Below are 144,179 nucleotides of genomic sequence, written 5' to 3'. Positions count from 1 at the left end.
TGTCACCACGTTTGTCATTGTCTGCTTCCTCTACCTCGGGCTCCACATTTAGGACCCAATGGATATGGGGCACAAAGAGCTTACTGGCTTAGCCAGGGCAAAGAATGATAGAGCAGGAATGTTTTTCAATGGTATATTTTTAGTGTTAAAATATTTTCATCAGAAATGTGCTCTACTTAAGTTTGGGAGATATAAGATGTTTATTTAGCTATTGTTTTTTTAATTTTGCTGACAAGTCAATAAATAGAAGAATGGGTTCAAGCTAAAAAAAAAAAAAAAACAAGAATATTTTTCAAAAGAAAGGGGAAAAACGAAATAAGGGATTAAAAACATGCTTAAAACAGCCCTCTAGAAACTGAGGCAGATAGAGGATACTGCCAATTCACCCCCCAAAACCTGCTTTACTCAGCTCCTAGACCAGATACCTACTATCAGATTCCCACAGATGGGAAACCCTCCTTTCCAGGATCCCATGTATTCCAGGAAGCACTGGAGGAAGGTGCTGATGATGTTGCCACACCTGCAGACACAGTAAGAGCCGGGCAGCAGGAGGAGCCACCAGTGTGGAGGCTCCCATCCAAGGCTGCTCAACCAGCACTGGGTGCAGGCTCCCCTCCTGGGGCGCCCTGCCCGGCTCCAGACACAGGCACAGAAAAGGCATCTGATAAGGAGTAAAAGCCCCAGGAATTCCAGGCCTAGAGCGGGGGGTACAGACTCACATGCTTGCTAAGGCCAAGAGCCAATGGGGAAAGTGAAGCCAGGAGCGAGCAGTGTGACCCGGAGACCAAACGCCAAGGTTAAAGTTCAAGCTGATGAGGGCCTGGCAGTAAAGTGGCCCGGTGGTACCTACTAGTATTAGTCTGCTCCGGCTGCCATAACCAGGTACTACAGACTGGGTGACGTAAGCAAGAGAAATTTATTTTCTCACAGTAGTGGAGGCTAGAAGTCCCAGATCAAGGTGTCGACAGGTTTGGTTTCTCCTGAGGCCTCTCTCCGTGGCTTGCAGAAGGCCACCTTCTCACTGTGTGCTCACATGACCTCTTTGTGTGTGCTGGAGGGAAAGAGATCTCTAGTCTCTCTGCTTCTTGTTATTAGGACACCAGTCCTATTGGACTAGGGCCCCACCCTTATGACCTCACTTAACTTTAATTACCTCCTTAAAGGTCCTCTCTCTAAATATAGTCACATTGGGGTTTAGGCCTTCATGAATTCGCAAGGACACAGTTCAGTCTGTAACACTACCCTTCTGGTTTTTCCAGAGAAGCCAGAAATCCATTTAAAATGTGAAATGTCCTAATCTGTAATTTCTGGTAACTATTCAACTTGAGTGAAGATGACAGGCAGGCCCAAGGGCTGGGGCTGCGGGCCTTATTGTTGCTGGTACAACGGGACCAAGGATGTAAGCTCTGGTCTAAAGTGAAGCCCTCTCCTGCTGGTCTCGCCAGCTGCACTGGGTTCCCAACTACCAGGACCAGCCGCTGTTCACCGGCCACTCCCCCAGGAGCAGGGCTGTGGGGATGGGGGGAGCTGGGACTGCCAGCACCTGCCAGACCCAGGCCCAGAAGACCAGCAGTGCCCACGGCAAGATGTGGGGTGGCAACAGCGCCTGCAGAAGGTTTCATATTAATAGTATAACAATCTTACTTTTAAGCGTTGTTCATACTCCCGACTGAAAATCATAGAATTCTTATTTTGTCATTTATTGAAAAAAAATGCTTTTATCCCAAATGCAGCCTGAATTACTAGTGCTGAATTATGGAAGTTTTCTGTCCTGCACTGATGTGTCTCACACGTTGTGAGTTAGGAAAAGCAAACAAGTTCTAATAACTCAAACACCCTCATAATGATCTCTCCCCCTGCGCCCTCCCCTTCCTATTTATTGTTACCAGAAGCAGTGTGTAGAACTGGTACTCCTAACGTCCTGCTTCTATGGGCTCCAAAGTTAGATCTCCATCCAATGCTATTGACAAACCTGAAGAAACACTGACGAGACATCAGGTTTTCTGCCAAAAGCATTACCCTCTGGCAAAATGTCGGCAGCCTCTGAGTACTCCTTGTCAAACCTAACATTTAATTGACCGGGCATATTTAACATTCAGTTAAGAGTTCCCATGCTCCGACTAAAAAGTTAGTTTAACATGGATAATAACTCCTTGCTTTTAGTACAACAGGCGAACCAAGGCAAAGCTGCGGACATTAATCATGGGTCAAGCTAAGATAGTGACTCTACTTCCTTATCAATTAAAGGGGATGGAACTCCTTGGGGGCGGGCGGGGCGGGCAGAGGAGCAAGCGAGTTCCAGTCTGGGTGACTCTGGTATGATACGCGGTGGCAGGCTTTGCTGAGGACAGCCTGGGCTCCACGGCGCTCAGCACAGGCGGGACAGCTGAAGAGACGGAAGTGAGCGCAGCCTACCACCGACGCGGAAACCCTCGCTCGCACAGCCTGCTGTGTCACCACCTGGCTTTTGCTTGGCACCCATGGGTCACTTGCAAGTTAGAGCTGTCCGTGTTGGCCCTTTCTGGCAAAACAGATAAGCACTACTACACACCAATGTGGTCACAAACAGGGATGCAACAGAGAACAGAATTGTGTGAGTCTCTGCTGTGATGCTCACCCAGGTGACACAGAACACGCCTGCATCAGGTTTTCTACTGAAACTGCAAATTCAAATAAAAACAATTCTTACAGGAAATGCACAGTCCCCAGTGTGTACACAGATCCATTTGGGCCCTCAGGTCCAACGTAAGAAGACTGAATTCATCAAGAGGGCCAGAAGGCCACTCACTACAAGAGGCACAAAACATTCACCAAGAACGAAGAAGTGTGCCTGACAGGAAATGGTGCTGGTGGGGCCTGAGGCCACCCACGGAAGCTGCCTGAAGGGTGAGGGAGTTCTGAGCAAGGTGTTGGAGGTGTTTTGGTGGTCTGGGGGCTAAGATGAGTATCCCTGTTAGGTGTCCACACATCCCTGCTGACAGTGACTGCTACAAACCTCCAGCCACAGCAGACATCACTGTGCCCAGTTCTCACATCTGCCCACCAAGAAAGTCATGAGGCCACCAAGGCAGAGACTCCTCTCCCATCCCAGGGCAGTGACAGCCAGGCCCGAAGTCATGCACAGCTGAAAGGGCACTGTCTTTATAAGACAGTGGGGCGCTCAGGCTGCGGGGCAACTGTGGCCAGTGCCAGGAGAAGGCAGGGCGTGAAGCTGCCAGGAGACCCGTGTTTCACCCAGTCGAGCCCCCTGGGCTCAGGTGACCACTGGTGAAGCCCTCTGCAGGGGGAAGCCGTGCGGTGTCCAGGTCACAGCAGTCCCTGCCAAAAACCCAGGGAGCCTGGAGCCCAGCATTAGTGAGTGGAGGGAGGTGACAGGCCTCGGCTTGGGTTTTCCTTTGGCCTCATCACCAAGGTGTCACCCTCAACTCCTCCCTTTCATCACCACCATCACCACCACCACCTCCACCACCTCCTTCATCATCATATCAGAGCCAACATCCACTGGCCAGTCACTAGGTGCCAGGTTCTCCAATCTACATGATGATGGTCATGTTATAGATGGTAGAACCAAAGGGCAAAGAGGTTAGAAACCTGCCCAAGGTCACCCAGGAAGCAGCACTGAGACTCTAAAGCAGTCAGGGTGGCTACAGGGTCTGTCATCTCTGTTATCTGTTTTCCTTTTATCTGGAAATAATCCCAGACTTACAAAAAGTTGTAGGTATAATACAAAGAGCTCTCCTACATCCTTACCCAGATCCAACAACTGCTAATTTGACACATTCGTTTTTACCATTCTCTCTTTCTCTTTTTCTGAACTGTTTAAAAATAAGCCGGAGGGACTTCCCTGGTGGCGCAGTGGTTGAGAATCCGCCTGCCAATGCAGGGGACACGGGTTCGTGACCCGGTCCGAGAAGATCCCACATGCCGCGGAGCAACTAAGCCCGTCCGTCACAACTACTGAGCCTGTGCTCTAGAGCCTGTGCTCTAGAGCCCGTGAGCCACAACTACTGAAGCCTGCGCGCCTAGAGCCCGTGCTCCCAGCAAGAGGAGCCACCGCAATGAGAAGCCCACACACCGCAACGAAGAGTAGCCCCCGCTCGCCACAACTAGAGAAAAACCCGCGCGCAGCAACAAAGACCCAACGCAGCCAAAAAATTTAAAAAATGAGCTGAAGATGTCTTGCCCCTTTAACCCCTAACACTTCAGCATCTATTTCCTAAGAATGAGAACATTCTCTCATATCACGCAAAATCGGGAAATTAATATTGATATGATACTGTTATGAATCCATGGTCTCTATCCTGTGGTGCAGAATCCAAACCGGGGTGAAGCCCGGCGGCCAGGTGGCATCTCTCTCTAGCCTCCCCTATTTTGGGCAGCTTCTGAGTCTTTCCTTCCCTTTTATGACCTAGACAATTTTTAATAGAGTCAGATATTTTCTAGTATGTCCCTCAGTTTGGGCTTGTCTGGTGTTTCCTCATGATTAGACTGAGGATACAACCTCTGTCAGGAATCAGAGTCTACGTGCTTAATTGTTAATATGAGACTATTCCATGTGAGTCCTTCTGAGAAGCGTCCAGTGGGGCAGCCAGGATCAGGAAGGATCCAGAAACCCCATCCTGTGTAGGATGCTCAAAGGAGTAGGGCCCCTTCCTTGCAGAAGAGAAGCCCCTGGACCCTGGGCATTCTTCAAACACCTGAGGGGCTGTGCAGCAAGGGTGAGGCTGCCCCAGAGCGGGGGCTGCACCCCTCTCTAACAGAGTGGACACATGTGCACGACGGTGACATGTGCAACCCAGGCCCCAGGCTGAAGGGCGGACTTCAGGTACCTGTAATTCCCAGCAGCTGGCTGCCACTCTGCACCTAGCACGTTGGTGTGGGCCGCTCCAGGGCACTAAAGTGAGGCCTGCAGGGGCAGTCACAGGGAGGGGACTCCAGCGTGGGAGGCAGGAAGAGGCTTCTCTAAGCATTGAGGGATTGGCTACTTTGTACCCTCCCCTGCTGGGCAGTGGTCCAGTAAACCGAGGTCAACCTGTGAGGCTGGCGGGGGCTGGACATGGGGTCCCCCAAAGCAGTATCAGCATCACCTGGGATATGAGAAATGCAGAATCTGGGGCCCCCTCCAGACCTGCGGAACCAGAATCTCTGAAGGGTGATTCAGGAACCTGTGTTTTTTAAAAAAAGCTTCCAGGTGATTCCAGTGTGCACTCAATTTGAAGAAGAACTCCTCTGAGGTTTTTCTAACGCTCCACAATTCTGCAATTCCCTGCTTCTAAATACGCAGCAGAGCATTTCTGTCCAACCCAGGGTAAACAACCAAGGACAACCCTCCCCTTCAATAAAGGCTAGTAAATCCTGTTCCCAGCCTCTGCTAAGACAGTGCATAAGCCTACGCTCTGGGGCACACTAAGAAGGCTGCCATACTCTAAGCCCCTTTTGAGAAAAGGTTCCCCAACAGACACCTTCCCGCACAAGCTGCATCACTTATAATGCTGAAGTGGCAAAAAACCAGCCCAGGTCTCTAGGCCACAGCTAAACGGATGCGAGTGGAGCCTCGGTGTAAAGCAGCCACTGGTGGGAGACCCTGAAGAGGTCAGATCCAGCGGTGGCGCTTGTATCAGATGTGCACACCCGCAGGCCCGCAGACAGAAGGCAGGTCTCCTGAGAAATGAACTCCTGAGCAGAGAAAGGCTGGACTGCTTCTCTGGCTCCTCACAGTGGCCACTGTACATCCCTCTTGGAAGCTCTGGGACCCAGCGTAACGGTGGCAACCCCTGAAGCCCCCCAGGATGTGCCATGATTCCTGTCACAAACCCCCCACTACTGAAGGAGCCTGTGATGTGTCTCGTCACTGGATGTGTCTAAAACAACCAGACCCAAGGGTCTGTACTGGGGACAACAGTAATAGTGACAGTACAGCAGACCAGGTCCCCAACCGCCCCCTGAAGCCTGGCCCAGGGCTGAGTACCCACTGCCCAGCCAGGAAGGGGCCCTCTGTTAAGCTTTTAAAAGTGGAGAAAGGAGGGCTTCCCTGGTGGCGCAGTGGTTGGGAGTCCGCCTGCCGATGCAGGGGACACAGGTTCGTGCCCTGGTCCGGGAAGATCCCACATGGCGCAGAGCGGCTGGGCCCGTGAGCCATGGCCGCTGAGCCTGTGCGTCCGGACCCTGTGCTCCGCAACGGGAGAGGCCACAACAGTGAGAGGCCCGCGTACTGCAAAAAAAAAAATAATAATAAAAGTGGAGAAAGGAGACAACTCTTAGCATTAAGACCGTACCGATGGTCATCACCACTGGCAGAGTGAAAGGTGTGACTCCCTGATAGAGCCTGGGCCCTGAGCATGTACCCAGGGGAGCCAGACAACATGGAAGGATCGATAGCTCTTCTGAACACGTCAGGAAAAGAGGATGCTGGCCTCTGGGCAGGGGGTGGACATTAATGCTACCACCATCTTACTTTACCGAGCACCTACTACGTGCCACGCACTGTTCTAAGCCCTTTCTCTGACCCTTTTCACTTAAGTCTCACAAAAGCCGTGTATCAGATGAGCCAGAGAAGCAGTCCAGCCTTTCTCTGCTCAGGAGTTCATTTCTCAGGAGACCTATCTTCTGTCTGCGGGCCTGCGGGTGTGCACATCTGATACCAAATGCAGGTACTCGTATAATCTCCATTTTCTTTTACTATGAAAAACTAAAGCTTCGTGGGGTTAAGTACTTTGCTCTAGGTCCTGCAGCTCAAGCAGGAGCACCAGAATTCAAAGCTGTGTCTGACTCCAGGGTCCACAGGGCTTCAGACTCAGAGGTACAATGGGTGATGGAGAAGCAGGGTAGGCCTCAGAGCAACAAGCTTTTATCCCTCAATGGCAGAGCAGGTGTGGATGCAGACCCACAGGCCCTCAACTGTAACTTAGCAACCAAGGCTTCTCTTGTGTAACTACTCCCCACGCGGCCAGGCAGAGAGACTCCCGGCGGTGGCAGGTGGCTCAGGGAGCTGTGGCCATTCTCTCACCCCAAGGAAGGTCTGGAGAGCACAGTGGGGTGACAATTATCCCACCTGCCCCGGTGCTGTGCTGACAGGGTTAATCCACCTATATACAATCGCCACCACCACTTTTCATAGCTAAAAGAGCCCTTAGAAATTATTTGCTCCAACTCTTTATTTTATAAAAGGTCTTGAGAGGCAGTGGGAACTCTCACAGGCAGCCGAAAAGAAAAGAGGAGGGTGCTGGCTCTCCTCACACCCACAGCTCGCAGGCGAACCCCCTCCCCAAAGCAGACATCAGGCCCAGAAGAAGTACGTGGCTCCAGGACTCTTCCCAGCCCCCAGACAAGATCATTTCTTCTCAAAACCAGGCTTCTGGGTCTCACCCAGATTACGCCCTTCCCCAGCCCTGCGGTCCAGGGATGAGAGCCTCTGGGGGCCACAGGGCTCGTTTTGGCTGCCTCTTCCTAAGGCTTCACCCTCCAGCCTCGGCTAACCTTAGACCTGGAGACGAGGCACACTCAGCTAGGCTGCAGGATCCTGCCTCTTCTCCAGGCGGTCCAAGACCCCCTGCTGTAACACTGGAGGCTGCCCCCGGTCACAGGTGGACTTTGAGAACTGTGAAGACCCCGGGCAGCAGTTCTGCAGCTGAGACTCCAGGATATGAGCTCTGGTCCTGACACTTAGCAGCTGCGTAACTGTAGACCAGTTCTTCTTTTTATTTTTTTGACACATAAAAAGGTGTACGTGATTAATGTATACGACATGATAAGTGTGGAGATAAGTATATACCCATGAAACCACCACCATAATTTATGCCATAACCTATCCATCACCTCAGAAAGTTTCCTCTGCCCTCTTATTTATTATTTCTTTGTGATAAGAACACTTAACATAAGCTCTACCCTCACAGCAAAATTTGAAGTGTATAATACAGTATTGTTAACATAGGCTCTATGCTGTACAGTAGATCTCTAGGGCTTGGTCACCTTGCCTATCTGAAACTTTACACCCTTTGACTAATACCTTCCCATTCCCCCCACCCCGCCGCCCCCAATCTGTGGCAACCACCATTCCACACTCTGCTTCCATGAGTCTGACTATTTTAAATTTATCCTTTAAGTGATATCATGTAGTATTTGTCCTGTGTCTGCCTGGGCCAATTCTTAACCCCTGCAAGCCTCCATTTCCTGGTCTGAAAAAAGGCACAATTATACCTACTTCAGGGGGTGGTTTTGTGAATTCAAACAGACAACTCAGGCAAAGCACAGTGCCTGACAATTATTTTATAGAATTATTATTAATCATAATAATGCTATAACTCCCATTCACTGGCCCTTACTCTAGGCCAGGAACAATGCTAAGTACTTGACATGAATTATCTCATTTGTTCCCTCTTACAAATCTAAAACAGGTGTTACCAATTTCATTCCACGTTTGAGGAAGTATGCTCAGAATCGTTAAGTGAATTGTCCAATGATGCACAGCTATTAAGTGGTGAGGCTGGGATTCCAACCCAAGTTTGACTTCAAAGCCTACGATGACATTTGTGGTTTCTGCCTTTCATGTTCATGATCTTACCCAATTAAAAAACCTATCAGGTGATAAGCAGGTCCTGGGGGAGGGTATCCACCTACAACCAACTGAGAGTAATGAGGACCCTTGGGGATTGGAGCATTTGGTAATTTCATTTTCTGGTTAGCTCAATATTCACTAGAAGCCTGTGTTTATTGCTAAATATTTTCTAAAGCAAGGCTCAGAGGCAAGAACTTGCCAACCAGAAGGTCAGTCTGAAAGACACTCTGACACCTGCCACTTCAAGGCCACCAGAATGCTCACATGCCACAGTGTGGGGGGCCACACTCACCGTCACCAGCACCCCATCCTCCCCTTTGCTGAGGATCTCCACTCTGCTGCTCGCCACCAACCCCACCCCGCCCAGGGGCCCAAGACTCAGGGACTGATGTGCTGTCCGTCCCCAGGGAAGAGGGGACCTGTGCTCTTTCCTGGCTCTGCCACCCAGTGGGACTCAGATTTCTCATTTGTAATGTGAAAGGATGAGCTGAAGATCTCCAAGATCCACGAGCGTCAGAGGGAGCAGCTAGTTCCAGTGAGACGGACCTGGGTTCCAATCTCACCTCTAACATCTTCTGTTGTTAGCAACCATAAGTGCTAACATTTGCTGCACGTTCACTGTACACCAGACACTGGGCTTCGGATTTGTGCAGCATGATTTCATTTAATCCTCACAGCAACCCTGTGATGAGGTACTTTTATCTCCATAAAAGAAACAGAGGCTCAGAGAGGATAAGTGACTTGCTCAGGGGCACACAGTTAGTAAATGAGGGCCAGGATTTGAATGCCCAGCACATGTAACAGTAAACATTTGGTGAATGAACCCTGTTCTGCCTGCGCTCTTAGCCACCAAGTCCTATCAAGTTCACCCCATAACCAATTCCATTCCCTTCTCCCTTCCCCCAAAAGTATGTTCTGAGGCTTGGTTGGCATAAAGTAAGCCAACCCTAGCCGCCCACCACCAGGTGCAGGACACTGGCCTGAAGACCCTAGACCTTAGCAGAGGATTCCCATCAGTGACCGGGAGACGGGTTCCTACACACATGATAGGTCCGGGAGTCCATCGGGTCCCTCCTTCAGAGGCTACCCCAGCACTGTCAAGCAGGCCGTGGCAGGCTCTCATTACTAGACACATAGTTGGCACCCTATGGAACCCCAAGGAGCCCAGGAATCAGCTGTGGTTTGCCCAGGTACTGCCTTCAAAGGGAGCTCAGCAGGCCCCGGCCCCCTCCGTGCACCTTGCCTGGCTCCCCGCCACCCGCGCCTCACGCGCACCATCTCCCCAGCAAAAGGGCATGGGCACCCGCTGCCAGTGCCAGCCCCGAGCTAAGGGCTTCAGCTGACACGCCAGGGCCCGCGGCACCTGGACCCCGAGGGTCCACCTCCCCTCACCCTCGCCTACCTCCCGCACCTCCTTCAGCCCCATCACACGTCACTCCTCCGATCTGCAAATTCCCCTGGGCTCCTCTCCACCCCAGCGCTCCTGTCGTTCCCACCCGAGGAAGGTCAGGGGGCCGCTCCCTCAATTCCAAACCCAGCCGGGTGGCGGAACCCTCGCCCGCCGCGAGGGCGCGCATCTCACCTGCACCCCGCAGCCGGGCTCCGCGACGCTGAAGCTTCCAGGCCGGCCCTCCGAGGAGCTGGCTTTGGCCGAACCCGCCACCGCCGCCCGCTCTGAGCCGTGGAGGTCCAGGCAGGCAGTGCAGGCTCCGCCGCGCCGTCTGGTCAGCCGCCGCGGGGCTCGCAGGTGGCCTCCGTGCGCCTGCCCAGCTGGCGAGTCCGCGCGTCACCTGTGCACGTGCGCAGGCTCTTGAGTTCAGCTTCCTGAGCCCGAGGCCAGACCCACCTCCTTGGCTCGCGGAATTCTGGGAATTGCAGTTTGCGTCCGGTGACAGCCCGCTCCTTCAACCCGCGGAATCCTGGGAGTTGTAGTTTGCCCGACGAGAGTCGGTTTTGCTTGGTGTAAAGTTTGTACAATTATGGGAGGCCTGATAATAAACTTAAATGCAAGTTAAACCAACAAGATGTCATTTATCAAATCAAAGTAATTAATATTTTTCACATGCTTTTAAAAAACATATAATACTACGGGGTACTTACGTACAGAAGTACCATTCCTCTGCTCCAATCCCTCAGCCCCACTCTATCCCACCAGGACCGACCTGCTCCTTAAGGGCAATATTCCCAAGTCTTATGGCTGCTGCATTTGGAATTTACTGCCGACTGTCGAGATATATATATATATATATATATATATATCAACATATATATCAATATATATATCTCCCTACTTCTTCATTTATGAATTTTAGACCTCTTGAATTTTTGCTAGTATAGATGAAAATTTTATTCATTTAGATGTGTACCAACTATGACTACCTGCACCTCCGCTGATCTATGAGATAACACTTCTGTCTCTCGAATTGGGAAAACCCTGTATTTCATTTATAATTATTTTAAATGATAATGCCCAAGTGGTGAGGCAGTAAAAGTTCGTAAATTTATGCAGGGCAATTTGACAATACAGTCAAAAGCCTTTAAAAACATACAGACCTCTAACCAAGAAATTCTAATAAATGTAGTTGAGTGCAAAGGCTGAACAGTGTTGTTTATAATGATAATAAGTTATAAGGCTGGAGTGGCTATATTAATTTCAAAGTAGAATCAAGAGCAAGGAAGATCATCAGGGATAAGAAAGGATATTATGTAATGACAAAAGGGTCAATTCACCAACAAGACATAATAATCCTAAATGTGAATGTACCTGACAATAGAGCCTCAAAATAAATGAATCAAATACTGATGGAACTAAAAGTAGAAATAGACAAACCTGTAATTACAGTTGGAGACTTCAACATCCTTCTCTCAACAACTGATAGAACAACTAAGCAAATAGTCAGCAAGGATACAGAAAAGCTCAACAACACCAAAACCAACAGGATCTAATTGATATAACATAACACTCCATTAAACAACAAAAGAATACACATTTTTTCCAACACCCGCAGTATATATATTAAAATAAACTCTATCCTGGACCATAAATATAAAAATTAGCAAAAGACATTAATAGACATTTTACTGAATATATATATATATATATATATGGCAAATAAATACATAAAAAAATGAAAAGATGCTCAACATCACTAGCCCTTAGGGAAATGCAAATTAATACCATGATGAGAACAGCTAAATTAAAAAATAATGTCAATATCAAATGCTGGTGAGTATGCAGAGAACTCTATCTCTCATACATGGCTGGTGGAAATAGTTTGGTAGTTTCTTAAAAAAAATAATTTCTTAAAAAAAAAAAAATGCACTTACCATATGACTCATCAATCACACTCCTGGGCATTTATCCCGGAGAAATGAAAACTCACACAAAAACTTGTACCAGTTGTTCACAGCTGCTTTATTTGTAATACCCCAAAACTGGAAACAAACAAAATGTCCCTCAACAGATGAATGGTTAAACAAACCGTAGTGGATCCATACCATAGAATACTATTCAGTACTACAAAGGAATGGACAATTGATACAGGCAACAACTTGGATGGATATCAAAGGCATTATGTTGAGTGAAAAGATGTCAATCGCAAAGGGTTACATATATATGATTCCATTTATATGACATTCTTGAAATGATAAAACTGTAGAGATGGAGAACAGATTAGTGGCTGTCAGGAGTTAGGGATGGGGTAGAGGGGGAAGTGGTGAGTGTGACTATATAAGGGTAGCAGGAGGGAGATCTTTCAGGTACTTGATTGTGGTGGTGGTTACACAAATCTACACATGTGATAAAATGACACAGAACCATACACAACTTTATACCAATGTCAAACACCTGGTTTGGATACTGTACTATAATTATGTAAAATGTAACCATTGGGGGAAACTGGATGAAAGGTTCCAAGGAAACTCTCTCTACTATCTTTGCAACTTCTTATGAATCTATAATTATTTCAAAATTAAAAGTTTTTAAAAAGAAACAAACAAACAAATAAAAAAAACAAACCATGGACATTACTTAGGTCCTTAGCCATACAGGATTGATTAAATAACATCATGGACCATCTGGGAAATTATTAAAAGAATGTTGCAAAATAATATTCACTTAACTTGGAAGATATTTCATATTATATCATTTAATTTTTAAAAAGCACCAAAACATTCAAAGTGACCCCTTTTTAAAAAGAGTATATTTGTGCAAAAGAGTCCAGAAGGATGTCAGCACATGCCCTGTGTAGTGAGATTATAGGTGATTTTTATTTTCATCTTGTTAATTACCTATATATATATATTTCTCCCCCACCCCCACAATGAACATGTATTTTAAATTTAGGGTTTAAATTTAAGTCGTATTTAGTTTTAAAAAAAGCTCCTAGGTTGAGTTCACGGTTCTCTACAACGGGGGTCCCCAACCTTTTTGGCAACAGGGACCGGTTTCGCGGAAGACACTTTTTCCACGGACGGGGCCGGGGGGCGGAGGTGGGGATGGTTCACACGGTACAGCGAGTGATGCTTTGCTCCCTTGCCCGCCGGTCACCTCCTGCTGTGCAGCCCAGGTCTTGACAGGCCGCGGACCCGTCCTGGTCCGAGGCCAAGGCTTGGGGAACCCTGCTCTACAAGAAAGCCAGCAGTGGTCAGCCGATGGAAAGAGGTACCGAGCAGCCCAAGAAAGCAGCCCATTACTAAAGGTGGGAAGGGATTGAGTTCTGGACAAAGCAGTCTTCTGGTTAAGATCCCAAAGGACATAGCCTGTGGGTTCCCTAGGACCCAGTTTGCAGACAAGGATGATGTTTCATTTTATGAGCCAATCATGTTTTAAAAACTATTCTGGTTGTGGAGCATTAGGCAGTGCTTTAGTTGCTGGTAGGAAGCTTTGACAGACTGGGAAAAAACAAGTACTTTCCTTTGTAGTAAATACCCAAGGTGGGCTGAGTAGCTGTCTTTTTGAAGCCTTAACCAATACTTTCAATAAATCAAGTATTTATGCAGCACCAAGCTGGGTTTGGCATTCCTCATGACTGAGTCCTCTCCCTTCCTCTGGGGTCACATTCCCTTTCTATTTCTATATGTGGATGACTCCCAAATCCACATCTCTAGTCCTGAGTTCCAGATCCACACTTCCGATCAAGTTGCTTGGGGCCTATTTCTACCTGGCTTACCTGACAGCATCTTAAAGTCTATGTGATGAACATGACGATGATGGTAATGATTTTAAATAGATCTGCAAATTATTTTACTCTCCTTCTTTCAAATGATGAAGTTGAATTATTTTTCCCTTGAATAACTTAGTGATTCACTTAGTGGCATAATATAATGACTCACTGCTAATGAATAAAATATGTCAGAAGCAATACGATGTGATTTCTGAAACTAGGTCTTAAAAAAGACAGCATCTACACCTCTGTCTCTGTCTCTCTGGTAGCCTTTGGAACATAGCTGCCATGTCATGAGGAAGTTCAGGCCACATGGAAAGGACATGCATGGGCACATTCGTTTGCTAGGGCTGCCACCGACTGGGTGGCTTAAACAAAAGAAATTTATTTTCTCACATTCCTGGAGGATAGAAGTCCAACACCAAGGTGGTGGCAGGTTTGGTTTCTCTCCTGAGGCCTCTCTCCTTGGCTTGCCGATGGCCACCCTCTCTGTGTGTGATCCCATGGCCTTTACTCTGTGCACAAGCGTCCTTGGTGTCTCTTCCTCTCTTGTTAGGACACAAGTCCATCAGATTGGATTAGGGCCCACTCTAAATGGCCTCGTTTGAGCTTAATTACCTCTTAAAGTCCCTATCTCTAAATACAGTCACATTCTGAGGTACTGGAGGTTAGTTAGGACTACAACATATGAATTTTGGGGGGGAGACACAATTCATTCCATAACAATGGGTGTACCAGGCAACGGCCCCAGGCAGGCCTTCAGCTGACAACCAGTAGCAATTGTCAGATATGTGAGTGAATGAGCCCTAAGGCGATTCCACCTTCCAGCCTTCAAGCTACCTCAGCTGATACCCCAGACATCACAGAACAGAGATAAGCTGTTCCTGTCGCCTTGTTTAAATTTTTGACCCACGGAAATTACAATAAGTAATACATGATTTTTGTGATTTTCAAGCCGCTATGTTTTGGAATACGGTTATGTAACATTAGATAAATAATATCCTTGTATTACACTTGTCTAACACTGCATAACAAATCCCCAAACGTACTGGCTTAAAGCAACAATAATCATTTATTATATCTCACAGTTTCTTTGGGGCCAGAATCTGGAAATGACTTGGCTCATTGGTTCTGGTTCAGGGTCTCTCATAAAGTTGCAATCAGATGTTGGCTGAGACTGCAGTCAACTGAAAGCTGACAGAGACGGGAGGATCTGCTTCCAAGAGGGCTGGTTCACGTGGCTGGAAAGTTCGTTCTTCTCCATGTGGACCTGTCTATACGGCCTCTTGAGTGTCCCCGCGGCCAGGCAGTTTGCTTCCCCAGAGCAAGTGATTTAAGAGACCAAGGCAGAAGCTGAGAAGAGACCAAGGCAGAAGAATACCCTTTGTGACCTAGCCTCAGAGGCCTCATACCATGTCCCGTCTGTGTATTCTATTGGTCACATAGGTTGACACTGATTCATGTGGAAAGGGACTGTGCAAGGGTACAAATACCAAGCGACAAGGATCTTTGAAGACCCTCTTGGAGGCTGGCTACCATAATGATAATCAGAGATACCATCTGTTCAGTACCTATTATGTGCTTGGCTTTAGATGGAAATGATCTCGTTTAATCCTCACAACAACCTCATGCAGTAGATTATTTTTTTCACATCTTTATTGGATTATAATTGCTTTACAATGTTGTGTTAGTCACCTATATGTATACATATATCCCCATATCCCCTCCCTCTTGTGTCTCCCTCCCACCCTCCCTATCCCACCCCTCTAGGTCGTCACAAAGCATTGAGCTGATCTCCCTGTGCTATGCAGCTGCTTCCCACTAGCTAGCTATTTTACATTTGGTAGTGTATATATGTCCATGCCACTCTCTCATTTCGTCCCAGCTTCCCCTCCCCCTGTGTCCTCAAGTCCGTTCTCTACGTCTGCGTCCTTATTCCTGCCCTACCACTATGTTCATCAGTACCGTTATTTTTTTAAATAAATTTATTTATTTATTTATTTTTGGGGGGTGGCTGCATTGGGTCTTCGTTGCTACGCACAGGCTTTCTCTAGTTGCAGCAAGTGGGGCTACTCTGTTGCAGTGCACAGTCTTCTCACTGTGGCGGCTTCTCTTGTTGCTGAGCACGGGCTCTAGGTGCACGGGCTTCAGTAGTTGTGGCACGCAGTCTCAGTAGTTGTGGCTCGCAGGCTCTAGAGCACAGGCTCAGTAGTTGTGGTGCATGGGCTTAGTTGCTCTGCGACATGTGGGATCTTCCCAGACCGGGGATCGAACCCGTGTCCCCTGCATTGGCAGGCAGATTCCCAACCGTTCTGCCACCAGGGAAATCCCAGTACCGTTTTTTTAGATTCCATATATATGAGTTAGCATTTGTTGTTCTCTTTCTGACTTACTTCACTCTGTATGACAGACTCTAGGTCTGTCATTACAAATAACTCAATTTCATTCCTTTTTATGGCTGAGTAATATTCCATTGTATATATATGTACCACATCTTCTTTATCCATTCATCTGTTGATGGACACTTAGGTTGCTTCCATGTCCTGGCTATTGTAAATAGTGCTGCAATGAACATTGGGGTGCATGTGTCTTTTTGAATTATGGTTTTCTCTGGGTATATGCCCAGTAGTGGGATTGCTGGATCATATGGTAATTCTATTTTTAGTTTTTTAAGGAACCTCCATACTGTTCTCCATAGTGGCTATATCAATTTACATTCCCACTAACAGTGCAGGAGGGTTCCCTTTTCTCCACACCCTCTCCAGCATTTATTGTTTCTAGATTTTTTGATGATGGCCATTCTGACTGCTGTGAGGTGATACGTCATTGTGGTTTTGATTTGCTTTTCTCTAATGATTAGTGATGCTGAGCATACTTTCATGTGTTTGTTAGCAATCTGTATATCTTCTTTGGAGAAATGTCTATTTAGGTCTTCTGCTCATTTTTGGATTGGGTTGTTTGTTTTTTTGATATTGAGCTGCATGTGCTGCTTGTATATTTTGGAGATTAATCCTTTGTCAGTTGTTTCATTTGCAAATATTTTCTCCCTTTCTGAGGGTTGTCTTTTTGTCTTGTTTATGGTTTCCTAGTAGATTATATTTGTCCCCAGTTTATAGATGAGAAAGGCTAAGAATCAGTAAACATTTTGCCCAGGGGCAAGTAGCTAGCAAATGGAGGGAGATGGAACCCAGCTTGGTGTGACTCCATCCCAGCCTCTCCAAACTCTCCAGGGCCCTGAAACCTCCAAGTCACTTTCACCTTCTCTCTCCTCACCACCAAGTTGTGTAAATTCCTGCCATTTTTATCCTCCCCCTCATCCTCTTCCAACCTTGCCTCTACTGTCCTGATTCAAGGTGGTGCCCAAAAATATGACTAAAAAAAATACACATTGGTTAAATTAAGGGAGAAATTCTAGCAGCCTGTTATAGCTCTACTGTACTCAGTTTGAAACCCATGCATCTACCGTATTAGGATCTTTAAAAGGAATCTGCACGCTCAAAGCAAATGGCTAAACAGGAAGCCAAATAATCTCAGTGGAATCTGTGCCCAGATCAGAAAACAAGGCCAGGGCAAGGCCCCAGAGAGCTGGATTAAGAGAAGAGGCAGAGAACAAGAGCCCTTCTACCCAGCCGTTAATCCCGGGCTGGTTTCTCTGGCTATGGAAGCGGAATGAGGTTTTCAATGGCTGTAAAAATATGCTTTTAGGACTTCCCTGGTGGCGCAGGGGTTAAGAATCCACCTGCCAATGCAGGGAGACACATGTTCGCGCCTTGGTCCGGGAGGATTCCACATGCCGCAAAGCAACTGGGCCTGTGCACCACAACTGCTGAGCCTGTACTCTGGGGCCTGTGAGCCACAACTACTGAACCTGCGCACCTAGAGCCTGTGCTCACAAGAGAGGCCACCGCAATGAGAGGCCCGTGCACCACAATGAAGAGTGACCCCTGCTCTCCGCAACTAGAGAAAAAGCCCATGCACAGCAAGGAAGACCCAATGCAGCCAAAAATAAATAAATAAATAAACATATATGTTAAAAAAAAAAATTTAACCATTCATTAAAAAAATGTTTTTAAAATTTTAATAATTACTTTTGAGGAAATACAATTTTTGTAAACCTCCCCTAGTGTATGTTTTTAGGTTATATTTGCCCAGCTCACTGATGGCATGTTAAGACATTTTGCTAGTATTTGGGCTCTCCAAGCCTGTTTGCCATGGGGACATTCCACTTCTCCTCCCACAGGGGGCGCTCCCCGCAGATAAGCAGGAGGTATAATCACAGCTTTGAGGAGTCTCCCCCACGACACCCTGACTTCTATAGATAATTAAGTGCTACCTAGGAAGAGGGATAATTATAAAAGACACATTAATTTCCTGAAACTGAAGCTCAAACGATTGCCTTAAATAAACTTTAAGTTTTGGAGGAAGATGTAAAATTTGTATAATTCAAAATCATCCCATTCTTTCATCTCCTCTCCCCCAACACTGCCTTTTTCCTTTTGCTCCTGCCAATGACTGTTATTTTAATTGTCCTGCTCATGCTTCCAGAAGAAGATTTCACTCTGAATGTGAGAGAGAAGACACATCCTTTAGTGGCAAATGCTCACAGTTACAAAGAAAAAACAGTGCCTTTGGTAGACATACGTGGGGAATACCCAACTGAGAATCTGGCAAACTGGCTGCCCCACCTGCTACAGGACGGTCCTGGGTCATTTGCTTGTCTTCCTCTGTTGGCTCATTTATGCAAATAGCTGCAGTTACCCCCTGAACATGGCTGCTTCTGAAATCTCCAACTCAGTGGTTTACTTCACGTTCTCCCACCCGATGTCCTGAATTTCTTAGAGGATAATTTTGCTGGAAACTTAGAGGTTAAAAACAGGGAACATTGGCTAAGTGAAGTTAGCGAGACAGAGAAAGACAAATACTGTATGACCTAATTTATATGTGGAATCTAGGACGCCCCCCCCCCAAAAAAAACCAAGTTCATAGACACAGAGAACAGATTGGTGGTTGCCAGAGGCTAGGGCATGGGAGGTGGGCAAAAGGGGTGTATAGAGTCAAAAGGTACAAACTTTCAGTTATAAAATAAATAAGTCATGAGGCTGTAATGTACAGCATGGTGATTAGCTAATAATACTGTATTGCATATTTGAAAGTTGCTAAGACGGGTCTTAAAAATTCTCACCATAAGAAAAAAAATTCTGTAACTATGTATAGGCATATTAACTAGACTTATTGTAGTGGTCATTTCACAATATATACAAACATTGAATCATTATGTTGTACACATGAAACTAATACAATGTTGTATGTCAGTTATACCTCAATAAAAAATTAATTAAATGCTAAAACAATAGGGTATGTTGTAATACCTAGTAGATGGCGAGGGTATGAGGGAAAAGGTGCTGTCACACACTACAGATGAGAATATAAATCAGTGTGAATAAGTCAGGGACTGCTTTGGGCCGTTAGCAACAGAGGGCTGCCTGCAGTAGCTTAGAACAATTAAGACTTTGTTTGCTCAGGTCTGAGAAACAGCCCAGAGCTGTTTGAAAGCTCTAACAGGGCTTTCAAGGACCCAGACTCATTTGGCCTCCCTGCTCCCCCCTCCTTAGTGCATGGTGTCCATCCTCAAGGTTACAAGAAGGCTGCTGCAGCTCCTGCCATCACAACAGAGACCATTTGGAAGAGGAAAAAGGACTGGAAGCAAAAAGGACTTTCCTGGAAGTCTCACTCAAAACTTCTGCTTCCATCTCACTGGCCACCCCATCTACAAGGGAGGCCCCCAAATGTAGCTTTTTGATTATTAAGGGAGTAAGGGAGAATGGATATTGGGTAGGCTGCCATGAGGTGCAGACTTTTTGGAGGACAATTCAGAAATAGCTATCAAAATTTAAAAATTTAAATACACTTACCTCTTGACTCAGAAATCCCCTGCTAGGAATTTATACTGGAGATGTGTTCTCATATATGTGCATATGCTTACACACCACAGCTGTTTCTTACAGCAGGAAAGGATTCATGGACATGCATTTTCACTACATGCAATGTCTCAGTGAATGTCAGGCTCTGACCCATCCGATTAGCAACTTCTCTTCCCCTGGAGGAGGTGGGTAGAGACAGGGAACAGGAATGTGGCTGGGGGTTCCGTCTCAGCCAAAGTAGTGAAGTAGGGAGGGGAGCATAAATGTTTCTCTGCAGCCCTTAGGAGGACACAGAATAGGATTTATTAAGGAATATTAGGTGACTCAGAGGTTCACTGGAATGGATGAGGAACAGACTCTAGACTGGTTTTCTAGGAACAATTCCCGCAATGTCTGAGAACCGAACTGCCGAGGGAGCAGCTGCCTCCCCACCTCTGGGATCATGCTGCTGTGCCATGGGATGGAAAATACCACTGACTCTGCCAGCTATAGAGAAACCACCGTCCTCTGCCACCATTTCCCCTGGCAGGGGTACCACCTCATGGCGTTCTCTTTCTTCTTCCACGTTTTATAGGGTGCATCTGTTTGGTGGAGACTTGGTCCCAGGGATCCCTTGTTGCAAAGAGTCTGGGAGACGGAGTTTGTATTTCTCCATCTCCAGTGTGGGCAGCCTGGTGGAAGGGGGTTGGAGTGAGGGCAGAGTGAGATCCTGATGAGTGCAGACTTCTGTATCTGCTACCCTCACCAAGCACCTCATGTAGTTGCTTTTCAAAAGACAGTCCCTCTCATAAGAGGAATTCTCTTGCCAGTTTTTAAGACATTTTTCTTTATCTTTTTACATGGCTGCATGAAAATCAGATAGAATAAGGCTGTGAAGCTATTGGCCAATGTCTGTCATACGATTAAGTGTTCAGTACATGTTAACTATTAACCAGTAAGGAGGTACCTTTCCAGCTGGCCCTTCAAGGTTGGGGGCTGGGAGTTCCAACCCAAGGTGCTTAAGGAGAACAGGCAAAGAGAGCGGGGGGATGATCCATTAATGAAAGTGTTCATCTTTAATTTTTTTCTTCCTGTGGTCCATCTCACTTCTCCCCGAGTGTCTTTTCATTCTGCAAGAATGACCAACTTCACCTACCATCGACTCTACCTATTGAAACCTCTGAATGAGCCAGCCCTTCACAAGACTCCAGAGTTGTCGGTAGTCCCTGACTTAGTTTCTTCTGTGTATCTCCATCAGCCTTCACCATTGTTTGGTTGACTGTCCAGAGGCAGCATGACTAGAGAATGCACTATATCCAGGTGAAACCTCAGAGAGACAGCAAGATGGATAACGTCTCTGCCTGGGATGGTGCCCCAGATGAGCTCAGTTGCTTAGTCGCCCAAGGAGATTCTATTTTTTTTTTCAAACTACCTAAACAATCCACTGTGCACCACACACAAATTCTAGCAAGAGAATGTCTGCTGATGAGGGCGGCAGTTGGTTTGTGGAGGCCCAGCTATAGGCAAGTTGACTTTCACGCAGACGCGACGTGCAACACCACTGCTCGCTGCTGGGAGTCTCCCACTGAAGTTAAGAGGAGCTCTGGGTCTCTAATTCTACATGGGGAACACCATCCTTCAACAATTTCCTTCATTCAGCAAACACTCTGGGCAATATATCATTTGGGGGTATTTATCAGTGTTTGGGGGGGGATCTTCAATGTGTATTTTCAGACTGCATAACCTCAGAGGAGACATTTGAGCCAAATGTCTTAGAGTTGTCTTACATTCATCAAAGACAAGGTTGAAGGCTTGCTGGCTTTGCTTCCTTTAATTTTGGAAAAACTCTTCTAGTCTGATTGAATCTACCTGATTCATAGCCAGGCTAGAAGGGGGCAATCATCTGAAAGACATTCTAAATCATTCTGGAGGAAAAAGAAACCCTCTGTCCTGCTCTCGTTAGATTGCCGTCACAGGAGAAATCGCCAGCCCTTGGCCTGAGTTTCGGGGGATGAAGACCAGGCTCTTGAACGCGCTCTGTCCCATATTTCGTTCCTCTGTCAAGAACTTAATCCCGGCTTGTGAAACAGACATTTTGTAAAAGCAGTAGTAATAAGGCTGGCGTCAGCAGTGTGGCCTAAAGAGCAAATGATCTCACTGGCATATGAAGATTCATCAGTTCAGAAGAGAAAGGAGAGAGGAGATGAAGATGAGATTCCTGAAGATGAGAGAGGAGAACTCTTAAAACAAAACAAAGATAGCTTGTTGGAACAGAAAAGTCATTCCATTCCTGGGGCAGAGAAGGAAATCCGATACAGGCTGCTCACTTCCCACACCTGCCCTTGGAGTTTGCACATAGAGCTCGCCCCTTGTTCCTCCTCCGATGCCAGACTTCCAAAACCCAGCGAACACACCAGATGCTGCATATACCATCTGGATCATCCGCACCTACAGGAATCTCTCACTCCTCTATGACTTTCATTTGTTGTGTCATTCTCTTAAGTTGGGTTCCCCCAAAACAAGAATTTGAGAGAAAGTAGTTTGAGAGGCGGTACCAGGAAGCTCCAGCCAAGGGCTGGAGAAGTGATACAGGAAGGGAAGGAAGCTAATATAGGGGGAATTAATACCACCACTGTGGGAATCAGTGTCTCAGTCCCACTGGGGAGCTCTGGAGACTGCACAGACCCCACCTCACTGTCATCTTCCCTGAGTGGGGTAGGAATGGAGGCTTTTATCCTTCACCTCCTATCCATTTTGCACAAGCTGTTTCTAGGAGTCTCAGAACTTCCTTCCCTGCACTCATGGAGAAAGCCCTCAGATGGAGAATCCCAGGGGTGTTCCTCAAGAAGCCATCATTATACAAGGGAGTGGGGAAGGTTGAGGGGATGTGGGTTGGCAATGACAGCATCTGCTGTACTTTCCCTCCTTTATTCACTAACTCATCACTCTGTGTGAAGCCCTGTGCCAGATCCTGTAGCTGCAATGAAGAACAACACAGACACTATCTGCAATGTCCTGGAGCTTAAAATCTAGCAAAGAAGTCTCATGTTGATTAAATAAGCATGCAAGTATATAATAAAATCAGTGAAAACGTGAGGCAGAATAAAAGAACTGTGAGTTCAGGGAAAGGATGGCAGGAAAACATACTCTGGCTTGAGAAATCATGGAGGGCTTCTTTGAGGAAGATGTGAGAGTTATCTAACTAGAGGTGAGAGAGAGATGGGAAGAGCATTTCAGGCAGAAGAAATAGCATGTGCAAAGACCCTGAGGCACCAGGGACCACAGTAGTGAGGCTAGAGGTCAAAGAGCAAGAGGATGATGTGGGGCTAAATAAGGCTGAAAAGGTGAGCATGAAACGTACTGTGCAGTGCTGTGTGAGCTGTGCTCGAGGTTTTGGTCTCTGTTCTAGAGCAGTGGAAGCCATTGAAGATTGTTAAGCTAGAAAGCGATGTAATTAGATTTTTAAATTTAATAGATTTTTAAAAGAGAAAAGATAGTTGCTGGGCAGAGAATGGGTCAGAGTAGGAAAGAGTGGAAGAAGTCATGAAGTCAAGAGTTGATGGCAGGATTTCTGCTCCAGCCCAAATAGAGTAACAGGGACCAGATTTATCCTCTAGCCTGAAATAGTTATAAAATTGAACAAAGCATATGAAATGATGGTTTTTAAGACATCGAGCATGCTTGATGATGCACAGTGATCCCTGAGAGAGAATAAACAAATGAGCTAGAGTTTATAATTTCCCCAGCTTACTGCATGGAGAGTTTCTAGGCCAAAAGAAAAGGAAACCAGGCAGAGTCCTGAGTTGAGAAAAAGAGCTGGAAGTCTTGGGGAGCCAGAGCAGCCAGAGTTCAAAGGGCGGAGTACTGGATAGAACTCAAACAGAAAGAGAGAGTTCTAGCCATAAAAAAGAATGAGATGATGCCATTTGCAATAACACAGATGGACCTAGAGATGATCATACTACGTGAAGTAAGTCAGACAGAGAAAGACAAATATTATATGCTAATACTTATATGTGGAATCTTAAAAAAATGATACAAATGAACTTATTTATAAAACAGAGGGCTTCCCTGGTGACGCAGTGGTTGAGAGTCCGCCTGCCGATGCAGGGGACATGGGTTCGTGCCCCGGTCCAGGAAGATCCCACATGCCGCGGAGTGGCTGGGCCCGTGAAGCCATGGCCGCTTAGCCTGCGCGTCCGGAGCCTGTGCTCCGCAACGGGAGAGGCCACAACAGTGAGAGGCCCACGTACCGTAGAAAAAAAAAAAAGAAAAAGAAATAAAACAGAAATAGACTCACAGACATACAGAACAAACTTATGGTTACCAAAGGGGAAGTCGGGGGAAGGGATAAATTGGGAATTTGGGATTAACAGATACACTCTACTATATATAAAATAGATAAACAACAAGGACCTACTGTATAGCACAGGGAACTATATTCAATATCTTGTAATAACCTATAATGGAAAAAATCTAAAAAAGAAATATATATATATATATGTGTCACTATGCTACATGCCTGAATCACTGTAAATCAACTATACTTCAATTTGAAAAATAATAAAATAAAAGAGAGAGTTCTAGAGCTCTGGATAGGGTCCCCCTCAAATTTTTGGTTGAATATCGATCAGTGTATGTGTATGAGGAAACTCCCAGAGGCCAAAGAAAGAGTCACCTAAAAGGATTAGAGGGAATAGTTCCCAGAGCTCACACGGGGCTGGGAGATTGCAAACCTCCCTCTGAATAATTAATAAGACAAGCAGAGAGAAAATCACTGAAAATGTAGAAGACTTGAATATGTAAGTAAAAATATAGAAGACAACCAACTTGACCTAACTGACATTTAAAGAATACCCCAAATAGTAGAATATTCATTTTTTTCAAATGAACATAGACCATTTACCAAGACAGACAATATTTTGGTGCATAAAATAAGTCTTAATAAACTTAAAATGATTCAAGTTAAAAGTAGGTTCTCTCACCAAAGTGGAATTAAATCTGAAATCAATGATGAAAACATACCTGGAAACCCCCCCAATTTTTGAAAACTAAATGACACATTTATAAATAACTCATGGATCAAAAAGGAAATTAGAAAATATGAATGAATGAAAACAAAAACCCAACAATCTAAACTTGTAAGATGTCACTAACAGTACCTAAAGAGAAATTTATAGCACTAAAGGCCTAGGTTTTAAAAAAAAAAGTTTTCAAATTGATGACTTCAGCTTCTACCTTGAGAAACTTAAAAGAAAAAAAATTAAACCAAGAGTAAGCAGATGAAAAGGAAACCACAGATCAGAACATCAGTAGAAATAGGAATAGAAAACAGAAAAATAGAGAAAAATCAATGAAACCCAAAGCTGACTCTTCGAGAATTTGTAAGCCTTTAGCAAGACTGAGCAGAATAAAAAGAAACATTAAAAGATTACCAATACTATGAATGAGAGAGGCGACATCATACAGATTTCACTGATATTAAAAGGTTGATAAGGAAAAGTTATGAACAATTTAATGACAATAAGAGTTAAAAACCATCGAAACTTGAAAGATACAAAGTATCAAAATTCTAGAAAAAATAGATAACTTGATAACCCTATAAAATATCCCTTAAAAGAAAAATATTAATAAATTGGACCTAATCAAAACAAAAAACTTAAAAAAAAACACAAAACAAAACAAAAAACTTTTGCTCTTCAAAAGATACTGGTAAGAAAATGAAAAAGGCAAGTCACAGACTGGTAGAAAATATTTGTAAACATATATTTGACAGAGGACTTGTATTTAGAATATATAAAGAACTCTTAAAACTCAACAATAGAAAGACAAACTTTTTTTATGAATTTATTTATTTATTTTTGGCTGCATTGGGTCTTCATTGCTGCATGCAGGCTTTCTCTAGTTGCAGTGAGCGGGGGCTACTCTTCGTTGTGGTACGCGGGCTTCTCACTGTAGTGGCTTCTCTTGCTGCGGAGCACGGGCTCTAGGTGCCCGGGCTTTAGTAGTTGTGGCATGTGGGCTTCTGTATTTGTGGCTCACAGGCTCTAGAGCACAGGCTCAGTAGTTGTGGCACACGGGCTTAGTTGATCCGTGGCATGTGGGATCTTCCCGGACCAGGGCTTGAACCCGTGTCCCCTGCATTGGCAGGCGGATTCTTAACCACCGCGCCACCAGGGAAGTCCCAAGACAAACATTTTTAAATGGGCAAAGATTTGAGCAGACACTTAACCAAAAAAGCTATGTCACTGGCAAATAAGCACATGAAAAGATGCTTGGCATCATTAGTTATTGGGGAAATGCAAATTAAGAACAATGAATACTATTACTCACATATTAGAATGACTAAAATTAAAAATTAAATTATACTAAAAGCTGGTGAGTATGTGGGGCTATTGGAACTAGCATACGGTACTTAAGGGGAATAAAATGGTACAACCACTTTGGAAAGCAGTTTGGTAAATGCTTAAAAAGTTACACATACACCTACCACACAATGCAGCCTTTCCACTCCTAGGTATTTAATTAAGATAAAAGAAAGCAAACACCCATACAAAGACGTGTACACAAATGTTCACAGCAACTCTACTCATACAGGTAAAGTAGAACAACCCAAATATCCGTCAAAAAGTAAATAGAGGGGCTCCCCTGGTGGCGCAGTGGTTGAGAGTCCGCCTGCCGATGCAGGGGACACGGGTTCGTGCCCCGGTCCGGGAAGATCCCACATGCTGCGGAGCGGCTGGTCCCGTGAGCCATGGCCGCTGAGCCTGCGCGCCCGGAGCCTGTGCTCCGCAACGGGAGAGGCCACAACAGTGAGAGGGCTGCGTACCACAAAAAAAAAAAAAAAAGTAAATAGATAACCTGTGGGGTCTATCTATGCAATGAAATACTACTCAACAACAAAAAGGAATGGACTAGTGATATCAATAACAACATAAATATGCCGAGTGAAAGAAGTCAGACATCCTGTATGATTCCACTCAGATAAAATTCTAGAAAATGCAAATCTATAGGGACAGAAAGAAGATCAGTAGTTCCCTAGGCAGGAAGGGCTGGAAGGGCAGGAAGAAATGATTACAAAGGGACATGAGGAAACTTTTGGGGGAGTGAATGTGTTGATTGTTTTGACTGTGGTGATCGTTTCATGAGTGGATACATATGCCATAACTCATCGACTTGTATACTTTATATATGTGCCACTCATTCTACTTCAATTATATCTCAAAAAGCCTATTTAAAAAATAAGGGTCGGGCTTCCCTGGTGGCGCAGTGGTTGAGAGTCCGCCCGCCGATGCAGGGGACACGGGTTCGTGCCCCGGTCCGGGAAGATCCCACATGCCGCAGAGCGGCTGGGCCCGTGAGCCATGGCCGCTGAGCCTGCGCGTCCGGAGCCTGTGCTCCGCAACGGGAGAGGCCACAACAATGAGAGGCCCGCATACCGCAAAAAAATAAAAAATAAAAAAAAAATAAGGGTCGATGTGGCTTAGACCAAGTTGATGGAGACGGTGGAGATGGAGAAAAGTAAACAGATTTAACAGATATTTAGCAGGTAACTGGCAATAGTTGTGATGGATTGCATACAGGGAGGAAAGGAGAGGGAGGTACCAAGGTTGTCATCTGTATTAATGGCTTGAGCAATTGCTTGGATGTGTGGACAGTCACTGAGATGGGGAAGGCTGGCAGAGGACTATGTAGGGAAAGATGATGAGGTCAGTTCTGGACATATTGAGTCTGAGGAACGATTGAGACATCTAAGAGATGTCAAGCAGGTAGTTGTAGATCACTATGTTGGAAGCTGAGAGGAAGTGGTTTGAGACACGGCCTTGAAAGTCTTCGGCACTGATATAAAATTACCGTATACTTTAATGTTTTGTGTCTGTACACTTCGTCTTCTCGTTTGGGTTGTAAGCTCTGCGGGTGCAAGATTTTTAACTTATGCCTCTACCTATGTCACACCACCCTTTTATACCCACTTTAGTAGAAGGAGCACGATGAGGTGGGTGATGCGTGGAATTTAGAATGAGAGAGGCCTGGCTTCAACATCTGACTCACCACTTACTAACTGTGTGACCTTGGGCAAATTGCTTGCTCTCCATAAATGGTAATAATATTAATAGGATGTATTTCATAGGTTGCTGAGACATCTTAATATGATAATATAAGCTAGAAACGTGTTGAACCTACCTAAGCCCCAGTTTTTTCCTCTGTAAAATGCATGCAATGCTACCTTCTTATCAGTTGGTTATTGCTGCACCACAAGCCACCCCAAAATTCAGAGGCTCACAGTAACAGTCATTTTTTATTACAACTCCCATGTGTGTATGTCAGGCAGGGGACTGCCCTGGTTGATCTCCGTCAGTTTGCTTATGCGTCTGTGAGTTGACTGCGGCGGCTTAGCTGGGGCAGTTCTCTTACATATGTCTCACCCTCCTCCTGGATGCAACGGACTTGGGCAGGCGTGTACCTTCTCAAGAATGTGGCAAAACAGCAAGAGCACAGGCCCCACTGTATATAAGTGCTTTTTCACACCTCTGCTTGTACCGTGTCTGCTAACAATTCTTTTGGGCGAAGAAAGTCACATTGCTGAACTCAGAATCAGCAATGTACACCACACTGCTTTGAAGTGAAAAGGCACATAGCAAAGAAGACAGGTAGCGATAGGTCAAGAATTGGGGCAGCAATCTAATCTACTGCCTCTACAAAACCAAATATTTTCTTGTAACATATATAACATGCCTGTCTCATTACATGTTTCAATAACTACATCTGCTCCCATCTTCAACAAATGTTGGATTATCGGCTCTGATTTTAAGGGTAAAAATCAATTGGTTCCAGGCATTTGAAGCTATCCTTGCTTATTATGAAGCTTGGCATATTATATAAGAGAGTAATAATTAACCGTTTGGGTTAAGCACCTTCACACACAGACAGTGGCAATGTAAATAGATACAATCTTTTTGGAAAGTAACTTGACAATATATATCAAAAGCCTTAAAAAGGTGTACCCTTTGACTCAGAAATTTTCATTACGGCAAGTCTACCCTAAGAAAATAGGAGATATATAGACAAATGTTTATGTGTAAGGATGTTCACTGAAGCAATATTTACAGTAACAAAAAAAAAGGAGGATAACGCCAGATTAATTTGTTGCAGGGAAAAAAAACCCTCTCATTGAAAACAGCTAAAAAGGCTGGACTAAAACAAATCTCTTTGGGGACTGGAGGGTTACCAAGACAGTCACAGTCTGAGGATCTGAGATTAGAGATATATGGAAAAGTAATTAAGGTGAGTCTGACATTCTATGCTGTTTTCCCCTCAAAGCCTATGTGGGTTCTTGGATGGTACAGCCAAAGAGACTAAGCAACAAAGAAACGCTTTTAAGTGACACAGAATCTGAGCAAAGATGTCAGCAGTCTGAGGAGGGTCTGAGGAGGCAAAAATTAGAGTTCCAAGCTTTTAAGACAGCTATGGCTTGAGAGGCTAAGATCCTGTCAGTGGTACAGAAAAATGACGTGTTTATTATCTCAAGGCATTCACCAGTTCACAAACAGTGCAGGCTGAGAGAAACAAAGCAGAAAGTGGCAGCCAACAGAAGTTTTGTGGCCTCAGAAGGATGGGAGATAAAAATCGATTTTGAAGTCCTGACAAGAAAGACTCCTGGGACTTCCCTGGCGGTCCAGTAGTTAGAACTCCACGCTTCCACTGCGGGGGGCGCAGGTTCAATCCCTGATTGGGGAATTAAGATCCCGCAAGCCGCGTGGCCAAAAAAAAAAAAGGAGAGAGAGAGAGACAGACTCTGGTAAGCACCTCATGCTTTCAAATGGAACTCCTAAAGGCCTGCAACCCTAGGAATAAAAGTGAACTAAAAGTAAACTAGGGCTTCCCTGGTGGCTCAGTGGTTAAGAATCCACCTGCCAATGCAGGGGACACATGTTCGATCCCTGGTCTGGGAAGAACCCACATGCCGTGGAGCAGCTAAGCCTGTGCGCCACAACTACTGAGCCTGCGCTCTAGACCTCACGAGCCACAGTTACTGAGCCCGCGTGACACAACTACTGAAGCCCGCGTGCCTAGAGCCCGTGCTCCACAACAAGAGAAGCCAACGCAATGAAGAGTAGCCCCTGCTCGTAGCAACTAGAGAAAGCCCGCATGCAGCAACAAAGACCCAACACAGCCATAAATAAATAAATAATTTTTAAAGTTATTAAAAAAAAAAGTAAACCAAATCTTATAAAGACTGATAGCCAATCCATTCTGTGATTGGATTAAAACGATCTATCCTAATTCTACCTGCCTGCCATAAGCTAAAGGCTCATTTAGAGCTTCTGCAATATTTTATACACAGTGTCTGACATTCAACTAAAATACCCAGGATATCAAGAGACAGTGGAAGGAAAAAAAATCAGACAATATAAATAGATCCAGAGGTAGGCAAGAATATACAATGGAAAAAAGGGAAAAAGAAAAAAACGGTCTCTTCAGCAAGTAGTGTTGGGAAAGTTGGACAGCTGCATGTAAATCAACGAAGTTGGAACACACCCTCACACCATACACAAAAATAAACTCAAAATGCCTTAAATATAAGACATGACACCATAAAACTCCTAGAAGAGAACATAGGCAAAATATTCTCTAACATAAATCGTACCAATATTTTCTTAGGTCAGTCTCCCAAGCCAAAAGAAATAAAAGCAAAACTAAACAAATGGAAACTAATCAAACTTACAAGCTTTTCTACAGCAAAGGAAATCATAAACAAAATGAAAAGACAACCTGTAGACTGGGAGAAAATATTTGCAAATGATGCGACCAACAAGGGCTTAATTTCCAAAATACACAAATAGCTCATACAACTCAACAACAACAGCAACAAAAACAACCCAATCAAAAAATGGGCAGAAGACCTAAAAAGACACTTCTCCAAAGAAGGCATACAGATGGCCAACAGGCACATGGAAAGATGCTCAACATCACTAATTATTAGAGAAATACAAATAAAAACTACAGTGTGGTACCACCTCACACTGGTCAGAATGGCCAGCCTTAAAAAGTCTACAATAACAAATGCTGGAGAGGGTGTGGAGAAAAGGGAACCCTCCTACACTGTTGGTGGGAATGTAAATTGGTGCAGCCACTATGGAGAATGGTACAGAGTTTCCTCAAAAAACTAAAAATAGAGTTGCCATATGATCCGGCAATCCTAATCCTGGGCATATATCCAGACAAAACTATACTTAAAAAAATACATGCACTGCTATGTTCATAGCAGCATGATTTACAATAGCCAAGACATGGAAACAACCCAAGTGCCCATCAACAGGCGATTTGGTTTAAGAAGATGTGGTTGGGCTTCCCTGGTGGCGCAGTGGTTGAGAGTCCGCCTGCCAATGCAGGGGACGCGGGTTTGTGCCCCGGTCCGGGAAGATCCCACATGCCGCGGAGTAGCTGGGCCCGTGAGCCATGGCCGCTGAGCCTGCGCGTCCGGAGCCTGTGCTCCGCAAGGGGAGAGGCCACAACAGTGAGAGGTCCGCGTACCGTAAAAAAAAAAAAAAAGAAGATGTGGTATACATGTGCAATGGAATATTACTCAGCCATAAAAAAGAATGAAATATTGGGACTTCCCTGGTGGTCCAGTGGGTAAGACTCCATGCTCCCAATGCAGGGGGCCTGGGTTCAATCCCTGGTTGAGGAACTAGATCCCACATTCATGCCACAGCTAAGAGTTTGCATGCTGCAACTAAGAAGTCCACATGCCATAACTAAGACCTGGTGCAGCCTAAATAAATATTTTTTTAAAAGAATGAAATATTGCCATTTGCAGCAACATGGATGGACTTAGAGAATATTATACTTAGTGAAGTAAGCCAGAGAAAGAAAGACAAATATTATATATCACTTATATGTGGGATCTAAGAAATAATACAAATGAATCTATATACAAAACAGAAACAGACTTGCAGACATAGTAAACAAACTTACGGTTACCAAAGAGGAACAGGGATGGGGAGGGATAAATTAGGAGTTTGGGATTAACAGATACAAACTATTATACATAAAACTCATAAGCAACAAGGATTTACTGTATAACAAAGGGAACAATATTCAATATCCTGTATAACTTATAATGGAAAATAATTTGAAATTACAGATATATAACCGAATCACTTTCCTGTATTCCTGAAATTAACATGATATTGTAAATCAACTATACTTCAATAAAAAATGAAAATTAGAAATAGGTTTCCCTATCAGATGAATTAAAAACAAAAAGTTTGAGAATAGCAAGTGTTGACGAGGTGTAGGGAAAATAGTAAGTCCCCTACCCTCTGTGTATGAGGGCAAATTGACACCACCATTTTGGAGGGGATTCGGCAGTCTCTGAACATAAAGAATGCCCATATACTTTGATGCAGAAACCCACCCATAGAAACCTAGCTAGCAGAAATACTTGCACACCATGCAAAGATGTTCATGGCAGCACTGTCCAGAATTGGTGAAAAGTCTGAACGATCTAAATGTTCATCATAATGAGAACAGCTAAATGAAATGTGACACGTCCCTGCCTGGGAGTTCCATGCAGTCATGAATAAGAATTGGGTCAACCCAGATGGCGGATAGAGAACATAGTAAACATAGTAAAGTACAAATAGTGAGTTGACAAACAAAGATATCCTACTTTATTATATTTTCATTTGCATGCAGTGTGAGTGTGACTAAAATACGTATCACATCTCTAGGGGGTTTCTGGAACTCTCACTTTTTATCTTACATGCTTCTGTTATTTATGAATCTGTTTTTAGTGAGCATGTATTACTTTCATAATTCTTAAACCAAAAACATAAGTGAATAAGGATTGACCATCTAAAGCCTATAAAGACGAAATGCTTAGTGTTTCATTTCTTGGACCTGAGTTCACTTTCAGCCAGAGCAGTTCTGGGCCACAAGTACAACTCTGTGAAGATCCCTTATCAGGCTCATCTCATGTATGCATGCGGGCATACACACATACCACACGTGCACAACTACCTACACACCTCTACACATGCGCGCACACACACACACACACACACACACACACACACACACACAGAGTTGTCCAGCTCCGCATGTGCATGTGGAACGCACGACTTTACAGTACCTGGGGCAGTTCATAGAACATTCTTGTGTATTTATTGGTGCAAGGGAGTAAATAGCCAGGGCTGAGCAGGCAGAAAAGAACGTGATGAGACTGAAAACCCAACACCTACCACCTCCTCCACCATCCCAACCAGATGACACGTCCTGTGGAATCCATGGTGCCCTCCTGATTTCTGGCTTTTCCCTTTTGTCTTCAAGGCGGGTAAACCCAAGAAAATGTGGCCGTGAGGATGGGCACTTATCCACTCAGGTCATGTCGTGAGATGCCCCCGCTTCTTCCCCCTGCAGTGAGGTGAGAGTCCCGCCCAGACCGTGGGGGCTTACGGGCCCTCGTCCCTGAAGAGTGTCAGGTTGTGCGTCTGGATGTGGCTCAGCAGGACCTGTCCTCGCCGCTCCAGGGTCTGGAGGACCCGCCGTAGGCCCTGCTGCCCGCCTTGGCTTTCCCAGAACACCGGATCTGTCTGCAGTGACTTGAGCAGCATATTCTGTAGGCACCCTGATGCGAGAACCTTCACGACAGACTCAGGAAACCTGGAGGAAGGTCCCCCGGTCCCATAACAGAAAGGAAGAGCAAAAGCCATCTCAGAGAGTTGCCGTGAAAGGCCAGGCCAGTCGGCCAGAACCTGCACAGCTGGGGGCCCGCAAAGCCAGCCCGCAAAATCTCCGGGGCCACCTGCTGACTAGTTATCCAGGAACCCTTCCACCCGCTCTGCTGTGACAGCAGGCAGGGGATAGAGCTTTCGATGGGTCCCACCTCCCTGGGTGGGTGAATCCACTCTGCTGGCCCGGGTGAAGTGAGGAGGAGCCCTAGGAAGGCCCAGCCGCTGCAGGTGTGAGCAGGGAAGGTGTCTCCCAGGCTAGCTCCCTGCCAGGGAAGGGCCAGCCTGCCCACTCCCCAGCAGGGCAGCCCATGTTGTGCAGGGCCTGGAGGCCCTCTGGATACTGGGGAGGGGGCAGCCCATCATGGACTTGAAGGGCCTGCTGGCTGTATCCCCTCAGCTCTCCCAGGACTCCTCATCCCCTTCTGAGGCTCATCCAGCAGCTTTTGTCTGAGGGACTGTGGGCTTCTCTGGAGCCACAGTTCAAGGTCTACAGCAGGGCCATCAAGCCTCAGCCCCTGAACCTCCACCCAACCGCTCTGACCCTCACCCGTCGATGCCCTCCAGCAGCCGGAAATTCAGCTTGTGCTCCGGGTGCTGAAGGTTGCCGGCGTTATCGATGTAGACCAGATGAGAGAGATCACTGCTCCGGACCTCAGGCAAGAAATGGACAGAGACAGAGGAGAGTCAGGGAGCAGCCTAGCCGGTGCCCCTGGACTCTGTCGGGGCTCAGCAGCTTGGGGAGCCCTGAGCTGTCAGTCCCACCACCCAGCCTGCTACTCGCCCAGATGGTCCCCTCGCACTGAGCAGTGAGCTCACTCCATGCCACTGCCGTGCTTAGGACATCCAGGCACCCTCTCAGTGAACCCTCCCAGCAACCTTGGGAGGTGGCCACTGATATTAGCCTCATTTTACAGAAACAGAGGCACAAAGAAGTAATTTGCATTAAGGTCACACAGCTAATCAGTAGCTGGCTGGTTCAAACCTGGACCCGTAGCCAAAAGCCACAGCACCTTCTGCAAAATTGCAAGGCAGAGGGACTGATTCCTGTTCTGGTGGCCGAAGGGCTGAGGAGCACGGGTGGAAATGGGAAGGGGCAGAGGTAGCCCACCCAGGGGCTGAGGCTGCGGGATGTATCGTACATGTACACCCTCATACACGTATGCCCGCCCACGTGCGCCCTGTGCCCCTGTCCCAGGTGTTCCCCTGAGCATCACCGAGGACACAAGACACCCTCCATCCTCAGATAGCACTGCCCATCCTCTGTCCCTACAGTTTTAGGGCTTCTGAAAACTCTTCAAAACTGAAATCAGGGCTTCCCTAGTGGCGCAGTGGTTGGGAGTCTGCCTGCCGATGCAGGGGACATGGGTTCGTGTCCCGGTCCGGGAAGATCCCACATGCCACGGAGCGGCTGGGCCCGTGAGCCATGGCTGCTGAGCCTGCGCGTCCGGAGCCTGTGCTCCGCAACGGGAGAGGCCACAGCAGTGAGAGGCCCGCATACCGCAAAAACAAAAAACAAACACTGAAATCAGCAGCAGGGAATTCTTTAGCACCTTAAAACTCTGGTATGGTGGGAACAGGAGGCCATCTCTTCCGGCTCCCACCCCCATGCACACACTCCATTCCTACACATTTGCCAAGATTCCCTGGTAGTTTCCCATAATTCTCTTCAGTAACCTGGGCTTAAAGTATGAACTTTTGTCTTCAGGACCTCAGCTTCCCCTCTCTCTGCTTCTTCTACCTCTCACCCCCCTGCACACACCAGGGATCATCTATTTCTCGAAACCCGATGACTCCTCCCTCCAAAAACTGATATCGGGAAGGATGTGTGAGACAGCTGCCCACCAGGGGGAAAGGATGGATATAAAAGCCCTCCCTCTCCCAGGAATATCTGCCTTTTACTGGGGAAGGAGAGAGGTGGCTCTGGGGCAGGGGAGGGAGAGTTCCCACTACCCAGCAGCACCATGAGGCAGCCCTGGCCTGCGGGCTGGTGGGGCTGCCTGACGCTCGGCCCAGGGCAGCATCTGACGGCTACCGTCCAAAGCAGCTGGCCAAGGTGAGGCGGTGAGGACACCAGCCTCACTGGGGGAAGACAGAGCAGCCCCTCCCTAGGGTGGCACTTTGCTCCTCATGCAGGAGAAGCGGCTGTTCTGCCCCACCAGCCTCTCACCGATGGCCACGGCACACGGCTTCCCACCCTGGGCTGTAGTTTTCACAGGAGGCAGCACAGTGTTCCTCCAACAGCCCCAGCCTGTGAGCCATCAGGGGCCAGGAGAGCGCCCTGTCACTGCCACCAACCAGACATGCAGCTTGGGAAACCCCCTTCCCCGCTCCAGGCCCCAATTTCCATATTTACTGGCACATTGAGGGCATCCTACTAGACACACGGTTATTACACTCTGCTTCCTGGAGCCTTAGGGCGTCCCCGGAGTCTTCAGGGCTCAGAGGAGTTAGTGACAACAGCTCCAGCCCACACCCCATACCTACCTAAACCACATCCTCGAAGTTCCACCTGTGTCAGTTCTATATATTAAGGCTTCCTGAAAACATTTAAAGGGTTCTGCTGCTGAAAAGAACAGGATTGGGACACCCCAAGGTCACATGATCTCTGACACTTGCCAACAGCATCTGCTGATGGAGACAGGAAGACCTGAGTCTGGGGCGACCCGGGGACATACCAAGATGTGGACCAGCCGCAGCTCCCCCGGGTTCCGGCATTTCTCTCGGAGCCTCTCTTCCACACAGGGGTCTGAGGGCTCGGGCTCGAAGCCGCAGCAATAGCGATCCAGGCGGTCATGGACCTGCGGGGACACCGTCCTCTGAGGGCCCAGCACTCGGGCCGCCGGAGCCCTGGGGCCACACGCTGGGGGCCATCCTCAGGGATCTTGGCGCTGGTCAGCTCTGCTGCTGGCCTCCGGCTGTGACAGGGCTTCTGCTTGCTCCTCAGCCAGCCTGCCCTGCACCAGGACTGCTTGCTCACACTGCGTGGATTTCCACCCAACATTCACTGCTTAATCTCTGCCACTGGCCCTGAGCTCCAGCCTGGGGCTGACTGTCTCGTCTGCCTGGGGAGACCCACACATGACCACTTTCTCTTTAATCAGCAAATGCTACATCAGGGGTTCCTCCCTTTACAGAGATAAAAATCTTTTAATGACCATCCAGGCAGCTCCTGCCTTAGGACAGTGCTTTCACCCTGCAGGAGGCCTGAATCAAAGTCAGGAAGGAGAGCATTCCTGTTCCTGGCTCCTCTTACACTGGATGCCTAAAATGGGAGCAATGACGCTCCCTCAGGGATGATCACGATGTGCTTTAATAAGAAATATGGTCTCTTCCCTGGCTCCTGGCACAGCGCTCCTAAAACCCCTGCAATTTGGTCAGTGATATGAGTGTCTTTTGTTATTCATAATAAACCCTCTGACCATATCAGAGTTTAAATAAGGTGACTCAGCGGGGCCCTTAGATCACTTCAGGCTGATTGCCAGATAGACAAGGAGAGAGCAGAACTTTCAACCCTACCCTCCAACTTCTGGGAAGAGTAGGAGAGCTGGAAACTGGGTTATAAAAAGTCTTCAACAGTGAGATTTGGGGAGCTTCCAGGTTGGAGAACACACCCACATGCCAGGAGGGTGATGCACTCCGACTCCATGAGGACATACAGGCTTGTATACTTGGGACCCTTCCAGACCTCTCACCCCATGTACCTCTTCAACTGACTGCTCACTTACATCCTTTGTAATAAACCAGTACACAAAAGTAAAGCGTTTTCCTGAGTTCTATGAGCCACTCTAGCAAATTATTAAACATGAGGAGGGGGTCACGAGAACCCCCAACTTATAGCCAGTTGGTCAGAAGTCCGGGTGGCCCAGGATTTGTGACTGGTATCTGAATCAGCAGTCTTGTGGGAATGAGCCCTTCACTTGTGGGATCCGACATTGAGTCCAGCTGGATAGTGTCAGAATCAAATTGTACACCCAGCTGGAGTTGGAGAATTGGTGGGGTCAGAAGACATCACTCAGATGACCGGCACCACTGCTGCATCTCTATCTCACCTACTCCTCACTGCAGCCTTGCAATAGAAATATTATTGTCCCCATTTACACAGGGGGACACTGACCCCAGACTTGCCCAAGGTCCTACATGTGAAAGCAGTACAGCTGGGATTTGAACCGAGGTCTGCCTGGCTTGAGCCCAGTGCTCTCTGTTATCCTGCCCTGCTTCCCTGAAGGTCGGGAAGGGTGAGCCAGTTAGAGGTCAAGTGAGGTCCCCATCATTACACTAGTTAAGGCTGGAGAAGAGCTTTCAAAACTGTGAAGGAGGCTGTTCTGCCAACCCAAGCCGCAGATCCGATCCAGCTTTAGCCAGCACCACCATCGTGCCTCCCTCTGCCACATGCAGCCAACCCCCTTCACAAATGGCAGAGGGGACGGGGGCGGGGTTGGGGGGACAACACAACCTATAAGCCCCAGGATGCGGCGCTCATCAAAGCCGGGCCAGCCCCCTCGCAGTCCACTCGGGCCCAGCTCAGCGCTGGCCGGAAAAGGTCTCCCTCCATTTCCATCTCCCTTTGTAGGAAACTCTCACATGTTCTGAAGAAATACAAAATTGATTTCCTTCTACACAAGCCAGAAAATAACTATAGTTCTATTCACCAATCAACCTCACAAAACCGGAGTCCAGAAATGAGACAGTGTTAAACAGTCCCAGCTACTGTCCCAAACCTGGAGGACAGGCCCAGCTTGGCCGGCGGCAAACGGCCAGAGCCCTGTCCAGGCAGCGAGCCCACGAATGAGCCCCCGGCGCAGACAGTCACTGCTTTGGTCTCCCAGACTTTGGAGAACAACAATTACCAGTAACAGAAAAGCCTGGCTCAAAATGGCTTTAACTGTAGGGGAAATTAAGATCATCTACCGCAGGAAGTCTCGTGGTGGGGCAGCGGGGGGATTTAGCAGCTCCTACTGTCACGGTAAGGACTCGGGTTTCTTTCTGCTTCTCACTGTACCCGCACACTGTTAAGGACATCCCTTTGTTGTCTCAGGAAGCCTGCAGGTGGCTGTTGTGGGTATGTTTTTCCTTGTTATGTCTAGAGAGAAGGAGATAGAGACACAGGAAGGGAGGGAGGGAGGGGCGGGGAGGCGAGGAGAGAAAAGGAAGCTATCCCCCAACAGTCACGGAATAGAAGTCCTTCCTTTCAGCCTGACTGGACCATATTTGGACACAGGATCATCCCTGGTCCAGTGGCAGCCAGGGATGCACAGACCTCTGAGCCCAGGCATGGGGGGAAGGTGAATCACGCCAGGGCTCTGTGCAGAAGGAACGAGAGCAATCAGCTGGGAGCCCCAGTATCCTCGCTCAGGCTCGTAACACAAGTGTTGACCGGGACAGGGCTGAGGATGGAGCCCTGCGGCCTATGCCCCAGAGACCTCTATTTGCCCTAACTATTTTTGAATCCACCTGAGGCTAGTATCACGCCCCCATATTTCTCCATATGGTCCTAGAACTTAGCGGGTGAGGGTGGTCCTCCTCCATGCATTCACACACATGCCTTCCTCAGCAGGAGCCTTCGAGGCTGCCCACACAGAGGTTTAGAACAGAGGCCGGCAAGCTTTCTCTATAAAGGGCCAGACAGTAAATACTTTAGGCTTTGGAGGCCGTACGGTCTCTGTCACGACTACCCACCTCTGCCTCTGTAGAGCATATTGTACGTATTCTACCTAATATGCAAACAAATGGTCATAGCTATGCTCCAAAAAACCTTTATTTACATACACTGACATTTTAATTTCATATAATTTTTATATGTCACAAAATATTCTTCTTTTGAGCTTTTCAACCACTTAAAAATGCTAAAACCATTCTTAGCTCATGGGCCATACAGAAACGCAGAGAGGGGAATTTGGCCTACAATCTGGGCCATGCCTGTGACCCTGGTTTGGAGCCCAGTAGATCTGGGGGTGAGTCGTGGCTCCACTGTGTCCTAACTCCATGACCTAAGGAAGTTAGCTAACCCCACTACGCCTCAGTTTTCTCATCCACAAAGTGGAGCAGTGATGCTCCCTCAGGACCTCACTGAGGACCACACAAGGTGATGATGTAAACAAAGCAAGGGTGGCTGTCCTGGAGGGCCCTGGAAGGGACAGGCCCGAAGGCCTGGAGGAATCTCAGGGTTCCTCCCTCCAGAAGCCCCGGCCCCACCCCACCTATAGGCCTGAGAACCAGAGTCTGAAATAAAGCAACGCCATGACAATCTAGCCACTCTCTTCTACGTGCAGGCCTGGTTTCTGGAGTGCAGACAAATCTGTGAGATGGACACCACCTACCAAGTCCTCTTTGGCTGGGAGAATAAATGCCAGGACAGTTCTAGCAAGACTGAAATACGGTAACTGCTCTGGATTTCACGTGATGCCTGATGCACAGCCAGCCAAACCCCCTTTCTCCTGCCAAACGCTCCCTGACCCTGTGCAGATTTCAACTCGCTGCAGCGTTGCAAGCTGAAATGCTGGAAGCTACGAGGAATAACAGCCCACGTGATACAGGCGGCGCTGGCGTCCCCAAATCTACACCCATTTGAATGCTGAACAGGAAGGGGCTGGCCAGGTGCAGTTGCCAGTGTGATTAATCTGCCACGCTGTCTGGGAACTTTTTTCCACTTAAGAGAAATTCAGTTTAAACTGCAGTAGCCAAGCAGGACCAAGCTTAAGCTTCATTCCCAAATCGCTTCAGGATTTGATTTTTCTTCCCCCTTTTTGAAAAAATGAGGAGTTACCAAGAAAAAATGATAATCCTTTGCAGTTTTGGTTTTCTGATGAACCTAGCAGAGTTGGATGATCATGAAGTTTTTGTTTAATTCTAGTTAAACAGTTGTGAAGCTCTTACTCTGTGCTGGGTACCGCTCTGAGTGCTTTACCCATCACCACTCATTTAACCCCTCCCAGCAGCCAGGAGGCAGATACGGTTATTATCCCCATTTCAAAGATGAGGGAACTGAGTCACAGAGGCTAGTAACGTGCCTAGGGTCCCACAGAGCGAAAGTGGTGGCACCTAGGGACTTCCCTGGCAGTCCAGTGGTTAAGACTCCACGCTTCCAACGCAGAGGGCGCGGGATTGATCCCTGGTCAGGGAACTAAGATCCCACACGCCACGCTAAGACCCCACATGCCTGCATGGCCAAAAAAAAAGAAAGAAAGCGGTGGTGCCTAGACTCAGACCCAGGCAAGTCTGGCTCTGACCACTGAGTCAGACTGGGTGGCAGGTACACGTTTTTTGGCACCAGAGAGTACAAGCTCCCCAATGCAAAAAAGAAGATATGGTTCAACCTGAGCCCCAGCACTTGTTCTGCACAACGAGACTCAGCTGAGGTTTTCTGAGTGAAAGGCTGAATGAATGAAGCGCACGGCTGGCTGACAGCAGGAAGGATCGGGGGGTGCTTCACGTGAGGACCGATCACTGAAAGCCTGCCTGTCAGGTGAGCCCCACATCCCTGCCCAGGATACCAACACCAGAAGGCTTCAGGGGGAGGCCTGGCTCTGGGGTCCCCAAACAGGACATCTGGTGGGACAAGACACTGCAGTCTGCCAAGAGGGACACCAGGCCCAGCTGGGGGGAGGGGAGGTCTGGGAGGAGCCCAGCACAGGGCACGAGGGGTGGCCCGAGTCCTCTAACCCATCCACCAGGCTCCTGGGCCAAGACGCGTTCCTCAGCCAGTGCCTGATCTGAGTCTGGTGGATTGCAGAAGAACTGCCTGCTGTCCCTGGTGGCCCTGCCCCCTATGCAGGACCTTCCCCTCACCTGGGGACAGTCACAGGCCCAGGTTCTTCTGGATGGGAAGGGTGGCTCTTGGCCGGGCCAGCTCACTGCCAGATTGCCCCAGAGTGGCAGCATCTCTGTCCAAGGAGAGCAGCAGGCTGGTCTGTTAAAGAATTCGTGAGGCTTTGGGGAGGTCGGGGCGGGGGAGGTGTGGGTTACTCTGTACTGACTCTTACTCTCCTCTGATGACTCCCTCTGCAGTTCTCCCCTGGTGTCCTGACAGAGGGCAACCTTCCCGGAGGCCCTGGGGAGGAATATCTGGATGCCTCATCTGCCCCAAGCCTGAGGCCAGAGGTCTCAGCACCGGCTCTGGATGTGGGTGAATAGACTGGCTGGTGGGCTTTGAGGAGATGGTCTGAGAAGAACTAGACCTTATCTGAAAAGACATCTGTAGATCACCCTACATTTTAAACATCAACACAAAACCCAGCAGCCGTGAAAAGATGAATCCACCACAGCAAAATAGGTTCCAATCAAGAAGACTGGGATGAGTCACCATGGGAACACCTTTCACAAAACGTCCCCACATCAATACACTAGAGGGGGGAGTATTGTGAGCGCCTCCCTGGATACTCAAAAGGCATTCGATATAATTTTCACATCCATTCCTGACAAGAAAAACTCTAATAAAGCAAGAATAGCGAATAGTTCTTCAGTCAAAAGCCAGCAGGATGTTTAATGGCAAAACACTAGAAATTGTCCCAAAAGGAAACAAGTCAAGTCCATCATCCCATTACTATTTACCATTAATCTAGAGGCACCACAACTGTAGTGAGGAAAGAAGAAAGAAAGAAGAGGCAATGAGGAGACAAAGTGCATTCATTACAGAAGAAATGATCGTATACTTGGAAAACCCAGGGGATGAACCAAGCAACTGTTAGAAGCAGTACAAAGTAAGCAAGAGGCCAGTAACCAAACTATGACACAAAAACAATATCCTTCACACAGACCAAGAGCTACGGGCCAGAACATATTGAGATAGGCTGGGACCTGGGACCCTTTACCAGAGTGCTTGCAATACAAAGAAACTATAAGGGACTAAAAATAACTGCACACAGGCTCAGTGGGGCAAATTATGAACAATAAGATACAAAAAGGTCACAAACCGTCACTTCTGAGGTGCCGGGAGCAAAAGCAGGGCCCCTCGCGCATGATCCCTGCACACAGCACCACCAAGGGGGTGTGCAGACCACCTAAGCTACGCCTCCTGTCCAACCCACCCATCCGCCCCCAGCCTCACCCCATTTAAAGGACCAGCTCGCCCTCGCCTTGGGAAGTGAGCAAAGGCACCTGTTTCTTGTTTTCACTCCCGTGTGCTGCAGCACGAGCTCCAATAGAGCCTTGCCTGAATTTCTCATCTGACTTCTTATCAATTTCTATTAATTTAGGTCTCCTGGCGATTTTTGGATTGCGTTGTTTGTTTTTTTGATATTGAGCTGCATGAGCTGTTTGTATATTTTGGAGATTAATCCTTTGTCAGTTGTTTCATTTGCAAATATTTTCTCCCTTTCTGAAGGTTGTCTTTTCGTTGTATATGTATAGTTGGTTCACTTTATTATAAAGCAGAAACTAACACACCATTGTAAAGCAATTATACTCCAATAAAGATGTTAAAAAAAACTTCTATTGATTAAAGAGTCCAAGAACCCAGGTCAGTAACAATATAATGGAAGGAAAGAGGCCATTTTCAGTGGTCACAAGAAGATGAAATAACAGTATCATCCCAACGTGGAAGTGAAGATCTAGCTCAAGAAAACATCAAGATGCTTCTGAGGAACAGGAATAAATGGAAAGACATAGCCTGTCCTTGGCTAGAATGACCCTGTATTTTAGGATGTAAATGCTCTCTCTGTTAGTCCATGCAAATTTAATTTGATTCCAGTGAAGTCCCAAAAGGACTTGGGAAGGCAAAGGAAGTAACAAGCTGACTCTAAATTTCACAGAAGAATAGTATGCAAGAATATCAGAAAAATCTTAAAAAAGAGCAATGAGAAAGACCGAGCACTCCCAGTTATTAACTTAAAATATAAAGCATGATAATTAAAACAGTGTGATTCTGACACATAAATAGACCCTTTACTGGAACAGAAGAGTCCAGAAATAGACTTTTTAGTACATATGGAAATTGGCTATATGATAAAGACAGCATTTCAAACTGGGCGAAAGAACGATTTTTCAACAAATGGTGCTGGGACATTTGGGTTGCCATCTGAAAAAAAAATCATTGTTTTGCACCTGATCTCTTATTCCAAAATAACTTCCAGATGGATCAAAAATATATGTAAACACATGGGAGAATTTTTTAAATAACCCTGAAATGAGGATGGCCCTTTAAAACATAGTACACTAACCTAGAAATCATAAAAGAAAAACCTGATAATGTTAACAACATTAAAAAATTTTTTGAATTTCTGCACAGCAGAAAGACTAGAAACAAAGTTTAATTGACAATGGAACCTGAGAGAAATATTACAATGCAATGAAAACAAAAGACTAATTTCCTTAATCTATATAAAGCTCTTAAAGTCATTAAGAAAAAGATCAACAATCCAACAGAAAATGGGGCAAAGGATATGAACGATTAAAAAAAATCTAAAAAGAGGCAGGACGAGGGTGAGGCAGAAGAAAATGCTTCTCGCTGCCAGGGACATGCACAGCAGACAGGCACTCCTAAAATGTTTGCACCTGGGGCCCCTCCCTTGCCTCACGAACTCACTTTCTATTGCTGCATAACAAATGACCATGAGCTTAGTCACTTAAAAATGACTCATTAACTCGGTTTCCGTGGGTCGGAATTCTGTCCCGTTTCTGCCGGTTTCTCTGCCCAGGGTCTCAGGCTGAACTCAAGGCGGGGCTGCATCTCTTTTGTAACTCAGGCTCCTCTCCTGGGCTCAGTCAGGTTGTTGGCAGAAACCATTCCTCGTGGTTTTAAGACTATGTTCCCCGAGATCTCAGGTCCTTCCAGAGGCCGCCCCTCCCCATAGGCAGTTCATAGCGCGGCTGTTTACTTTCTTCCTCGAGGCCCTCAGGAAAATCTCTCTGATGCTTCATCTTTGAAAGACTCTCCTGATTGGCTCAGGCCCACCCAGGAGAATCTCCCTTTTGATTAACTGAAAGTTAACTGATTGGTAACCTCAACAATATCGCAATAACTTTGTATGGTGACAGATGGAAACTAGACTTATCGTGGTGATCATTTTGTAATGTACAGAAATATGAAATCACTATGTTGTACACCTGGAACTAACATAGTGTTGTAGGTCAATTATACTTCAATTAAAAAAGAAACACCCAAAGTTAACTGATTGATAACCTAATCACTGAAATGATATTCCATCTATTCGCAGGTCTCATTCCTACTCAAGGACAGGAGTTAACGCTAAGGGGGGTGGTTATCTTGGAGACCATCTTAGAATTCTGCCCATCACACCTCACCCTAATCGAGGTCCTGCTTTTAAATATATGTAAAGATGCTTGATGTCACCCTTTAAACACCCTTGTCCGGGCGGGCTGTTTCGCCCCTCCACCGTTGGCTGCACCACCTGTGCAGGAGGGAGGAGTGCAGCACCCATCTCTTGGGTCTGTTGTAGGACTTGAAGGAGCTCATGTGTGGGCACTCCATAAACAGTAGCTACTATTATATTTCACGTCACCGGCTGGAAGCCTGAGAGGTCGGCAGTGGTCACAGATCTGGGATCCTCTCTAACTGCCACAACACCTGATGTTCCAGGGAGCCCAAGCCAGAGGAGATGCCATGAACCATAGACTTGAACACAAAATAAAGAACACACACAGGATCACAAATGACTGAACCCAGCTCCCCGGGAAGGAAATGGGCCAACCTTAACCCAGAAGAGACCTAGAAGAAATGACTTTTCCAGAGTCAGTTAAGTCAGCAAAGAGGGCAAGGGTATGCCCTCTACGACCAAGCCGCACTAGATTCGATCCCAGCTCCAACACTTAAGGCCTCATGACTGTGGGCAAGTTCCTTAGCCCTTCTAAGCCTGTTTCCTCACCTGTGGAAAGGAGCTAAAAATACTGTGCCCCCCTAGGGCTGTTATGCATCAACACATGCTAAGTGCTGGCACGGGACCTGATGTGGAGGCCGTCAGGCAGCATTTTATGCTGTCATCTGTTCTGGATGCATAAGTTAATTACGTGCCAGAGGCAAGGGCTGGACAAATGACTGTCACATTGTTTTCTGCCTCTAAGATTCTCTACCAGACCCGAAAAGAAATGGAGAAGGCCTTGGGATTCTTCTCAGTCTAGAGGAAGGAGTGACATTTGAGGAAACAGAACACAGCAGCACCTAGATAGGAAGTCATACAGAGACCCTGGATCCATTCATTGACTTGTTCATCCATTCATCCACTCGTTCACTCATTCAACAAGTACTTATCTAGGACCAAACCAAGAGCTTGGCCCTGTGCTAGGTGCTGGGGATGTGGTAGTGAACAAAACACAGAGACAGAAATGAACAAATAAATAAAATGAAACTTACATACTGTGCTGGGAGTCAGAAAGGAAATAGATAGGATAGCACAAAGGAGAAAGAGGATAACAACGGGGAAGTAGAGTCAGGAGAGCTGAGGCCCCAGGGAGGAGAAGTCGGAGGCATGTCAGGCTCTTGCACCTGAAGAAACTGACCGAGGCCACGTGCCAAGAGGTGGGGCTAGAGACAGCAGACAGGGATGGATCACGTGGGTCCTTGCAGAACCTGATACCGAGGGCATTGAGATGCTTTGCCTTATGGTAAGGAGGAAGTAACACAATCTGATTTACAATCGTAAAAGAGGTATGTTCTCTACCTGACCGGTTGTCTGTGAACTTCAGAGGTCTCCCTCCAACTTCCAGCTGCTGTAAGCTTTGCCCAGGGGCTTTCTCCAAATGCCAGGGAATTAACACCTCCAGGAACAGCCCTCAACCAAAGACCAAGGGGAGATTTCGCTATAAATACCTCGCATCCCTCACCTCTTCGTGGGCTAACTCTGAACGTGTATTTTATACCATTTCTCAGAATTTTCCTGTGGAACTAAGCCCCAGTCGCCCACAGTGGTGACCTGCTTGTTGACGCCCTTTGTTGGCTGCCTTCCCTCCATCTCACTTTCCTCTTCACTACAGGTGTTTCCTGGGGTCCCCTTGCAGATGAACCACCACAGTGGAATCCTGGTCTCGGGGTCTGCCTGGGGGAAACGAAACCAAGACATCACTCCGGCTTCTGTAAGGAGACTGGATTGGAGGGGGACATAAGCGGAGGTGGGGAGACAAGTCCAGGTAAGAAAAGATGGCGGCCTGGACCAGGTTGGTGGGAGCCGAGGCTTTCTGGGGTCTGGACTTTCCAGAACATGAAGGCCCTTCATAAGCAGAAGCTGCAGAATGACTTCCGTGAGCGAACATTGCTCTCTCACAGGCTGTCCGAGTTCTCCATAGCTTCTCACCCAGCCGAGCCAAGCACATGCCCCCTAAGAGGACGCAGGGCGTGAGAAAAGAAGCCTGTCTAAAAGGGGAAAATGCAAATGTGCCCAAGCCCCCAGCACTTCCTTCTCTCCCTCTGGCCTCTGGGTAGAAGGCCCTCTTGGGTCCAGGCACAACAGCCCTTGGGCTGGATTTGGCTTACGGCGGATGTGATGGTCATAGCTCCTCCCAAACACGGTTGGCTGTGCCACCTTCACTGTCCCAAGAGGAGGAGGACTTTGTGTCTCTCACCAGAGTGAATGCAACTCTGGCAGCAAGTAGCCCTGGCAGGAAGGCGAGTAGAGCTCTTTGAGCCCCTTCCCCCCAGCAACACACATACACACTCTCCCACCCACTGTGTCCAGCGAGTACAACCAGCTTCTCACTGACCCTCTCTCTTGGTCTTACTTCTCCTGATGACACAGCCCAGGGTGGGGTGGGAGGGCACCCACTCACTATCAGTCCTTTATCTTTCTTAGAGAAACCAGTTTATTAATCAAGAACACCATCCTGGTCACACCAGCCTGCTGAAACTTGGTTTTGACTGATCATTCACTGGGAGCAGCAGATGCTATTGGGACCCACCTCCGCTCTTTGGCACTCACTACTCCTGTGCATACTGATGGCTTTCTACCCCAAGTGCCTGCAGCTCTCTGCCTTTGCCCCTTTCTGGCTGCAGGAGCATGGACCAGTCTAGAGGTTCCCAGAAGTCAATGCCCTCAGGAGCAGTCTCAACCAGCGATGGCTGGGAGTTAGTGGCCCAGCTTCTTTGGCCCTTGGGCGGGACAACTTGAGGCGTTTTCTACATATTCCCCCAAAGGTCTCCGGGATTGAGCCCCAGTTGCCCACAGCAGTGTACAGACACCACATGGAGAGTATGTGGGTTGATGTGAATGGTGTGCACATATGTGGCTATAGCATGTATGTGGCTATGTTCATGTGTGAGTTTATGTACAGTGTGTGTTTTGGGGGCGTGTTGACTGATCTGACTATTGTCTAACAAGTGTTTGCTCCCCCTTCTACTCTGAACAGAGTGTACTTCCCTTCCCTGACATTGGGCTTGGCCACTGACTTAACTCTAGCCAAGGGAATATTAGCAGAAGTGACATCAGCAGAGGCCTTAAATGTGCTTCTGCAGTTTGGCTGAGCCCTTGGGCTTCTTCCCCATTAGAAGGATTGCCCCAGGTGGTGCTTCCTCTTCAGCCTGGGCTCCAGAATGAGAAACGACGAGCAGACCTGAACCCACAGCTTTGGGCCAAGCTCAGCTGAGCCCAGCTGACCCACAGACCCTGGAGCAAGAAATCAAGAGCTGGTGTCTCAAGCCATTGAGTTTCGGAGAGGTTTTGTTACATGGCATTACTTCAGCAATCACTAATACAGAGTGTTATGGGGGATTTGCAAAGCACGGGGTATGGTTTGTGCGATACGAGGAATGTGTTTGTGTATTTTGTGTCTGGGCAAATGTTATGTTGTGATACATAAACACAGAATAACAAGGGTTTATATTGGATGAGACAAAACAGACGAGCAAGCATACTGCAGAGTGTGCTGCATGTGGAGTTTGTACCTGGCTTCTGGTCAGAAGGGACCTCAGGTTCCTGGGCTGGGAAACCCACAGCCCCGCCTCTCTCCAACTTGCCTGTGGTTTCTAGGAAGGCGGCATCCTCCAGACAGGGGTGTTTGACTTGCCTGGTGTTCAGCAAACCCAGGAAGAGGTGGCACGAGGCCAGCCGAGTTGCGTCTGACCACACACACCCAACCTGCGTGTGCTTTGGCTGTTGAACCTTCCACCCCCATGGCAGGGCTTGGCAGCTGGGGAAAGGCTCCACACCACAGCCTCCACAGATGGACAGAGGGGCTCTGTGTGGGCCGAAAGCTGCTGCCTGCACATCAGCTGGACTGGGGCTTTGCAAGGAGGGGCCTCCGAGCTCAAAGCCCCAGGGCATCCCTGTAAGCACCCCCTCTTCCTGCCCTCATTCATGGCTAGGTGAAGAGGACTCTGTGAGTAAGTGGGTAAGCTCTGGAGTCAGACCGTCCAGGCTGTATCTCAGCTCCACTAGCCATGGCCTTGGGCAAGTAACTTAACCTCTCTCGGCCTCAACTGTTCAACTTTAAAACAGGGAGAAACGTAGTATCTCTCTAGTAAGGGTGCCATGAGGATTGGATGAGTTAATTCCTGTAAAGTACTGGAGACAGTGCCTGTTTATTATTGAGCTTGGGCCACCCGCCAGGCGCTGTATGAAGTACATTACGTGAATGACCTTGCATGCACAAAGCACACAAGGTCAGTGTTATCTGATGGAAGCTGGGCTCCCCCCAGAGACAGACCTTGAGACAAGAATTCAAAGCAAAACCAGTTTATCTGTGAGCTAATTCAAAAACACAAGCAAGGAGAAGGGAAGGGAGACAGGGAGGGCCAGCAATGACCACTGTGGGTAACTAGGGCTCGGTCCTGGTAGGGAACTGAGAGACACATGGAATCGCACCACAGAGCTACCCCAGGGGCTTTTACACACCAGCTCCCATCAGTCACAGGAGGGCAGCTCCTGGAGGGAGCATGACCAGCTCTCCCACTTTAACCAGGACTGTAAGTCTGGTCCGGGAAACCCCTGCATCCCAGGCTAGATGGCAGGCCACACTGTCTGGAGGGCATTAATTCCCAGCCCTCAGCTGGTCACACCCTGCGCAGAGCAGGCTCAGGGCGCAGAGCCCGAAGATGCAGATGCTGGCAATTCAGAGCTACCATGTGCCCAAGGGCATAAGGTTGGGACACCCGGTCCCCTTTAGAGGTGAGAGAAGTGAAGCTCAGAGAGGCAAACTAATCTGCTCAGCGTCACACAGTGGCAAGGGGCCTGTGGGCAGGGGGTTCAAACCCAGGTCTGTCTGATGCCAAAGCCCATGCCAACCACCAGGGCCCACACTCCTCCCTCCACAAGGGCAGCCACGAGACAAGGGTTAGAGGAGCTGCGAGTATCGTGGGAGCCCAGCTAGTCCAGTGACTGGAGACAAACATCCACAGGCAGACAGATAACATCCAAGCGTTCGGGGGTGGGTGTTAGACAATTAAGAGGTATGGTCTTCGGCCAAAAGGAGAGTATGGCAGCCTTTAAAGGGGGCAGCAGCTACTCAGCTCAGGAGGATTCCTGCCACGTGGGAATGAAGGCCCCATGTTACTAAACCATCCAATGTTTCAAAGGAAGTGGGATTTTCATGAGAAATCTCCAGAGTATTAAATGTGGTCTGAGAATTTTCTAAAACACATTTTGAACCAACCTTATATGGACCAAAGAGGGCGCATCAGTCCCTGGCTACCCGGTTACGGCACTGAACTCGTTCTGTGGTGCGTCCACTCACCCCAGTAGGTAAATTTAGGGCTAGTATTGATCTCTTTCCTCAACAGGGGTCCCTACAGAAATGGGGGCTGCCTTGGTGTGCACTTAGCACACATATCCACCTGCTTTGCGCTCTAATCGTTTTTTGTCTTTCTTTCTGGCCACATTTTCCCACTCGTGTCTCCACGGCTGACATCCAGCTCACAGGTCCCAGAACAGCCACACTGGCTGTTCACAGGTCACTTAGTAAATAGCTGATGGCTGCAGTCCCCCTGTTAACCTCTGGGCCCTGATCGCCAACCCCTTCTCCAGGACCCCCGAAAACTCCAGGGTTAACTCCTGGCCCAGCAGAGGCCTCAGCTGGCCCTGTGGCTTCCTTCTCATTCTTCAGGGCCCAAGCTGGACCATTATCATCCCTTTATCTCTCCCCTCTCCCATTCTGTCTCTCCTCCACCTCGACTTTCTTTTCCGAATTATGCAACCATCTTGAATCCTACTTGATTCAAGGATAAAACATTACCAACAGTAGCGTGCTGATAAATGTTTAACAACCAGCTCTCAGGGAATAGGGAGGAGTCCTGATTTGTAGCATTTGCTGATTCCCTTGATGTAAATACTCCTACGCTGGCCAATTTCAAGCTACCAACATGGATGAATGTGGAGCTAGCAAGAGATACGCAGTAACTCATCATTATGTAGTATTTACTAGGTAGATGCAAAAAACCTCAAGAGCTCAGATAATAGTACAATGTAAAATAATTATGAAGCGATGAGTTCAGAGTATTATTACCTTTGTTTCTAATATAACTTATTATATTGTGAGTTTATATAATTTAAATTTTAATAACGCCTGTGTTTCACAGCCAGGTCATAAAATTCCTGAAATTCTTGTGAGCCTATATGAGCTCGTTCCAGCACACCAATGGATGAATGAACTCAGAGGCAGAAAAATAACAAAAACGGGTGCTTGGTGATCAAAAGACAAGGACTAGGGGGAAAGTCACCGTCCATCCTCAGGTGGACAGTTCCGGCGTCTCAATTCACCTCAAATCCCCTACCTCCACTGCTCCCCACCCCCTCCCCACCTGGACCCACTTACCTGCAGCAGGAAGTCGAAGAGTGCCAGGCGTGCCCACTCAGTGCGGTGGATGCCCAGGCATGCGGCCTGGCCCGGCTGGCTGCAGTCACGTGCCAGCAGGGCCTGGTACTGCAGCCAGCCCAAGGCCAGCGAGTTCTGGTCGTCATCTGGATCACCCAGGTGCTGCACGTCGGGTGCCCACCAGATGACGGGCCTTGCGCCACCGTCCGTGTAGCGGTAGGGCAGCAGGGGGCTGTGGAAGCGCCTGGCCACGGCAGGTAGGCTCCGGCGCAGCCCCAGCACGCGGTCCACGTGGAAGGACAGGACCTCAGACAGGTCCCCAGGCCTCTTGATCAGGCCACAGAGCCCCTGGGAGCAGAGGTGGCTGAGCCCCGGAGACAGGTCCTGAAGGGCACCCTTGGCGGAGAAGCCAACCTGCAGCACCTGCCCGTGGCCAGGGACCCTGGCTTTGCCCACCACCTGCCCCTGCGCCAGCAGCTGGAGGGTCTGTACATCCTGCTCTGTGAGCCACGGGGGCACCTGTTCGCTGGTCCTCAAGCCACTCGACAGCCTGGGGGTCTCAGCGTCACACCACACAGATCCTTGCAGCTCCCCAACAGAGCCAGGCCACTGATGAGCCCCCGTGGCCGGGGAGGGACCCCCTGCTTGTCGTCCACCAGTCAAGGCTCTGTTCCTCAGTCCTGGCAGATCCCCGCCTTCTGCTGGATGAGGCCGGAGGGTCGGTCCAGCAGTAGCTCTCCAAGTCTGTAATGCTGCCATGTTGTGCCCTGCGAGGGGGCCATCTGGGGTGCCCGTCTCGCTCTGTGCCTCCCAGAGGGGACCACTGTGCCAGGGGAGGTCCAGGTCTTTGGTTCCTGGACCCCTGACCTCATCTGCCCTCAGGAGCACCAGATGCCGGGTACTGAGTCTCAGATCTCCTGGAGGTGCCAAAGTAATGCCCCTCTTGACCCTCCCTGGACGCCTGCTGTCCATGCCTGGGGACTGCCTGCTGCTGTCCACGCTCCCTCCGTGGCCTTGCTCCTCAGCACACACCAGGATGGAGCTCCCAGGCAAGGCCCAGCCTCTCCGGAACCTCAGGTTTCTTGCCCGCCGCCTCCAGCCGGAGCTCAGAGCCTGCCTGCTCTGGGGGACAGGGGCACCAGTTACCTGCTGGGGCTCCACGGGACCAGGGTCTGGGCTGGCGGCTGGGTGCTGTGGAGGGAAGCGGGTGACAGCCACCACAGACAGAGCCATTAAGAGGCAGAATGCCGTCACCAACCGCCTCTTGCCACGCAGCTTTCTCCAGAGCCAAGATGCCTGGGGGATGGGGTAGAAAAAAAAGCTTGAGACCTGCGAAAACATCAGCCTTAACCCACAAGACAACAGGACGGTGGATGAAGGAACATCGTGGGTGAACGAAGAGGGGAAAGAGCAGAGCCAGGTGGAGTAACGCCTAGCTGTCCTCGAGAGGCCCGGGAGCCAGCTGCGCTCCTGCCTCAAAGCTCAGCCTGCTCTGTCCCCAGGACAGCCCTGGCCGATGCCTGCAGGCAGACTAGGCTTCTCCTCTCTGAGTAAACTGCCATGATGACTCTAGTCAGCAAACGCACTGAGAGCCTTTCCCCATCTTCCCCCACCACCAAGTGCGGGCCCCTGTCGTTTCGTCTCCACGTGATCCCACTCTGCGGAGCTGCAGTCGTCTCCCACAAACACGCTCTTCCCTTTTCTGCGGCACACGGCCGCCCAGCTACAGATGACCTTGCCCGGCCTCCCTAGCAGCCAAGTGTGACCCTGGGACTAAGTCCTTGCCTATGGCCCAAAGCAGCCAAAAGGAGGCTGGCTGCCCCGGCTTTCCCCTCTCTGGGCACACAGGTGTGGCAGTGGCAGCTCCACACGTCTTGGCAAGGACACACCCTGGGGCAGTGAGTTTTCAGCACGTGATCTCTGCACCAGCAGCATAAGCATCACCCGGAAACTTGTGGGAAATGCAAATTCGCAGGTCCTACCCCGGAACCGCTAGATCAGAAACAGGGGCGCAGCAACCTGTGTTTTAACAAGTTCTCCGGGTGATTCTGCTGCTTGGGCACCGTGGAGCCACCAGAAGGAAGGAACTTGGGAACTTGCGTGACCCCATGGGAGCAGAACTGGCAAGAGCTGTTTAAGCCACTGTATTTTGGAGCCCCCCTAACTGTGAGCCTGAGGCGCCATCTCCATCCCCTCCAACACCCCAGCAGCTACATCCGTCCAGGCACCCTGACCCCTGACCAAAGCTGATGGGGCCATCCTGGACCCTGATCTACACTGGGCCAAATCGCTCCTCAGCCCCAACCTTGCCCCGGGAACAAAGGCTTGTGACGAGTCAGCAAGGTTGGCTTGCTCTGCTCGTGCACTTGACATCAGGGGCACGTGGCTGCCCAGCTAACGATGACAGCAGCGGCCGTATGCTATTGAGAGCCAGTCTGCAGGGAGAGAGAAGAAACAGCTGCAAACCAGAAACCCAAACAGGAGGGAGCACCTGCCCAGCTTCCCGAAGCTTCTGGTTCCAGTCCTGAGCTGGCCCAGCTCTCTGTTCTTCTTTCACTGGGTGGATTTAGCCCATTTCCATCACTTGAGATTCCATACACGTTTAGTCTTTGTTCTGTCATAATATCTTATGGTATATTTTTTGTATTTATAATTTTTGAAGCCTTCCACTATGTTTGCAGTTATGTTTACTTTGGCTTTGGGGTGTATATTTCTTATAACATTTAGGAAATTTTGATCTGGGTCCTAATGATTACCTTTATGATTATATGCCCTTAAATGTCTAGTTCTTTAAACAGTAGCTCTTAAACCCGAGTAAGAATAATCATACGATTATTTCCTTTCCCCCCATTCCCTACCATTCTTTTGCTATTCAATTTTAATCACTAGTATTATCTTTCTTAATGTTTGCCATTGTACAATTTAAAATGCTTACGTTTCTACTGTATTTTGTCAACTTTAAATGATATTCTTTGGTCCCCAGCTATTATTCACAAACAGCATGTTTGTTCTTTCTCCCACTTTTCCCTCATTCACCTTCCAAAGTTTTCTATTTGTGTCATTTCTATATTGTTAGGATATAAAACATGTCCCTTCTACTCTATTACTCCAATACTCACATTTGTTCGGTCTTAGTTCTTCAGTTAAACATATTCTTTGCATACGCCTGTCCCCTTTTGCCCTAGTTTTCCATTATTTCTTGGTTGACTGAAGTTAAAACTCCATAATTTTCTCAAGAAGTACTCATGGGTATAATAGTCTCTGGATTCTTGCATGTTCAAAACTATTTTTCTATAGCATTCATACCTGAAAGAAAGTTTGGCAAGATATAAAATACTGCTCACAGTTTCTTTCTTGGAATAGCTTGTAGGTTCTGCTCCACAGTTTTCTAACATCAAATGATGCTGTGGAGAAATCTAAGATTAGACTGGCTTTTTACCCTGCCTAGGAGCCCTAAGAATTCTTTCCTTTCCTTCCCTTTTTTTTTTTTTTTCATTTTTTCCCCAGCTTTACTGCGGTATAATTGACAAATAAAATTGTGTATATTTAAATTATTAAACATGATGATTTATGTATAGATTGTGAAATGATTACCACAATCAAGTTAGTTAACTCATTCATCACCTCACATAGAACTTTTTGTGTGTGTAGTGAGAATGTTTAAGATATACTCTCTTTGCAAATTTCAAGTATACAATACTAGCTAGTCACCATGCTGTACATTAGATCCTCAGATCTTATTCGTTTTATAGCTGAAAGTTTTTTGTTGTTTTTTTTAGATTCTACATACAAGTGATACTATACAGTATTTGTCTTTCTCTGTCTGGATTATTTCAGTTAGTATAATGTCCTCCAGGTTTATCCATGTTGTTGCAAATGGCAGATTTTCTTCTTTTTTATGGCTGAGTAATACTGCATTGTATACATGTATGCATTTTCTGTATCCATTCATCCATTGAAGGACATGTAGGTTATTTCCATGTCTTGGCTATTGGGCATAATGCTGCAATGAACATGGGAGTGCAGATATCTCTTCAAGATTTCTTTTCCTTCAGATAAATCCTCAGAAGGGCTCCTCCAATTTCTGTTTGGGGTTCCAGGGGCCCCCTCTCTATAGAGTATGCTTTTTGTACCCTCTGTTATGTTCCCCTGGGCCCCCGACTGATTCCAGCTGTCCCTACAGTGGACAATCCCTCTGTACACTGCCAGCTTCCCACCTCAAGCCCCGGAACCATTCCCTGCTTTCTTGCCCACTCTCAGGGAGGCACAGAGGAAATTAACACCTTTGGGGACAACCCTCAACACATAGGTGACAAAAGTCAGTGGGTAAATGCCCAGCCTCCGTCCTTCAAAGGGACCACTCTGAGAAGTATCCTATATGATGCCACAGGATATGCCCAGTGGGACTGAGCCTCTTTTCTATAAAACAGATGATCTTTGTCTCCCCCTAAGACACCTTTAGCTGATGATCCTTTTGAGGTGAGAGTCTAAATTTTTGTCTTTATTAGATATATTTTAATATGATCTTTATTACTATTTCACACACACACATACGTGTAATACATGCATAGATAAGCACTGTGAAAAACCCAGATAACACAGTTGGTCCTCCATAATCATGGGTTCCACATCCCCAGATTCAACCAACTGCAGACCCCATTATTGATGTTAACTTTTCAATTGTATATGAGTTATTATCTCCTTTAATCCTCACAACAACGTAGGGAAATGGGAATTATTCAATTTCCTATTTTACAGATGAGAAAACTGAAAGGTCCAGAGTGCTAATTTGCCCAGAGTCACACAGCTGGCAAGAATACCAGTATTTTTAATTAAAACTAAAAGTAGAAATGGCCATGGACAAAGAATCTGTTTGGTTTTGTTTTTGCCTTCTACAATAAAAAGAAAACTATGTTTTCAAGTTGGATTCACAATCTGGACTCTCAAAGTTCTGGATACCACTAGGGAAAAATAAATCATCTTTTAAAAATGTTTCAAGAAGACAGACTGTTTTGATCCTTCTCTAGGCCTCACTTGGCTTCAGACAACCTGGAGAAAGTTGGCAATTGTGCAGTTGCGCAGAGAAAAAGGTTCGAAACGGCCATGAGCAGATGTCCCTGTAGGGCCACACAAGCAAAGCTTTTGGGAAAAGAAAAGCTGCTTTGATTGAACTGTAAAAACATCCTCTGAAGAGAAATATTCAGCTGAATAATAAAGAGCACTTTAGAGAAAGTAGTAAAGGGAATGATGCATGATGTACTAGAAAGTTTGCTGGTGGAGCCCAACTGACCCCACTGCTACACACTGGCCAGTGGAACCCGCCCCCAATTCTCCCATCCAAAACACACGCACGGTCTCTTGCGACGCTGGTGGCAGTAGGGAAAGGAGAATGGTGTCTGGTTCTACAGTTTGCTCTGTTTCTCCTCCCTCCTCAAATCTCACCTCCCACCCTTTCACCAAGACTCCCCCCCTTAACTTCTCAGAAAAGATGCCCACTGGACGAGTAGTCACATCCACTCACAGCTGCAGAGGAAGCGGGGTGAAAAAAGAGAGTAGCCAGAAAAACTTTGGGGAAGACACATTTGAGTTCTAGATTAGCTTGTGCCCTTCTGGGTTGAGTTACAATGGGTGAGATACACAACCACTCTGCCCCATTTCCTCAGTTATAAAATGGGCGAGAATGAGATAATTCCTCCCTCCAGAGACTGACATGAGAAAAAAATGAGTCAAAATATAGAAAGGACCCACTACATAGTTTGGTACATTTACATGGTGGGATCAGGGTTTCTGTCCCCACTTTCCGAAGCCCCTCTGTTTTTCTGGGATCTGAAAATTTTCCACCACCACCCCTTCCTGGGTTTTGGCATATTGCAATGGGGACGTTTGGGAGTACAGCTCAAGGCAGAGTCAGAAAGAGAAACTCTTTCATCATAAAACCACAAGCATAAATTAGGAGGAGGCCACCTGGGCAGTGAGAAGGGTCTTGCCCTGCAGAGGCTCCATCCAAAGATAATCCAGGATGGAACAGGAAGGAATCACTTGGCTTAAAAGTATATGGGAGGGCTTCCCTGGTGGCGCAGTGGTTAAGAATCTGCCTGCCAGTGCAGGGGACACGGGTTCAAGCCCTGGTCCGGGAAGATCCCACATGCCGCGGAGCAACTAAGCCCACGTGCCACAACTACTGAGCCTGCGCTCTAGAGCCCTTGAGCCACAACTACTGAGCCCACATGCCACAAGTACTGAAGCCTGCACACTTAGAACCCATGCTCCGCAACAAGAGAAGCCACTGCAATGAGAAGCCCGCGCACCGCAACAAAGAGTAGCCCCCACTCGCTGCAACTAGAGAAAGCCCGTGCGCAGCAACAAGATCCAATGCAGCCAAAAATAAATAAATTAAAAATTTTTTAAAAAGTATATGGGAAGTTGAGGAGAGAAAGGGTGGGAACCAAGAAGGACGTATGCACAAGGCCTAAAAGGAAAAGACTGAGATTTTGGCTTCCCTAATAACTGTAGGAAGGGGACCCAGGAGAGTAGTAAAGAGCCCGGTCCACTGAGAAGCTGTGGGCTGTGCTGGGCTGGACACAGGAGCCGCCACCAAACTCCCCATCATCGCCTCCCTCCATACAGGGTGCAGGCAGCTCTTAAACATGAAGTGAAAGACAGTGTCACTTTTGGAATCATGTGGACCATTTCTTTAAAGTCTCTATTGAATTTGTTACAATACTGCTTCTGGGTTTTGTTTTGGTCACGAGGCATGTGGGATCTTAGCTCCCTGACCAGGGTTCGAACCTGCACCCCTTGCATTGGAAGGAGAAGTCTTAACCACTGGACCGCCAGGGAAGTCCCCACTGATGGAATCATTTGTTCACTATTCCTTCCTCCTCACCCTGCCATGGCTTCAGTGAAGATGGAATACACTTCCTCACCCACTGTCTTTGACGTCGGTCGTGTGACTTGCTTTTGCCAATGGAATATAAGTGGACAAAACACAGGCCACGTCCTACTGGAGGCTTTAACTGTGCTTGTGTGGTGTTTGCCACCTTGCAAACTTGTCTTCCAACATGACAGGAGCATGTCCCAGGCAAGGCACCTGGAGCAGACCTGAACCCAGTCCCCAGCCTGGACCTAACCCAGCCACCCACTACTGGGCCCAGCATACCCACAGCCCTGGAACCCAGATCAGGGTGTATATTGTTGTAAACCATTGTGATTGTGGGGCTCTTTGCTATGCAGCATGATCACAGCAAACCCTAACTAATACAGATCCTTTGGTGATTTCTTTTGGGCTCAATGTGTGCCCTTTGTCAGAAAACAGGAAGGCAGTTTAGTAATGTAGTGCCCTTCCCTTGACTAATAAGGGCATAGTGGTGTCACTACAGATGCATGACAGACTCTGACGACGATGATGGTGCAACCTGGTCACGGACACATCCCGTGAACCAGTTTCCCCCATGAGATGGGCAGATGGCATGGAGGATGCCTTCTGTCAAATGAAAACCAGAGCGGTCTTTGGAGAAGAACTTTTTGGAAAAATTCCAACATACACTGGTGGCCTTTGTACAGACACAGTTTGAGAAACTAGAACATTTAGAGAAAAGGGCTCGATTACAGTTAGTACTGTAACCACCAGCAGGAGACTTTTTCTTATTTCTAAAGGGCCACAGGAAAAGGAAAGCTCTTCTTCTTTGGGAAAATTAGTCAGGACTTGGCCTCACTTTGGGGCACCAGCTCTCCCTTTCCCAGACTACCTCCCAGAATGCCCTGCTGTAAACTCTGACATCCCAGGCTCATCAAATATGACTTTCACCAGCTGCTGCACAGGAACGAGCTGGCAGGGACAGAGGCAAAGCCATCTTTTCTCAACTCCCAGATATCAAAAAAAGACAACGAAAACCTGGTCCTCCACTGAACTGCCTTGGCAGGTGGGGTAACATGCAGGGCAGGGAAGGTGGGGAGAATACAGAGATCGCATGTTCCTCTCCCCATCACAACAGACAGAATCACAAAGCACTTGTACAGTGTTTCTTGGTGGGAGTTTCCTGGGTGGGAGAAGGGGCAGAGGAAAGCCACATGGGTGTGTGTGTGTGTGTGTGTGTGTGTGTGTGTGTGTGTGTGTGCGCGCGCATGTGTGTGCGTAATAAGAATCAAGTTTGGCTCTAGTTCTGGAGTCATCACTAAGGTGTGACAGCCCCTTCTGTTCCATCCCCCGACCTCTGCCCTCTACTTAGCAGCCCCCACTGGCTGATCACTGATTTATCACTACTCAGACTCTGGGTGAGACTGGCAGAGATTTTGCAATTTGGAATTTCTGTTCCATTTTTTAAAGACCAGTTAAATAATTTTCATAACAAAACCATGGCTCGGGTGAGAGGGAATACGTAAGCATATTTTCAGAGGGCTGGATTAAAACCACATGTTGGTCCTGTGAGTAACACTGCAGGCTAGACCTGCTCAAAGTCTGCTTCTCTTGGATGAACCCAGAATCAGGCCCTAGGCAGGGGGAGCTGGGCTGGCCCAAGACTCTGGGGGCAAAGGCGACAGGAACAGCCAGTCGGACCCTCCAGGCACAAGGCGTCCCTCTCTCAGTCAGATCTCTGGGTCCTGGGAGGCCAGAATTGTTCGTGCTACTGTGGGCAGAACCCCAGGCTGCCTGTCTCCTAGGCCACCACCCAGCCAGGCCCCTTGCTCAGCTCCATTGGAGAGCTGTGATTTTTCCTTCCACATCAGCAACTTCAAGACAAGAAAGGAAATTTTGCCCCTGTAATTTCTGGTCCAGCCAATCTCTAGGCAGGGGAAACCCAAAGGAATGATAATTAACATTTATTCAGTGTTCACTATGAGCCCGAGACTATCTGAAGAACTTTACTTCTATTAATTCATTTAATCTGTATGTCAGTCTTACAAGGTAGATATGAGGATTACTAACCCATTTTACAGGTAAGGAATACAAAGCATAGAGAAATGAGGCGACCCAAACTTCACAGAGGACAGCGTCATGACATGAACCCAGGCCATCTGGCTCCAGAGCCAGTGACCTAATAACTGGGTCACTCTAGAAAGGGGCTGCTACCCACAGCCCCTGCTCCAGCCCTGATTCCAGAGGACTGCACTGGGTCTCAGGGGTGGGCCCTGCTCTCACAGGTTTAGCTCTTTGGGATTGGTCAGTTCATCTGTAAAATGAAGCTTGAGTGAGATCAATGGTAGGTGACAGCCTTTTTGCACTGGGACAAGTTGAGGGAAAATAAAACGTTTTCAGGCTACATTTATTCTTCTTTAAAAATGAAAATAATTTATTGTGTTTCATGCTCTACTTTATTACATAGAAGAATATCAGTGAGAAAATGCCACCATTTGACCCACTCAACTCTGGGCGTACTTGAGAGGTAACATTAGAAGCGGGTTTCTAATAATCTGTTACCCTCAAATTAAACCTAGGGCTTGACTCAAAACCACGCAGGTTCTATGTCTCCTGCTCCGTCCAAAAGAAGATGGTGCCCAAGTTCCTTCCAGCTCAAGCACTCTCAAGACTGTAGCCAGGAAACTGAACATATCTGACATATACAGACATTTCTCCAAAGAAGACATACAGATGGCTAAAAAGCACATGAAAAGATGCTCAACATCACTAATCAGTATTAGAAAAATGCAGATCAAAACTCACACCTATCAGAATGGCCATCATCAAAAAGTCTACAAACGATGCTAGAGAGGGTATGGTGAAAAGGAAACCCTCTTACACTGTTGGTGGGAATGTAAATTGGTACAGCCACTATGGAGAACAATATGGAGGTTCCTTAAAAGACTAAACACAAAGCTACCATATGATCCTGCAATCCCACTCCTGGGCATATATCCGCAGAAAAGTGTAACTCAGAAAGATACATGCACCCCAATGTTCATTGCAGCACTATTTACAATAGCCAAGACATGGAAGCAACCTAAATGTCCATTGACAGAGGAATGGATAAAGAAGATGTGGTACTTATATACAGTGGAATATTACTCAGCCATAGAAAAGAATGAAATAATGCCATTTGCAGCAACACGGATGGACCTAGAGATGATCATACTAAGCGAAGTAAGTCAGACAGAGAAAGACAAATATCATATGATATCACTTATATGTGGAATCTAAAGAAATTATACAAATGAACTTATTTACAAAACAGAAATAGACTCATAGACATAGAAAACAAACTTACAGTTACCAAAGGGGGAAGGGGTGGGAGGAGGAATAAATTAGGAGTTTGGGATTAACAGATAACACTACTACATTTAAAATAGATAAACAATGAGAAACTATATTCAATATCTTGTAATAACCTATAACAGAAAAGAATCTGAAAAAGTATATACAGATACACATATATATATATATATAAAACTGAATCACTTTGCTGTACACCTGAAACTAACACAACAGTGTAAGCAACTATACCTCAATTTTTTTAAAAAAATGAAAATCTCTTTTCATTACCTCTTCACCTTTCCTTAATCTGCCCAAGTAAATGCTCTCCTTGGCACACCTGAAATAAAGCATTTTGAACACATAAAGGCACTACAGGTATTCGGCCTTGGGGGATTTATGGCAGAGACGGGGTCTAAAGGTTCATGATGGGGGATAAATTGAAGCTCTCCTAAGGCTCAGATCTGAATCTCATTCATCCCAAGCAAATGAGTCCATGGCTCTCTGCCCAGGTTCTGCCGCTTAGCTTCCACAGCATAACTTCAGGCACATAGTAACCTTGTGATGTGATGGAAACTTCCTGGTTGAACAATGGCAATAGCTAGTGCTAGAGATAGAAAGGAAGACCAAATGAGGTCTCAGAAAGTGATGGTTCTCATTCCGGGGAAATAAAAGAAACAGTGGGGAGAGCCCCAGAAAATACAAGCTCTAAAAACAATAAAGAGAAGAATGTTACATTTCAAGATAGCAGACATCTATGAGCCAAATGAATTCGCCACACCCTCATGAAAATACGAAAAGCAATTCAAGAAATTGTTTCAGCAAAGGGTTCAGCCAAAATAAAACTTATTTTTCAAGAACTTTAACAGAAATTGAAATTTCAACTCTTTCCACCCACTTGGCTGCATTTTATTTAGGACATAAGGGGCTGTAAGGTGTTTTCAGATTTGGGGATTTAAGAAAGCCTAGGGGACTTCCCCGGTGGTGCAGTGGTTAAGAATCCGCCTGCCAGGGCTTCCCTGGTGGTGCAGTGGTTGAGAGTCCTCCTGCCGATGCAGGGGACACAGGTTTGTGCCCTGGTCCGGGAAGATCCCACCTGCCGTGGAGCGGCTAGGCCCGTGAGCCATGGCCGCTGAGCCTGCGCGTCCGGAGCCTGTGCTCCGCAACGGGAGAGGCCACAACAGTGAGAGGCCCACGAACCCCAAAAAACAAAAAAAGAATCCGCCTGCCAATGCAGGGGACACGGGTTTGAGCCCTGGTCCGGGAAGATCCCACATGCCGCGGAGCAACTAAGCCCATGCGCCACAACTACTGAGCCTGCGCTCTAGAGCCCGCGAACCACAACTATTGAGCCCATGTGCCACAACTACTGAAGCCCGCACACCTAGAGTCCGTGCTCTGCATGAGAACCCACTGCAATGAGAAGCTCCCGCACTGCAATGAAGAGTAGCCCCCACTTGCTGCAACTAGAGAAAGCCTGTGAGCAGCAATGAAGACCCAATGCAGCCAAAAATAAATAAATAAATTTATAAAAACTTAAAAAAAGAAAGCCTAGGAAGTGGCCCTTGCAAGCATTAGAGCTCTACTGGAGGACACCGCCCGTCAGGAGGGAGGCTCTGGCTGGGTAACACCTGAGCATGGGTTTGCCTTTTCAGTCTCCATCGTTCACTGTAGTGATTTCTGTCAGTGGCAATTGAGCTGTTATCTACAACTGCCTGGAAACCAACACGTGACTAGAGCACCATGAAGTGGAGGACACTGGGAGAGCCATGTGATGTCAGACACTTCTGAGACCCTCACGGCACAAGTGTGGGGATTCAAGGTACCTAGGGCAGGAGGCAGGCAACTTCCTCCAAAGGGACAGTGTAGGGCTGAGGCAAGGAAAAGTGTTGCTCCCCAAATTCTGCTACATCACAATCTTACCCTTTTATACTGCGTACCCCAATAGGGCAGGCACTGGATCAGGAAACAGGGACATGAGCATGAGGAAGGTTTGGCTCCGCCCTTAAGCAACTCACTGTCTCATCGTAAAAATGTGAATGATACAATCATTTGCCCCAAACCTGTTTTGGCCACCCCAAAGCCCCCCACAAAACTGGCCTTGCCTACATCCAGGGCATCTATCTTCCTAAAGTTGAAGGGGTGCAGATGGCAGAGTATGGAAAGCCAGGGAGCAGAACTGGGTGCCACTCCCCAAGGACTCCATCACAGTCAGATAACATCTCACATTTGTTTAGTGTTTTTCACTATATGGCTAGAAGGATGTTGTTTCCAGACATTCTCACAACAACCCTGGAAGGGAAGAAGGAATTCTCACCATGCCCATTTTACAGATGAAGGAATTGAGGCTCAGAGAGACCTAGCCATTTGCGCAAGGTGGCACACCAACTAAATAGAAGAGCTGGGATTCCAACTCAGGTCTTCAGCCTCCAGAGACCAACTGCTTTCCTGCACACAGGACGCAGGCCTGGGGATTTGGGAACACACGCGGGAAGCATTAGCTAAGGCCCTTGGGTGCTCATCCAGAAGCATTTTCTTTTTTTTTTTTTTAACATCTTTATTGGAGTATAATTGCTTTACAATGTTGTGTTAGTTGCTGCTGTATAACAAAGTGAATCAGCTATACATATACATATATCCCCATATCCCCTCCCTCTTGCGTCTCCCTCCCACCCTCCCTATCCCACCCCTCTAGGTGGTCACAAAGCACCAAGCTGATCTCCCTGTGCTATGCAGCTGCTTCCCACTAGCAATTTTACATTTGGTAGTGTATGTATGTCCATGCCACTCTCTCACTTCGTCCCAGCTTACCCTTCCCCCTCCCCATGTCCTCAAGTCCATTCTCTACATCTGCATCTTTATTCCTGTCCTGTTCCTAGGTTCATCAGAACCATTTTTGTTTTTAGATTCCATATATATGTGTTAGCATACGGTATTTGTTTTTCTCTCAGAAGCATTTCTGATGCTCCCAGCTGACATGGGGGAGCCAGTGCCAGCAAAAGGCTTTAGAAGACCTGAGAAATTCCTACGTCTGTCTCTTCATTACATGAGCTGGGAACCTGATACCAGCCGAGACACGGGAGATGATGGGCTTCATTATCCTTCAGTAAATACTTAACCAAACATCCACTTCAGAAAGGCAGAATCCTAAAGGACACCCTGGAGGACACACATGAGCTAGACTCTCTAGGTCCAAACCCCAGCTCCACCACTACTGAGTGTGTCATATAACATCAGTTTTCTCACCTGGAAAATGGGTATGATAATGGTACCGACCTCAAAGAATTGTGGGGAGGATTCAATTAATTTTAATAAAGTGCTAAGAACAGGGCACTGCATGTATTTTTATCGTGATTACTCAGCACTATTATTTAATCCCAGGATTATTAAATCCCTGCAGAGCTTTGCGACTCCAGTACCTTCTTTAGGTTACTATCCTGTGCCTCACTCTCTCCAACTGTGAACAGCTGGTAACGGTTAAGTCACAGCGCTCTGAGGACTGATGAGTCATGGTTGAGAGGAAGGCGCATTGGGAAGTCTCAGGAACTGATGCTAAGATATATCCTCAGAGCCACCATTTGCTCAAGTGACCAAAAGAGCAGCCACTGACTCCAGCTTGGCCAGCCCAGTGCCCCAAACTTCTGGACATCGGCTGTGGAGCCCCAGAGAGGGTTAAATACTCTTGGAGAGAAGCTTGCCAGCAGGAGAGCAGGGCTCAGCCATGAAATGCCTTGAAGATTAGCCCTTGGGAGGGTTAAAACAAAGCTACCCTTGGAACCTGAGCAAGTTTATCAGATGGGCAGTCTGTGGGCTGAAGGGGAAATAAAGGGACCCTCCTGTGGGAGGGCTCATGGGGCATTTTCCGACAACCATGGGGCATAGAGCTCCTTCCAGCAGGAGGCCTGGGGCTCAAAAGGACTAGGGAGGAACTGGGCAGCCATGTCTAGGGGCACAGATGGAACCGTCTTGGAGGCACGGAGGTCCTCCCTCCAGGAAACTCCATGACGTCGGCTGTAGCCAGCATTGTGGAGCACCTCCTGTGCCAGGCTCCATGCCAGGTACTTGACTCACAACAGCTCATTTACTGCCTGCAACCTCCCTCTAGGGAAGGCATCACTGTTCACAACAGGCATTGAGGAAACTGAGGCACAGGGAGCTCGCGTCTCGTCCTCACAGCCTCATAGCTAAGTGGCAGAGGTGGGATTCAAACCTGGGTCTGGCTGACTCCATCAGTGTATTAACTAGAATTCTGTCCCTGCTATTACAGAAGCCTCAAAGAACAAGAGTTGTTTCCCTCCCCGCCGCCCTTCTGCAAGCAAGCAAGCAAACCTGGAAAGCTGGCCTCATCCTGCCCCAAGAGAGAATAAAGAGCCTTTGTTTTCAAAAGCCAAGGCTTCTAGAGGTGAATTAAGCTAGGCTTTCTGTCTGATATTGGGTTACCTAGGTGAGGGCTCGACTGGAGCCAAACAATTCAATTTAGAAAAAGCAATGCTGGTGTTCATCTAAAACTGGTGGATGAAATACATGCCATTCCTCTCTGCCCTCCTGAAAGCTCATAAAAATGACAGTAAAGGGCTCTTATTTTTAAGGGACAAACCCACAAGGATAAAGAGAACTGGGCAGGAGGCAATGGAAGCAAAATTCAGGACGCTAGAAAATAGGTGAGTGAATGGCAATGGACTTAGCAGACCATGAAGGCTGGATTCTAAACAGGAAGGCGGAAGGGTAAGACTCACCACGATTTACCCTGCAGAAGCCACCCCAACATGTCCAGAGGTGCCACCAAGTACCTCCAGAGGAGGGGGTGAAGGTGAGTCAAAAACAAGAGGGCTGCTTGCAAGTCTACTTAAGAAGAAGCTAGCATGCTGCTTGGCCAGATAACGCACCCCTGCACCTGGCTAAGGACCTGGAGAGAGAAAGCCAGGGAATCTGTATACTGGGGAGCATCCGGCACAACTGAGGGCAGGGAACTACACTGCCCTAGAGTAGAGAAGAGAAGCTTTAAGAAAGCATTTACACACTGAACATTGAAATATTGCAGGGCCCCCCCCACCCCAAGTAGCCAAGAAAATGGCTGAAAAGAAGACCCAAGTAGTAGTGAACACAATTATTTGCATCCCACCACCACACACACACATTCACACATTTGCATGTTGATGGGTCAGCCCTAGCGATGGCCTGGCTTGTCCCCATAGTCATGGAGTCAGTTTGTTGCTGCAGCCATCCAACGCCAAAGCTTCCACAGCAGTGGCTACTTGAGGCTCTTTAAGCCACCACTAGGCACATCCTGACAGCCTAACCACAGTTGCTATGCCTCTCACCTGCCCCTCCCCTGGCCCCCATGACTAGCAGGTGGGTGGTACCCACGACTACACAACCTGGAAGCACAGCGAAATTCAGGTCGAGTGGAGCAAACCTTTGATCACTGGGAGAATGAACCCAGTGGATAAATTCAAGTGGTCCTGAATTCAATTTGTGCAGCATCTCGGTAGGGCCGTAAGATCCTGCAGCCCATTACACTTAGCAGCAGCCAGCTTAAAAACGGATCCTCTTAACATCTCTCCCTGCGTCCCTGTGTGTTCCTTGAGCTTGCACTCACTCTCCAACAAAACAATAGCACACAAACTTTCTGCCTCAGGCTCAGCTACTGGAAACCCAGGTGAAGACAAACCAAGACACATCATCATTGTGAAAGTTCAGAACACTGGGGGAAATACCCTACAAGTTTCCAGAGAGAAAGAAAACAACTGAAACAGGTTTTATACAAAGTAATCAAGAATAAGAAAGGCTTTGGCCTCATTACTGCGACATGGAAGGCTAGAGCGCAACTGAGCAAATCCTTCAAAATCTGACAGAAAATGATTTCTGGCTTAGAGTTTTATATTCTGCCTTAGAATTTTATACTCAGCCAAACTATCAATCCCACTGTGAGGGTAAAATAAGAGCAGTTTCAGACATACAATGTTTCCTAATGGTTTACTCCTCAGCACCAGATCACTTGGACCAATGCAGCTGTCAACACAAACACAAAGGCAAGCATAAAATTTGCAGTGCGATGGGGTTCCAGCTGACGGGAGAGTTAGATTCTAATAGAGCAAATTAGGCAAAACTGAAGTCTAAATCAAAACTACCCTTGAAAATCCCTTAAGAAAGAAAGAAATTTATACACATCTAGTTTTCCTCCAACCTTAGAACAGAGGCTGAGTCTTTTGTCTCAAACAAATAAAACCACAGAGTTGGGAAATTCCAGTAGCACACTCAGCCTCTGAGACCATGTGTCTTGAGAAACACTTGGACCATCTACCAAGAGATTCTGGGGGAGGGAGGTCTGAATGCAGACCCACTTAGCTCCATTCACATTTGGAAGAAGACTAGCAATAATTAACACCAGATTTCTAATCAGCAGAGTTTCCATGTTGTGCAGTTTCTGGTAATAAGAAGAATCCAAAAAGGAGAGGGGGGGGTGTGTGACCTTGAAAAAGGTCAGGGAGCTGCCTCAAGGGCAGCTGGGGGCCTTGAGGAAACACAACCTCAGGTGGGAAAAAGGGTGCCTGAGGAGAGGGGCAGCAGCCTGCAGGATAAGAGAAAGAAGTGAGCCTAGGTTCCAGTTGGCAGGAAGCCTCTCTAGCCTGCAGAAATTCTTTCTCCAAAGCAAGCCTGACTGCCCTCTCACTGGTCATGTAAATTTTTAAAAGTAATGTTGCCCCAGACACCCCCCAATGCCAGCTCTCTGATGACAACCCAAGGGGCCCACCTTCACCCTTACCTACGTTGTTTCCCTAATTTCTCACTGAAGCTCCTGGCAAAATCAGGTGTTTCTGGAAGTCAGGAGCTGTCGCCCCCGCCCCACCTTGAATCTCAGCTCTCCTCTTTGAAAGGGATAAAGTCAGTCGAAGTTTCCCCCATCTGCAGCTTTGTATTCATGAATAAACAAGCAAACATGCCAGAGCCCTGGTCAGACAGAGTTCTGCCAAGGTGAAGATCTGGTGCTAGGTGTTCCCAACACTGGAGCATCTGGGATGTGTGTCCGGTGGACACACCGGGGGAGGGGCAGAGGTGGAAAAAGGGAAGAGGAACCAAGGAGAGAGCTCTCCTAGGCAGGAAAATGTGGCTGAACTCCATCTCCCTCCTGGGACAGGCATCCGCTGGGTACCTCAACAGTGTATGACAAAAGAATGAGATTTTTCCCCATCTGCAAGAAAATGTAAAATGTAGTTAGGGAGGTGTGTCCAGGGCAAGACTCTAAAAGGCAAAACTAGCAAGGAGGAGAAATTAGTCTTCAGTGTCCTCTATGCCCCCATTCTATCCCCAAATACATCGAAAATGAAATTGTCCATAACCTCAGCCACTTGTTAGATGATTATACAGTTCATCTCTTGGGAGTAGCACTCTAAAACAAGTGTAAGAAGGATAGTGTTTATAAAGTATTAATTCCTGTTTGCATTCCTGAGACCCTGAGGTGCATCTTATCCATCTATCTGGGAATGATATAGAAGAATGTTACAAAAAGGTACAAGGAGTTAGACCTTCTAACTTCTGACATGCAAAACAGAATTATGTGGAAATACACAGACTTGTAGATGAGGCTGTTGTCTTGAAAGACAATTTCCCAGATTCCTTCACCTCTCCTTAGTATCAAGTACCAAGCCTGGAGAATCTGGTTAATTTGGCCCAGGGGCCACCAGTTTGAGACCCCTGGTTTATACGCTCTCTAAGTTCCTTCTACTTCCGAGATTCTGCAGCTCCCTGTGTTTCCACAGACTCAAAAAAGAACTCGATTGAAGAGCTGTAAACCTAACTCTGGAAGTTATTTGTTAAATACCTAATTACTACTGATTTGGGAATTTGAAGTCACATTGGTCCCACAGGACCCCTAGGAGAGCACAGCCCAAGCCTGACCTCGCAGGGCCAGCTGATGAGGGGGGAGTAACTCATGATCCTCAAAGCAGAGGCTGGATGACTCCTATGGTAAACTGAATAAGGGCTCCCAAAGACATCCAGGACCTAATGCCTGGGACGCGTGAAAGTTACTTTACGTGCAAAGAGGGACTTTGCCGATGTGATTAAATTAAGGATCTTGAGACGGGGAAATTATCCTGGATTACTTGGGTGAGCCCTAAATGTAATGACAAGTGTCTTTATAAGAGGGAGGCGAAAGAAGACTTGACTACAGAAGAGGTAAAGGCAGTATGATGATGGAAGCAGAGATTGGAGTGGTTCCATTTGAAGATAGAAGATGGGGCCACAAGCCAAGGAATACAGGTGGCTACTAGAAGCTGGAAAAGACAAGGAAAAGGATTCTACCCTAGAGCCTCTAGAAGGAAGCATCCCTGCTAACACCTTAACCTCAGCCCAGTGAAACTGATTTCGGACTTCTGACCAGAACTGTAAGAGAACAAATTTGTGTTGTTTTAGCCCACGAAGTCTATGGTAATTTATGACAGCATCAAGGGGAAACTAATACAGTCCCTACCCTGGCTGCTGCAGGGATGGGCCACACAGTCTTTAAGATGTCTTCCCACCGCAGGGGCACAGCTGCCAGGTCTCTGCTCCAGGACAGAGTGACCTACTTGTCATCAGAAAGACAAACAGCCTCTTGGGGGTTGTGCACACTCTCCAGGGAGCCCCCTGCCCTCAGGCTTAGTGAGGACGGCCCACAGCCCACTGAGCAAGGGGGTATAGGCTGAGCAAGGGACTGAACACCCACATCCAAATGTCCCCGGGGGCCCCACTCAGTCCCTGACCTCAGGACCAACCCCCAGGGCAAATCTGCTCACCACGACCTTCCCCCAGTCCCCAAGCTGTTTGGCAAGCTTCATCTCTGGTCCCAGAGGGATGCAGCAGCTCCCCAGGCTCACCTACCACCACCAGCCCCTTAATGACACATAGGTTCAGAGGCAGGCTGCCTGAATGTTGATTCCAGCTCCACTGCATCCTGGCTGTGTGAACTTGGGCCTCCATTTCCTCACCTGTACTGTGGCGATAAGAATGGCACCCCCCTCATAGGGTGGACCATTCACTAGCTCATTGAGCAGATATTCCTGAGCCAAGCACTGCTCCAGGCAGAAGTGAAACATCATGAAAACAGACAAAAGTCACTCCCCTTATGATGGTGACATTCTGGTGGGGAAAAAAATGTGACTTGTCACTCATAAAAATAAGATCACTCCACCAAGTACTGTGAAAGTTATATGAGCTGTTGTAGGTAAAACATGCAAAACAGAACCTGAAATATAGTTATGTTTACTCATAACTGATCATAATTTTCTAGCAGGACCCATGGGGTTACCTCCATGGCAGGGTTCCTGGCACCTGCGCTCACAACACATGCCCATCACGTGGGCCTGCGAACCCCCAACTCCCGAGATGGGAGGGGGCTAAACGACATGTCCTTTCTCTCCCCCTCCCTGCCAACTGGTTGCTCTGCTCCAATCTCTACGCTGATTATATGCTAGGGCTTTTCCAGCCCCGCTGGCTGCCCCAAGAGCCCTCTCCATACCCATAACTGAATTACCATTTTGTTCCAGCTCACAAGAGCACTAGTGTGGGAACACCGCAGGCCTGATGGAATATTTGAGACCCTGCCATTTGTTGGAAATTTTCTCTGGCTGCCTTGGTATTAACAGCCATACATTTTGGTCTCAGGCCTGGGAGTGGGGATTGAGGCTGAAAAACTAAAGTTTCTCTCTGGGCCATTCTGTGCCAGCCTTCCAGAGATTTCTACTCTCTGGCTGCTCAGAGGCCAGGACACAGCCCCAGAGAAGAGTTGGTGGGTGGGGGGAGCAGGTCTGTTTCCTACATACACACTTCCCCCCAATTCCAACCAAACCCGTGACAACACGCGGCTGAGCCAATGAGGGACACTAAGGGGAAAATCCACCTCACTCTTTGCCTTAAATCCATCCCAGTCACAGCAGGTCATATGGACTTCTCCAGAATAAGGCCTAGAGGAGGGTTTGTAAACTGGGATCCTTGGGCCAAGTCTGGCCTGCAGATGTGTTTTGTTTGGCTTGAAATGTTTTGAATAAATTCGAGCCAAAGTTGAAAAACCAGGATATTTCCCACAAAAATCCAGATTTCCGGCTTCCTCTGAAAAGGGGGAAGTTCTAGCCACAACTTGGGCCCACTTTCTCATATGGCCGGAGTCAAGTATGGCTCCCTCTCTCAATGATATGCTCTTCTGCCATTCACCACAGGCTCCACCACTCCCTATTGTCTGTCTCCCAAGAGAAGGAAGGACAGTTGCCTTTGGAATCTCACTTGCTTTATTGTTTTTCATAGGAGATAAACACTTCTCTGACCACAGCTCAAGACAATTTGAGAAAACAAAACATAGATTGCTTTTTTCTTCATTATACCCAGCCCACTTCTTTCACTTATGCCAGCAGCCCAGGCTCCATAAGCACTTCAGTTTATACTTCTCGGTCCAGAGCTGCACTGTCCAATATGAGAGCCATGAGCCACGTGTAACTATTTACATTAAATTAATTAAAATTAAAAATTTCCATTCCTGGTTGTTCTAACCACATTTCAAGTACTCAACAGTCGCCTGGGAGTAGTGGCCACCATGGTGGACAGCACAGAGGAGAACATTTCCATTATCTCAGAAAGTCGTACTAGGCTGGACTCTGGAGAGATTTAAATATAAGATGTGGAGGCTACCATCCAGTGAAGATACCTGTTGAGTTCTACGTCTGTGCCACATTGGGAGCTCTGGGGAAAGCTGCTGCCTTCCAGCGGTTCACTATCTAACTAGGGAGAAAGCCATAGCCAGCGACAAGAGATGACAGGAAGTACCCCCTGGTGTCACAGTGACCCTCTCAGAGCCAGAGAAGGGGAGCAGGTCTCTGTTTTCGTGATACAAAGAAAATGCTCTGCTTGCCCATTGCATGCCCTCTCGGCCCAGTCCAGGAAGTCTCCTCAGAGGCTTCCAGAAACTGGGACTCTCTCAGCCCCGTCATGGTGATGCTGCTTTGATGTCTGGCATAAGTGTTAGAGGCTCCCCAAGCAAAACACACAAGGAGAGTCAAACTCCAACACACCCCACTGCCTGTGTCTCCTGCCCTCATGCCCCTCAAGGCTGTCCTCTGTCCTCTCCATGAATCCAGATCTCGCCCACTCCCAGGGCTCCTACTCCAGCCACTGCCCTTCCCTCCCCTATGTCTAAACAAGACACTCCTGGGACCCAGACCCTCAGGGTAACGCTCTACACAAGAAACTAATTTCCAAGAATATTTACTTTCAACAGAAAATTTCCATAGATGCTACCAAAAGAAAACAGCTGCATCTAAGTGTGAGAATTTTCAGGTTGATCAAGTGGAAAGAGACTCAGATTTCTGGTTGTAGGGCCCACCTTAAAGTCCTTCATACTTACGAACTGCATGACTCAGCAATTACAGCATCATTGATCTCTAAGTTACTTTATTTATTGCTCTCTAAAATGGATCTGATGATAACAGCCTTAACACTTGAAGGATTAAAGACTCAATGAGATAATGGATAAGAAAGCTACAAAGCCCAACACAAGTATTTGTTGTTATTAGCTCTAAGGCGGAATGATCTTCCCTCAGCCAGCACAGAGGCCAGCACTCACTAGAAGTTTGTTGAAGATTATTTTTTAATGATCCCGGAGTAGAAGGTGAGGAAAGACATTTTTAGACAAAGGGGACTCTTGGCATATTCCAAGATCAGGTCACCCAGACAAACATCTGCACAGAAGCAGGACTTCTGAATCTTTTTAGTACCAAAGACTACTTCAGCCGCCTGGTAAAGACATGGCTCTTTCTCAGGATGCTTTTTTTTTTTTTTTTTAATGTATAAATAAAAGGCATAGGGTTACAAAGGCAATCAATTATACTGAAACACAGTCATCGAAATATTCCAAAAAACAAATTTGTGATATAATAATGCATGTGCTTCTTTATTAACCCATTAAATAATGAGATCTGTCAGCACATCTAATAACCAATGCACTTTCAAAGTAGTGAGGAGTAAAGACTATATTTCAAAGGATCTGGTTCTACTCTCACGTTGTAAACTCTCTGATTCCTCTTGGTGACAAAGTCACAGGTCTTGCTAAGGCTACTGTGGTCAGTGCCTACATTCATTATTAAAGAAATGCTGAATTTCTGTTAGAGATCAGAGAAAATAAAGATGGAACTTTTCTTCATCCAAGTTTAGGGCTCCTCTGAATTCTAGGCATGGATCCCGGTCAAGAATCCTTGAACTGGTACCCTTGACCTGGTACCATCTGATCCTGCCTTTCTCTAGTTCACCGTTATAGGCATAGATCCATATGGCTTATATAAAGGCAGGCCCTTTATAGCACGTATTTCCCTAATTCCCCCACTCCAGAATCTCTTCTACATGGGAGCTAGGGTCCAAGGATACCCCCCAACTCCTGCTCCCCTGATGCACTGAAGGATCCTACTAACAGTCCTAGTGGCCCAGGCCTTGCTGCATCTTCTGTCTGTTGTCTAGGGACAAGGTAACCACAGCTCCCATTAATTGAGCACTTACTATGTGCTGATGACTACTGTATGAGGTGCTTTATGCTCATTACAGGTAGAACACACAACCCCACAAGGAGGCAGTGTTATCTTAGAGGAAACAGAGGCCGAGAGGTTAAAGGTTCACTGACTTGCCCCAGGTGATAAGCAGGGTTTGAATTCAATTCTGATTACATCTCACCTCTGAATCCTTCATGCTTTAAAACCATACCAAGTAAGGTATTGTGACAATTACAGTTTAAGCCCAGTCACCCTGGGCCACTGCCCAGGAGATGGGTGAATGTGAACAAGGACCAGGAGGCTTTCCTGACACCCAGAGAAGTGGCTGAACAGGGTGGCATTGCCCAGCCCTCCCTACGCCCTTCCCAAAGGGAAATGAGGAGATTTAAACTAGAGTTTCAAGAGAGAATGTTCTGAAAGGAAGGAATACAATAGCATCTTTGTATTTGCAACAGGATCTCTAGGGCATCAGGAGAAGTGGGGAGAGCAGGGGGGAGGAGGGGGAGACAGAACTGTAGGAGCTGACTCGGACTGGGGCCTGCAGACAGTGGCTGGGTGTGAGGGGAGGCCGGGAGGGAGTACTGTCCAGGAGGCCACCGCTGCCGGTGGCCAGTTCCCCAGCCGGGAACCAGGTCCCCCAACAGGTACACACTGAGCTTCTGTGTGAACAGACAACAGAGCCACTTTGTCCTGGAGAAAGAGGCCCGTGTGCCCTGCCCCCACTCTCCTCCCAGCACAGGGATGGGCATCCAAATGGCCTATTCACTGGCCATCCCAGCCTCAAACTGGCTGCAGCCTCCACCTCCACTGGGCCCAGGCATCCCAGGCAGCACAACTCAAAGCCCTCATCCCAGCCTGGGCACAGCGTGAGTCCGTTACTCCCCCCGCCTCTTCCATCCACCTGGCTGGAAACCAGTTATCACATTATCACTGGGGCTGGAGTTCCTTCATTTCCTTTGGAGAAAAGGATGAAGGGGGTTACGGATCCTGTACTTTCTGAAATGATGACCTTCTAAGGTTACAAGTTTAACTGTATGTGGGTCTTCCCTTCCCACCTCAAATAAGACCCCAAGCATTTAAAAGTACTAAAGCCAAGTTTTAAATCATGGCCAGAATGAAGAAGAAAGGCACGGCCTCTGCCTTTAGTTTACAGTCCAGATGAGAACATGACCATACACAACACTGCTGCGCTAATTACTTAGGCTGTAGAAATTACTGAGGGAGGTGTAAGTTGCCTGTGTGTGTATATGAAGGAAACTTGGAATGGAGGATTGGACTTTCATGGATAAACTCCTTTCAGGAAACGTGGAGACTGAGATATAAGAGACAGAATGTCTTGAGAATTCCCCGGTACCTAGTGCACTGGAAGGCAACTCATAGCATGGGTGCGAAACCAGTCTGGACAGAGGCAAGGCCAGCCGCTGGACGACCAAGTCTGTTCTGCTGATAAAGCTCCCGGGCAGGAGCACAGGGCAGACACGGGGACACAGGAAGCGCAGAGAGGCAGTGGCCGTCAGCCCTAGGCAGCCAGGCCAGCAGAGAGCATCACTGCTCTGCCAGAGGGCAGCGCGCTGCTGAAATCCAGCCCGGAGCACTGTGCCCAGCGCAGCCCCGATCCTGTGTCCCCCGACTGGCATGCTCAGACTTCGAGGGGCACCTGTGGGCTCCACACGCCTGCCGAGGGGTGAAAGGGCTCCCCGGGGCCGTCCGTTCTGTCTCTGAGCCTCAGTCTACTCGTCTCACATCCATACACCTCCAGCTGTTACTCTTCTCTTTTTTCTCTCCCTTTCTCTCTTCTAGCCCTAACCCCTCTGCTGTCTTTGACCAGCTCTTTGGCTGAGGGCATTTTTGTAAAAACCCCTACCCGACTTGGCTTCTGAACGTGGAACCACAACCATGCTGCCCAAGCCAAGATGGAAGGATCTGAAGTCTCCAGATGGTTCTGGAAGAAGCTGTTTGCTCACTGCAAGCAAATACCCTTGAAAGCCAAACAAAAACTGGCCGCAAGTAAACAGCATATGACATAGCCCTTCCTGCGGCCACTTAGCAGAAACCCAAGCCCAAGCCCATGGCAGGCAGGGAAGCTGGCCAGGAGAGATGGAGCAGCCGCAGCCCTGCCCACCCTCCAGCAGGGCCTGGAGGCCAGGAGGAAGGGGACCTCTGTGGCTGCGCTGCCTGGCAGAGGGCCTCAGGGGCTGCAGGCAAGGTGGCTGGAGCGGCATAAATAACACCGTACTCACTTACCATTGCCACTACCTCTAGCCTATTTTTATGATTATAATGGCAAAACCAATCCAGAGGATGAAGGGAGACATGTCAGACACTTCACCGTGGCTCTTAAGAATATACCATAGTGATCCATTTTATACAGCTGAAATGGTTAGTATCATTTTTAAATAAGTACCTTCTATATCATGGTTACTTCTAAATGTGACTAGTTAAAGGACCCCATAAGATAAATAAAATAGAGATGAGGAGAGAGGAGAAAGGGACAGAAACCTCTGCACCCAGATGCCTGAGCAAGAAACAGAAGTTGCTCTTGACTTGCCCTCAGGTTGCCAAGGGTTGGAGGTTCTCCTGCCCAAATATCTCCCACCCCTGCTCCCTCTGGCCAGCCACAGGGCCATTCCTCCCTCTGGTCCACTGGGATCATAATCGTTCCCCAGACGCTCCCCCTCCACCCCACACCCCGGAGTCTCCCCTCCCTTGGAAACTGCTCTCTAAAATGCAAACACACGGGCTTCCCTGGTGGCGCAGTGGTTGAGAGTCCGCCTGCCGATGCAGGGGACGCGGGTTCGTGCCCCGGTCCGGGAAGATCCCACGTGCCGCGGAGCGGCTGGGCCCGTGAGCCATGGCCATTGAGCCTGCGCATCCGGAGCCTGTGCTCCGCAACGGGAGAGGCCACAACAGTGAGAGGCCCACATACTGCAAAAAAATAAAATAAAATAAAATAAAATAAATAAAATAAAATGCAAACACAGTCCCACCTCTCCAAGCTCCAAAGTCCTTCCATTGCCCGCTCTGTCCTCAGAATAATAACACAAATTCCCTCCTGGCTACACCACTTGTGCCCCATTTCCAGGCTCTGCCTCCCCCATTTCCAGAAGGTTTCCCCCAACTCCCTCCCAGGCAACTTTGATAGCTCACCTTTGCCTTTAGGGCTTTGCTCACATCGTTCCTTCTGCTAGACTGCTTTTCCCTCTTCTTCTTCTTATTTTTTAACTATTTCTTCTATTATTTTTTCAGTAAAACTAAAATTTTTGTATACAGTTCTATAAGTCTGAACATGTGCATAGAACCACCGCCACAATCAGGACACAACAGTTCCATCACTCCAAAAACCTCCCTCAAGAATTCCAAAGCCGGGCTTCCCTGGTGGCACAGTGGTTAAGAATCTGCCTGCCAATTCAGGGGACACGGGTTCGAGCCCTGGTCCGGGAAGATCCCACATGCCGCGAGCAACTAAGCCCGTGCGCCACAACTACTGAGCCCACGTGCCACAGCTACTGAAGCCCGTGTGCCTAGGGCCCATGCTCCGCAAGAAGAGAAGCCACCGCAATGAGAAGCCCGCGCACTGCAACAAAGAGTAGCCCCCGCTCGCCGCAACTAGAGAAAGCCCGTGTGCAGCAACAAAGACACAATGCAGTCAAAAATAAATAAATTAAATAAATTAATTAAAAAAAAATTCCAAAGCCACAGGGAATACGACTCAGGCCCTAGCCAAAGGAGACCCATGTTGGTTCAGAACTAGTCAAGGCCTGGAGACCAGCGGAGGCCCTCTCCCCACCTTTCACTCCTACCCCCCTTCACCTCTGAGTTCACCGGCTGCTACCTTAAAGCACCTTCTGGCTCCCTCTCATAAGCAGTTCTGGAGCCCCAAGGCCACTTCCAAGAATATGTGCACATGGTGCGGGGGGGCGGGGGGGGACACACAGAGAAGGGCAGCCTGGGGGTCACCCACAAACCCCTGCTCCATCCTCACTCTCAGGCCAGGTGGCCCATCAGACGCAGGCCTATGTAGACACGTTCAGACAATACAGGGATTGCACCCCGAAGGCCCCAGATGGAAACACTTTAGCAGTCACATCAAAAAAACAATCCAAGCAAAGAAAGCCCAGGTGGCTCAGGCACCCAGGCCTCAAAGAAACCGGAAGCACCCTGCTTCTACGTCAGCACCCTGGTAGGGAGGGAGGGCTAGCCTCCCAGACCTCTTCTGAGGGGACTGTCAGCATCTTTGCGGCCCATCTGAAGCACATTTCTCTCCCTGGCCCCTGAAACTGCTAAGGCCTTTGCTCACTTCTTTGTGAGGCCTATCAGTTCCCGCACCCCCCTCCTACCCCTTCTAACCCCCTGTTTTTGGACCAACTCCTGCTTGGTCAGGTTGGGATCAGTAGATTACTTAAACCCCTCTGCTCCCCCCCAGCCAGCCCTACAGAACCTGGCTTGTGTATGTATTAGGAGCTGCTCCATGAGGGAGGTGCCCACAAGAGAGGGTATCAAATTCCCTGCAGGCTCCAAGGGCTGGAAGTCCCGATTCCCAGTTCTGATTCCAAAACTGGGTTAACCTCTTCTCTTCTCCGGCTGAGCCCGAGAACCTGAGGGCTTCACCCAGACCTTCGGCAGGGTGATTTCCCAGGGCACCCCATCATTAGACCTCAGGGGCTGCGGCTGAGTGGGGCTGCCTTCTCACCCAGCCAGCATTCAGCAAGGAGGCCCAGGGCACACAGAGGGCAAACATCTCCTACGGGCTGGGTATTTCCTGCCTGGTGAGAAGAGAGATCTAAAGGAGCAAGAAAACTTCTTTAGGTTAGAATCTGTCTACACTTGGTCCACACTTAGAGTCCCAGAAGCACCCCCTAGTCAGGTACTGAATGAAATACATCGATGACTTCCTTACTGTTTGTTTTAGGTCCCGACAAAAAGAAAACTTATTTTTGTGGGTTCTTTGTCAAACCCCCATTCTTATACCACCTTTGGGGTACCAAGTGGTTTCACCTCCAAGATTCCTTTTGCTCCTCAGAGCAACCCCTTAGTATAAGCCCATTTTACACACGAGGGGCCTGGGCTTCAGAGCACTAGAGTGCTTACTCAAAGCTGCACGGTAGCTCGTCTGGCACAAACCTCGTTCTGATTTCAAACCCTGTGCCTTTGCTCCACCACTCCAAGCTGCACCAAAGGCCTCAAGAATATGAAGAAGCCACAGTGTCTGATGGAACCTGTAGGGTTGGGGTGGAGGAGTGAAGAACTAGGAAACCTGGGCTCTAGCCCGGCTCTGAGTGACCTTGAGAAGGTCACACCGCTTCTCTGGCCTTAGCCCCTTCACCTAGAGATTCCCCTCTGAGTCTTAACCTCCAGGGACTTGAGGTCTTGGTTCTTCCGAGGAGAACTGACCTACGTGTGGGCTCTCCTGGAACCCCCTTCTCTCCACGGCCTGCGTGATGACATGCTCATAGTAGAGTGAAGAGAGACAAGAGGAAACTCCTCCTACACGCACACTCTGGGCCCTCAAGCATGGCTGCAGTAAAATTTTTGACGAAGAGGCTGAAGGAATCTGTGCTTGTGCCACTTCACCAGGCACTCAGATCCCCATTTCCATTTCCATGGATGATCAGAAGCTGGCCCCATGCCACTGAAAACAGCCCCGAAGTGGAAATGACCTGAAGTCCACACGCAGGGAGATGATTATCAAAATCATGGTACTGAGCATTGAAAGTACAGCGATGAAGATCTTTTTAGAGATGCACACATGGAAACTTGCTTTGACAAAAAGTGAAGTAAAACACATCAGACTGCAAAACTGCATGTTTGGTATACAACTCTTTAAAATAATACTCAAAGAGAGTAGAAGATACACCAAAATGATAACCAAGGTTACCTGTAGAAGTTGGCAGTATGGCTGTTATATAAAATATATTATATTTCATATATTTTTTTATCATATATATTTTTTATCCCCCAAGGACCAGAAAGAAAACTTTTTTTAAGTTGGCAGTAATAGTCTTAACTTCTTCTATCAATATTTTTCATCCAAGTTCAAAGTGTTCAGCATACATCAAGTCTCCCACCATTATTGTAAGGAAAGGGACAAGTGTCCCACTCTTAGCTTTAGAAATACACACACCAAGCCCTGGCAGAGACTCACAGCCCCTTCATGATGATCAAAAATGCCCTTACAGGTCCCGCAGCTCAATGTTCACTTTTGCAAAAAAGACATTTAAGGATTCCAGACTTTTTATATTTCTAACTCAGGCTTTCCCATTTTAGGTACCTTGGATTGGTAATAAGATGGTGTTAAGGAATTACTGAATATTCAAACAAGCTGGGGAAGTTCACGTCTCAGTTTCAATGAATTAAAAGAAGTTTCTCTGTGGAAAGATCCTCCAAGAGGGGCATATAACATATATCATTTCCCAGCTGAAGTTCACCAAAGCCTTCTATTTTAGGACTATCTCAAAGAGTAGCAGTTCCATAGATGCAGGGACATCTGGGTAGGCGCAGTTTCTGTTCCCTCAGCCCTCTAGCCCTGGTGGTTCTCAGTCCTGGCTGCATACTGCGATCATCTAGAGAGACTTCGTTTTTAAAAACTTCTTGGTCTGGGTCCCACCTTGGATTTGGTCTAGGGAGCACTGAGAGTCAGTGCTGAGAACCACTTCGCCCTCACACCCTCTTAGCTACCCATGAGAAGAAGAGGTCAACACCAGGGCTGGGGTCCAACCTCAGAATTATTCAGGCATCATCCATTTTTGGAGCTAAATGCCACCTCAAAGGACATCTAGTTTAATCTCTCATTTTACAGAGGAAGAAACTGAGGACTCCTGGTCCCCTGTCTCCTCCTATACTGGTTCCTGCCAATGCTGGGCCCCCAGGCCTCTGGACCACAACACCCTTCATTCAGAGGGAAAAGCAAAGGAAACCTTCAGATCTCCAAGGCCATTTTGCTGCCAGAGGTTGCCCATCAGGCCCCTCTCTCTGGCAAGTGGACCCAGACACAGTGAAATCCTGACTCAAGTCCTCTTCCTAACATACCCCAGAACTGAGGATGAGAAGCCAGGAGGCTGCTGGCTCACGGAAACAGGAAGCCCACCCTGGCAGTGGAGCAATCACTCCACTGGCGCCCAGAGGCTGCCCGAGCAGAAGGCAGGTATCTTCTCCCTCCTGCACCGGCCTCCACCGCAGGAGGCCTGAGAGGCTCTGCCATGGACAGAATACTCCTGTAGACAGCAGTAACAGCCCTGAGTGGGTGGCCTTAGCCCGTGCTCTCTTCTGCAAACACTCTGGCCACCAAATAGGGAATTTTGTGGTAAAAAAAATCTCCACACTTTTCACTTCCTGTACCTCTGATCACTCCCCTTTTCCAACCTTAAGATTCCATTATTAACTCCTCTTTAGCAGCCTTGAGGGGAAAAAACAAAAAACTCTGAGGATTTCGGAGAAGGTGTTATGCAGGGGTAAAGTGAAATACACACACACACCCAGCCTCATAGGCCCCGTTCCTGGTGACCAGGCTCCTGCCTTTGGTTCTGACACTGCCAGGACACCCTGGAACACAGGGAACTATTCTCCCAGAGACCATCCATCCTACAGGGGAATCTCTGGGCACCTTCTCAACTCCAGCCCCACAGCTAAGCTCCTTGAGGAGAATCTCCCCTGAGCTCCAATCTGCCCTCTATGAGCTTGGGGTGGGGAGGGGGAGGGCTGTCTATAGAAGCAGACAGGAGAGCCCCTCTGGGTTCCTTCAGAGTTCAAAGTCATCCTAGTAGCTGACACCAGCCCCTGCCCCCGGGGAAGGACGGTGAACTGCAGGAGGGGTGGGGGGCTGGCAGCTCCATGTAGCTTCTACCTGGAAGCAGAGCTGATTAGCAGCCAGTGCTGAGGGGAAGCCCTTTTCCTGAGGCTGCACCTGTGCTTTAAGCTGCCCGGATCACATTCTCAAAGGGTCTATTTTTCCTGCTTGTTGGTGTTTGTGAGTTTTATCGATGGAAGGGCCACTGTTCACAAGGTCCCTGGCTTCATGAATGATGCCCCAGGCCATCCAGTGCTCCCATACCTGCCCTGTGGTCCCAGGAGGTGGTGGGAAATGGGGCACTGGGAGACAGGCATTTGAACTTTACCAGGGCCAAATTAATTCTATGGTAATAAGTGTAAGGCATTACTTCTCTTTTTTTTTTTGTATGTGTTGGGTCTTTGTTGCTGTGCACGGGCTTTCTCTAGTTGCGGTGAACAGGGGCTACTCTTGGTTGCGGTGCGCGGGCTTCTCATTGTGGTGGCTTTTCTTGTTGCAGAGCACAGGCTCTAGGCGTGCTGGCTTCAGTAGTTGTGGCTCGCGGGCTCTAGAGCACAGGCTCAGTAGTTATGGTGCACGGGCTTAGTCGCTCTGCGGCATGTGGATTTTCCCGGACCAGGGATCGAACCCCCATCCCCTGCATTGGCAGGCAGATTCCTAACCACTGTGCCACCAGGAAAGTCCCAAGGCATTACTTCTTAATATTAAAACATGGCTAAGATACAAGCTAATACAGAATTCACACGCATTTTTCTGAGGAATAAAGTGACTCCAAAGGCTGCCTTGGGTGTCCCATGGAATCCTTTCCTCTCCCTGCGCTGTGGATTGGATGGAGTTTGTGCAGCGCTGCCAGAGGGCTACAGTGCAGGCAGGGTGTGCAGGTCCAGAAGGAAAGCCGCCTTATTACGGTCCTCCCCCCCCCCCCCCCCCCCCCGCCAAGGCAAGCAGAAAAGCCGATTGCCAGCGACCTAAGTACCCGCCCTCCTGCAACTTTCGGGGAACAATTCTGGCCCCAGGAGGCTGCGCTGGCTCAGCGCGCCCGGAGCAGGGGCGCTTCCCACGGTCACCTGTCTGGGTGCCCACCCCACACGCGCGTCCCCTCCCGTGGTTCCTACCATGTCCCCCTCGGTGGCTGGACCGGCTCCTCGGCGCGCTCAGCCTGCTCGCCAGCTCATCCCGCCGCCCCGGCCCGCCCCCGGCACCGTGGCTCTCCGGGCTTCCCGGGACGCGGGATCCGGACCGAGGGGCCACAGCTTTCTAGCGGCCAATTCCGGGGCAGGCGATGCGCGGCGGGATGCTCTGAGGTTAGGCTTCGTTAGAGGAGGTCTAGGAGAATGCACACGCGGGATCTGTCGTTCTGCGGTAGCCTTCCCGCAGCCTCGAGCCTCCTCAATCAGCTAGGGACGTTTGCAGAGTTTGCAAAGTCCTGGCGTCGAGTCCCGGCCCAGCCTCCCCACTTCCCCGAAAGCGCGGGAGGGGGGAGCTCCTTTCACAATAAAAGCCCTGCCCCGGGCTCGAGCAGCCGCAGCCGCCTGAAGCAGGGGCCCAGGTGCTAGGAAGGAATGGGCCCCGCCCGCCGGTCCGCTGGGTGATGAGCCGAGGCTGGGGGGCGAGGGGCGCTGCGCAAGGCCTGGGGACGTCGCCTCGATCTCTCCTCCAAGGGGTGCGGTGCACTGCGAGCCCCTGGCAACCCGGGGGTTCCTGCGGAGGGTCTCCCAAACTATCGCTTTCCCCTGCAAAGCCTCAGAAAGACAACTTTTCTGGCACCTCATAGCCTTGCTTGGGCCCAGTCCCCAAGGGCGATTTGGAAGGAAACACGGGAGGAGAATCCGTTGACCACTTAAGATCATTAACGATGAACAGGTTTTCTCCTTGAGAACTAATCAGTGTTTAAGTTGCTGCAGTAAGCCACTGATACCAACCTCTCTGCTAAGGATGCAAACGCAGGGCCCTGTGTCCCCGGGGTCTTCATGCTCCTTGTTGGAGAGAAGACTGGGCTTGGAGCCCATAGCCCTGGAATTGGGGGCTGGCCCCTCTGTAAACAGCTCAGTGACCTTCTACCAGTGCCTGGACCTCTTTGAGACCAGTGTCCCTAAGCAGCCCAACGTTGTATCTCAGGATTCTTAACAGCCTGCAGGCAAGAAGGTGGAGGTGGGGATAGTGTCAGCAGTAGGACTCAGAGAATCTGAAAACCAGGCTAAAATATTACCCTCCAAGATTGAAACTAGTACAAACCACATTAGATGGACAAAAACTGGTATGTTCCCAGAAGTTCCCTGCTACAGAATGCTTTGAGGTTGTCACTGATGACAGTGCTTCTTAAGAGGGTCTCCTTAAATTTGTGTGTGTGTGTGTGTGTGTGTGTGTGTGTGCTGGGGCTACAACAGATGGAAAGGAAAGTATTTTTTTCAGTCCTTATCTTGTTCCAGATGCTTTCCAGAGGTTATTTCATTTCATCATCACAAGCAATCCTAAGAGAGAAATTTTATTACCACCATTTTTCAAATAAGGAAACTGAGGATTAGGCAGTTGAAGTGACTTTCCTGAGGCCAGATAGTCAGTTAGTAGTTTAGTAAACCAAAGTCTATTTGCTAGAGCACGTGAGAAAGAGGAAGAAATCGATAAGCCAGGAACAGGAGGCAGGATGCGGTGCTGAAAACCAGAGCTTATTTGTGCATAGGGAGGACGGTGAGAACTGAGAATCTGAGTGCTGGCTGAGGAATGTAGAGGAAGGGGGAGAGGGACAGACAGTACAAACTTTTTTGTGTTCTCTCCAGATGTTTGGGGAGACGATGTGGTCTTTTGAGCCTCCTTTTCTGACTGCAACCCACATAAGATGTACATTCTTTGTCATGACCTTTTACACAAACATACACGTACAAACGTAACTAAAACAAAGTTTTATAAATCACTGTTACACGTAGTGCACTCCAATATGTTCTATTCTATTCCATCTTAATTATTATTATTTTTGTGTGTGTGTGTGTGTGGTACGCAGGCCTCTCACTGATGTGGCCTCTCCCGTTGTGGAGCACAGGCTCTTCAAGCGCAGGCTCAGCGGCCATGGCTCACGGGCCCAGCCGCTCCGCGGCATATGAGATCCTCCCCGACCGGGGCACAAACCCGTGTCCCCTGCATCAGCAGGCAGACTCTCAACCACTGCACCACCAGGGAAGCCCCATCTTAATTATTTTTAACGGTGGTCTCTAATCACTCTATTTCCCTAACATCCACTACTGAGTATAGTTTGAAAAACACTGTACTTGAGAGTAGAACAGAGACATTTCTTTAATGTTTTCAAAGAGCTTTGTGGTCTTCTACAGAATGTATCTGTTATATAGAAAATGTATATAGATACATTCTTCTACAGAATGTATCTGTTAAAGGCAGGGATTTTGTTGGTCAAGTTTGAGAACACTGAGCACAGTTTCTTTGCTTTTTGTTTTTGTTTTTGGCAATAGGACTTGCCAGAGCCTTTGATGCTAATATATGTTGAGGTTTTCTGAGACAGGAGGATAGTGCCCAGTTTTTCCCAGGTTTACTGGATGTAGAACTCTTTTTCAGAGGAGTCACCTCTCAGGACTCATGGGACACCCTTGGGAAAAGCTGTTCCAGGACCTGGTCCAGACAAGTGAAGGGTCGCATACGAACAGGGAGTGAAAACCCTACATTCTGAAGCCCGACTCCCAAGCTCAGCACCATTCTGTTCACCTGATACTCTGCTCAGAGAAGGATCAACTACCCAGATGGTGAATGTAGGAACTCCATTCGTAAATGAACAACTGCCACTTTTACAACCCAGAATGACCGTGAGCAGTGTCCAGGAATGACCACAGCTGAGGAAGCAGATAAGCTATCCAGCTGGGGACGCACGTGGGCTCTGCAATCATCCACCTGCCTTGCACAAGATCCTGCCTAGACTCCTGCCTTCCCTTTCTTCACTAACTCCTAATTGACACTGATTCCTTCCAGCTCTGAAATCCTATGAAGTTATATTAAATTTAGACAACCAATAAATCCCTCCTTTCTAGGAAACAGCACTCCAGGCAGTATTTACTTTCAGCACTTGGGCTGCTTGAGAGTTGGCTGCTCCCAGGATACTGGTAGGGCCTCTGGTTACACAGTGGAGCTTGCAAGTGAGAAACATTCAACTGAGACAGGTTGGTGCTAGTGAGGAATATTTTACTATTTCCACCAGAGAGAGCTTCCTACTTCATCGCGGAGTGAATCTATCTTCACCTTAACCGTTCCCGAGGAGTCAGACTTACAATTTGCTCTAATGACTTTTAGAGCTCCTTATAAATTGGTACCGCAGACAGCTGCCCAACTGGCTACTATTTTTTTTTTTGCTGTGCCCTGCGCTTGCGGGATCTCAGTTCCCCGACCAGGCATGGAACCCATGCCCCCTGCAGCGGAAGCGAGGAGTCCTAATCACTGGACCACCAGGGAATTCCCACAACTGGCCCACTCCTTGGTATGGTTCCATGTCTCATTCCAACTCAGACTTACTAAATCAAAATTTCCAAGGCTTGAGAATCTATCCATTTTTTTAAGCACCATAATTAATGCTAAAACACAGCCAGGCTGAGAACTGCTGAGCTAAGCAACTCCTCTTTCTTGGCTCCCACGTCTAAATGACCATTCTAAATGATCCTGGAATCTCTCTCCTATCCATTCTCACTGCCACTTCTTTGGCCCAAACTCTTTTCTCACTCACAGAACTCTTGGAGGGACTCCCAGGCCCTGCTTTTGCTCCTTCCAATCCATCCTGCACATCACTACAAAAATGTAAATGTGGACCTGCCACTGGCCTGCTCCCCATAACTCTTGGGATTAAATGCAAATTCCTCAGCATAGCTTTCAAGGTCCTTCAGCGTTTGACTTCTGATGACCTCTCAGGCCTCTTACACATTTCTAAACCTTCTTAAGTGCAGTTCCCTCCATCTCAAAGCCTTTTTTTTTTTTAATTAATTTATTTTTGGCTGCGTTGGGTCTTCGATGCTGTGCGTGGGCTTTCTCTAGTTGTGGCGAGCAGGGGCGGCTCTTCATTGTGGTGCATGGGCTTCTCATTGCAGTGGCTTCTCTTGTTGCAGAGCACAGGCTCTAGGCACGCAGGCTTCAGTAGTTGTGGCACGTGGGCTCAGTAGTTGTGGCACGTGGGCTCTAGAGTGCAGGCTCAGTAGTTGTGGCACACAGGCTTAGTTGCTCCGCAGCATGTGGGATCTTCCCAGACCAGGGCTCAAACCTGTGTCCCCTGCATTGGCAGACGGATTCTTAACCACTGCGCCACCAGGGAAGTCCCTCAAAGCCTTTTCTTGATACACTCATTTCTAACCGGACACACCTCCACCACCATTCACCCCCACCCCCAAATCCTCTCTATTCTGAAGACCCAGCACAGCATGTTCCCTGAAGTTATTACCTTGTTGGTCTCTCTCGTGGACCTTGGACTCCCTAGAGGAAGGGACCATTCTGGGCCTTCTGTGTCCACTTGCCTAGCACCAAGTAACTGCTCAGTAAATGCTTTTGAATAAAGGAATAAGAGAGAAGACTGGGGTTCAATAATGAATCTGCCACTCACCAATTATGGGTACTCAGTAAAGCAACTCTGCTCCAATGGCTTCACGTTCCTCGCCTGACAAATAAGAACCATCATCCCTGCCCAGCCCACCTCCCTGGATTCCTACAACCACATAATGGGTTCATATAAATTACATCATCCAGAACAAAGCCTGTGTCATGACAAACTTTCAAAAACATTTGTTGAATCCATGAATGAAGGAATGAATGAATAAGAAAGAAGCTTCCTTTGTGGCTAACATCCAGTTTACATTTTCTCTTTTTACCTTCACTCACTGAACCCCTGTATTTTAGAGGGCAGCAGTGTATTCAGCCAAAAGAATTACGTATTTCACAGCCCCACTTGCAAAAAGGGACAGTCGATGGGCAGTAAATAGAAGTCATTGAGTGGGGCCCACAGGAAGCTCTTCCCAGGGGGCTGGCATTGCTTTGATTATCGCTCAGCAAATATTCACTCCCCTTCGCCCTGCTGTGAGCAGAGCATGTGTCTGTGCCACTGTCGTTTGGCTTGGCCATGGACTCACCATAACCGTTAGAATGTGAGCAAGTAGAGGCATTATATCTGCTTGTGCAGCATCACTTGGCTTTAATTCTGGGGGTTCACCATGTAAAGAACAAGCCCTGGGTAGCCACTACCCTCTAGTCTGAGCCCTAGAATGAGACACGTGGGACAGACTTGAGCCCAACTCACTGCTTGGAGTCACACCCAGCCGCCCCAGAGGCATGAGGATAAACGCTGCGATTGGAAATCACTGAGTCTTAGAGAAGTTTGTTCCATGACATTATTATAGTAAAAGTTGAGGCATACAGGTAGGAGGGCCAAGCGCTTAGAGAGTCGATCTAGGACAAAAGGGCTCCCAGGTCAAAAAAAGAGGCCTATCAGGGCTTCCCTGGTGGCACAGTGGTTGAGAGTCCACCTACCAATGCAAGGGACACGAGTTCGTGCCCCGGTCCAGGAAGATCCCACATGCCACAGAGCGGCTGAGCCCGTGAGCCATGGCCGCTGAGCCTGCACATCCGGAGCCTGTGCTCCACAACTGGAGAGGTCACAGCAGTGGGAGGCCCGCATAGCAAAAAAAAAAAAACAAAACAAAAAAGAGCTCTATCATACCAAAAAGTCTCATAATAACATAATATATAACAAATTATTATACATATATGTGCTATTACTTCAACATAAAAATATATAAACAGATGTCATATTAAATTATCTATTATTCTATATTATTTATTTTTGTTTCATAAAGTCTATTATTTAAACAAAACAAAAATAGGACTACTTAGCAATAGTAATTAGTAGCAATGAAAAATATGTGAGAAAAATATAACAAAATTTTGGTTTCTTTCTCTCCTCTCATATAGTAATTTATTTAAACTCTTTATTGGATATTTATATAAACTATATCATTGTATATTCTTAAGCTATATAAATGTAAGATTGCTTAAAAAGATAACAGAAATGTAATAGGACTACTTAAACAGATATTACCTAGATTTAATTTAAAAATAATAATATGGGGCTTCCCTGGTGGCGCAGTGGTTGAGAGTCCGCCTGCCGATGCAGGGGACACGGGTTCGTGCCCCGGTCTGGGAAGATCCCACATGCCGTGGAGCGGCTGGGCCCGTGAGCCATGGCCGCTGAGCCCGTGCGTCCAGAGCCTGTGCTCCGCAATGGGAGAGGCCACAACAGTGAGAGGCCCGCGTACCGCAAAAAAAAAAATGGGACCTAATCAAACTTACAAGCTTTTGCACAACAAAGGAAACCAATGAAAAGACAACATATGGAATAGGAGAAAATATTTGCAACTGATGCAACTGACAAGAGCTTAATCTCCAAAATATACAAACAGCTCATACAACTCAAAAAAAAAAGCCGAAAAAAACCAACCCAACCGAAAAATGGGCAGAAGCCATTAATAGACATTTCTCCAAAGAAGACATACAGATGGCCAGCGGACACATGAAAAGATGCTCCACATCACTAATTATTCAAAAGTCTACAAATAACAAATGCTGGAGAGGGTGTGGAGAAAAGGGAACCCTCCTACACTGTTGGTGGGAATGTCAGTTGGTGCAGTCACTATGAAAAACAGTATGGAGGTTCCTCGGAAAACTCAAAATGGAATTACCATATGATCCAGCAATCCCACTCCTGGGCATATACCTGGACAAAACTATAATTCGAAAAGATACATGCCTCCCTATGTTCATAGCAGCACTATTCATAATAGCCCAGACATGGAACCAACCTAAATGTCCATCAACAGATGAATGGATAAAGAAGATGTGGTACATATATACAATGGAATACTACTCAGCCATAAAAAAGAAAGAAATAATGCCATTTGCAGCAAAATGGATACAACTAGATATTATCAAATACCATATGATATCACTTATATGTGGAATCTAAAATATGCCACAAATGAACCTATCTACAAAATAGAAATAGACTCACAGGCATAGAGAACAGACTTGTAGTTGCCAAGGGGGAAGAGGAGAGGGAGAGGGATGGACTGGGAGTTTGTGGTTAGTAGATGCAAACTATTACATTTAGAATGGAAAAACAACAAGGTCCTACCGTATAGCATAGGGAACTATATCCAATCTACTGGGATAAACCATAATGGGAAAGAATATAAAAAAAAGAATGTATGTATGTGTATAACTGAGTCACTTTGCTGTACAGCAGAGACTGGCACAACATCGTAAATCAACTATATTTCAATAAAAAAATAAGTCACTTAGCCTTCTTTTTCAGTGATGTCTGTGTCATACTGGCATTGGTAGGATAATCACTCTTGCTTTCATTATCTGAACTCTTAGAAAACATGGTCATGATATTCAGTGCCAAAAATTAAACTAGCACTATCTCAATACAAAGTCCAATAGTTAATTCACAAGCAAAATGTAAAATAGACTGTTAGTGCTCCTGATTACAACACACTTAAGGTGGACGTTTAAGTCACATCATTTGGAGTGATGTTACAATGAATGCTCCATTTTTGTGAACCATAAATCATGGTTGCCTGCATCAATGGTAAGGGGAAAAAATAAGCAACAGTAACTACAGAAGGCAGATAATCTACGCCGTATCCAACTGACACTAAAAATAGCATTGCTTTCGGCCCCTATTTTTCATGTAGCCCTGTGGGGTTCTATATTCTCCCCCAGACATCTACATCCATCACCAAAAACTGGGACTTTTTGTGTCCTGAGGAGGGGTTTCCTGGGATGCTAAACTTTCAGTGCTAAAGCTGGGACAGTACGGAGCAAGCCAGGGGGTTAGTCACCCTTGCCTAAAGGAAGCTCGGAGTCTATATCAGTTATATCAACTTCCAGAATGGATGAATTCAACGAGTAATTAGCTACACTTACCGAGCACCCACAATGATCAGGTGTATAGTGCAAGGTTTTCTCATGTGCATTTAATTTTTTAAAAAGTATTTATAATAGCCCCACAAGTAGCTGTTATAGTCTCCATTTTATAGATGGAAAAAGTAAGCCTCAAAATCTAGGCTCTACCACTCATGGAATTGGGGAAAAGTGTAAAATGGATTTTCGTCCTTGCCTTGGCTAGAGAGGAACCATATCTGAGTAAACTAGGGGTCAGACACACTGTCAAAGAGGAGAAAATTCAGTAACTCTCAGGGAAAGACAACAAATTATAGAGGGGCGAGTTAGGGTCTGCCAGTCCCACTGCCCTTTGCGCCCTCCAGGTGGCTCCTTTTGTTTCTGGAACATTAGGACCTTGTTTTATTAAGAGTTGCATCCCTTATGCAGTAATTCTTAAACTTTGTCTCTAATGGCAGGTCAGAGAAAATTTAGACTCAAGGCACATGACCAGGGATGAGGCTGTAAACCACCTTATGGTCAGCATGTACTTTAATGTTAAAATGATGAAATCATTATTAAAACGTTTAAATACACTTTGACCTCGTATTTCAAAATCCTTGTCTGAAATTACTGCTCCAGAAAGCAGTAACTACGGGCGAGCTAATTCACATTTATATTCCTTATAAAAGCAAATATAAAATGATGCCTTCCCTCCCTATTCCACAGTCTCTGTGAGAATTGAGAAGAAATAACTTACATAAGACATATTCTTTAAGCTTAGTGCTATCTGAGGAGTCAAGGATCCATGCTTATGTCACGACTGTATGTTTTTTCCTGAAATTCTACCACTAGTTCTCACCTGTAAAACAGTCACAGCTCAGCCAAGGAGGACACACCACATTTAAAGGCTAGTTCCCTGGCCCAGACCAAAGGGTTAAGATAACCAGTATCTCATTTTCATACTTATTTGTCTTGTGTTCCAAATGTAGGCAACGAGGTGAGTATTGGCTATTTCAGATTTATTATCTTATCACCACAGATCTGAGCAACATTGTAATAAAGAGTCTAACTTCATTATTGATATTTGATCACTAACAGCTTTCAAGCCTCTTTCCTCCCTCTTCTCCTATTGCTCCACACCTCGACGGGCCTGTAAGAAACCCTGGGGGCTCCCTCTCCTGGTGCCAGTGGAAGTTCAAACCATGCCAGCCCCTGCAGGCACAGTTAGAACCCTCACCCCAATGCTACTACCTACACAAAAAGAATAGCCAAATGGCCAAAAAGGATATGAAAAAGGTACTCAACATAATTAGTCATTAGGGAAATATAATTAAAACCACAATATGTTACATCTATACTAACACCAGAATGGCTAATATTAAAAAGACTACCCAGGGGTTCCCTGGTGGTCCAGTGACCCTGGAGGTCCCTGGTGGACCTCGTGCTTCCAATGCAGAGGGCATGGGTTCGATCTGTGTTCGGGGAATTAGAAAAGACTATGAAGAGGAGGCTGCAGAGCATCTAAGACTCTCATACACTGCTGGAAGCAGGATACATCATTACAACTATTTTGTAAAACTTTTGGCAGTATCTGTCAAAGCCAAGCATATGCCTAATCTGTATGATGCAACAATTCCACTCATATAATAATTAATATAAAATTATATAAATGTATCTATCTACCTATAGATATTCAAGAGATATACATGAATAGGTCAGTTAAAAGGCATGTAAAAGAACGTTCATAGTATCTACAAAAGCCCCAAATCTGAAGCCACCCAAATATCCATCAACCAGTGGTATATTCAGGCAACGGACTAGTACTCAGCAATTTTAAAAAGCCTTTGCTACACGTAACAACATGGATAAACCTCACAGACAAAATGTGGTAAAAGCATCTAAACATAAAAGAGCAGATACTGAATTATTTTGTTTGTCATCTACACTAACCTATAGTAAGAGAAATCATTACAGTGGTTGGCCCTTGGGAGGAGGCTGACAGGCAGAAGATGTGAGGAAGCCGTCTGGGCTATCTTGATCCGGGTAGGGGGCACGATACACCTCACTGTTTGCCTCCACTGGAGCCTACCTTACTATTCTCAAGCTTGCTTTTTCTTACTTAGCAATATATTGTGACCATTCCCATGTCAATAAAAGTAGCTCTCTTTCATCAAGTTTAAGTTGCTGTCACCTTTTTTTGTTAAACATACTTTCAGGAATCTTGTCTCCCTAAGCAAGTTACAAATGCTACAAGGGCAGGGGCTCTATCTTGCAAATCACATGAAGAAAGAGAATTTGGAGCTGTGGAGATAGTCAGACCTGGTTTTAAAACTGAATTTCACCACTTTGGGCTGTATAACCTTGGACAAATAATGTACCCAACCAGCCTCAGTTTCCTCATCTATAAAATGGGGATATAATGCCTACCTCGTGAAGTTTATTAGAAAGTTTTAAATAGACAATGAACGCAAGGAACGTAATACCTAATGGGTGCTCATCAAATGACAGCTGTCTTCTCTTCCAGCGTCATCAGGGCCTTGCTCACAGAGCCCTCAGAAAAGCTACGATGATTCTCTTACCTTGTTCCTGGAGCCAAGCAGCAGTCTAGAGAATAAGTGAAGGGCAGCATCAGCTCATCGTGCTTCCTAATGCCAATCGCTCCTTCTCAAGGTCAGGAGACACTGTCTAGCTGATCACACCATTTAAGACCTGAGGATGAATTCCGAGAACGCATAGTAATGGGTATCTTGAATTGCTCTCCCCAGTCGCAAACAGCAACCCCCTCAGAAGGCATAAAAATGAGGAAGTGCACTGAACTTCAAGGCTGGCAGGTGCGGTTTGACAGAGACCACCTAGGCTAGTCCCAGAATCAGGAGTATAAGAGAAATGTTTTAAATAATGAGGATTTGAAGAAGTAAATAGCACCCCTGCGTGGCCAACATTCCATATGGAAGCTGTTCTCTGCTTTGATTCAGCCTGGGGTTTTGCCTAACTGCTGTATCATGTCCTGGCTTCACAAGGGTGGAGAGAGAACTAAGACACACTCAGGAAAATGAGTACAGTTGTTCCCATAATCTGTTCCTCACCAAGAAGATCTGTGGCTCTGAGCCCACTATGCCTCTAGGGCCTCCTAGCTTCATAACAGGCATTAATTCAACAACCTCTTGCCATAGGCATTGGACAGACCTTAACCTGAGCAAGCCCCACCTCACTCCTTTTTTTTGTTGTTGTTGTTGTTTTTGCAGTACGCGGGCCTCTCACTGTTGTGGCCTCTCCCGTTGCGGAGCACAGGCTCCGGACGCGCAGGCTCAGCAGCCATGGCTCACGGGCCCAGCCGCTCCGCGGCATGTAAGATCTTCCCGGACCAGGACACTAACTCATGTCCCCTGCATCGGCAGGCAGACTCTCAACCACTGCATCACCAGGGAAGTCCCTTTTTTAAAAAAAATAAATAAATTTATTTATTTATTTTTGGCTGCGTTGGGTCTTTGTTGCTGCACACGGGCTTTCTCTAGTTGCGGCGAGCGGGGGCTACTCTTCGTTGTGGTGCACGGGCTTCTCACTACAGTGGCCTCTCCTGTTGTGAAGCACAGTCTCTAGGCGCGCAGGCTTCAGTAGTTGTGGCACACGGGCTCAGTAGTTGTGGCTGCGGGCTCTAGAGCGCAGGCTCAGTAGTTGTGGCGCACGGACTTAGTTGCTCCGTGGCATGTGGGATCTTCCTGGACCAGGGCTCGAACCCATGTCCCCTGCAATGGCAGGCGGATTCTTAACCACTGCACCACCAGGGAAGTACTCCACCCCAATTCTATATTCTGCCCTCTGATCTTTCAATGTGGGTGGGATTCATGAAAGTGTATTTCTTGCCAGACTCCTGCCTTCCACTGTATATGGCTGTCTATCTTCTTGTAGGTTTCCTAAGCACTATGAGGACAGATGCCATGACTAACTTATTCACAAATGTAATCTTGGCACCTATCACGATGGTTGGCACAAAGAATGAGCTTAATAAATGCCTGCCAAATAAATGAATGTTGACGCGCTGGAACTGTCCAATATTTGCTGTAACTACTGATTGCAGAAATCATTTCACTCACTCACTTCTTGATCCAAGATTTATTAAGTATCTCCTACGTGACATGAACTATGTAAGGGGCCAGGGTGACAAAGATGACTAGAACATTATCCTCTGCCCACAAGGATCTCCAGGTGGGAGAGAGAAGGTGTGGAAATGAATAATATGACTAGAGCTATCATAAAGGAATGAGCAGGCTGCTTCGACACCTGCCTGAAGAGGTGGGCTAAGGCTTCTGAGCCAGCTGACTGTTTGGGATGAGTAGCAGCTCTCTAAGTAGGCAACTCGGGAAGGGGAGGCATTCTACTCAAAGGGAACGGGATGCTGTGCATGAGGCTGGGTCAGGGTCACTTTGCACTGGACAAAACAAGTCTCATGGCCAAGCCTGGCTTCAACAGAGTGTGAAGAATAACCCTCCTGCAGAGAGAATAAGTGACTCTTTGGTGAATGGCAATATGAGCTCATTGCCCGTGTGAGCGGTCCTCCCCGCAGACAGTAAGCTCCAGGACTGTTTGATACGAGTCAACGTTCCCATTCGAAGATCGACCAGAATTCAGGAATTGAGGGGAACCTACAGAGTGTCTCTCACATTTGATGATGCCAATCCACCAGGTACTGGCTTTATCAGTTTTATCTTTGACCGAGAAGCCCTGTGATCCGGCCATGTTGTGTGTACCTTCCTTCTTTGTCCTATTCTTCAGAATAGGATAGTTAGAGAGAAGACCCATCCGTCTTTGGCTTTGTTTAATGTTTAATAGAGTTTCTATTACTACTGAGCTATTGCAACAAATACTGACATTCTCATGGTCCCTCAACAGTCACTCAGCATGCCCTCCTAGCTCCTCCAAACTCAGGGACATTAATAAAACCTTGCTCAAATCTCCTCTACTTGCTGCCTGAGAAACAGAAACTTTCTCAGAAAAGGCTTTGAGTCATCCCTCAGGATCAATTCACATCCATCTACACAAGTCCTTAAGAATGAAGAAAAGTCCTTAAGAACTGAGGCAAAAGGTAGTATATTGCTATTTGTTCTCTTCTCTTTTGTATTCTTTTCAGGACAAGATCAGTCACAAGGATGGGGAATTAGAGAGTTGGATGTCTGTGCTCAAATCATCATATGAAGTTAAACATTTCTGAGTGGTATTTTAAAATATAAAATTTAAATTGGTTGTACCATATCCCTATCGCCTACAAGTTGGTAGATGCAGTGAAATTTAGAAGGACATAACCCACTTTCCAGCAATGTTAACAAATTTTGCTGTGTCGGTTCCCACTGTACTACAACACTCAATAAAGAAAAAATAAACTTCTAATTTTGTTATAATTACACACGCTTTTCTGAGGTATCAATATGCCTGGAGCAAAAACTTTATTAAAGTCAAATCCAGCAACATGGTGCTCTCAGGACATTGTTTCAGGTATTATCTCAATAACCCTCCACCTTATAGTGTCCATTTGAGGGCTTCTCCTCCATTCCAGTTGCTGGACTGGTGGTTGGTTCTCCTGGCACGGATGGCATGCAGTGCAGATTCTATCACAGGGTGGCACAAGACTCAGGTGCCTAATTAGGTACCAGCATATTCTTGGCATTGGAAATATACTGAGGCACAGCCACTTCTCACTAAACACTGTATTGCTTAAAATTAATTCAATTTTTAGCAAGTCCAAGCAGCTATCAGCTTCTTGTCATACATGCCTATCTCAACAGTTGGCTCTGCTACATAAACGATCAGATCTTCACATACATATTCATTTATGTAACATCGACTGCCAGCCAACATGGTTCTCTAGCCTCCTTCCCCATCGCCAGGCTGTGATAAACTCTATAGTTGCTTTCCCCAACTTTTCTGTCTTTTGTTCCTATTATTTTCTGTGAGCGTCTGACTCCTCACCAGTAAGGCCTCTGAGTAAGATCTTCAGTTCTGAGTATGGAAGGGAAGACAGAGGCTGCGACTGGCCCTTCCACAGGCTCCGTGTACGGGAGCCAGGTCACGGGAGGTCTTTCAGCAGCAGGGCCAGGAGTAGTGAAGAGAGAGAAGCCTGGGATACCTACCTCAAGAACCTAGAGTGGGGCACAAAGCAGCAATAGGGGTAGATGAAAAACGAAAGTGGTGCAACCACGGTCACACGTGGAGACATACTCACTGAATATGAATTCAAACCTCTCAGTAAACCCCCATGTATTCATTCGTAAAATTCTGACAATAGGACTTCCCTGGTGGTGCAGTGGTTAAGAATCCGCCTGCCAATGCAGGGGACACGGCAAGATCCCACATGCTCCAGAGCAACTAAGCCTGTGTGCCACGACTACTGAGTCTGAGCTCTAGAGCCCGTGAGCCACAACTACTGAGCCCTCGGGCCACAACTACTGAAGCCTGTGCACCTAGAGCCTGTGCTCTGCAGCAAGAGAAGCCACCACAGTGAGAAGCCTGTGCACCGCAACGAGGAGTAGGCCCCGCTCGCTGCAACTAGAGAAAGCGCACGTGCAGGAACGAAGACCCAACACAGGCTAAATAAATAAATAAATTTATTTATGGGAAAAAAAATTGTGACAATAATAACCCCTAACTGCACAGAGCTATTATACCATTGAGATAAAGAATATAAACTCCACACAATAATACTTGGCTCACGTTAGGTGCTCAATAAAGAAGATGTGGTATACATATATATGAAATATGATGCAGCCATTAAAAAAATGAAATAATGCCATCTGCAACAAAATGGATGGACGTAGAGGTGATCAAACTAAGTGAACACAGTCAGACAAAGACAAATATCATAGGATAACACTTATAGGTGGAATGTAAAAATTGATACAAATGACAACTTGACAAAACAGAAACAGACTCGCAGACTTCAAAAAGACATTTATGGTTACCAAAGGGGAAAGGTGGGCAGGGAGGATAAATTAGGAGGTTGGCATTAACATACATACACACACACACACACACACACACACATATATAAAATAGATCATCAACAGGGACCTACTATACAGAACAGGGAACTCTACTCAGCACTCTGTAATAACCTAAATGGGGAAAGAATTTGAAAAACAATAGACATATGGATATATATAACGAATCAATTCACTGTACACCTAAAACAAAAACAACATTGTAAATCAACTCAACTCCAATTTAAAGTAAAAGTTAAATGAAAAACAAAACAAAAAAAATAAGGAAAGAAATGCCTACTCTATTCCCCTCAGGCCTAGTGACCTGGGCTGGTGTCACATCCCTGGAGCCTGAGCAGCCTTGGGTCCCCTGGCTGGAGTACGCTGGTGCGGAGGGAGCCGGGGAGAGGATGTGCCAGCAAATGAGCCCCGCCCGGACTCAGAGTGCCCCGTCCCCTCGAGGTGGGACTACAATCACCAGATCCAGGCAGGCCCTCCTACACCTAAGCGAAGCCTACTGCACCCAAAAGATGGTGGACCCTCTGGGCTCAAAGAGCGTTGACAAGGGACCTGGTCACCAGGTCCCCTAGTGGTAAGGTCCCCACCTCCAGCCTCCTTCCTTAGAGTAGCCCCATGTACGGACGACAGCACCCTCTGCAGAGTGGTTATGCAGGGGTTGCCATCTGCCAGGGTAAGGGGGAAGAAGGAATGAGGCACAAGCCCTGGAGTCTTTGTGCTGGCACACTCCCCTCTCATTTACAAGCCAGGAACACAACCTTCCCTAAGGCTCTGGCTGCCTGAGTCACCGCACTGGAGCATGAAGAAATCCTGCCGCCTTGTGGCCGCTTCCTGTAACAACAGCTATAAACCCGGTGCTGCTGGGCACTTAATGTTCACAAGGCCTGAGGGGCGTTAAGTGATACCTGCCCTCAAGTAATGTCCTGGGGTAGGTCATCGAAGAAGAATTCAAAAACGGGAAGACTTTCCAGAAGCCCATTTCAAGAGATAACTTTTACTCACACTGTTTAAGGGAAAAAGAAAATAAAAGCACATGTAAAGATGCTCAACGTGTCTAATTATCAGAGAAATGAAAATGAAAATGACAACGAGCTATCACATCGCACCAGTCAGAATGGCCATCATCAAAATGTCTACAAACAATAAATGCTGGAGAGGGTGTGGAGAAAAGGGAACCGTCCTCCCTGTTGGTGAGAATGGAAATTGGTTAAGAGCCACTGTGAAGAACAGTATGGAGGTTCCTTAAAAAACTAAAACTAGAGCTACCAAATGATCCGGCAGTCCCATTCCTGGGAGTATATCCGCAGAAAATCCTATTTCAAAAAGACACTTGGGGCTTCTCTGGTGGCGCAGTGGTTGAGAGTCCGCCTGCCGATGCAGGGGACACGGGTTCGTGCCCCGGTCTAGGAAGATCCTACATGCCGCGGAGAGGCTGGGCCCATGAGCCATGGCCGCTGAGCCTGTGCATCCGGAGCCTGTGCTCCGCAACGGGAGAGGCCACGGCAGTGAGAGGCCCGCGTACTGCAAAAAAAAAAAAAAAAAAAAAAAAAAAAGACACATGCACGCCAACATTCATTGCCCTATTGAAAATGGCCAAGACATGAAAGCAACCAAAATGTCCATCAACATATGAATGGATAAAGCAGATGTGGTTGATATACACAATGGAGTATCCATCAGACATTAAAAAAAAAAAAAGAATGAAATAATGCCATCTGCAGCAATATGGATGGACCTAGAAGTGATCATTCTAAGTGAACTCAGTCAGACAGAGAATGACAAATATCATAGGATATCACTTACATGTGGAATTTAAAAATTGACACAAATGAACTACTTCACAAGCCTGAAACAGACTCGCAGACTTCAAAAAGAAATTTATGGTTACCAAAGGGGAAGGGTGAGCAGGAGGGATAAATTAGGAAGTTGGCATTAACATACACACACTCATATATATAGAAAATATATCATCAACAAGGACCCACACTATAGCACAGGAAAGTCTACTCAGCACTCTGTAATAACATAAATGGGGAAAGAATTCGAAAAAGAATTTATATATTGATATGTATAACTGAATCAAGTTGCTCTACACCTAAAATAAACACAACATTGTAAATCAGCTCTACTCCAATATAACCTAAAAGTTAAATTAGAAACAAACAAACAAAAAGAAGAAGGAAAGAAATGCCTACTATATTCCCCTCAGGCCTGGTAACCTGAGCTAATGTCACATCCCTGGAGCCTGCGCAGGCTTGGGTCCCAAGGATGGAGGGTCCTGGGGCTGAGGGAGCTGGGGAGGATGTACCAGCAAATGCGTTCCCGCTGGCCCTGTAGTGCCTGGTCCCCTCTGCTTGGGACCACCATCACCAGATCCAGGCGGGCCCCCCTACAGCTTAACCAAGCCTAGTGCACCCAAAGGATGGTGGACCCGCTGGCCTCGAAGAGCTTTGACAAGTCACCTAGTCTCCAAGTCTCCTAGCAGTAAGGTCCCCACCTCCAGCCTCCTTCCTTAGAGTCTCCCCACGTACGGATGACGAACCCTCAGCAGAGCGGTTTTGCAGGAGTTGCCATCTGCCTGGGTAGGTGAAGCGTAAGGGGGAACCTAATAATTGGTACAAATGAACTACCTGACAAGCCCCAAACAGACTACAGATTTAAAAAAGAAACGTGTGGTTACCAAAGCAGAAAGGTGGGCAGGTGGGATATATTAGGAGGTTTGGATTAACATATACACATTAATATACATATAAAATAGATCATTAACAAGGACCCACTGTACATCACAGGGAACTCTACTCAATATTCTGTAATAACCTATATGGAAAAGAACCTGAAAAAGAATCGGTATATGGATACGTATAACTAAATCACTTAGTTGTACCCCTGAAAGTAACACAGCATTGTAAATTAACTGTACTCCAAAATAAAATAAGAATCAAATTTTTAAAAATGTTTAACTTATTAATAATCATGAAAAGCAAAAATAATTTTTTCTATTTGTTTTGTTGATTAGTTGACAAGATAATACTTGCACTGAGTTTATCATTTTTGTAAAACTGGGAGAAACTGGTAAATGGTTATCACACATAACCAGTAAAGTACTTCGGAAAATCATTCCACATATCCCCAGGGATAAAATCATCCTAGTATGTAAGACACTGAAGCACGGTGTTGCATATTCCATTTAAATAGATGAAAAACAGACCAATCAGAAACAGTGTGATTAAGGATCCCAAACACTCCATGATGCTGGGCAGAGAGAACACACTTAATCATTTTAATCAAATAAAAACAAAGGGCATTCCGTGTTTAACTCACCCGTAGAACCTGCTCTCCTCTTCCTCCCGCTTAGGGGTCCCTGGGGCTGGGTGAAACGTGACACTTTCCCTTGCTCAAGATGAGAGATCAGAGCTAGTTTGGAAGTGGACGATGCTGCTTGAAGGGAAGAAGAAACAACACAATGAAGAGCAGAGTCACACGGGTCAGTCTCGGCGGGGAGAGTAACCCTGGGGGAACTGAGCAAGAGGTACCCTAAACAGGTACAGGACAGGTTCTGGGAGGAGATCTTGGACAGTGCTTCCAAGGAAGCCTGAGACACTCTGGGAGGCGAATTTCTATTTAAAGGAAAACAAAATGTTTTACCTTCCTTGTTAAAGAACGGAAAATTCTCTAACTGTGGAAAACGGATGTATGGCTCCTAGGAGCAACTCCGACATGGAGACAAAGGGGCTGGGTTCTCTCAAGATAATCTGGAGGTTCAATACTAGTGTGAGGGTACCAAGAGATTGCTCGAGCCCTGGTGTACCCAGAGAATCACCTCTAAGGCAGGTACAGAGCGGGGACAGCTTTTATGATGGAAAAAGAAGGAAAGCCTTCTTGGAAGTCAAATAGACTCCAGGGCTCTGTGTACCTGGAAACTCTTAACATCGCCATTTGGGGTCAGTTAATAGTTGTAAGAGAACCTTTAGCTTCTTAGGGCCCAGAGAGAACAGCAGCAGAGAGGCCATACATAGGAAGGCCTTACATAGAGTTCTCCAGCATCACACTCCTGTACAAGGCCCTCTGAGCAGGTATCAAGCTGGCCCATTCCTTTTCAGTGAAGTACACAGCCACATCCTCAAAAGCCACTGATTCCTGAAACGACAAGTTCCTCCTATCCCAGGCCTCAGGACTTTGGTGATGGTCAAAACTGTCAATGAGAGGCTGAGAACAGCATCTACAAGGATGTATATTTAGTACTGGGTCCCTCACGTGCCTGAGAAGTTTTTCTGTAAAAGTTGGAAGGTGTAGAGGAAGAGGACAAAAATTAAAGGTAGACAGCCAGCCAGAGTTCCACATACTTTCCCAGTTAGAACAAAATACACCTTCACTATGAGCTTCCAAACATATACGACCTCCAAATAGACTATAATATAGAAGCTAGGCTTGGGCCTGAGCATGAATGTATATATATATATAAAAGAAAAACTAACATATAATGGGATATGGCTGCTGCCTTAGCTCTGAGCCCCTTCCCACTTTGTATATTTGGCTGATTTTTTGGGCTGCTCACATTCCTGTCATTTCTCAATTGTGCTTTCATCCAAGTTCTTCCTCCTTCTTGTCTCCTTTCTCACGACCCCAGGCACAATGCTCTCACATTTGTCCATGACTCCCCATCCCCATGTAGAGGGAGTGAGGTTAGAGAAGCATAGGAAAGTACCGCTTACTTGAGATGGGCTAGAGAAGAGTCTGTTTATCAAACGACAACATGAAGAGAGTGAAAAAGTGGGAATTCCCTTGCTTTCCAGTGGTTAGGACTCTGCGCTTCCACTGCAGGGGGCCCGGGTTCCATCCCTGATTGGGGAACTAAGATTCTGCAAGCCTCGAGGCAGGGCCAAAAAAATAAATTAATAAGAGAGTGAAAAAGCAAGCCACAGACTGGGAAAAGGAATTTCATAATACATACATCTGACATAGGACTCATATCCATAATTACTACAACTTGGAGGAAAAAAATGACACACAATGTAAGAAACAATGGGAACGTATCTCAACAGCGACTTCACATAAGTGGACATCCACGTATGCAATAAACATAGGAAGTGGTGCTCTGTATCACTCCTTAGTGGAGAAAAGGCAATTAAAAAAACCTAACATGATATCAAGAATGAATGAGAAGTATTTGCAAGGATGTGGAGCAACTGGAACTCTCTTGTACTGCTGGTAAAAGTATAAATTGGAACAACCATTTCAGAAGATTGTTGGGCAGCATCTACTAAAACTAACCAAATGTATAGCCTATGACCTAGCAATTTGACTCCTAAAGATACACCCCAGAGAAAAGAGTGCATGTGTTCATCAAAAGGCATAAGCAAGAATGTTCGCTGCCTTCTTATTCATAGTAGTCGAAAACTGGAAACAATCAAAATGTCCATCCACAGTAGAATGAATAAATAAAATGTGGTATAATCATATAATGGAAAACTATTCAGCAATGAAAAAGTACAAACTACTGCTATGTGCAACCACACGGGTGAAGTTCACAGACATAAAACTGAGCAAAAGAAGGCAGATACAAAAAAGTAAATTTTGAATGATTCCATTTACATGAAATTTAAGAACAAATAAAACTAATATATTGTCATAGCAGTCAAAATAATGGTCATCTTTTTTTGTTTTGTTTTGTTTTGGCCACGCGGCTTGTGGGATCTTAGTCCCCTGACCAGGGACTGAACCAAGGCCCTTGGCAGTGAGGGCAGTCCTAACCACTGGACCGCCAGGGAAGTCCCATAAAGGTCAACTTTGGGGTGGACTGATTGGGATGGTGCATGAGGGAGTCTGTTGAGGTACTGATAATGCTCTATGTCTCAATATGAATGATGGTCTTACAGGTGTGTATATTTTTAAAAAGTGAGCTATACAGTGAGTTATATTTATTATAAGTTATACCTCAATGAGAAAGCAAATTTACATATTTATATATATAAAAGTATGTTACATATTTTTATATATGCATATGTAACATATATAAACTTATATTTATATACACTTGTATACTTTAATATGTGCATATATAAATATTTCTGTACATATGCACATGCATACATGCAGGGGCAGAGGGAACCCAGCTCACCTGGGGCCAGGTTGTTAAGGACACTGTTGTCGTCATCTGACCGCTTTTATTCCTGTCTCAGGGAAAGGTAACACTCTCAGGAACTGAAAGTAAAGAAAGAAGCATTAGTGACAATAATTCTACTGACCCTAATTCTTGCATATAAGATCTGACCCATTCTTTTTAGGGGCTACATGAACTATCAATACTATTCATTAGTTATTGCCTTGTATCGGTGGCAATTCTCAAGTCACAGAGGTGAGACAGCAGGCATAAGAGGGAACACAGAAACAGAAATCGTGTGGAGAATATAATTAGTATACAATTTCCCAGGTACATATTCAGCTGAGTGGTTCAGCGAACAGATGCGAAGGTGGACTGACAAAACTAATTTTCAGTACTCCAAAGAAGACATCTTAGGAAAGAGGACAGAAAAGGAAACTAGGGCATACAGTGGTACAGTGGAGAGAATGTTATGGGTTGAAAAGAAAACTGGAGTTCCAATTAAGATCCCTAGAGTCAGGACTTCCCTGCTGGTCCAGTGGTTAAGACTCTATGCTTCCACTGCATGAGGGTGTGAGTTTGATCCCTGGTCTGGGAACGAAGATCCTGCCTGCCACACGATGCAGCCAAAAAAAATAAAATCCCAAGAATCCACACAGTCAGACAGTAGTAAAAGTCAAAATGGAATTTGAAAATAGTTTATTAGGAACATCTTTTTTTTTTAAAGATTTGATGTGGGACCTCTTTTTTTTTTTTGGCTGTGTTGGGTCTTCGTTGCTGTGTGCAGGCTTTTCTCTAGTTGCGGTGAGCGGGGGCTACTCTTCGATGCGGTGTGCAGGCTTCTCATTGCAGTGGCTTCTCTTATTGCAGAGCAAGGGCTCTAGGCACGCGGACTTCAGTAGTTGTGGCTTGCAGGCTCTAGAGTGCCGGCTCAGTAGTTGCGGTTCACAGGGCTTAGTTGCTCCACAGCATGGGGAATCTTCCCGAACCAGGGCTCGAACCTGTGTCCCCTACACTGGCAGGCAGATTCTTAACCACTGTGCCACCAGGGAAGCCCTGATATGGGACCATTTTTAAAGTCTCTATTGAATTTGTTACAATATTGCTTTTGTTTTATGTTTTGGTTTTTTGGCCACAGGCATGTGGGATCTTAGCTCCCGGACCAGGGACCAAACCTTCACTCCCTGCACTGGGAGGCGAAGTCTTAACCACTGGACCACCAGGGAAGTCTTAACCACTGGACTGCCAGGGAAATCCCATATTAGGAACACCTTGATGTCTCTCTACTACTATTTTTTCCTCTAAATACAGATTGATTATAAGATGGTCATTCAATTTTATAAGAGTGTTGGGGATAGGTGGTGAGAAGAAAAACACTACCATATTAAATGATCCATCAACTTCATGACATGTCTCAAATACTCCAAGTTCTAAATATTGTTGCATCAGGGAAGCCAAGCAATTTTATTTGTAAACTAATAGTTCTAACTCCCTTTCTAGGTCAGTTAACCAGTTCATCATTAGGAAATAAGCCTTCTGCCATCCTACAGAATGAATCAGGAAGGTTTACACATTAAAGGCGACACCTGAAATACAAATAGCCACCATTAGTTAGATTGGAAATCGTTAATAAGCATAAAAGTGCATGCACTCGTAGACTTAAAAACAACTTCCATTTCAACTCCTTATCTGCAGTTTGCTATTAAGTCTCAGGGTCCATCAGACAAAAGACTTTATACAGTCAGCACATAGCCCTTTCCTCCACTGACCCTACTTAGTGAATCCAGAAAGTTATCCAGGAAGGTAGAGGAAGCTGAGGCTGTCAGGGAAAGAGCTGTCAGGGGAGGCTAAAAACCACATCTTGATAGTTGCAGGGATTCCAGGGGTGGGGTTGGGGGGGCGGGGAATGGATGGGGAAGAGTAGCTATAAGTGTAAACAAAAGAACTTTAAAAGAAAACACAATGTGGTAATTCCCTGGTGGTCCAGTGGTTAGGACTCTAAGCTGCCAATGCTGGGGGCCTGGGTTCGATCCCTGGTCTGGGAACGAAGATCCCACAAGCCCTGTGGCACTGTCAAAAACAAAAACAAATAAAACAACACAATGCAAACCTACACAGGTAATGCTGCTAAACTCATGGATGGTTTTGTCCAAAGGTAACAAAAGCAGGGATTCATACTGAGTAACTGGGTACCCCTTGTAGTTGTGTATTTTAATTCTCTTAAATCATGATACTGTCATCGTATCTTTGTAATAAACATCCCTTACAGTGGATACTTAATATTACTGACATATTAAACAAATGGCCTTAAGCAAAAAGATGTGATCTGTACAGTTGACACTATGAAAAGCAAAGCATCTGGAAGTAGAACAGCAGCAGAGGCCACCCTTACAAAGTACAAAACACTCCTGTGTTTTTCCTGTGGGGAAAACCATAGCTGTGGAATTGAAGCATAAACAACAAGTCCAGGTGGGAAACAAATCACAACACACTTCACTATTGGCAGGGACCATATGTTTTATCTGATTGATTGTGAACCTTAACAATTACGTTATGACAATTACGTTAAGAGAATGTAATGAGGAGTGAAATAAAGGATGGGAAGAGAACTAAATCAAGAAATGCTGGGCTTCCCTGTTGGCGCAGTGGTTAAGAATTCACCTGCCAATACAGGGGATACGGGTTCGAGCCCTGGTTCGGGAAGATCCCACATGCCACGGAGCAACTAAGCCCGTGTGCCACAACTACTGAGCCTGTGCTCTAGAGCCCACAAGCCACAACTACTGAGCCCGCGTGCTGCAACTACTGAAGCCCACATGCCTAGAGCCCGTGCTCCGCAACAAGAGAAGCCACCGCAATGAGAAGCCTGCGCAGTGAAACGAAGAGTAGCCCCCACTCACCGCAACTAGAGAAAGCCCACGTGCAGCAATGAAGACCCACCGCAGCCAAAAATAAAATTAAATAAAATTTAAAAATAATAATAAATAATGTTTCCATAGCCCCAATACTGTGCATAGGATATTATATGCTAAACATTAGACACATATTAGGTGCTTGATAGATATAACCCCTCAAGAGAGTTTTATTTATTTATTTATGTTGCACTGCACAGCACGAGGCATTTTAGTTCCCCAACCAGGGATGGAACCCTGTGCCCCCTGCAGTGGAAGCCCCGAGTCTTAACCACTGGATCGCCAGGGAACTTCCAAGATTTTAGATTAAACATTCATATGAGCCAAACCAAATCCAGGGCTCCACATTCTCCAATTCTGTGAAGGAAGTATCCTCCATGGGGGTGGGGGGAGAAAACCATTTCAGTCCTCTCAAAACTTTGGGTACTCTACGAATCGCTTCCAGATTGGGTTTAAACCTGGCCAGGCGAGTAAGGCGAATAAAGTGATCACAGACTGATTTCCTGAGACCACCTGAAAAGGGAAAGAGCGTTAAGTAATTGTGCACAGACCTAGGGGTAGGGCTGGGGTCTCCGCAGCTTGGACAAGATGGGGCTGGAGCGACCGAGGGGAGTGTTCTCTGCTGACAGCGCGTCCTGGAGCGCAGACAAAAAAATTTGAGAACCTCGGTGTCAATACTTGAATTTGTGTCAGTATCCAAGTCTGAATAGGCCACGGGCTGTCCTGGGGACGAGAAACTAGGCGTCAGGAGCCTGCGGCCGGCGTCCCCGGCCCGCCAGCGCCTCCTCTCCATGCGAACGAGTCGAGCATGGGCGTTGGGGTGAGGACCACGGGAGCAGCAGTAGCCGCGCCGGTCTCCCCCAGGGTCCTTCCCGTCGTGCTCAGACCAAGCCAGACCCCCTCACTGTGGGCTCTGAGGGCCTCTGCCCCTTTCCAGTGAACAGAGCTTTGAGGAACCACTCGCGGGTCTTCAAAAACCGAACCCTCACGCGCTAACAGCAATGGCTGAGCCGGAAGTACGTCATCACAGTGACCTGTCAACCTATAATTTACCTTAAATTCTCTCTAGTGATTTTAGAGGACCCCACATCTCGGTGGTTCCTCCTTCTAGTTCCCACCAGACGAGCCTGAGGAAAAAAAGGCGAGGTAGTGTCTTCCTCTCAGGCTCCGTGTTCTTTTTTATTTTTTTGGCCGCGCCACACGGCTTGCGGGATTTCATTTCCCTGACCAGGGATCAAACCCTGGCCCTCGGCAGTCAAAGTGCAGAGTCCTAACCACTGGACCACTAGGGAATCCATGAAACTCCGCGTTCTGAGTCAAGGCAGAGGACTTGGCTTGTCCTAACCTTAAGACCGGAGAAGGAAGCAGGGCCTTCATTCCATTGGATATTGGGTGAAGGGGCGGGGCCCAGCTGAGCCAATGAGCAGTGGAGCCTGTGAGGTCATCCTTCCTCTTGGAGGCAGGAGCCTCTTCCCCGCCGGGACAGGCCCGGCCCCTGGCTGGCAGATTTTCCACCTACTGGTGAGTCCCTCCCTTCAGGGCCTAGAGGAGAAATCAGGGACCTGGAGAGACAGCTGAACTGGGCTGAGGGCCTGACCTGGACGGGGTGGAGACCTCAAGACAGAGGAGGCACCGAAACGTTTGCTGAATGAATGAAAGTCGAGGAACAGAGTAGCGATCTTAATATATACCCAGAAGACCCTTAGAAGTCAAAAAGGAGGTGCTTTTCTGTCCTGCATAGGGAGAGCCACCATGAATGAGTGAGGGAGGGTGAGAAGTGAATCCGGGCCCCAGTTAGAAGCCTACACACAGTCCTGCAACCTTTCTTAGCCTTGTCCGCCACTTCATTTGTCCACCACTGCCAAATGTCCTCATGTGTCTAGTTCCTACCCCGGCCACTGTGATGCCCCACATGGGGCTCACAGTTTACAAGTCTTTTCATCTCACGCTGCCAAGAAGGCTGTGTCCAGAGAAGCATCCAGCCCTCAGCCATATCCTACTGAGGCCGACACTTCCCCGGGATCGGATCCACGAGGCCCTTGTGTGGAATCCAGGTCACATCTTTTCAAGATAACCTCAAGTCCTCAATCGTCTGCATAACCTGAGAGCTTTATAGGAGTGTCTGTGGTCACCTCCAAAAGACCTTTAAATATGCGAGAGCAGGGGTTAGGATCTCCCTGCTCAAAAGAACCTGGAATTTAAAGCATTACTGATAACATTATTACCAAAGAGTGTCAGCTTACTTCAGGGCACTTCGGTATTCCTGAGGAGTAAACATGATTTCTCTTTCCCTCCCACTGGGGTGTTCTCAGATGTAAGTCACTGCTCCTACTCTTTGACATATTTTCCATGTAGAAGATATGGAGCCTGGAAATCATGCTGACAGTTGGAGTAGGCCATTCCCAATTCCCATCAACCAAAGATACTTGGTTAGGTAGGTTTGCCAAGGCAAAATCAAAACAACCTATGCCAGGGAATTCCCTGGTGGTCCAGTAGTTAGGACTGTGAGCTTTCACTGCTGAGGGCCTGGGTCTGATCCCTGGTTGGGGAACTAAGAGCCCACTAGCTGTGCAGTGAGGCCAAACAAACAAAAAACCCTATAGCATAATACTCAGAACAGCAATCTAGTTTTAGCAAAACATCACTGTTCCTAATATTAAATTAATGCAATTTGAATATTATCGAATTTGAATGTTCAGTTGTAATTGTGTAATAACCTATAAACATAGGAAATTTATATCAAGCTTGAAGGGTACAATATTTACAAGCTTTAAGGGTACAATATTTTTTTACACATTTTACAAATTCTTACTCATCCAATTGCTTTAAACATAACCCACATTAGCATAATTTTAGCCATTTAGAGCCTGCCTGCTTTGCATAATTCGTGAAACTGCACCTAACATCGGCCAGCCATGGATAAGACAAACTCTGTGGCCGTAAAAGACCCCAAACTGCTGCTGCCCTTCAACGCTCTCTGAAGGGCAGAGACTCCCACCTTGCTGTTGAGCAACACTGCCTAGACAAGTAAGCCTCCTTTCCAATTCGCCTCTCCACCCCACCCCCTCCCCAGGATTCCCTCACCTTCTTCCCCTGCTGGGTTATCCCTTCAGTAAGGGACTTCCCCTGTCCTGCGATCTGTACAGAGGCCGCCCAATGTAGTTTGTTGTACAACAGTGCCATCTAGTGGTCTTATCTTTTTCTTTTTCTTTAAAAAATTTTTTTGGATTGAGGTATAGTTGATGTACAATATTATATGTTTCAGGTCTTGTCTTTTCTTGATCATCCCTCAAATCCTTGAACGCACCACAGAATTGAAACAATATAGATATTCTTGCCTCTTCAGTTCTTTAATACCATTTATTGAATGCTGGTTAGATCATTACTAACGGCATTGAATCATCATGCCACCCATGAATATTGGCTTCCAATGACATCCTCAAAGGTTATTACAATAAGTGCAAATACAAGTCTTATGCAGAATATTCAGGAAAATATTAACTGTAATAGGTTTCCTGGTCATGTTAAATTTACCATCTGGAATGTTATAGTCTAATCACTGAATCACATATTTTACAACCACAACTGCTCTTAAACTGCTGTCTTAGTCCATTCAGGCTGCTAGACAAAACACTATAGCCTGGCGAGCTTATAAAGAACAGAAGTTTATTTCTTACAGTTCTGGGTGCTGGGAGGTTCAACATCAAGGCACCAGCATGTTCGACTTCTGGTGAGGGCCCTCTTCCTGGTTCATAGACAGGGCCTTCTTGCGGTGCCCTCACATGGAAGGGAGCTAAGGAGCTCTGTGCGATCTCTTTTGTAAGAACGCTAATCCCATTCATGAGAGCACCTACCAAAAGCCCTGCCTCCTAATACCATCACATCAGGATTAGGATTTCAACGTATGAATTTTGAAGGGGACACAAACATTGAGACCATAGCAACTGCTATAATCTTTGCGTTCCTGGAATGTGATGTCTTTCAATGTCGGTTATCCTTCTCCCTTCCATACCACCACCACCAACGGGGAGGATAAGCAATGGGCCCATGCGAAGAGTAAGAAGAGCAGTTCAATTCACCCAAGAAATAAATGTCCCCTTCCAGCGCAGCTTAAGACTGACCCAGGATAGCATGCCGTCACTGCAACAGTGGGGGGTAAGAGAGGACATCTATCAGAAAGCCCTCAGAGGAGAGAGGTGTGGCCACCCCCAGAGAACTGCCTGACATGTTGTGCGGGGAAGAGTGACCACCCTCATGGCCAAGAGTGGGGAATGCACAAGATAAAGGATATTTGCTGCCACCTCTCTTGTCGTCGGGTATTGTAGCCCATAAGCAGCACTGCAGTAGGAACACAGAAGAGCAAGAGCTGACACAGGGGCCCACACATGCAGCCCACCCCAAGGGTTGACAGCAGACCCACAGTAGCCCAGAGCCTTGCATTCAAACCTGTGCCTAAGATGAATGAGCTACCCTGAATCAGTCAGCATCATTCTGATGGCCCAGTGTCATGTGATCCTGTGGGAAAAACGCACGCTGGCCGCCCTCCTAGAAATGAGGTCCAGCCATAGGGCCCTGGCACAACCCTACAGGTGTGCATTCTGGAGCTCTTTAGGACACCTGGTCAGCCCACACACGGAGTAAATGCTCAGAGAGCACCCCAAATGGGACAAACAGAGCACAGGGCCCATAGAGATCACAATCTACTCTCGGAGCACCCCATCTGACAGTCCTATTTGACCTAGCCACACCCAGGCAACAGTAGATGACTTTAAAAATGTAGAGGAAGGGGGGACTTCCCTGATGGTCCAGTGGGTAAGACTCCACGCTCCCAATGGAGGGGCCCAGGTTCGATCCCTGGTCAGGGAACTAGATCCCACATGCATGTCGCAACTAAGAGTTTGCATGCCGCAACTAAGAGTTCACATGTCGCAACTAGGAGTTCACATGCCTCAACTAAGAAGTCCACATGCCGCAACTAAGACCCGGTGCAGCCAAAATAAATAAATAAATAAAAGGATAAAAATAAACCAATAAAAAAAAATGTAGAGGAAGGACCTCCTAAGTGCAGGACCCCCTGAACACCCTGGGCACATGCCCTGGGGTGGGACCCTGTTTTCCTTGGTCTAATGGTGGTGCTGGGCATGGATTTAAGTGCATGGCCAGAGAGTTGCACGTACCATTTCACAATGGCCAGAGGTTGTTCACATGGCCAAATACACCTGCTGAAAAAACTGGAAATTTTAGCAATTTCTATGGAAGCAGGAGAGAATGGAGACTAGGTGACGAGTAACAGTCATTACCATGTCCACTGCACAATAGAATGCAAGATAGACTGGAAATGTGAATATCTAGCTTTCCTATACTCTAGACAGCAACAGAGAAAAATGCTGGGAAAGGCCAGAATAGCCCATAAGGCACATCAGTACCTATTAGGAAACAGTAGCCCCTAAAAAGATACAATCCCATAGGTGCGTGACATGGCAAATGGAACAAGGGCAGGATTTCAACTCCCATCTGTCCCTTAGGCCAGTTCCTCTTTGCACGATGATCACAACCACAAAGGATAGACCTGGAAATGGCTCTAGATTCAGCCACTGGTAATGTCACACACTCCTCCCCTTTGTCAACTACTTGGTGCTTTTTCAACACATTTCTCCATATTTATACAATACATTAAAATAAGAAAAACATATAGCAGGTCTGATCTCTATCTCCTCCACACACTGAGAAAGGCTGTAACTCTCTGGGCCACAGCTTAGCAAATATTCCCAAGGAGAAGGTCTGGGGAATGTTAAGTTCATGTTATGTGTCTCATCTCTCTCAAAAATCATCACATTGCATTGCTTGCTAATGAATATCTACAAATTGTTGTTCAGTGTTTTGTTTTAAGTGTGGTTCACTTTGAAAATTTTAAAAATCCAAAAATCCACCTCTTCTCAAGATGTAGAAAAACTGAAGAAGGGAATTCCCTGGTGATGCAGTGGTTAAGAATCCGCCTACCAATGCAGAGGACATGGGTTTGAGCCTGGTCCGGGAAGATCCCACATGCCACGGAGCAACTAAGCCCGTGCGCCACAACTACTGAGCCTGCGTGCCACAACTACTGACGCCTGTGTGCCTAGAGCCCGTGCTCCACAACAAGAGAAGCCACCGCAATGAGAAGCCAGTGCACCGCGACGAAGAGTAGACCCCACTCGCCGCAACTAGAGAAAGCCTGCGCACAGCAATGAAGACCCAACACAGCCAAAAATAAATAAATAATTTTAAAAACCTGAAGAATATGGCTCCACCCTTACAACAAAAAATAGCCAAACTGGGACCTCCCTGGCAGTCCAGAGATTAAGACTGCAGGAGGCGCGGGTTCAGTCCCTGGTCAGGGACCTAAAATCCCACATGCTGCATGGCACAACCAAAAAAAAAAAAAGCCAGATAATCTGAAATTTTTCCTTGAACACATCAGAGAGTTAAGTCTCAGGGCAAACAACTTACCTAAAATCTAAGGAAAGACAGACACTCTCAAGGTCATTCCTTATATTCAACTCCTTTGGGGACAGTCCACCTTCCTGACCAATCCTGCTATGGAGAAGCTCACCACTGCAGAGTTGGAAATAACATTGAGTCAACTGGAGGGAAAACAAAAAATAAAAATACAAAACAACAATAACAAAACAACCAGCATATAAATTCATTGTAAATAGAATGTCTGTCTTGGGAATTCCCCGGCAGTCCAGTGGTTAAGACTCTGCCCTTCCAATGCAGGGGGCGTGGGTTCGATCCCTGGTCGGGGAACTAAGATTCCACATGCCGCATGGCATGGCCAAAAATTTTAAAAAGTAGTCAGGTTGCCTTTAAGAAAACAGACAAAAGAGGCTGTAGTAAGAAAGGCAGGGTCAAAGTGCTAAGCTTCAAAAAATCTTAAGGCTAGATAGGATCAAAGAAAGGGGAAGAGATGGCGAGAGGGCATCTGGGGGAGCAGAAAAAGCACAAGCTCAGAGGAAGAAACTGAAACAGTGTGTGCTGCAGTGAGTAGAGAGGACTGGCTGGAGCAGAGTCTGGGGAGGGCAGGAGGTACAGCTGGATTGGGATAATCAGGCCAAGAAGGGGAGGGCCTGCTAACCTGCACTAGGGGGACACACAGAACAAGATTACATTTAAAAGTTTCTCTCCAGGATGAATTCTCCAATGACGAATAAAATTTGAGTTCTGAATGAAGACTTTCCCACATTTCTCACATTCACAGGGTTTTTTTCTAACATGAAGCCTTCAGTGCTGCTTCAATCCTGAACTCTTGTTGAAGCCTTTCCCACACTCTGCATTTGTAGGGCTTCACCCAAGGGTGGATCCATTGATCTTGGGGTTTTCTTTTTCTTTTTTCCTTCCTTTTCTTTTTTTCTTTTGGATCCATTGATATTGATTTAAGCTGACTTTTTGCTTGAAGGCCTTGCTGTAGTCCTTGCATCTAAAAAGTTTCTCTCGGGCTTCCGTGGTGGCGCAGTGGTTGAGAGTCAGCCTGCCGATGCAGGGGACACGGGTTTGTGCCCCGGTCTGGGAAGATCCCACATGCCGTGGAGCGGCTGGGCCCGTGAGCCATGGCTGCTGAGCCTGCGCGTCCAGAGCCTGTGCTCCGCAACGGGAGAGGCCACAACAGTGAGAGGCCCGCATACAGGTAAAAAAATAAAAGGTTTCTCTCCAGTGCTGACTTGCTGGTGCTGAGTTGAAGTTAAAGGCTTTGCCACACTCTTTACACACCTGGAAATTGCAGATGTGTGAACTGACCCCAACATTTTTTTCTGATCTATGTGCATGACATCTATTTTTCTTTATTTTTTTTTTTTGCAGCACGCGGGCCTCTCACTGCTGTGGCCTCTTCCGTTGCGGAGCACAGGCTCCGGATGCGCAGGCCCAGCGGCCATGGCTCATGGGCGCAGCCACTCCTATTTTTTATAGGAATTTTCTCATTATTTACTCTCTCCTTTGCTGAATCTCTCTTATTTTTCTTCATTCCATCCCTTATGAGACTTCCTGAAGGCCTCTCTATCTTGCTCTCTGATTCACAGGTAACTTGAAAACCAGGTCCCTGGAGAAGGTCTCTTAATGTTCCTCTGAGGCCAAGCCACGGGATTCACTTTTCTCAGAAATGTCTTATTTTGAGGCCTAAAAGCACAAATTCAGCCCTGATTTCACAACCTGAGAAAAAATAATAAATGCAAATGTTAGAGAGGGAACTAGATCATCAAAGATACGACGGTATGCTGTAAATGCACAGCTTTTGTATGTTTGCAAATTGGTTTCACAGAGCATAGGGAATGAAGAAAGACAAGGAAAAGCCCTGGGACCCAAAAGGGAAAGGGGCTACATCTGGTCTCACGGCCAAAGATGCAAAAGAAGACGGGATAATTATGGTTGGTCCAAGAGAGTAACATTGTTGAAAATGGAAATCTGATCATGGGAATGGCCTCAGAAGACCAAAAAAGAATGAAAAGTGAAAAGGATATTGGGTTGGGTGGGCTGGTGAGACTCCTCTTCATCAATTAAATGTCAAACAAAAAATTAAATCAAATAACTTAGATATTCCAACTTAGGGGTATGTGAGGAATGCTATCACGAAGCTTGCAAATTACCTGAAAACATAAGCAATATAAAAGATTAGAGAAAACCACACTGGGCCAGGAGAACACAGATCAAACTTCCACCCACACTGACTAACTAACCATAACTGCAAGGTAACATTTGGCCATCATGATTTAGCCCTAGGCCATGACAAAATTTCACAGACTGGATGGCTTAACAGAAATTAATTTTCTTATGGTATAGAGGCTGGAAGTCCAAGATCAAGGTGCCAGCTGGCTGGTATCCTCTGAGGCCTCTCTCCTTGGCTTGCAGATGGCCAACCTCTTGCTGCCACTTCACACGGTCACCTCCCTATGCATGTGCACCCCTGGGGTCTGTGTCCTAATCTCCTCTTCTCATATGGACACCAGTCTGACTGGATTAGCGACCACCCTATAACAGCCTCATTTTAACTTAATTATGTCTTTGAAGATCCTGTCTCCAAATACAGTCACATGCTGAGGTACTGGAGGTTAGGGCTTTAACATATAAAGTTGGGGGGGGACACAATTCAGTCCACCTGCCATATGCTGAACCCATCCCGCGCCTAAGCACCGAAGCCTCACCACCTCCCTATGGACACGGTCCAAGCATGTTCCCTCCTCCTCGGCCCCAGCAGTTGCTATTCCCTCTGCCTGAAACGCTGCCCCTAAATATCAGCACATCTCGCTCCCTACTTTGGTCTCTTGTTCACATGTCCCCTCATCAGAGTCTGTCCCTGATCACTCTATCTATCCCTTTCTATACCCCTTCCCTGCTTTATTATCCTTCATAGCATTTACCATTACTTGCCATAAAAATTTATACATTGTGGGGTTCATCCGTGTTTAACACACACCCAGGAGTTTTAGAAATCATGTATGGTAAGGTCACAGACAAGAAGACAACTGCCTTGGAAAGAAGAAGTACTTACAGTTCCTGAAAAGAGGGGGCATGCCACACCATGCAGGGGGCCCATGGGAAGCACCATGGGGTCAGTCAGGAGGCAGAGGAGGGGGCAGAAAGCACAGGCAAAAGCCTCTATTACTAGAGCGGTGGGAAGTTGTTAGGTGGGCATGTCCTCCTGCTGGGTAGGAAGCAAAACACAGATGTTGGGGTCTGTGGTTGGAAGGTTTGTAATAGGATTTTTGCACATCCAAAGGGGAAATATAATCAACTTCGGCTGTTAGTTTGACCCTATGATCAATGGACGCCAAATCATCAATTACAACATTTCTAAATGTTGGTTAGAATATCCCACATTTTTGGCGTTACGCCAATATATTCAAATGTTGGTTAATAAGAGAATAAGCGAATGAGTTTCCATATGACTAGTTTATGCCTGTCCTCATGTACACCCATGTCCTAAGGGTAATTCTTGCTGCCACCACTCGGGTTCCAGGCTTCATCCTGTCCTCTCAGGCCAGGTGTACTTCTTCTCTGTACCTATCTTGTCTTACCTGAAACCTCTCAGAGGCTCCTTTTGGTGAATACAGATGGATGCATCTTTACCTCGGACACAGTTTCCATGAAGTACCTGCACTGGCTTACCTCAAAACTCAAGTGAACAGAGGTCAAAGGGAACAAAGCTCACCTGAGGCTTGGTTTTAAGGGACACAACCTGTCATCATCTAGCTTCTTCAATTCTTCTTATGGAGAAAAGTATGATTCTCAGTAGCTTAAGGCAGAGAATGATACATCAGCAAGATGGACTGATCGCAACTCCCATAAAGAACCTCTCCCCCAGGTTCTGTTTTCACATTTAACATTGTTTGTACTGGCAGCATGATTCTCTGCTCACAAGAGGAAGATAACAGGCACATCTCAGAATGCTGAGACAACGCAGAGATCATTCCAGTAAGGAGCCTGAGAAAACTGGACGTTCCAAGAACCCAGATTCATAATCACAGGATCACAGGAAAGCATCCAGGAGAGGAAGTTGGGGGAGATAATGGATACAGGATTTAGAAGCCAAGAAGAAATGTGGAGCCCCCAAACTGTAAACAGAGTTCCCTAGAGACTACACACCAGAGATAGGAAAATGTTTATTAAAGATGCAGGCATCATTAGAGCGAGACTGAATCCATAGCCTGTGCTTTTCAACACCACTGCATCTCTCCGTAGTATGACTGTGCCGATTAAAGCTCTATTATCAAAAACCTCAATTCAAGATCCCCTTATCTGTCCCACAGGACAAGGAAAGGCTATTGATGTGATCTTGCCCTTTTAAGTACTTTATTCTTGTGTACTCAATGCTACCTAGCTTATGTAGAGTATTAATGTATTTCTATTAATACGACCCAGTAAAATTATACTCATAAAGTGACAGAACTGAATGAATCAATTTGCCCACTAAACAAACAAACAAAATGTACATACGGTGTGTTGAAAAACATAGCTCCCAATATAAAACCAATCTAGAAAGAGTGACAATATATTGAAGTTCCTAGCCACTCTTGGCTAAGTTCTCCACGTATGTGTGGTGTGCCTTTAGTTTAGCCAGTGGCCCAGTACTAATACTAGTCTGCTGTTTCCCTGCCTCCCCGGCACCATTACCTCATGCTCCTTGTCATGTGTTGACACTGGCTTAAGGATCATATTTTTAATTTAAATTAATTTTATAGGAGCCTAGACAAACTATGTGATGCATGCAAATGGCAGATATAACTATTGTGAATTATCAGTGTTCCCTCCGTGCGAATGGCTTACTGAGAGTTGACTGTGTCTGGCTTCATGTGATAAGAATAGACTGATGCTATTCGGTCTATTCAGTTCCCTCCATGCTCCTGGCAATGTGTGAGCAATATGTTGTTTCCTAGCATGTAACTGCTTTTAATAGAAGGCAGCAAAAGTAACGACTCCTTGATATGTGATGTTATTAAGATATTTGTAGTTTTCTTTGAAAAGAGAAGCTGGTGTGATTAGGTACCTTTTGTTCCATTAACAGCAATAATAAAGATGCTATCACTCCTCAAAAAAAAAAAAAAATGCAGGCAAACACTGGAAGACCTTGAAAAAGTCCTTAACTCTCAATCTCTATTTTTTTCCTGTATAGAAATAAGATAGTTGGACTAGACAACTTCAAATGTCCTTTTCAGCAATAAAGTCAATGAGTCAAAGGAACAAAACTGAAACAAGACTTACAGATGGTTTAACAATAAATTTTGATGACTCCCTACTACTATTTTTTTCCTAAGACATATCAATGGATTTTAAGATTCTTCATTAATTTTATCGCTCTGGCAAGGGTGGGGAGAAGGTAAGTTGGAAAAAAAAAAGAATGGTAGTCATGTTAAAATTACATCCCAAGTTATAAGGCATGTCCCAAATATTACAGTATTATAATAGTAACCTACTTCCAAATCCCACTCTGTGTCAGCTACTTAGTTCATCACTGGAAAACAGGGATCCTGCTGTGGATTGATTCTGCGAGGTACACTCATTAAAGACAAGGCCTGCAACACAACAGCTGCCACTGGTTAGACCACAGATTCCCAACTGCATAAAACTATATGTGCTCGTGGATCTTTACACTTTAACTGGTTTGTTTTGAGACAAAATGATTGCTATTGTCACACCCAGTTCTCCTCCCTCTGCTCATACATCATGCATGAACAGCAAGACAAAAATCTCACAACCCAATTTCAGGTCTGCAGTTTCGCCAAGTTCATGGTATTCTGATTCTAAAGACGTCCAGGGGGACTTCCCTGGTGGTCCAGTGGCTAAGACTCCGCACTCTCACTGCAGGGGGCCCAGGTTCGATCCCTGGTCAGGGAACTAGATCCCACATGCTGCAACTAAAAGATCCCACATGCCGCAACTAAAGATCCCCCGTGCCGCAACTAAGACCTGGCACAGCCAAATAAATAAAAAGATTGAAATAAAAATTAAAAAAAAAAAAAAAAGACTTCCAGGAAGGTGAGGGAAGCAAGGCACGTGGGTCATGGGAAAAGTTGTCAGATGATGCTAGACAACACATCTTTGTGGGTAGAAAGACTATTAAGGACAAAGAGTAGTTAAAAGCATGAATTGAAGGACACAAAAGAAAACACAACACAAATTCTCACACGTAAAGCTCATTTCACAGAGCTTCTATCCAATATTAACACAAGTAGTGATTTCTTGCAAATAGAGTAAATAGGGACTCTTTGGACATGGATGTTCTATTTCTCTTTGTACCTATTTGTCTGATACAGTAGATATGATCAACAGACTTCCACATGTGGTTGCCCTATACAAGATTTTCTTAACAGCAGCACTAATGGCATTTGGGGCCAGATAATTCTTTGTCGTGGGAGACCTCCCTGTGCATTGTAGTATATTTAGTTGCATCCCTGGCCTCTAGATGCCCACTAGATGTCAGTAGCAGCCCTATCCCCAATTGTGACAACAAAAAATGTGTCTAAACATTGCCAAACGTCTTCTAGGAGAAAGGCGCAAAATCACTGCCAGTTGAGAACCACTGACTTTACTGATATATTCACACATTCCTTGAAAGAGCAAGATGTGGTTGAGAATGAGAAGCAGAGAAGTATGGGTGCCGTTGAGACTTAAGTGGGAGATTGAGGAGAGAGAGCATAAAATCATAGATTATAACCAGTCACTGACAGAGTTTTGAATACTCACCTAGGGAACTTGGGTTTTGTTTTATAGACAAGAGAGAATCATTAAAGGAATTCCAGAAAGAGGGTGATACGATTTGATTTTCATTTTAAGGAAATTTTCTTGATCTAAGAATGAGAGAGGATTGAAAAGACAACAGCTATCACAAAACTCTGACGTGGTAACTATGGAAAATAGAGCAGAGGATGTGGAAAGGAAATGGCCCACCTGCTGCATCTGTGAAACGGAATCATTAAAACGTAGTCTATTTATAAGGGTGCAGGATAGAGAGGAACTGAAGATTTCCATGAGGTTCCTGGGCTGAACAAGTGGGCAGGTGGCGGAGAAAACAGGGGTTAGTGTGTACCTGTGGGTAAGGATAAGAAGTTCATTTTTGTACATGTGGCTCCCAGATGTAATTTATTTTTATTTATTTATTTTTGGCCATACCACGCAGCTTGTGGGATCTTAGTTCCCTGACCAGGGATTGAACCCAGGCCCTCGGCAGTGACAGCAAGGAGTCCTAACCACTGGACCTCCAGGGAAGTCCCCCAGATATAGTTTAATCCAAATGGGTAAATAATCCTGTCACCTGGTGACACTGTATAGAGTTAGAAGAGGGACAAGATTGGATCCCTGGGTGACTACTTATCTTTAGAGGGTGGACAGAAATGGAGGAGAAATGCCTCAAAGAAGGCAGGAACTAACAAATCAGGAACGTCAGGAGAAAGTGGTGACCCGAGAGCCAAGAGGACATTTGCAAGGGGTGTAAATTATCAACAGGGATACATACTGCAGATGATGAAGCCCGGGAAGCCAGGCGCTGGTAGTAACCTCAGTTCAAGGAGTTTGGTGGGAGCAGAGGTCAGTTGCTACGGGCTGAGGAGCTAGTGGACAGACAGAAGAGAAACAGAGAGTAGCTGAACCAGAACTAGTCTTTCAGAACAACTCCCACTCTGCAGGGCCACAGCCTCCAGCCCCACCTGCAGGTGGAGCCGGCATCGAGGCTCTCTGGATGGACCATGCCCACCTCTTATGTTTGCGCCGAGTTGATTTTCAGTTTCCGTATTAACATCACCATGTGCGGCTTCCCTCAGGTGTATCTGTCACCTTTTCAGAATACTTTCGCTTTATATATCCTGGGGGTTCTTTTTGTTTTGAATCTTATTTGCCACCAGTTTCCAGCATATATCACTCCCCTCTTTTTCTTGTTTCCTCTTCACCCAGGCTTGTATTTTTCAAAGGAACATCAGGGAATCTGATCTGCCACCCGCAAGGCAGAAATAGTAAGGGAGCTTAGCCCCATTGGCCTGAATTACCCTTTGAGCCTCCTAGGAAAATAATAAAATAAATTTGGGGCCTGGTAGTTAGATCCCTTGCACTGAGAGTTAATATTTTCTCAAAGAGAAGGGGTCAGAGTGAAAAGCCTACGTCGAGTTTTCTACCGGGTGCTCTTGTGGGAACAGAAATCTGTAGTGTGAGACACAACCCAAGACACCAGCTGATTGTCTGCCAGACAAATGTACTGTTTGGCTTCTTCTTTCACATCAGTTCTTTCCCATTTCTCTTGATATTATCAACAGAATAAAGTTTATGTTATATACTTGACAATGAATAAGTTTTTATCGACTTTAGGGGGTACAATACAGTGGAAATCAGAAGACATCGGGTTTCCAGCTGCATTCATGCTAAGCACACTTTAGCCTGGACTACGTATGCTGGAAATGGGGGTAGAGGCTGAACAATTCAGTTGCTTAACTCCAATATCTATATCACTTCCACCAGACAAATATAGTCCTTCTTTCGGAGAAAAAAAATGGTTAAAGCCAGTTCTTTTTGTTTTCTCTTTCTGCTGAAGTAAGGAAGCAATTTTCCACTCTATAAAGTAATTTACATCTCAATCACTGGGCAGAGGAATTGTCTTTCAACATCAGAGAATCTTCTCTAGGTCTGAACTCTGTCCCTCTCAATAGGTATTGGAACATTGTCCTACCTCTGAACTTTTCAGTTATGTGAGCCTATAAACAACTTTTATTAGTTAGATTTGGGTTTTCTGTCATTTGCAAATTAATTATACTGATCCTGGCTTATATTTGAAAGCACTGTTTCCTTGTATAGCACCTTAATATCATATTTTCTCTTAGTGGTCACACAAGCTCCTCATTTGTATTTCATCTCAGTTGCTTGGAGGTTAAGTGTCTAAATAGGTACCTTTCATGCCCTAACCTTAACTTCGTGAATCCCACCGGACTAATGTTTGTCATACCGTAACATACCTTCCAAATTTGATGAAAATATACTCTCAGTTCCAGATTCTCCAGTGGATAATTTCCAATCTCTTTGAGGTATCTTCCAGATTCCCCTACCCTACCTATGTGAATTTTGGGTTTGCCACATCACCAGTGTTTTAAGTCAGATCATGTGGAATGCCCAGGATATTTTCATATCTGCTAGAGACTCTTACTGGACATCCATTTCCACGTGCTATTTCTTAATCCTCCTAGACCACCTATCTTTTGCCATGTTTTGCTAATTCTCTCATTGTGATACTTCTAAAATTTGTCTTGCCATTCCACCACTCTGCCTACAAACATTTCCATCTTTGAAAGAGGATTCCTAGGGTTGATCAACTTCCATGATCCTCTTCTGTAAGTCTAAACTGTTTCTTCTCTTTCATAGTTCCATTTCCATGGGTTCTTATTCTTATTCATTCTCTCTCTCTCTCCCATTTTAAAATACTGAACTCATCTAACGTATATGTCACCTTCACTCTGGAAGCTTTTGAATATTTAGGATTTTAATGATCACCTCCTTACATTCCCAATTGGAAAGTCAACCCTATTTCAACTGCTGCCTGCATAACGTTGCCACTGGTAGTGTAGTGTTGCCAATCTCTCACTGATGCTCTTTCTTAGCATTTCTTCTTGGTGTGTCCCCCTGTCCAATTCCCTAAGTAGAGTTGGTGTTCCAGAAGACTTCATCCTGGGCCCTTGTATTTGCCTGTACTGTCTCTGGGGGCAGTACGGTCCAATAGACCCTTCTGCATCAATGAAAATGTTCTACGCCTACACCATCCAATAAGGTAGCCAACTACCACATATAGTTACTGTGTGCTTGGAATCTGGCCAGTGTGGCTAAGGACATACACTTTAAATTTAATTTTAATACCCACACGTGGCTAGTGGCTACCGTATTGGATAGTGCAGCTCTAGATTACATTCATTTCTTCCCATGGCTTTAAATACCTTCTGTTCGTTTGACCACTCTCAAATGTACAGCTCCAGGTATCACTAACCCAGAGGTCCAGCCCATATATAAAACCACCTACTTGAAATTTCTAATTGTACATCTCACACTTATCGCAAATGTTAATCCAAAGTAGAGTTCTAGACTTTTCCATCTCCAAACCTATTCCCATTCCAGTCTTATTCATTCCAGTAAATGGCACCACTGTCTAACTCAGCTGCTCAAGTCAAAAGCCAGAAAGCTATCCCTGATTCCTCCCTGTCCATTATCCTTGCATCTAATCCACTGGCAGCAGCTCACTGATTTTATTTCCAAAATATATCTTAAATCCACCTTCTCTTCATTTCCATTACCACCACCCTCTCCAGGCCACCGTCATCCCCAACTTGGATGGCTAGCAGTCTCCAACATGATCTCTACTTTCACTTTTGTCCCCTTACAACCCATTTTCTATTAGCAGCCAGAGTGCTCATCATCATCTTATAATCAGAATCAAACACGTCATTCCTCCACTGAATACTCTTCAATGACTTCTTTTCACTTAGTGTGGAATTGAATGATCTGGCCCATGGATCTGTATAATCCCAGCTGGTGCCACACATGCCCTGTTCGTCTTGCTAAAACCAGTTTTCTTGAACGCGCCAAACTCTTCACACATCAGGGAGTCTGCACAGCTGTTCCCTCTGCCTGCGGTTCTTCCTGTTCTTGGTACAAGAGGCTCTTTCTCATCCTCTGAGTCATACCTTTAATGTTACCTCTTAGGATAGGCCTCCTGTGAGCATCTACAGAAAGAGGGTCCCACTTTCTGTACCTTGTTCATTCCCTTCAGAGCACTTAGCAATCTTTAATAATCTTGTTCACTTGATTTTTTTTGGTTGGTCTCTTTAATCTTCACTAGATTAATGTTCCAGGAAGGCAGGGAGCAGGTCTGACTTATCATTTCTTTACAGCACCTGGCACAGTGCTTTGCATACAAGCAGGTGCTCGGTAATATTTGCGTAATAAACAACTTCCTCAAAACACGTGTTCACATCACTCATTTCCATTTCCTGGGTCTGTGTAGTAACAAAATAAAATGTTTCCTGCTTATTAGAGGTACTCTAGCTGGACTACACCAGACCAAGTTCTCCTTACTACATGGCCTTTGGCTTCAGCAGTCAGAAACTCCAGAGTTATCAGTATGTTTGTACTTTTCAGGAAGCAGAAGTTTGGTCCAAGCAGGCCTCTGGCTTCTCCTCCTTGCTCCTTTATCAACCATTATACTCACTGGCTGGGAGCTTATAAAGTGGGATGCCTAAATAGCAATGGAGCAAACTGCAGTCTGGAAAATGGCTCTAAAGGTGGAGAGTCTGGAATGGATGTTTCATCTGTTTTGGCCAGCGTTCTTCTCTGAATAGGGCCTTTGGTTCTCTGACTCTTTAAGATGGTTCATACCATTCATTAATATCCTGTATTTCTTCATAATTAATATTTTAACAGCCTGTATCCCCTTTTAAAAAATATTTTATTTTACAGACTTGATTTCAAGTCTGTAATCAAGTTAATTTTGGAATTCTTCACCTTCCCCTTACTTGCTGCGTAGAATCTATGAGTGCCTAGCATTTATGTTTGATCATGGACCTATGCAGGGCATTTGTGACCCTGACACCAAGACACTGGATTATATTGCCACTGCTGATTGAGGATACCCAAAGGAGCATGAAGTGACCACTTCTCCCTCCTTTGGTGATAGCCCCACAGCTTACTTTGGGACGTAGGTATTATGGTGATGAGAAGGGGACAGACTAGGAGAGAATTTAGGATAGTGGTGCTATGAGAGGGGTTGTAGCTCTACAAATTTTTATGAAAAAAAATTCCGTTGGTTTACATTTTCCCAGTCCCAGAGTACTCTCTTATAACACAAGGGCAATCAGGTCTCCCAAGACTGCACAACCCAGACTGTCTCCATTGCTTTCCTTAAGTTACCTTAGTGACCTAAAGGAGGCCAACAACTTCTGAGGAAGAGAAGGTCCTGGAGTTGGCAAAGTAATAGCAATATCACTATATCAAATATGGTTTTAAGTGGGGTAGACTTATGGAAAGTAGTATTAATAAATACTTGTGTGGGCATGTACCCAGAAAGACACAGAAACAATGCATTGTCTCTGAGAAGGACTGGAAGACAGGAGTGACAAGGAAATTTACTTTTCACTGAACACATTTTTGAACTATTTCAATTTTTTTTTTATCATGAGTATGTTATAGCTAGTCAAAAATAAATACGTTTCAAAATTTGAAAAACATAAAGAAATGCAGTGTTGGTCCTCAAAGGGTCATTTAGCGGGACTAACAGGCATGAGACTGTTAGAAAAAATAGAAGATAGCACATAATTAAATACCAACTTGGGTGGTACTGACTACAATTAGAAAACGAAGAGAGGTCTGTTCACCTGAAGGAGTTGAATCTTAGATGAGGAAAGGAGACTTTTAGCCCAGGGAAATTTGAGCAAATAAAAACAGGCAGAAGCAGAAATGTGCACAGATAAAGAACAATAGATTCGGGAGTCAGATAGGCCTGGTTCCAATCTTAACTCTAAACTTTACTACCTAAGTGAACTTGAATGAGTTTATAACCTCTTTCAACCTCAGATTTCTCATTTGTAAAATGAGGATAAGAGTACCTACCTTATAGGATTAAGAAAAGTTAAGGAATGTATGTAAAATGGTTAGCACAGGACCTGAAATAGAGTAGGTGCTCAACTAAATGTTGCCTAGTATGAGTATGGCTGAACAGAGAGACCAGTCTTGCTAGAGGACAGGGTATCCACTCAGGAGAAGGGGCAAGACAATACTGGCTATTACAGTTACAGCAAACTGTGGGCAGTCATCTCATCTTGTGGCTGGGGTTCCTGTAGCATAAGAATTATAAACAAGTATCACCATTATGCATTCTCTAATGTTCAAGAAAGTGAGAAGTCTGACAGTTATAGGGTTTCTCTCTAGCATGGCGCCTCTGGTGCATAATCAAAACAGAATTCTGACTGAAGGCCTTCCCACAGTCATTACATTTATAGGGTCTTTCCCCAGTATGGATTCTCTGATGACGAGTAAGGTGTGCCTTGCAAATGAAGCTTTTCCCACAGTCAATACATTCATGAGGCTTCTCTCCAGTGTGGACCCATTGGTGCTGAGCAAGATCCAACTTCCACATGAAGCCTTTCCCACAGTCCTTACATTCATAAGCTTTCTCCCCGGTGTGGATTCTCTGATGTCGAAGAAGGACTGGGTTCTGAGTAAAACTTTTCCCACATTCCTTACATGTATATGGTTTCTCCCCGGTGTGGATTCGCTGATGTTGTGTACGGCTTGTGTTCTGACTAAAGCCCTTCCCACATTCCTTACATTCAAAGGGTTTCTCTCCAGTGTGAATTCTCTGGTGCCCAATCAGGTTTGACTTCCAAATGAAGGCTTTAGCACATTCTTGACAAACGTAGGGTTTCACCCCAGTGTGAGTCCTCTGATGTACAATGCAGTGTTATCTGAAACTGAAAGTCTTCCCGCATTCCTTACATCCACAGACTTTCTTCCCAATATGAATTCTCTGATGTTGATCAAAGTCTTCATTTTGAACAAAACACTTGCCACATTCTTCACATATATAGAATACCTGCTCATGTAGACTTTTCTGAGGTACAAGGTGGGTATAAACATCAGCATCTTTCAAATGCTCTTCTACTGAGGTCATCTCATCCTTGACAATCACTTCTATAATGTCACATGTAGTGTTCTCCACACTTTCCCTATTGGGGTAGGCAGGCCATCTCATTAACCTGCTTTTCTCCTCTTCGCAGGTTTTTCCAAACCAGAATTCCTGGGAACCACAGCACTGGGGTCCACCTGATAGCACCATGTGGTCCTGTGCCTCTTCAAAAGTATCCTCCTTCAGAATAAAACCTTCTTTCTCACTCTTGGACACAGACACTGAAAGAAGAAACCAGAGCTGCAAATGTCATCATTACCCATGACAGAGTGACTGAGGTCGCCAAGTGGTATTAATATGTCCATTTTTCTCCAAGTGCCACCCCTGTGTCTAAGTGGCCCTGACCTAGCTGAAAATGGTGAAACAGAGCTAACACACAGAAAGCAACCAAAATCAAAAGGCAGAAATTAGGCAGACAGTCCCTGAGGGCTGAGGGCTCTGATTTCCAGCACCAGAGCAAGCATGGGGCCGGCAGGTGGGGAGTTGGGGGCGGGGGATGCTCTTGGGAAATAGTTGAATTGAATTCTAAGGGAGATAAGTCAAAATTCCTTCTAGGTAGTTCAGTTTATAACATGAGAAGAACTAGCCAGGATTCAGACCAGAGGACCTGTTCAGAAATAAAGAATATCTGTGGTATACCTGGGGACCCTGAGCTTATCACACACGGTGGGGAGCACAAAGAAGACTCTCTCATACTTTTCAACACTGAATGGAAATAAAGTCTTCTCATTCAATCCAAACACCAGGTCCACCATGAAAAGTGCTTCCCTGAATTACTTTAGGCAGTGTTGGCCAAAGTGTCTCTTTGTTCCATAGTGTCTTATTCAAATTTCTGTTACAGCATCACATTTTGTTATAATTATACATTTTTGTATAATGTCTCATCAGACTGTGAGCCTTTCCGGGATAGGAGCCATATATTACTTGATTTCTGATCCCTAGCAATGAACACAATGAGAAAAATACAGCATTTACCTTTTAACATATTGATTGACCACTGCAGCCAGATAGGTAAGCCCTCTGTTCAGTTTGACCCTAAGATGAAAGATCCATCCAAATTTAATTATCTGCACTTGTCCAAATAAAAGTTGGAAGTTTAGAGTTTACATTTCCTCTGATTAATTAGTTGATCTGGGGATTTTTAGAGGGTCTTTTATTTAGAACATAAATGGAATGGAATTTTAACACTTTACAAAGGAAAGACAGGAGAAAAATGTGTGACTGGGAGAAAAGTGCTCATTTCCCTCTCACTTACCGGTACAAATTAGGCTTGGACCCTCTCATTGCAGTTTCGGTTTCAATGGCTCTTCTACCTGCTCAAGATGGGAGATCCCAGCAGGCTTTAGAAATGGATATTCTGCCAGGATCAAGATATAAATAAGGCTGACTCAGCTGGAGGAGTGGGGCCCATTAGGAAAGGAGCTGAGACAGAAGTAGTAGGGGAGAATGAAGGTTGGGGGAAAGACTGGTAAAACAGTGACCTGAAACTTGAGAGTAATAAGAATATAAAGGACAGGAAATAGAGGTTCAGGGAAGTTGTGATTCCATCAGTTCACCTATACAAAAAGTTATCACTCATTTTAAAATGTCAAGAAGAAACAGGAAAGACTAAGGTCTCTTCTGCACCTGCCCCTAGGAGCTGAAAGCCAATTCACATAGCAAAGTATCTGGATAGGAAAGAACTGCAAGGAGCTGTTCCTGAGGCTATGTTGGGAAAGCATCACCTCTTACTTTCCTTCCTTCCTATCTATTTATCTACTGCCTTCTCTTTTCACAAAGGATCAGCAATGGGTCTCTCATTTCTTATGGCATCCATAAGAAATGGCCTCATAGCCTCATTCAGCCATTCCCAGAAGTCACTTCTTGCTCTAATAATAAACACCCCTATTTACAAAGGTCCACTCTAATAAATTCTTCAGACTTAGCTAAGATTGGTCTCTTTGTAACTCCCAACCAAATCCTCCTAAGAAACAGATCAATTCTGCAATTTCCAAATGATGACCTTTCAGTGTGATGAGTTGGGAGATTGGGACTGACATATATACACTAATATGTATAAAATGGATAACTAATAAGAACCTGCTGTATAAAAAAATTAAATAAATAAATATATATATATATGGAGAGGACTTAAAAAAAAAATGATGACCTTTCATGCTGCTGAGGCAAAGGACTATATGCCTCGTGAGTACTCTCTTCTTTAAGACTTTGAGTAGGGACATGAGCTCCAAGGAGGGCTGCTGCAAGTCAGGGAGTTAGGGTTTTGCTCAAGGAATAACTTAGCTGTTAGCTTTCTGCCTAAAGCAGAGATGAGAATGCCCTTGAGTGGCAGGGACAGTAGGTACTGAGATCCTGAGAGAATGTAGAGGACACTGTAGGTGCCTCCCTACATCCATTCTACCCCTCCCCCACTAGGGAGTAGCCAGGCCCTTTGGGTGGGAGTGATCCCAAGTCCAGCTCCTGGTACAGGCCCTCACTGAGCTAAGCCAAACAGGTTATCCCATCCCACTCACTACATGAGAGATCCTTTCAGGGACCAGCAATCCAGGCCAAGTCAATCAGTGCAGAGCTTTTCCCTGGCTGTAGAGACCAATTTAGAGCCAGCATAAGACTTAAGATGGTGCAGCAGAGCAATACTTGGGACTGTGATTCACAATGGTTAAAGCCTAAGGAAGGCCTGCTCTGTTCCTCTCCATCGGTGTGAAGAAGCACAGTCCTGGTTACAACTACCAATCACCTTACAACCACGAGAGGAGCCAGACTGTAGACAAAACCAACATAAGAGGAGACAGAGAAGAGCAGAGACTGAAATTCTGATCCAAATATACCTGCAGCCCATTCTACCTATGGACTTGCCAATTACACAAAACAATAAATTCCTCTTTTTTATTTAAGCCAGTTTGAATTGGGTTGTTACTTGCAATCAACGGTATCCTAACATGGAAAGACTTCCAGACACAGCAAGGAACTGTGTGAATGGGGAAGTTGAGGGCACAGCTCAAGTCACCTGTGCCCACAGAAGAGCCTCTGTGGGAAGATGAAATGGGGCCAGGGGGCAATAAGAGGACACAGTTCTCAGTAGGAAATTAGGAGCAGGGAAGCCCTGTGTTGGGCCTAAACAAATGCCAGGGCTTTCCCACCAGAAATCCCTGAGGAACAGGAAGTATTTGGCTCAGGGTTATTTAGACTTCTTGATTTCTAATGATAAAAATGGCCATGATAAGGGCTTCCCTGGTGGCGCAGTGGTTGAGAGTCCGCCTGCCGATGCAGGGGACACGGGTTCGTGCCCCAGTCTGGGAAGATCCCACATGCTGCAGAGCGGCTGGGCCCGTGAGCCATAGACGCTGAGCCTGCGCGTCTGGAGCCTGTGCTCCGCAGTGGGAGAGGCCACAACAGTGAGAGGCCCGCGTACCGCAAAAAAAAAAAAAAAAATTGGCCATGATACCCCAAAGGGCAGTCCGAATCTTCTGCTGGAAGATTATAAGCAGGCCAGGAAAGTAGAAAGGCCACCTCAGATCAGAAAGGAAACAGAAAAGTCAGAGAGTAAAGATACATAACGGCTCTGAAAAGAACAGTGGAGATGGGGAAGAGGAAAAACAGGTACATGAAGATGGCAGATAGAAGAGCCCAGATGAATACAGCAAGGACTCAAGAAGATGGAAAACCATGGGAACACAGAGGAAAACAAGGAATCCCACTGGTGTCTACAGCACTAGGTTAAGAGAACACACCCATGACAATTTAAAGATTAAGACAAGGGAACTGGTCAGATGACTGGCACATGTATCCTCACTCACCTGAGGAGAGGCCCCTCGGGCCCTCTCCATCCAGAGCTCCCTGAGGAGCCAAGCTCCATGTGCTTCGTTCCAGCTGGAAAATCAGAGCCAGCTTGGGAAATGGAAATGCTGCTTGACAGGAAGGAAATGGGACAGGTGGGTGAGTAGGGTGACACAGAGCAACCCCAGGGCTCCTCCCAGGCCTGTGTCTTCAGGGGTGGGAGGGGAAAGAAGGGAAATTACTAGGGAGAACAAGAAAAAGAAGTCCGGGGAAAGGGACAGGAGACCCAGGGGAGAGGGGCCTGGAGGCTCACAAAGGTCAGGAAACAGAGAGGAAGGGGCGCTCAATAACAGCGTGAGTGAGCAAACAGATGACTTCACTCTTTGAGGAACTGAGCTTTCTTGTGCTCTCCCTCTCCGAGAGCTCTCAAGCTCAGACGTCTGCATGAGGATGGTTGGTATTGGGCTGGGTCTCCCAAACTGAGGTGGTGGGAACTGAGGGCTCAGAGGGGCACCAGGAATCTTCTCTCCTCCCACTGTATCCACAGCACATGAGTCAGGAGAACACCAGCTCTCAGCCGGGGGTAAGGAAGTCCTATGTGAGGCCTGAATTGATACCAGGACTTCCTACTTCCCAGCAACCACTAAGGTTGGGTCATTAAGAATACAAGAGCCTGAAGCTGCCACTCAACTGAGGTTATCAAAGACTCCTGAGCCTTTGAGGAAGAAGGAGCCAAGAAATTCCAAAGGGTAGAGGCAGAGCCCAGAGGGAAAGACCCTTACCCAAGGAAGCCACGGCCCCATAATCCTCCGGCATCACATCCCTGTACAGGGCCCTCTGAGCAGGGGTCAGGCCGGTCCATTCATTCTCAGAGAAGTAGATGGCTACATCCTCGAAGGTCACTGACTCCTGAAACAACATGTGTTTAAATGCCCTAGGACAATCCCAGGACCCAGGCCTGGAGTCTGGGTAGACCCAGGCACTAAGAGGTACTGGAGGGGATGCCCACTGAGGTTCTGGATTCTGAATGTCTAAGGGAACTCGCAACAGATTTTTGCCCCCTACTTACAAAGATATAAGGGATCAGCTACCAATCTTCTCATGTCTCTTCATTTTTACTTCAGCAAACATCCTCTCATCTTTTTCATGAGTCTCTGCAAGTTTTCCCTTTTCGTTCCCATATGTGCTCTAAGTGCCAACCTTTCTCCACAGTGTATCCTCCTTCAGAGGTCACCAACCCTTGATAACAAGAGCAACTGACATTTATTGAGCCTGTGCCAAGCACTTTACATATATTACTCTGGGCACGCCTCACAGAATGTGAGAAGGACATTAGACCCATTTTACAGAAGGGAAACTGAGGCTCAGAGATTAACATCCCCCGAGTTAAAGAGCTGAGACAGAACTCAGGCCTGTGGGACTCTCTGGCTCTTACCTACTATGGCACACTGTCTTCTATCCTCACTCCTGCCACCCCTGCTGCCCCTGTCTAGGACTCTTGCTCTTCTCTCCCTCCCAGTCACTGCCACCAGCCAAAGAGGCAGCTAAGGGCCCCTCAGAACACTCAGGCTGCTCGAGAGGCTGTACTCAACAGGGCAGAGCCCAACTCTGACTACTCCCTAACGCACCTACCCTACTCTCTTCCCCACATCCCAGTCTCAGTGTTCCTTTTTCTGTATTTCTCGGAGCCCTAGCTCCTGCACCTTTTCTTTTCTTTCCTTTCTCTCTCACTCTCTTCCTTGAGAAACACAAACAGTGCTAACTTGGAGCCATCAAGACTTCTTATAATTCCCAGCCACTGCCTCATTCAGGGTCTCAATCTCAATACTATGGAGGGGCCAGTTCTGGTCCATTCCCATCAGTCCTTGCCCGGCAATGTTCTCACAGCAACTTCCCCAGCATTCCAAGGCTCAAAGACTTTGGCTGGCTCACTTTTGCCTGCCTAAAAAAGTCCAACTCTCTGAACTGCAGACAACTCCAGTCACATTCAGGGACCCAGCTTACTTCCCAAGGATCATCCCCTGCAAGACCACCCTCATGCCCTATACTGTCACGGTTCCGTTATGAACCCAAACCCTTTCCTTGCCCAGATCTGTATCCTTGGACCTACAGCCCCCTCCGTCCCCACCCCTCCTCCACCCCCAGCCTGAAGATCCAGATCCTTCCTCCTACTCCTGCAAGCTCATGTTCTTCTCAAGACCCACCTCAAACAAAACCAGCTCTGTAAAACCAGTCGTGGAAATTCTGGCCATTCGTCGCCACACACAGCGCTCTGTGCTGGGACACCTCTGCCCCAGAATTGGCTCATGCCTGTGCATCTGCACGTGTGCTTCCCCTGCCGCCGCAAGCCTGGGGGATGTCGAAGCCACTCTGCCCCTACCTGTTCCTCTGGGCCCTCCACTCTGGGCTGTACTCCGGTTTATCGGTAGCCGCACTGCCTCCTCTCCGCCCCTCATGTGGGCCTAGAGCCCCGGGCAGAGCCGAGCCAGCTTCGTGGCGCCGGCTCAGCGCTCACCGGGCCCGACCGGGGACTACCCGGGGTCAGGGAGGGACGCTCCAGACCCGGGCGGGCCTGACATAGCGGCCCCCGCCCCCCCGCGCCCGGGAGCCGCCCGAACAAGAGCCAGGCTCCAAGCCCCTACCAGCCCCATGCCCAGCTCCCCACTTTCTGCGTGGGCCAGGTCTCTGCATGCGAAAGGCGGAGGCTGCAGCACTTTTGCCATTCCGGCTTCTCTAGGACGGTGGAGGGCTCCGCGTCTCCATGGTACTCCCTTCTCGCCACGCAAAGTCGCAAAGTCGGGAGGGGAGAGTGGTCCAGCTCTCCCAGAGACACAGAGCGCTCCGGGCCCTGCAGAAATCAAGGAGAACGGTAGCGGGGTGGGGGTGGGGGGAGGCTGGGGAGGAGGCTTCCTCTGGGAATCCTTTCCCGGCCCTTTTCTTCCCACTGACCACTCTTCTCCACCTCATTGAACCTTTGTAGGATGGATGCCGGTATAAGTATCCATAGCATTCACTTGACTGTGCCTGTTCACATATGTGCCTCCTTCTACTAAGTTCTACATTCCCAGAGAGCAGACTATGTCCTTGATATGTTCATCTTTGTGCCTCTAGCATCCGCCCAACGTCTCGCACCTCTTAGGGCCCAATTTCTTTAAGTGGCATAGAATGTTTGTTGAATCAAAGCATGATTAAATGTTGAACCAGTTTTTCAGTTGAACAGTGAGGCCCAAAGAGAGGAAACGACTTACCTAACATCACACAGCATGTCAGGAAGCTATGCTTTTAAAGAAAGTTGTGGAAATAAAGGAAGACCTCCCAACTGAGAACAAGCAACGGCTATTTATTCAGAGCTTATTATAGCAAGGAAGTCAGCCACCATACTTGCATTTGGCAGAGAAGTGGGAAAGCTCTGTAGTAGGAAAAAAGGAAGGCTTCAGGTATGCTCTGATTAAAGATTGTAGGCATGAGGGCTTACTAGATGCAAAGCATCTGATGTGATTGGTTGGGAAGCATTATTCAAATTCTGGCTGTTTGAGGCTGGTTACTACAGGAGTTATTTTGGCTTCCGGGACTGGTTGCTACAGATAGTAGTTTGAACTCTTGGACTGGTTATTGCAGATAGTGGGTTGGTTTCCTGGACGGGCTGCTGCAGATTGTGGGTCAGAGTTCTATTTTTCTATATGGTTTGGCCATTGTTCATTTGTATATTCAGTCTCCTGGGTGAACAAGGAAGGAAGATGATGTCTGCTTCACAGGAATTCAAGTCTACAGGTTCAGATGCGTTATAGCTACCCAGGTACTGAGAGTTTACAGATACCATACCTATGAAAAGTCACAGAGCAAAGGAGACCTCAGATGAACTCCCAGGCTTGTTGGTTGGTTGGTTGGTTTCTAAGAGGATACTGGAATAACTCATAAAGGGACACTAGCTGATAGTCTGTGAGTGCTGAGAAGGAAGCAGAGACTCAACTTGGGAAAGATCACTAGGAAGGTTGAGCATACAAAAAAATGTTCCCATGATTTTCTTTGGGACCAGATGGAGAAAACTGAACTGGTGACAAAACAATTATGGGAGTTTTAGCTCAGAACAAGGAGCCCTCAGATAACTGATGACTAAGTCATCATCCACCTGAAAAAAGGTCTCTTATGACTATGATCAGCGTTTGGTTCAAAATTTTTTAGAAAACGAAAGAGGAGAGGAATAGTCTGTCATAATTAACCATATATTTTTACTCTCTCTATTGTTCTTCTGTCAAACATACAGCAGCAGGCAAGGCCAAGGCCAAGGCTAACTCCCAACTGATTTGACCAGTAAAGATACAATATGCCATTTTTAGATTCATATAATGTATTACTTACATAAACAGCAAAAGGAAGAGTAGCCAAATATCCCAATTCCCCAAGTCCTTGTCCCACACACCAAAAACAATGATACGGAAACGAAAGGGGGCTGGATGACTGCAACGTGGGTTGTGGCATACGCCTTGCTGAGGAGACAATTTTAGACTGCAGCTAAACAGTGTTATAGTCTGCAGTTATAACCTGAGGAGAGTGGGGCAGAAAGCCTCATGCCTCATCAGAATCTGGGAGGCAATGACAAATTGTCTCATGGCAGCCTCCCATGGGGATAGGGACAGAAGTGGAAGATGGCCTCAAAATCTTGTAAAGTTCCTCTCATCCTCTCATGTTCTGGAATGCTCACAGGATGATCTGCCAAGACTCAAATTAGCTATAGTTCAAGCCTTTGCCTGCACGGCCTATAGAGATATGCGTGAAATTGCCAGGGCACCATGGTAGACACACTCCCCTACAACTTTACCTCCTAACTTCTAACACGGGAAGAATTCTCGGGAGCATAAATCACCACATAGGTCATCAGATACTCTAATTAATTGTACAGATAGAGGATTGGGCCAAATGTGTTCATTTGTCTTAGGTAGCATTGGACAAGAGTGACCATGATTACGACTCACAGTGGTATAACCAGGCTCACTGGAGGAAAGACCATGTCAGGCTCCACATCCAGAGCGAAGCCAGCTAAATGTGTCATTAATCCAGGTGAGACAAGAAAAACTAGCAATGGCACATATCCCAGCTAAACTGGCTAGCAAAAAATCCAGGGCAATACAATTGTCCATTACCATTCATGCTAGAGAATTTAGAAAAGTCACTGATCTGTGAAAAATGTACAAGAGAGTCCAGCATAACAGTATGAGGCTAAAGGGAATCACATCAATGTCCATAAAGTTAATACTGTTCTATTGTTTCTTTTTTTTTTTTTTTTTTTTTGCGGTACGCAGGCCTCTCACTGTTGTGGCCTCTCCCGTCGTGGAGCACAGGCTCCGACGCACAGGCTCAGCGGCCATGGCTCACGGGCTTAGCCGCTGCGCGGCATGTGGGATCTTCCCGGGCCGGGGCACGAACCCGTGTCCCCTGCATCGGCAGGCGGACTCTCAGCCACTGCACCACCAGGGAAGCCCTCTATTGTTTCTTGACGAGGCTGTTCCTTTCTGGAGTCAATGGCTGTTGGGAGGATTCTGAGGGTTTTTAAACTAAGATCATTTGCTGGCCAGTAGTCAAACTGAAGTTAGTGGCAAAAGCCTGGGTTAAATCTGCCAGATATCCCACAGACAAAACCTAAGATAGGTTAACGATCCCTCCCTCTGCCCCTGACTTCAGAGTCTAAGGTGTTTTCTTCTTCCCAACCAAGGTTGTTCCTCTCCTTCCACAGCCACGTGATCATTACGACCAGACTCTGCAACAATTACTTCACCTTTTCCTCAATCCTCCCCATGTCTTCCCACACTATACGCATCATCTCATCCCTAGTTAGCTCAGAAGTTCCTATTTATAAAACGTGTAACACCCTAGACCATCTCCCACCCTCTGACATGTAAGTCATGCCAATATCACCTTAGGAGTTATCACCTCATAATTCATGATCATTATAATCATTTTCTATAATTGCCTAAATCCAGTTACAACTATAATTTCCCATCTGAGTACTGATTTCACTATATGCCGTAAGTTTTGGTTTTCATTTTCGTTCACGTCAAGGTATTTTCTAATATCTCTCGTAAATGCTTCAAGAAATCATTAGGAAGCTTGTACAGGGATTCTTGCAGACTCCATGTGTGTCTTTTTGCCTTACGATTTGGTTATGTATCCTTAGTACACCACTGTAATAAATCTTAGTCATGAGTAAAACTATATGCTGAGTCCTGTGAGTTCTTCTAGGGAATCTCTGAATGTGAAGGCGGTCCTGGAGATCCCTGATATGGGTTATGAGAACTAGATTGCATGAAACATGTAAAGCATTTGGCGTAATTCTTGGCTCATGGTAAATTCTCAAAATAAGAATGGTAAAATTCTTAAATGGTAAAAAATAAGTGGTCACAGTGGCAATGGGGATGACCAGCACAGGGCCATGAACAGAATAGGCACCCAATGTCAATTATTCCAATCCCCATCCTATTCCTTCATTCACTTCCACCATATGCCCTCATATCTCTTAGCCTCTTAGTGAATGAACAGCCCAGTACCTTTATAATGGCATCTCACTGCCGGCAAGTACCTCAAGTTCAGCCTCCTGTTTGATATAGCAGAACAGCAGGGCCCAGAAAGGTGAAATGAAATGTCCCATATCATGTCGTGAGTTGGTGACAGAGTTGAGACAAGAATCCAATTTGCCCTTTAAGTCCTACACTGGCTTCAATGTCACCTGGTACATGAGATGCAGACTAGGAGTAAGGTAATTAACCTGGGGCCAGGCTGTCAAGAACCCAGGTGCTGTGGATGGGTTTCCTTCTCTTCCTGGAAAAAAGAAAACTTGAAAGCTAGGGAGGAAGAGGAGCCATAAATAAGCCCAGCTCTAAGTTAAATGAGACTATTTCTGATCTAAAGGTAGAGTGAAATAATTTTTTTCCCTGCATCTCCATTTCAAAGGTACTGCTGTTGACTCCTAGGGGTTAGGCAGTGGGCAGGAAGTGGCTAGCACTGGGGGAGAAGTCAATATCACTCAGAATTGGAACAAAGGGCAAACAAGACTCAAGGGATAGCCAGTGTAGCCGGTCTAGAGCATGCCCAGAGGAACCACAGCAGGTAAACAAATTCTTTCGCCGGTGCACAGTTGCTTAAAGTTCTGGGCCATGTATGGAATGAAAAGACATGAGATCTGACGGCACCTGAAACCAACCTGAGCCCTGTGGGTCAACCCAGTGACTTCTCTGGTGGTCCAGTGCTTAAGACTCCGCGCATCCCTGGTGGGGGAACTAAGGCCCCACATCCCACATACTGTGCAGAGCGGCCAAAAAAACAAAAAAGAACTCATCCCACCCTCCAGCCCACCACGTAATGTGCAAATGAGGTGAGCCTTAAGTGGTGGCTTCTCTCAGCGCGCACGCATTGGAAACAGCAGCGGTCTAAGCAGATAGGTTAGGGGGTCCCCTGAGAAAGAGAACAAAGAATGACTTTCTTGAGAACCCATTCTGGCCTAACCCATTTTGTGATCTAAGCCCGGCTGCAACGCTTGCCCTTGAACAGGTCTCAGTAATTAATGATCTTAAAGGAGGGAATGCAGAAACACCGGAGGACCAGTCAAGAAACCATAGGGCAGCCTTGGGGCAGCCTCCTGGTTCCTCAAGGGATATACGTAATAACATATCTTTGAGTTCTGCAAGAACTAAGCCCCCCCCCCCCAGGTGGAGGATGGAATTAAGATGTCAACCCTCCTGAATTCCATCAACTAAAGCTTGGACTCTGTCAACCTTTGCCCGGATTCTATGCTAAATTCTGCTCCCCTCAAGCCCCCTCATGAATATGCATGATATGCATGTATCATTAGCTTAAACCTTCCCCAACTTTGCTGTTCAGGGTGACACTGCTTTGGGTAAGAGCTCTGGTGTTCTCCTTACTTGCTGCAAGCAATAATAAAGCCTTCCTTCTCCCGATCACAGTGGGCGGGAAGGAGTCAGCCCTCTCCGACACGTCTTCCCCCCCTCAGCCCCACTCCCTTACTGATTGCTCCGCAGACGAAATGAGAGACACACAACCGTCTGCGCAAAGCTCCGCCGACTTACGGAGAGAGGTCGCCTCAGGACTGAGAACTGCCTGCGGCGCCTACCTAAAGACGCCTTTACGGAGGCGGCGGGGAGCGGAAGTACGTCACCGCCTTTCCGGCCCTCAGGCCCCAAGGCCTCTCTAGCAGGCCCGGAGGTCGCCCTTGCTGATTGTTGATCCTCCTCGACTGCCCCGCCCACCATCCCACCATGGTGACTCCACCCCCACCCTCACCGGGAGGTGCGGCTGGAGTGGGGAAGGCTGAGACTTGACGCAGGCCTGTGGTCCTCACTCTGCCCTGCTGGGCCCCGGCCATTCCGGAGGACTGGGAGGGCAGCCTCGTGGGCCGATTTCCCAGGGGCAGGCCAGCCTCCACCTGCTGGTATATCTGGCCACCCTTCAGTGGCCCGGACCCAGACGAACGGGTGGCTGGACCTGCTGTCATGGGAAGGGCTCAGTGCCGCGTGATGGGTCGAAGACGGAAACCGCACTGAGCTGGAGACTCTTCCCCCTCCTCTGAGCACTCCGGCCACATAGGCTCCCTTGGGACGACCCTGCCACATGCCTTAGAAGCATGTCCCCTACACCCTTACACACAGCACACATTGGCCTGGCCTTGTCCTCCAGGTCTCCACTTAATTACCACCTGATCAGTGTGGCCTCCCTGACTCCCCACCCTCCTTCCCGCTCTGCCCCCCCCCCACTTTTTTAAAATTTATTTAATTAATTAATTTAGTTTTGGCTGCGTTGGGCCTTGTTGCTGTGCGCAGGCTTATTCTAGTTGCGACGAGCGAGCGGGTGCTACTCTTCATTGCAGTGCGCGGGCTTCTCATTGCAGTGGCTTCTCTTGTTGCGGAGCACGGGCTCTAGGCGTGCAGGCTTCAGTCGTTGGGGCACGTGGGCTCAGTAGTTGTGGCTCGCGGGCTCTGGAGTGCAGGCTCAGTAGTTGTCGCACACGGGCTTTGTTGCTCCGCGGCATGTGGGGTCTTCCCGGGCCAGGGCTGGAACCTGTGTGCCCTGCATTGGCAGGCGGATTCTTAACCACTGCGCCACCAGGGAAGCCTTCCACTCTGCCCTTCTTTGCAGCACTTAACACAATTGTGATGATATGCTTCTTTGGTCAAGGCCATAAACTCCAACAAGGCAGGGACAAGGTCTATCTCATTTAGGGTTGTAGCAAAATTTCTGGCAACTGAGTGCACAGTAAACATCTGTTGAATGGATAGAAGGTGCTGTTCCAAGAAAGGGGGAAATGAATGGATGAGTGGGTGTGAGTGAATGAATAAATGAAGGTGAGAATGAATGTAAGATGGTGCTGCCATCCATTAAAAACTGAGGGACAAAGTTCAGCTTTTTGGATTTGACCCACAGTTTCTGATTTTATATATATATATATATATATATATATATATATATAATTTTTTTTTTTTTTCGCCACACATCTTGCAGAATCTTAGTTCCCTGACCAGGGATTGAACCTGGGACACTGCAGTGAAAGCACCAAGTCCTAACAACTGTATCACCAGAGAATTCCTTTTTTTTATTTTTTTAAAATTTTATTTATTTCAAAGCTCCTTGTTTTTTTTTTTTTGTTTGTTTTGTTTTGTTTTTTGCTGCACGCGGGCCTCTCACTGTTGTGGCCTCTCCCATTGCAGAGCACAGGCTCCAGATGCGCAGGCTCAGCGGCCATGGCTCACGGGCCCAGGTGCTCCACGCCATGTGGGATCTTCCCGGAATGGGGCACGAACCCATGTCCCCTGCATCGGCAGGCGGACTCTCAACCACTGCGCCACCAGGGAAGCCCTAAAATTTTATTTATTTATTTATATTTTTGGCTCCGTTGGGTCTTCGTTGCTGCGCGCGGGCTTTCTCTAGTTGGGGCTACTCTTTGTTGCAGTGCACGGGCTTCTCATTGCAGTGGCTTCTCTTGTTGTGAAGCACAGGCTGTAGTCTAGGCGCGCCGGCTTCAGTAGTTGTGGCTCGCAGGCTCTAGAGCGCAGGCTCAGTAGTTGTGGCGCACGGGCTTAGTTGCTCCACGGCATGTGGGAATCTTCCCAGACCAGGGATAGAACCCGTGTGCCCTGCATTGGCAGGTGGATTCTTAAGCACTGCACCACCAGGGAAGTCCTGGGAATTCCCTTTCTGAACATATTCTAAGGCTAAGGAGAGTTGGTGGAGCTGAGTACTTGCTGTGGTTGCCATGAGCAATCAGAGAGGACTTCATGGAGGCAGAGTGTGGATGTTTTCAGCTCCCTGCTGGGAGGAGCTGCACAAGGCAAAGGGAGCTCCCTCAAGAGGGGATGTAGGAATCTTATGGTCATCTGAGGAGACAAAGTCCCTGTTTGCAGGTCATTTAGGAAGTTAAAGAGTAACTTGGGGGTTATCAGAACTGGTTGAATCGAGTCTGAACCTCATCACCTATTGCAACAATGAGCTAGGTTGCTTGACTAAACCCTTAGAGTCAACGGTACAGCTTTCCCCTTCTTGGGCCTACTGGCAGGGACCTGGCCTGACATCTCACAGAAGGTCCCCAGTAAACTGTCAACTCACCTCACCCAAGCTAGAGCAGGTATCAGAAAAAGTCCCCACTACACTCTGAACCTAGATCCTTATTGTAAAATAAAACAGTTTGTTTGAAGTCCCTATCATCTCTGACATTTCATAATTCCAAGATTCCCAGTCTGTATTTCTTTTTTTTTTTTTGCGGTACGCGGGCCTCTCACCATTGTGGCCTCTCCCGTCGCGGAGCACAGGCTCCGGGCGCGCAGGCTCAGCGGCCACGGCTCACGGACCCAGCCGCTCCGTGGCATGTGGGATCCTCCTGGACCGGGGCACGAACCCGTGTCCCCTGCATCGGCAGGCGGACTCCCAACCACTGTGCCACCAGGGAAGCCCCCCACTCTGTATTTCTTGCTAGAGAAGTATGCAAGCCAGTTGGCGAGAGGCTTGGAGACTGAAGTCTGAGCCTGTGCTTGAAGGGTCCTCTGTCTGGGAGGTTCTGTGGGTCTTTTAAAGATAAGGAAGGGGTGGATGTGAAACTTAGTAAGTGCTCGGTGCATTTCTGCTGAATGAACTAGCAAATTAATGAATACATGAATTCATGAGTAAATAAAGGAGTGAATAATCAGTAAGTCACGGGGGTGAGGATGGAGTCAAGGAAGGCTTGGCAGAGAAGCTGCTGGAGCTGGGTCTGAAAAGGTCAGAACAAAGCCTGAAGCTGGTGAGGGGGCTGTGACCATAGCTAGAGGTTTCCTTCTGGGCTTTTTCCTAGTCCCGCCTCCTCCTCCCACATGACAAGGTCCTAACAAAATCCAGGGGAACGTTTTGCTCCCAGGTACTGTCTCGCCAGGGTTATTTACTGTAACTTGCCGTCACCAGGCAAGGTCCAAGTGGACAGATTTTTCTACCCTCAACTTGTCAAGACCTCCCAAACTCTCTGGCACCCAGAGAACAACGTGTCCAGAGCTCAACCTGGAAGAGCACAGCCATGGTGCTCTGGGGTCTGGTGCTGGGAGCTCTGATTGTGGCCACTGTGGGGTACCTGTGCCTGCAGGAGCTGCTCCGGCAACAGAGACCCAAGGAGCCCCCTCTGGATAAGGGCTCCGTGCCCTGGCTGGGCCATGCTTTAGCTTTCCGGAAGAATATGTTTGAATTTCTGAAGCACATGCGGGCTAAACACGGGGACATATTCACGGTGCAGCTAGGGGGCCAGTACTTCACCTTTGTCATGGACCCTCTCTCCTTTGGCCCCATCCTCAAGGATACGCAGAGAAGACTAGACTTTGTGGAGTATGCGGAAAGCCTGGTGCTAAAGGTATTTGGATACCGCTCCTTGCAGGGAGACTACCAGATGATACACTCAGCCAGCACCAAGCACCTCATGGGGAATGGCTTGGAGGAGCTCAACAAAGCCATGCTGGACAGCCTGTCCTTGGTTATGCTGGGGCCCACGGGCCCCAGTCTGGATGCCAGTAGCTGGCGTGAGAATGGCCTCTTTCACTTCTGCTACAACATCTTGTTCAAGGCCGGCTACCTGGGCTTGTTTGGCTACACAAAGGACAAGGAACAGGACCTGCTACAGGCAGAGGAATTATTCGTGCAGTTCCGCAAGTTCGACCGCCTGTTCCCCAGGTTTGTCTACTCCCTACTGGGACCCCGGGAGTGGCTGGAAGTGGGCCGGCTCCAGCGTCTCTTCCATAAGACGCTCTCTGTGGAACACAACATGGAGAAGTACGGCATAAGCAACTGGATCACCTATATGCTTCAGTTTCTGAGGGAGCAGGGAGTCGCCCCAGCCATGCAGGACAAGTTCAACTTCATGATGCTCTGGGCCTCCCAGGGTAACACAGGGCCTACCTCTTTCTGGGTCCTCCTGTTCCTCCTGAAGCATCCAGAAGCCATGCGGGCTGTGAGGGAGGAGGCCACCCAGGTCCTGGGAGGGGCCAGGCTGGAGGCCAAGCAGTCCTTCAACTTTAATGTCGGTGCCCTGCACCGCATGCCGGTGCTGGACAGCGTGATGGAGGAGACACTGCGGCTGAGGGCCGCGCCGACCCTCCTCAGGGTGGTGCACAGTGACCACAGCCTGAAGATGGCCAATGGGCAGGAGTACCTGCTCCGCAATGGAGACATCCTGGCCCTCTTCCCTTATCTCTCAGTGCACATGGACCCCGACATCCACTCGGAGCCCACCACCTTCAAGTACGATCGCTTCCTCACCCCCAGCGGCAGCCGAAAAGTAGACTTCTACAAGGCAGGCAAGAAGATCCACCACTACACCATGCCATGGGGCTCAGGTGTCTCCATCTGCCCTGGGAGGTTCTTGGCCCTCAGCGAGATGAAGCTCTTTGTCCTGCTCGTGGTCACACACTTTGACCTGGAGCTGGTGGACCCTGACACACCTGTGCCACCCGTGGACCCCCAGCGCTGGGGCTTTGGCACCACACAGCCCAGCCACGAGGTGCGATTCCGCTACCGCCTGCGCCTGTGGAGTGAGCTCTGCCCAGGTGGCCGCAAGCCTGGCTAGGGGCTTCCCTTGGGGTCTCCAGCTCCGCTCAGCCCTCTGAAGCCCCAGACCAGCCCTTCCTCTGACCTGCTTGCCCTCTCTGCTCTTTGGCCTCCTTCTAGGCGCCTCACAGGCTTCTTCTCTCTTTAAAACACTGTCTCTCACAGTGGATTCTGCAGAAACTGCCTCTCACAGGAAGTCCAGGGAAGGGGAGATATCTGTGGGCAACTCAGTTTGGGGGCTAATACATGCCTTGACAAGTCCTGCAGTATAGACACTGGTTACGGTGGGCAATGCAGCATCTTGCAAACGTTAGTCTCCACCCTCCCACTCTGCTTTTGTTGTTTTTCCTCAACACTTATTCCACATCCTGTGGAATTCAGGGTTTAGAACAGTGTCATCCTATAGCAGTATGAGGCAAGCCACGCGCATAATTCTTAATTTCCTAGTTGACACATTTTTTTTAAAGTAAAAAGAAAGAGGTGAAATTCATTTTTATACTATATTTTACTCGACCTGATATATCTAAAATATTAGCATTTCAACAGGGAGTCAATATAAAGGTATTAATGAAATATTTTTACATCTCTTTTTCCCTTCAAAATCTGGTATGTACTTTTTAACCCTTGATACTGAGCACATCTCAGTTCAGACTAGCCCCATCCTAAGTGCTCAATAGCTACGTGGGGCTAGTGGCTTCTGTATTGGATAGAGCAGCTCTAGAG

At 46.9% G+C, this 144,179-nt stretch overlaps 4 protein-coding genes across 4 annotated transcripts in view; 1 reads left to right on the top strand and 3 right to left on the bottom strand.

The window, feature by feature from the left end:
* POMGNT2 (protein O-linked mannose N-acetylglucosaminyltransferase 2 (beta 1,4-)) overlaps positions 1-10,563 on the bottom strand; it is a 19,382-nt gene extending 8,819 nt beyond the window's left edge. The window contains exon 1 of the mRNA XM_030830243.2: positions 10,137-10,563. The gene's annotated coding sequence lies outside the window, so the exon portion shown is untranslated. The remainder of the gene's footprint in view (positions 1-10,136) is intronic.
* A 22,209-nt stretch (positions 10,564-32,772) lies between these two features.
* Positions 32,773-82,935, bottom strand: GASK1A (golgi associated kinase 1A). Its single transcript, XM_030830249.2, has 5 exons — positions 82,640-82,935; positions 51,047-52,342; positions 36,034-36,156; positions 33,906-34,009; positions 32,773-33,287 (listed from the first exon to the last, which is right to left on the bottom strand). The coding sequence occupies exons 1-5, from the start codon at positions 82,640-82,642 to the stop codon at positions 33,077-33,079; spliced, it is 1,737 nt and encodes a 578-aa protein (XP_030686109.2). The 5' UTR covers positions 82,643-82,935; the 3' UTR covers positions 32,773-33,076.
* ZNF662 (zinc finger protein 662) lies at positions 54,167-132,740 on the bottom strand. The gene is given in 10 exon segments (XM_060307206.1): positions 54,167-54,352; positions 93,020-93,149; positions 100,751-100,864; positions 103,548-103,630; positions 112,931-113,035; positions 120,426-120,519; positions 125,596-126,838; positions 130,415-130,522; positions 131,177-131,303; positions 132,599-132,740. Coding segments are annotated over 4 exon segments (1,377 nt in total). The 5' UTR covers positions 132,713-132,740; the 3' UTR covers positions 54,167-54,352; positions 93,020-93,149; positions 100,751-100,864; positions 103,548-103,630; positions 112,931-113,035; positions 120,426-120,519; positions 125,596-125,810.
* A 9,199-nt stretch (positions 132,741-141,939) lies between these two features.
* CYP8B1 (cytochrome P450 family 8 subfamily B member 1) lies at positions 141,940-143,475 on the top strand. The gene has a single exon (XM_030830251.2). It carries the CDS (start codon positions 141,940-141,942, stop codon positions 143,473-143,475), a length of 1,536 nt encoding a protein of 511 aa, XP_030686111.1.
* Positions 143,476-144,179: the final 704 nt, after the last annotated feature.

Source organism: Globicephala melas, chromosome 11 (assembly GCF_963455315.2).
Source record: "Globicephala melas chromosome 11, mGloMel1.2, whole genome shotgun sequence".
Taxonomy (NCBI): domain Eukaryota; kingdom Metazoa; phylum Chordata; class Mammalia; order Artiodactyla; family Delphinidae; genus Globicephala; species Globicephala melas.
This window is presented reverse-complemented; position numbering and strand designations above follow the sequence as displayed.

Bases quoted from the DNA above. Each gene is read 5' to 3' on its own strand.
- GASK1A (XM_030830249.2), bottom strand. The intron at 36,157-51,046 runs GTAAGTGGGTCC...GTGTCCCCGCAG, and splicing joins TCTTCGACTTCCTGCTGCAG to GTCCATGACCGCCTGGATCG. The intron at 33,288-33,905 runs GTGAGGGTCAGA...ACCTTCCTCCAG, and splicing joins CTGCTGGAGGGCATCGACGG to GTTTCCTGAGTCTGTCGTGA.
- CYP8B1 (XM_030830251.2), top strand. From the start codon at position 141,940: ATGGTGCTCTGGGGTCTGGTGCTGGGAGCTCTGATTGTGGCCACTGTG.